General features: G+C 38.2%; 1 protein-coding gene across 1 annotated transcript; it reads left to right on the plus strand.

Annotated features, from left to right (window-relative positions):
- The first annotated feature begins 10,053 nt into the window (after positions 1 to 10,053).
- On the plus strand, positions 10,054 to 53,260 carry CAND1 (cullin associated and neddylation dissociated 1). Its single transcript, XM_059936437.1, has 15 exons — positions 10,054 to 10,527; positions 25,207 to 25,350; positions 34,029 to 34,183; positions 36,331 to 36,454; positions 37,759 to 38,015; positions 38,096 to 38,201; positions 39,468 to 39,613; positions 42,835 to 43,127; positions 44,685 to 44,826; positions 45,187 to 46,680; positions 47,804 to 47,899; positions 50,283 to 50,452; positions 50,531 to 50,695; positions 51,826 to 51,933; positions 52,696 to 53,260. The coding sequence occupies exons 1-15, from the start codon at positions 10,460 to 10,462 to the stop codon at positions 52,918 to 52,920; spliced, it is 3,693 nt and encodes a 1,230-aa protein (XP_059792420.1). The 5' UTR covers positions 10,054 to 10,459; the 3' UTR covers positions 52,921 to 53,260.
- The last annotated feature ends 90,919 nt before the right edge of the window (positions 53,261 to 144,179 follow it).

A 144,179-nucleotide genomic window follows, 5' to 3' on the forward strand; every position in this document is an offset into this window, starting at 1 on the left:
TATTAGTACTTGAACATATCTTTTGGGGGGATATAATTCAACCCACAACAGTTCCCAACAGAAATGTGAGTTTAAGAGATGTTGAGTTTATTTACATGATTATTTTTATTATTATCATTTTTCCCTACTGACTGTAATGTGTATTATATATTTTGACCCCTCTCTGGCAGGGGCTGACAAATTACAGCCTGCACGTGAATTCCACCCAACTACTTTTTTTGATAAGACTCATCAGCTGAAAATAGATTTTTAAATGATTTTAAACAAATCAAAAGAAGAATATTTTATAACATGTGAAATGTGTATAAAATCCCAAAATAGGTGCCCACAAATATTGTTCTATTGGAACACGGTCACTCATTTATTTGTGTATTTTCTATGGCTGCTTTTGTTCTGCAATGACAGAGTTGAGTAAATACAAGAGACTGCAGGCCCACAAAGCCTAAAATATTTACTGTGTCTTTACAGAAAAAGTTTGCCAATCTCTGATTGACAGTGATGAAGAAGAAAAGGGGAGGAATATAAAATGATGAATATGAATGCATAGAGAATTCTCCAGTGAGTTCATGAATTCATATTTAAGACTCTTGAAAAAATGTGAAAAGAAATATGAGGGAAAGGTTCATAAGAAGGAGGAGAGGAAGAAATAATTTGGAGTAGCAGGAAATGTATGGAAATGTCAGTGAGGCTAAAAGCTCAGAAGATTCTGAAGCTTGTGACAACTATAAACAGCAAGAAAAATGACTCTTGTTTATAAGTTAACAAGAACGGTGTATAAGGCTACCACTTGGGGTGAATGGCACAATGCTACTGAATAGAGAAAATTAAGCTGATTACTTAACTCTCTAATTCTACTACCTCCCTAAGTATGTTTCTATCTTTTATATGAAGATTTATCATCATCTGAGAAGAACAAAATTAATAGTAATAAGAAATGGAGATTAACAGAGTAAAATAGTGAAAAATACCCATCTTCTCTAGTTTACCTCAGGCTTGGGTGAACAATATCTCAAGATACCAAAAAGATATCATCAGTCTACCAGAAAGCTATTGGTAGTCTTCAGGAACTTGGAGAGAACTGAAAAGATGCTTAAAATATAGAGTTAGATTAAAAGTCTCATTAAAAAAAAAAAAAAGATGCTGCAAACTATGGGACTGAGAGCTTGCTATGACTCCCAGTAAAACTGTACAATAAATTGTTGAGTCTTTAAGAACTGAGGAAGGAAACTTGTGATCAGGAAGAGAATAGGTTTATGAAGAAAATCATACCAGATAAAACCTCATATCAGTTTTAGATAGGATTATAATATATATATCTTGATTTTAGAAAATCCTTTGATAGGTTCTCTCAAAATATCCTTTGTAGACGATTTAGAAGGGATGATGTTTGCAGATTAGGAAGTATCATCAGTGCAGTTATGTGGATTTGTAATTAAAGTACTTGATTAACGATATTCTCCAAAGTGCTGATTAATGAATGAATGCCAAGCTATGGAGAATTCTCCAGGAGTATGTTACTATTTCCCTCTCTCTCTCTCTCTCTCTCTCTCTCTCACACACACACACACACACACACACACACACACACACACACACACAAATGATTCGGTTAAGGATATTGCTGCACGATACCTAAATTTGCAGAAACTCAGTAGTAGCAAGGGGTAGCTAGCATGTCTCATGGTAAAATCAAGATCCAAATAAGATCTTCAGAACCTGACACAAATCCTACAATTAGATCCCAAACAAAACAAAGCAAAACATGAACAACAAAACCAAAAGCAAACAAGCAAAACAAAATTGTGGTTCTCAATGCCAGTTGCACATTAGAATTAGAGATTATTATTTAATTGGTCTTGGGTGCAGCCTGAGCATCAATAATTTTTAGAGGCATTCCAGTTGATTCTAAGTTCAGCCAGAGCTAAGAATAACTTGGAATACACTAACTATGAAAGATGAGGAGGGCGTGGTAAGTGGAATAACCACAGTCCAGTGCAAGTATGGAAATGTTTAGAGAATTCTGTGGACCGTAAAATCAATGAAGCAATGGCGAGATGCGGCAACTGAAAAAGCTAAAATGACCGTAAGTTATAAATATTGAACAGAATTAGGAAATGGTAAAAGTAGCACCCATTTGTCAGGCAATTACTCTTGTATCAGGCACAGTAAAAAGGACTTTTAGTGCATTATACAGTCATCCCCAATTTACAGTGGAGAAAACTGAAGTTTAATGAGGTTAACTAACTTGCCTAATCACCCAGCTAGCATCTAGTGTGGCTAGAGTTTACTGAATTACTATATAGTAATGAATTGATGGCCTGAAGAGACTAATTGCACTGGGAATTTATTAGAAAGGGAAAATCTAAATGACATTTTAATGACGAATTGGTATTAAAGTGAATATAGATAATGAATATAGAATGTAGATAAATACAAAATTCAAATATTTTCCCAAGATTTTCAGTCTAGGAGATGGGAATATTTGTAGGACCTATGAAAAGAAGTGTGGTGGTAGGCAAGAGGGTTCATTTCTTTGTAGAAAAATAATTTTGGGGGCTTCCCTGGTGGCGCAGTGGTTGAGAGTCTGCCTGCCAATGCAGGGGACACGGGTTCGAGACCTGGTCTGGGAAGATCCCACATGCTGCGGAGCAGCTGGGCCCGTGAGCCACAATTACTGAGCCTGCGCATCTGGAGCCTGTGCTCCGCAACAAGAGAGGCCGCGATAGTGAGAGGCCCGCGCACCGCGATGAGGAGTGGCCCCTGCTCGCCGCAACTGGAGAAAGCCCTCACACAGAAACGAAGACCCAACACAGCCAAATAATTAATTAATTAATTAATTAATTAATTAAAAAAAATTGGAAGGCCATGATATTTGCTCATAAATACAATTAAAAAAATAATAATAATGTTGGTTTTTAATAATAGGTATTATTTATAAAGTACGTGTGCCAAGCATTTTACATTCATCTCATTGAAACCTCGTACAACCCTAGGTACTATTAGCATTATTCTATTTTAGGGAAGTTGTCCAGATGGAATAAGTGGTATAGCCAGGATTTGAACCTAGGTCTTTGTGAGTTAGAGCCTGCACTCTGAATCACCTGGCTATACAGTATCACACAGTGAGTGTAAGGTGACCGTGTAATATCTAAGCAGAAAAATGCCAGAACAGTTGGAAATATGGGAGTAGAACACAGGCAAAATGATTGGATTATATGTTCAGGTAACTAATAGTTTATAAATATATCTACTCAGTCCTTTTATTTATTTGTTTGTTTACTTATTTATTTAATTGAAGTATAGCTGATTTATGATGTGTTAATTTCTGCTGTACAGCAAAGTGATTCAGTTATACATATATATACATTCTTTTTTGTATTCTTTTCCATTATGGTTTATCACAGGGCATTGAATACAGTTCCCTGTGCTATACAGTAGGACCTTGTTGTTTACCCATTCTATATATAATAGCTTACATCTGCTAACCCCAGCCTCCCAATCCATCCCTCCCCCACCCCCTCCCCCTTGGCAACCACAAGCCTGTTCTCTATGTCTGTGAGTCTGTTTCTGTTTCATAAAAGTTCATTTGTGTCATATTTTAGATTCCACATACAAGTGATATCATATGGTGTTTGTCTTTCTCTTTCTGACTTACTTCACTTAGTATGATAATCTCTAGGTCCATTCATTTTGCTGAAAATGGCATTATTTCATTTTTTATGGCTGAGTAGTATTCCATTGTATATATGTACCACATCTTTTTAAAAAAATTTTTTTTGTTTATTTTAATTTAATTAATTAATTAATTAATTAATTATTTTTGGCTGTGTTGGGTCTTCGTTTCTGCGAGGGTTTTCTCTACTTGCGGCAAGCGGGGGCCACTCTTCATCGCGGTGCGCGGGCCTCTCACTATCGTGGCCTCTCTTGTTGTGGAGCACAGGCTCCAGATGCACAGGCTTAGTAGTTGTGGCTCACGGGCCTAGTTGCTCTGCGGCATGTGGGATCTTCCCAGACCAGGGCTCGAACCCGTGTCCCCTGCATTAGCAGGCAGATTCTCAACCAGTGCACCACCAGGGAAGCCCCTGGACCCTCCTTTATTAAGTCTATATTAGTGTACCACATCTTCTTTATTCATTCATCTGTCGATGGACATTTAAGTTGTTGCCATGTCTTGCCTATTGTGAATAGTGCTGCTATGAACACAGGGGTGCATGTATACCAACACTTGGTATGATCACCCTTTTTGATTTTAACTATTCTGATGTAGTAGTGTCTCATGTAGCTTTAAATTATCTTTCCCTGATACTAATGATATTGAGTGCCTTTTCATTTGTCATCCTGTAGCTTCTTCTGTGAAGTGTCTGGTCAAATCTTGCTCATTTTTAAGCAGGGATTTCTGTCTTCTTATTACGGAGTTATATAAGTTCTGAATAAAAGTTCTGAATAAAAGTCCTTTGTCAAATATATGTTCTACAAATATTTTTTCCTGTGTTAAGTCTTGGTTGTACTGTTAAAAGAAATAGTTTGCCCCAATCAATAAACATTTTCTTCTAAACCAATTCTAGGCTGCAACATATCCTAAGCGTTAATAACTACATCCATTATAACAAAACTCTCACATTTAGACATTGATGGAAAAATATTATTGCATTCTCCATGAAGTAAAAAGAGTTTACCTGATCATACAGAAAAGTCTGTATTTTCCAAAATGATATAAATAGAGCAAAAACACATTTTATATAATTGGCAACTTTTTTCTAGAATGTGATATTTTTACCACTTTATCTAATAGTATAAGTAATAATGATGGACTTATTTCATTGTATAAATATTCATTGCTGAGGGAATCTCAGTATCACATCATTAAATTTCTTTTCACTAAAGTTAGTATTTTTCCCCTGCCTCATTTTTTTCCAATCCCTGATCCTGTGGGCTAATGATTTCTCTTTAATTAGTCTTTCACACCTTTTTTTCCCCCAATCAAAACTTTCACTTGGTGGTAAGCAGAATATCTTTTTAAGCAGTGCTTCAAGTCATCAGCAAACATCTGTATTTAAAGCAAAATGCAGCATTTGCTGAATTCTAGCCTTTTCTTCTGCCTCCTTCTGCCAAAACTGATAACCAGCTTTACATATGTAAAGTTATATTTTTAGTTGTTTGGAAATCCTGGACAGTGCTTTTATAAATTCATATCGGAAAATGTTACGATTTTAAAATGCCAGATGATGGTTAATACTACTATAAAAGTCAGAAGTGAGAATGAAATGGAAGATATTCCAAATGAAGCAACTTTGTGACTTTGTAATTTTCACTAATATGATGCAAATGTATTTCTAACTCTAAAAAAATAATTCCTTCATAGAGTAACAATTCCTTCATAGAGTAACAATTAAATTTGATTTAGAGTGCCACTAAAAATTAACCAAGAGCTTCTAGCAGTTGTTTAGAAGAGAGTAAATCATAGAAAAACTCTAGTTGCTGGGCTGTTTTCAATCAAATGGAAATCTTCTTAAGATTAGTGTTATATAGCATTTACTTCCTTTAGCATCTAAGTTGAATTCAGTATTGACAAATGGTCTGTAACAGGAAGCATTTTGTGTCTGTTTATTTGTGTGCAAAGCTGTCTACACTGAAATGCAAATCAGAGCTGCCCTTTTCCTCCCTCATTAACATATCAGCTTTGACATTCAACAAAGAACTATGTTTCAGAAACTAATAACTAGTTGAATAAATAGCTCTGTTTTCTTTATTTCCTTTAACTCAATTTATAGCAAATGTATGAAGTAAGCACAGTCCACATTTACTTAGCATAAGGCTGTGCTAAAGTGAACATCAAATAAACTTATTTTCTACCAAGACTCTCCTCCTCCACATCACTCATTCATCATTCAGTTCAGAAAAAAAAAAAAAAATTACCAATGGAACAGTGATTTTCCAAATTATGTTTTATGGTACTCTCATCCCTTGAGATGATAATAGGTAGGACCTTTAAAAATTCTACACTTGAATATGTCAGGTAGCTGCACACTTGTATTAGTCAGCTTGGGCTGCCATAACAAAATACCACAGAGTTCTCTTCCTGGCTTTCAGATGGCTGCCTTCTTTCTGTGTCTTCATATGGCAGAGAGGGGGGTGGGGGTGGGGGGGGAACGCTCAAACCGAACTTACTTTGGAGGGAGTTGACTACTTTGCCCGCTGGAGACTCATGCATCCTTGCCACACTAAATGGAGGGAGTTGGTAGTATGACGGTAACAAGTCATTTCTAAAAGGGGTGATTGGCACTCCCCTTGGTGTGTGTCTTTAAAAGTAGGAGGGAGTGCAGCTGCTACAATGCAGTACCCCTCTCTATCCTCCATTTCTCTTCTTCCCTCCTCAAATGGGCACAAATCAGTAGGTGGCCAGCCAAGGGATGAATAATCTGAAGCTTTGAGGGTACCAAAGTGAAATATTTGTTTCTTGTTTTGTTTTCCAATTACTGCTTTCTAACACACTCCATCAAATATTTTCCTTCACCCGGAATAACATCTTGGGCAAACCTCAAAGCTTTCAAGGTCCTTCTCTTCCTATAGGGATTCTCATTTCCTCTGAGTGGTGGGTTTTTTTGTTTGTTTAGGGTTTTTTTTTTTTTTTTTTGAGTGGGAAGGGAAGGAAAGACCCAGCACCCAGCACTCTGCCAACTAATAACCATATTTCTCTTAGAATCCTCTCTTCCCACGGTGGTCCTGATATAAACAGGAGGGTGTGCTTGGCACAGTGCAGACACTCAATAAATGAGAAACAAGTTAAACTACTGGTTGATATTTGAAGAACCTCCAACAGCTTGAAAGACTCCATTTTTTTTTTTTTTTTTTTTTTTACTTTTATCAAATTTCTTATCTCAGTTTTGCATTATAACCACTAAACAGAAAGAAAATTCTTAGAGGATAGCCTTATCTAGACTTATTTCCTTTTGCACTTAACATTAATTTAGCATTTACAGATCCTTAAAGGAAAACATTTTCCCACTGTTTAGCAACAAGCTATATTCAGTGATACACAAATCAAATTTCTAAGTGGTCAAGAATACAAAATAAAATTAAGTACTATTGAGTGCCTATTACGAATTTGGCACGGGCTAAGTACTTGAAAGAAGCAGAAGTGATTTCAAGTTGGTATAAGCTCTTAAGGAACTTAACACTGTAGTTGGAGACTAGCATATAAACACTATGATTGGTTCAAGATCTTAGAAAGTGAGATAGGGGAGGTGAGAGGCATTCCAGGTAGGGAGAGGCATTCCAGTACAGAGGTTTGGAGTATGGGCTCTGAAGCAACATTGCCTGGGTTTTCATCCTGACTGCTCTTTATTGTTGATCTTTGGCAAGCTACATAACCAATCTGTGCCTCTCATACTTATAAAGCAGATTAAATGAGTTAATGCAGCACCTCACCTATAAGTAAGTGCTCATTATTATGGTGACAGTAATGACGTACAAAAACTTGGAGCTGGTTCTTTGAGGTACTCAAAAAAACTGACCCGAGCAATTCCTATACTGTATTGAATAGTGGGAGAAAGATCAGAAGAGGTTAGGGACAGATGAAGGAGGTCACTGATTGCAAACATTTGGACTTTATTTAGTAGCAGAAACCTGCTGAACTTTTAAAATTGGTGAGTAGCACTATAAAAACAATGTTCTGGGAAACTCTAAACTGGCTATGTAGGATGGTTTGGGATAGGGACAAAACTGAGAATGTAGTGATAATAACAATAGCCAACTTTTATTAGATGCGTTCCATGACCTTTGTAAGTATGCAAAAAAATTAGTTATAAATATTATTATTATGTTCTGGACAATGTGCTGAGCACTTTATATGGGATATCTGTTATGGACTGAATTGTGTCATTCCCGCCCCCCATTCATATATTGAAGCCCTAATCTCCAGTATGACAGTATTTGGAGATAGGGCCTTTAAAGAGGTAATTAAGGTTACATGAGGACACAATAAAGGCTAAATGAGGTTAAAAAGGTGGGGCCCTAATCCAGTATGATTGGTGTCCTTATAAGAAGAGAAAGAGATACCAGGCTGTGGGTGCATAGAGAAAAGGCTTTGTGAGAACAAAGTGAAAAGGTGGCTGTCTGCAAGCCAAGGCCTCAGGAGAAACTCACCTTGCTAGCTCACTGACCTTGGACCTCCAGCCTCGAGTGAGAAAATAAATTTCTGTTGTTTAAGCCACCCAATCCCTGGTATTTTGTTATGGCAACCCTGGCGGACTAAGACAATAGCTAATTTGACTCTTAAAACAGCCCTATGGGGAAATACTCTGATGATCATTGTGCTACCCGTGAAGAAAGAGAGGTTCAGAGTGCTTAAAATGAATTGCCTACAACAGCTAATAAGTGGCAGTAAACAGGATTTATATTTAAGCTAACTACAAAGATTATAGTTCAGTTGGAAATTGATAAATGAAAGATTTGTACACACAAAAGGAAAAAACATGACTTGGTTCTCATTAGATTCAGGCTAAAAAAAAGGGTTATCACTAGATGATTGAGATTTTAGGCCTTGGGGTTCACACAAGATAAATGACTGGCTTGTTTGTGTGTGATGTGTGTGGAGTGTGTGTGTGTAGTTTATATTAAATACTGTGAAAAGGTTGTTCAGAGCAGAAAGGAATTGTGGCTGAAGCACTCATGGAACCTAGTAATAGCTAACTTGGGTAAAGTAGAGGATACACGTGGGTAAACGAGTAATGAGGGGAAATTTAAATATGAATTACGAGGTCAGAAAGTGTTTCATCTATTTTGTTATTGCCTATAACTATGCCTGTCTTTTCTAAGACACTAAATAACATTTGGTGAATATAGGAAAGAACGGTAAAGAAATGTTGAGATTTAATACCTGGAAGAAAGGAGCTATTTAAACTCTTTTTTCCCCCAACTAGAGCAATAACAGATTTAGACTGAATTTTCCTCGTCTCTTAACTGGGCTTTCTCTCTCTCTCTTTTTCTTATTTTTTATTTTTTAGGAAGGCCAGCTCCAATTCGAATGAAGGAGATAAAAACGTGGATACTGAAACACATGATTCGGTATTTCCGATTGCTGTGTGTGTATGTTTTAGGGAACAATAAAATAGCTGCAGGATTATTAATTCCACAAATGCTGAATACAGAGAGTAATCGTTTAGCTATTCCAGATAAAAGGAATAAGCCCTGAATACAATCATCGGTCATCTGCCCTTGGTCTTACTATGGTCCTTCTTGCTTTAGGGGGCTGGCTCTTCAATGCACGTGGGGAGTGCCCAGAAGAGGCGCAGCTGCCTTCGGAGGATGAGGTGACCATCACTCTCATGGATTAGTGCTAGGAAGCCGCTACTAGGCCTCTGCCAAGAACATCAACTCATCCGCAATGCGCCTGCCCAGACCGTAGCAGCCTAGCTCTGCAGACACCCCACAACAGCCAAAAACAACTGGAAGAGAAAATTCGAACCTGCTGCAGAAACCTAGTCCACCGTACTCTAAAGGATTTACTCAACACAGCTGCCTCGCCAGACTACCAGACTACAAATCCCAGCATTCACGACTCACATGGAGCCAATGAGGAAGCTACAAGTTCCTTCAGCCAATCATACCTTGACCCAGTGTAACATGCGGGCTGAATTCTGGGATTTGTGGTTTTCACGTGGCAACATTACACCATCGTGGTTAAGGCAATGTAGGCCACGCGTCCGATTCAGAACGAAAGCTCCTTCTAATAACTCTTCTGTTGGCCCCGAGTCTAACCTGTTAATTAGCTTTACTCCTAGGCCTTATGCGCCTTAAAAATCGTAATCTTTTTCTCTTACTGTCGTACAGGAAAAACAAGTTATTTTCGGATGAAGGCATCCTCGTCCCACTGGCCCCCAATCCTTTAACCGTCGCTTTCAAGTCTCGCGAGAACAGCGCCTTTTGGCCGTTGTCATGCCTCCTGAAGGGTGGGTCACGCAAAGATTGACACAGGCTTCAGCCAACAGGATTGTCCTTTACCTAGCGTCTCCGCAGCGTGCGTGGGGAGACTTCCTTGAACCCTGACCTCAGCTTTCCGTAGCGTCCCGCGTCTGCCGCGCCCTCCCCCGGAGTGAAGGAGGCGGGTTTTGGCCTCTTGCCATAGGGAGCGAGTGCGGAGGGAGTGGGAGTGGGACGGCCCCGAGTGGAAGTGTCTGCCTCTCCGGAGAGAGCCTGCTGTACTCCTCGCTGCTCATGAGCTCGTTTTCCGGCGAGCAGCGCCGTCGTTAGGCCGGCCCCGTAGCCTCTGCTTCCCCCGGGACAGGCCCACGCCTCGCCGGGGAGGGGGCAGCCCGTCGAGGCGCCTCCCTTGTCAGCGTCTGCGTCGCGCTGCGACCCTGGAAGCGGGAGCCGCGGCGAGCGAGAGGAGGAGCCCCAGCGGCGGCGGCGGCGGGCAGCAGCACCAGCAGCGCCGGCGGGCGGGATCGAGGCCGGCAACATGGCGAGCGCCTCGTACCACATTTCCAATTTGCTGGAAAAAATGACATCCAGCGACAAGGACTTCAGGTGAGGCCGAAATCCGACCCTCAGCTCCCCTCGGGGTCCCCCATCCGCGGCCCTGGCCCTCACACAGGCCTTGCCCCACCCCTTTGGCCTTAACTGGTTGCTCGGCTTTGCGGAGGTCTCCAGGCCATCCTCCGCTCCCCGATCCCGGCAGGTCCCTTTCCTCGCCCACCTTCTAACCCCCTTCCCCCATTCTTTTCTCTAGGCCGTTGACCGTCTCCGGTCCTAGGCCTCTTCTGCGTCCCCCACCGCATGCTCTGCTCTCCCAGGACGTGACTTTCGCGTCCCAGGTAGCGTGAAGGGGCGAGATCACGCACCATTGTGGGCAAGGGAGTCGCTCTAGGCTTGGAGCCCCGGAGGCCAGGCCTACCCGCCAGCCTGCCCGAGGCGCTAGGCCGTTATGCTCCCGGGGCCAGAGCTGCTGTTGCTGCCCACTCGGGGTCCCAGCTGCCGCCTCCTTTCCCGCAGATGTGAGCGGGCCTAGGTGCATTCAGCTCGAACGATTTGCTTGCTTTTCCAGCCCTTCGGGGATTGGGCTATAAACTTTTCTTTGGATTATCCCTTTCGTCAAGGTGGGAAGAAGGTGGAGGGGGAGCCGGGATGGTGGAAACTTGACTCGTAGGGTTTTCCCGCCAGCATTTCTTGTCATTTTCCCTCGTCAGGTAAAAACCCAAGCAGGATCTCGGGGTTTCAGTCTCATTTCCTTATATCCAAAATTACTGCCAGAAAGGTGAATTACTGAACCTGAAACAAAAAGGTGCAACAAGCAAATGGGTCTTATTGAAAGGAGTTTCTAATATGGGGATGGTGAATGTGGAGGTTTGTTATAAAGTTCTGTTCCAGGAGACTTGTACGGTTGGTTCCAAACCTTGGTCACATCCATATTGAAGAATTGTTATATTTTCACGGGTAATCTTGGTTTCTCTCCCTCTTTTTTTTTTTTTTTTTGCACTACAGTAATTGTTACATTCCTTCCTTCCCGCCTTCTATCCCATCACAAAATCAATCAACTCCCGATCTAATTAGCTTTTTATAGCTTTGATACTTGTTTTGTTCTCTAGTGGTTTTATTTTCTGCATTTTAAAGGGAAGAACAAATAGTCTTCAATTTAAATTGTGGCTGACGGGCTTATTTGGTTTTTTTTTGTATGAACGGTACGTTTTAACACCTGAAAACACGCCCAAACCTTATGTACTGGGGAAACATTTTTTGATTTGTGAAAGGAGAACCAAGAAAAATGTAATAATCTTTTCCTAATTAAATTAATATGCTGGCATATTAAAACGGCCAATGAAATACATTTTGGTTCTGTGACTTCATAGCCAGAAATGATTCTCAAAAAGTTTTGCTATCTAGAGAGTTTTTAAGGATTGTATTCAAAAGTTTTAAAATTAGTTTGCTAATAATAAAGGTTCGAGTGTTCGTTTTTGGAAGAGACGTGTTTATTTTGGGCATTAATATTTTTAGATTTGTTAGTTCTAGGGTCAAAATCAAGATTAAAATAAATAAAAGGTTTTGTTTTTAGAATGCTGTTTACTTCCCTTTGGAGCTTTGCTTGCTCCCAATGCAAGCCATTAAAATTTAAATAAACATTTGAATGGAACATATATAAAAAACTTTAAGTAGTGTAGAATGTGTGGTGTGATTTTACCCCCTCCCATTTCTGTCAGTTTGGCTTATTCTGTAAAAGTACTGAATTTCATTCTGATGGTGTTCAGTTTTAGTCTAAAGATAGGACTTTCCGTATAATAGTACAGTTTTGTTCCACTAGTCAGACTTGTGTATGGATAATATGTTTAGAATAAAGAAGTCAAGTCATGTGATAATACTGCATATGTGATTATTGACTGAAGCTTCTTTTCTTATGTTTCTTCTAGAGGAAAGGTAATACGCACATGCTTGAGGAGTTTTTTGTTTTTTCTAATTATATGGAAGAGTAATGCTCTGATGTTAAGGTATACTAGTGTTGAACTTGATAAGGATTATCTACTAATGTGGGCTTGAATAAATTAAAACATTGCTTGGAGGATTACTCCTAAAAATGTGATACTGATATATTTCTAATAGTTGATGAATATTATAGAAGATATGCCTAAGAACAGTAAGTGACTTCCAGTAGTTTGTCATTAAGATATTTTTAACAACTATGTTTTTAAGACTTAATACACTGAAGCCATTCAGTAATAGACAAGTCTTGGGAACCAAAGCACTATATATATTAAATTACTGACATTTAAGAGATTAATTAAAATAGCATTTGCAGTCAAGTATCTTGAAGATTTTACTGTATTTGAATACATGTGTTCTATTTTTAAATGATGCTTTCTAATTTCTCATTAGAAATTTATTTACTTGTTTATTTTGCTGTAAATATAGCTATTGTTACATGTTTTAAAATACCTAGTGCTAGAAGGATCTTGAGGACAAGGTTAATTAACATTATAGAAAATCTAACATGTGCAGACCACTGTACCTTGTGCTAAGGGGAGAAGAAGATAGTACATCTAAAAGGAAGAAAAAAACATTTTTCTCATGGTGGAATCCAAAGAGAATATGACCTCCCAGTTACAAATATGGGTTCTAGTCCGGTAGGATTCTTTGCTGTGAACTATCTGATATCTTGGGGCAGGCTACTTAGTTTGGGATTAAATTCACTTTCGAGAGACTTGTACATGGGTGATTACAAAAGGTCCCTTATAGGCCCAAATTTTCAGGTCTCTGAATAACTAAATAGTTTTTTTAATGTAAAGAAGGTAAAGAAATGGATGCAGACTTCAAAATTTTGGAATGTCAACATTTTTCAAGATTTTTTTTTTTTCGGTAGGACTTAAATTATATAGTGTCCTTTTTTCTTTCATGTTTTAGTGTTCTGTGTTCTTCGAAGGTAGGATACTATGGTTTAGTGCCAGTAAGTAGTGATTCTGTAGATAATAGAATGAAAACTTTCATGTGTATAAACAAAGTGAATGCTGCACCTATAAATATTAATACTGAATATTCAGTGGGTTGAGGTAACTAATAAGGTTCTGCTTTTATTTTCATATGCTTCATCACCAGCTGAATTCCAGTACTCCAAGGAATCAAGAGCTAAAAAAAATTTTTTTACCGTTCTTTTATTTCTCTGTACATAATTGTTAATGCTTTCTGTGGACTTTATACACTTGATCCTTACAACTTTAGTAAAGTGGATACTAGCAATCTCTGTTTCAGCTGAGGAAACTTCAGTCTGGTGATGCTAAGTGCTTGCCCAAGGCCAGTTAAACAGTAGTAGATCAGGGATTTCCAGATACCCCCAGAGCATGAACTCTAAACTACCATATTCTACTTCTGCAAGATTTTGACTAGGGGACATTAAGAATAAGACCTTAAATTTCAGTTCCCTCTAAATTAGGCTTAGGGAGTATTTTGTGCTAGAAGATTAAATAATTCCCTGAGAGGGACTACAAAAAGTTGATAGTGCTTGCCTTCAGTATTGTCTGCATGCTTGTTGAGTGGTTAAGGCATTTGTAAAAACATAAATAACCCAGGGCAGTATGTAGTGTTCAGGCTTAAGTGGCAGAGAAGATGAAAGCAAGGAGATTCATTCATGTTCAAGGAGTGATCTGAGCTAGGTCTTGAAGTTCTAGGTAGGTGTGAAAGCACACAATACAAACACCACTCTCAGCGGTGGGGTAGGAATGAGTAGGGACCTTGTCTTACTGAACTGAATCCTCCACTTTATTTAGTGCCTTGGCCATGTGGGTTCTAAATAGATAACTTGTTTTAGTTGAATTTGATTTTAATTCCAGAGTTACAAAAGCATGTAAGGATTGGGGAAGTTTAAGAAGTCATTGTAAAATCTACCAATCTATTTTTTTAAAATACCATTTGATACAACGTTAAAATAATTCACTGCATTGTAGAATTTCCTAGCTTGATTATGGTTTATGTCACCAAATATATTTATGTGTTTTGACTATTGGAAGGCATTTGCCCTTGGAGACTGTTTAAAATGCTAATAAAAATCTCGGGCCTGTTACAGAATCATCAGTTTTCAGAGTTGGAAGGGAGCTTAGAGATCCTATAACATAGCTGAAAGTACTGTGTGGGCACTTAACAATAATGTAACAGGAAAGACTACATTATCTGGACTGCTTGTGCTTGAAGAAAAGTAAGTTTAATCAGAAGAAATAGGTTTGTAGAGATTAAGAAGGTGATTACTGAGCATTTTCTAAGTTCTTTGTGCATTGATGGCATTAAGTTACATGATTTCACTTGTGATTTGGTGGGGAGGGATACAGGTATAGTACTGCTAACACTCATTATCAGCAATGATTAGGGCTCACTACTGAAAAAGAGGAGAAAGGGACCTCACTGAGGAAACTGTGAAGAAGATGACTAAAAATTAGTTTTATTTACGTGAACGATATTACGACTGTCCCAAGTTAATTCATAACGCTAAGAGAATAAATGAGAAAAAGTGAGACAGCAGTGGGGTGTGTACAAGATATATGAAAGATAATTGGTTCACTGGGTGATGCAGTTGGCCCATAGCATTTAGATTTCTGTTGGAAACAAGGGTAAAATTGTGTTTATATATTAGGGGAAGGGTTTTGGAAACCACTCATTGTGCAGTACAAAGTATCTATTTCTACCATTATTTTTTCTTCTCTAATTGGATTTACTAAAGATGAATAGGTTCTCTCCTCAGTGAACTTTCAGTCGCCAAGTGTGTGTGTTGCAGTCTGACTGTCTTGCTCATACCTTTTGCAGAGCCTGGCACAGTTTCTAATGATGGTACCCCCAAAATACTTGAATAAATGAATGAGATGGCACTCCCTGTAGGTTAATCCACCTGGGACTCCCATAAAAGTCTGAAAGTTAACACCTTAACTTTCTCCTCTCCCACCTTAAACCTCTTTTATTCTTATTTTGTTGTGTCACATTACCATCTACCAAATGTCCCAGTTGGAAAGCTTGATGTCACCCTTTCCTCTTTACCTTAGTTCCCTGATGAGTATTTCTCAAATTAGTCTCTCTATCTCAGACCTCTTTTTAATCCAATCTTTTGGTAATTCTTCCATTAGAATTTTCTTCCTGAATATCACAGCTGATCATTGCCTTCTCTGCACTAATTCCCATAGACTATGAGATAAACTCTAAACTTAGAGGTTGCCCACCTAGGCTTACTGAAATTACTCTCCCTCAAATCCTTAACAATCTCCAGGTAACTAATTCAGTGGGTGTTTTCTTTGCTCTTTTATTTGGTATGTAATGATATGTAATGTAAGCACTGTTTACCACTTTTTTCTTCTTGATATTCTCTTATATGTATAGATGTCTCTCACACAGGTTTGGTTTGTTACCATTTAGTGAGGGAGAACACATACTATGGGATATCTTAGTAAGAGGGTGTTAGGACCTATTTGGGTAATTTTGGGAAGGAAGCAGAGGTTTGCTTTAGATTGGATGTTGTCAGAAAGGGGCAATTCTTTTTTTTTTTATACAGCAGGTTCTTACTAGTCATCAATTTTATACACATCAGTGTATACATGTCAATCCCAATCGCCCAATTCAGCACACCACCATCCCCACCCCCCCGGGGTTTTCCCCCCTTGGTGTCCATACGTTTGTTCTCTACATCTGTGTCTCAACTTCTGCCCTGCAAACCAGTTCATCTGTACCATTTTTCTAGGTTCCACATACATGCGTTAATATATGATATTTGTTTTTCTGACTTACTTCACTCTGTATGACAGTCTCTAGGTCCATCCATTTCTCAACAAATGACTCAATTTCGTTCCTTTTTATGGCTGAGTGATATTCCATTGTATATATGTACCACAATTTCTTTATCCATTCGTCTGTCGTTGGGCATTTAGGTTGCTTCCATGACCTGGCTATTGTAAACAGTGCTGCAGTGAACATTGGGGTGCATGTGTCTTTTTGAAGTATGGTTTTCTCTGGGTATATGCCCAGTAGTGGGATTGCTGGATCATATGGTAATTCTATTTTTAGTTTTTCCAAGAGGGTTCTCTTTTCTCCACACCCTCTCCAGCATTTGTTGTTTGTAGATTTTCTGATGGTGCCCATTCTAACTGGTGTGAGGTGATACCTCATTGTAGTTTTGATTTGCATTTCTCTAATAATTAGTGATGTTGAGCAACTTTTCATGTGCTTCTTGGCCATCTGTATGTCTTCTTTGAAGAAATGTCTATTTAGGTCTTCTGCCCATTTTTGGATTGGGTTGTTTGTTTCTTTAATATTGAGTTGCATGAGCTGTTTATATATTTTGGAGATTAATCCTTTATCCCTTGATTCGTTTGCAAATATTTTCTCCCATTCTGAGGGTTGTCTTTTCGTCTTGTTTATGGTTTCCTTTGCTGTGCAAAAGCTTTGAAGTTTCATTAGGTCCCATTTGTTTATTTTTGTTTTCATTTCCATGACTCCAGGAGGTGGTTCAAAAAAGATATTGCTGTGATTTATGTCAAAGAGTGTTCTTCCTATGTTTTCCTCTAAGAGTTTTATAGTGTCCGGTCTTACATTTAGGTCTCGAATCCATTTTGAGTTTATTTTTGCATATGGTGTTAGGGAGTGTTCTAATTTCATTCATTTACATGTAGCTGTCCAGTTTTCCCAGCACCACTTATTGAAGAGACTGTCTTTTCTCCATTGTATATCTTTGCCTCCTTTGTCATAGATTAGTTGACCATAGGTGCGTGAGTTTATCTCTGGGCTTTCTATCTTGTTCCATTGATCTATGTTTCTGTTTTTGTGCCAGTACGATATTGTCTTGATTACTGTAGCTTTGTAATATAGTCTGAAGTCAGGGAGTCTGATTCCTCCAGCCCCGTTTTATTCCTTCAAGACTGCTTTGGCTATTCGGGGTCTTTTGTGTCTCCATACAAATTTTAAGATGATTTGTTCTAGTTCCCTAAAAAATGCCATTGGTAGTTTGATAGGGATTGCATTGAATCTGTAGATTGCTTTGGGTAGTACAGTCATTTTCACAATATTGATTCTTCCAATCCAAGAACATGGTATATCTCTCCATCTCTTGGTATCATCTTTAATTTCTTTCATCAGTGTCTTATAGTTTTCTGCATACAGGTCTTTTGTCTCCCTAGGTAGGTTTATTCCTAGGTATTTTATTCTTTTTGTTGCAATGGTAAATGGGAGTGTTTCCTTAATTTCTCTTTCAGGTTTTTCATCATTAGTGTATAGGAATGCAGGAGATTTCTGTGCATTAATTTTGTATCCTGCAACTTTACCAAATTCATTGATTAGCTCTAGTAGTTTTCTGGTGGCATCTTTAGGATTCTCTATGTATAGTATCATGTCATCTGCAAACAGTGACAGTTTTACTACTTCTTTTCCAATTTGTATTCCATTTATTTCTTTTCCTTCTCTGATTGCCGTGGCTAGGACTTCCAGAACTATGTTGAATAATAATGGTGAGAGTGGACATCCTTGTCTCATTCCTGATCTTAGAGGAAATGCTTTCAGTTTTTCACCATTGAGAATGTTTACTGTGGGTTTGTCGTATATGGCCTTTATTATGTTGAGGTAGGTTCCCTCTGTGCCCACTTTCTGGAGAGTTTTTATCATAAATGGGTGTTGAATTTTGTCAAAAGCTTTTTCTGCATCTATTGAGATGATCATATGGTTTTTCTTCTTCAATTTGTTAATATGGTGTATCACATTGATTGATTTGCGTATATTGAAGAATCCTTGCATCCCTGGGATAAATCCCACTTTATCATGGTGTATGATCCTTTTAGTGTTTTGTTGGATTCTGTTTGCTAGTATTTTGTTGAGGATTTGTGCATCTATATCCATCAGTGATATTGGTCTGTAATTTTCTTTTTTTGTAGTATCTTTGTCTGGTTTTGGTATCAGGGTGATGGTGGCCTCATGGAATGAGTTTGGGAGTGTTCCTTCCTCTGCAATTTTTTGGAATAGTTTGAGAAGGATGGGTGTTAGCTCTTCTCTATATGTTTGATAGAATTCATCTGTGAAGCCATCTGGTCCTGGACTTTTGTTTGTTGGAAGACTTTTAATCACAGTTTCAATTTCATTACTTGTGATTGGTCTGTTCATATTCTCTATTTCTTCCTGGTTTAGTCTTGGAAGGTTATACCTTTCTAAGAATTTGTCCATTTCTTCCAGGTTGTCCATTTTATTAGCATAGAGTTGCTTGTAGTAGTCTCTTAGGATGCTTTGTATTTCTGTGGTGTCTGTTGTAACTTCTCCTTTTTCATTTCTAATTTTATTGATTTGAGTCCTCTCCCTCTTTTTCTTGATGAGTCTGGCTAATGGTTTATCAATTTTGTTTATCTTCTCAAAGAACCAGCTTTTAGTTTTATTGATCTTTGCTATTGTTTTCTTTGTTTGTATTTCATTTATTTCTTCTCTGATCTTTATGATTTCTTTCCTTCTGCTATCTTTTGGTTTTGTTTGTTCTTCTTTCTCTAGTTCCTTTAGGTGTAAGGTTAGATTTTTTTATTTGAGATATTTCTTGTTTCTTGAGGTAGGCTTGTGTAGCCATAAACTTCCCTCTTAGAACTGCTTTTGCTGCATCCCATAGGTTTTGGATCATCATGTGTTCATTGTCATTTGTTTCTAGGTATTTTTTGATTTCCTCTTGGATTTCTTCAGTGATCTCCTGGTTATTTAGTAATGTATTGTTTAGCCACCATGTGTTTGTGTTTTTTACTTTTTTTCCCCTGTAATTCATTTCTAATCTCATAGTGTTGTGGTCAGAAAAGATGCTTGGTATGATTTCAGTTTTCTTAAATTTACTGAGGCTTGATTTGTGACCCAAGATGTGATCTATCCTGGAGAATGTTCTGTGCACACTTGAGAAGAAAGTGTAATCTGCTGTTTTGGATGGAATGTCCTATAAATATCAATTAAATCTATCTGGTCTATTGTGTCATTTAAGCCTTCTGTTTAAGGCTTCTATTTATTTTCATTTTGGATGATCTGTCCATTGGTGTAGGAGAGGTGCTAAAGTCTCCCAGTATTATTGTGTTACTGTCAATTTCCTGTTTTATAGCTGTTAGCAGTTGCCTTATGTATTGAGGTGCTCCTATATTGGGTTCATATATATTTATAATTGTTATATCTTCTTCTTGGATTTATCTCTTGATCATTATGTAGTGTCCTTCCTTGTCTCTTGTAACATTCTTTATTTTAAAGTCTATTTTATCTGATATGAGTATAGCTACTACAGCTTTCTTTTGATTTCCATTTGCATGGAATATCTTTTTCCATCCCCTCACTTTCAGTCTGTATGTGTCCATAGGTCTGAAGTGGGTCTCTTGTAGACAGCATATATATGGGTGTTGTTTTTGTATCCATTTAGCGAGCCTGTGTCTTTTGGTTGGAGCATTTAATCCATTTGCGTTTAAGGTAATTATCGATATGTATGTTCCTATTACCATTTTCCTAATTGTTTTGGGTTTGTTTTTGTAGGTCCTTTTCTTCTCTTGTGTTTCCCATTTAGAGAAGTTCCTTTAGCATTTGTTGTAGAGCTGGTTTGGTGGTGCTGAATTCTCTTAGCTTTTGCTTGTCTGAAAAGCTTTTGATTTCTCCATCAAATCTAAATGAGATCCTTGCCGGGTAGAGTAATCTTGGTTGTAGGTTCTTCCCTTTCATCACTTTAAGTATATCATGCCACTCCCTTCTGGCTTGTAGAGTTTCTGCTGAGAAATCAGCTGTTAACCTTATGGGAGTTCCCTTGTATGTTATTTGTCGTTTTTCCCTTGCTGCTTTCAATAATTTTTCTTTGTATTTAATTTTTGCCACTTTGATTACTATGTGTCTCGGCGTGTTTCTCCTTGGGTTTATCCTGTATGGGACTCGCTGCGCTTCCTGGACTTGGGTGGCTATTTCCTTTCCTATGTTAGGGAAGTTTTCGACTATAATCTCTTGTAATATTTTCTCTGGTCCTTTCTCTCTTCTCCTTCTGGGATGCCTACAATATGAATGTTGTTGCGTTTAATGTTGTCCCAGAGGTCTCTTAGGTTTTCTTCATTTCTTTTCATTCTTTTTTCTTATTGTGTTCTGTAGCAGTGAATTCCACCATTCTGTCTTCCAGGTCACTTATCCGTTCTTCTGCCTCAGTTATTCTGCTATTGATTCCTTCTAGTGTAGTTTTCACTTCAGTTATTGTATTGTTCATCTGTTTGTTTGTTCTTTAATTCTTCTAGGTCTTTGTTAAACATTTTTTGCATCTTCTCGATCTTTGTCTCCATTGTTTTTCCGAGGTCCTGCATCATCTTCACTATCATTATTCTGAATTCTTTTTCTGGAAGGTTGCCTATCTCCGCTTCATTTAGTTGTTTTTCTGGGGTTTTATCTTGTTCCTTCATCTGGTACATAGCCCTCTGCCTTTTCATCTTGTCTGTCTTTCTGTGAATGTCAGAAAGGGGCAATTCTATCATTTGACATCTTAATAAATGTTATAAGGAGGGCACAGTAAAGCAGAGGAAAAGCTATAATTGGTAAAGCAGTAGCAGTCACTCATTTAGTTAGGAGGATGTTTGGTGTTTTATGTTGCTAAGTGAACTTACCTGAAATGGATGTTCTGTGTGTTTATGCCCAGGAAAAAAATACGCTTTCCCTGAAAGCATCAGATCTGTTTGGGTTATTCATTTGGATGTTATCATTGAAGTTCAGGTATGAGCCTTAGAACAGTTCCTGGACTGTAGGGGCTGCTGGGTCATCCCCACCCCCCCGCCAGTCCTTACTTTTGGCCAAGGGCAGACAAAGTTGGTCTGCAGGGCACTAAGTCATGTTGTTGATGTCTTCACTTTGGCTGGGATTTTGCTGATCAGGATCAGAGGAGTGGCCATTCAGTATAGTCTGTAGTTGAATCAGGCTTGTTAAATCTCTCTTCCTGTGTTGTAAGATGAGTGGTTGAACCGTCTAATGTGTGACAGTGGTTATTCAATAACACTAAGACTGGACAGGATGTATACCGACTATAACACCCAAGTCCTGTGGTTTCCCTTCTACTTCTTTGTCCTTTTCCTAACTCATCCTTTACCATCTCCATATCTAATCCATTTCAAAGACCTATAAACTTTAACCTTGTAAATCTCAAATAGGGTTTGTTCTCATTATATTATTCGCAGTAGTTACTTATCTAACATGTATTTTTTCTGGAAGACACATCATGGCCTTCGTGTATTTAGGAACACTAGATAGCACTTCATCACCACGCTTGAGGGTCATTTTAAACAGCACAATTACCAACAAAAAGCACAAACATGCAAAAGAAAAAACAACAAAAAACGTGGCACCAGATAGACTGAGAAGAGGATGCTTGTTTACAGTATGAGAGCTGAAATAGGCAGAGTGTCACCTGGTGCAGTGTCAGCTGGGAGTGTGTGCGGAATGTGTGCTTTGGGTGATTCAAATATTTCCTGGTTCTTCGCATGTCTGCAAATGTCATGAAAGCGCTGGAGAATTGATTTGGGGGTTACAACAAATTTTACTCTGCTAATAATGAGAACTGACTGTGTGTCCATTTTTTCCATCTCCATTTACTGTCGTAACCCTTATTCTGGCTACCATCATTTCTCACTTAATCTGCTCCCATAGCTCTCCTAACTGTTCTCTATCCAGTCTGCTAAATGAAGTTTGGTTCTCTCAAACTGTTTTCCACAGTGTAGCTGGAGTAATACTTCTGAAATGCAAATCTGATCATTCCATTTACCCCCCATCTCTACCTCAGATGAGTAGCTTTCCATCACTTTTATTTTATTATTATTATTATTTTTTAATTTTAAAAAATTGTCTGGCCACGCTGCGCGGCATGTGGATCTTAGTTCCCGGACCAGGGATCGAACCTGCTCCACCTGCATTGGAAGCGTGGAGTGTTAACCAGTGGACTGCCAGGGAAGTCCCTCCCATCACTTTTATTTATTTATTTATTTTAAAACATCTTTATTGGAGTATAATTGCTTTACAATGGTGTGTTAGTTTCTGCTTTATAACAAAGTGAATTAGCTATACGTATACATATATCCCCATATCCCCTCCCTCTTGCATCTCCCACCCTCCCTATCCCACCCCTCTAGGTGGTCACAAAGCACCGAGCTGATTCCCTGTGCTGTGTGGCTGCTTCCCACTAGCTATCTATTTTACATTTGGTAGTGTATATATGTCCATGCTACTCTCTCACTTCATCCCAGCTTACCTTTCCCCCACCCCGTGTCCTCAAGTCCATTCTCTGCGGCTGCGTCTTTATTCCTGTCCTGCCCCTAGGTTCTTCAGAACCATCCTCCCATCACTTTTAGAATAAAGACTAGAATCCTAGTAAGATCTTCAAATCTCTCTAATCTTTTGGCCCCTGCCTACTTGGCCATAACCTCCCCACTCCCCACACACAGTTCCTTTTCATGCTTAAGATCTCAGTCTTCCCTGATACACAACTTTCATTCCAGTCTAGGTCATGTTACTTTGTTATCCCATTATCTTTTCTTTGTGCCACATTCCTTTCCTTCATAGCATTTATCTCAGTTCATAACTACATATGTAAGTACTCATATATGTAGTTTTAAAAAATCAATATGCCTCTATTCAACTGTTACGTAAGTTCCAAGATAGCAGGAAGCAATTGTGTTTGCTTTTGCCAGCCCTTGTATCCATAGCACCTAGCACAGTACCTGACAAATAAAAGGTTCTCAGTACATAGTGAATGAGTATATACAACCTTTCCCATCTTGACCTCAGCCTACATTTCCATCTTCCTGTTAGGTTTCTATTTCCCTGTGCCTCAGACACGCTGAATTGCTTCACTCTGAGGTATTATGCCCCTCACCACCACCACCACCATGCACACAAATACACTTAAAATCCCGAACCAGCTTTCCCCATGCAAGCCCTGGTAATCCTTTGAGATCCAAACTAACTATCGGTTCTTTGGTGTGATCATTGCCAAACACCCTTGAGTGTTTTAGAAAATTTGTGTGAGATTCTTCCATTTACCTGTCTGCTGTGTTAGATGAATAAGTTAAGAGGAGGGGACTGAGTATAAATTTATCATCTCAGTCCTTAGCCCCATACCTAAAGCAGTAAATGCCTAAGAGATGTTTTACAAATTGACTTTTGAATCTTCCATAGACAGCTTTCAAACTGGTCAAACAACTTCCTTATAAGATTTATAGTGCAAACCTTTTAACACATGAACAGAAGGAACTTTCTGGTTTCAGGGTCACAATTAAGTTCTTCTTATAACCTCATAGTATCTCAATCCAGGTTTTCTGAGTTTTAAAAATATTATCTATTGCTAATTTTGCTGGTGCTCATTTCAACTTTTAAAAAATGTTTAACCATTAATTATTGATTTTTGAAAATCAGTAGACTTCTTTATTAGAGTATAAGCTCTCTGAGGCTAGGAGTCAAGAGACTCCTATCTTATCTGTTCTTTGCTCATAGTCCAGCCTTCGTAGCATCATAACAGGCAGTGAATAAATAAATGGTAAATAAAGGAAGGATTCTGTGTACCGGTATAGTTTCTTCAGAACTATAAAGTAACTTTTTTTTGTTTATTGGGATTACATGCTTTTTTACTTAAATTGATGATCACTCTGTTTTCTCTTCAACCAGATGATTAACATTTCAGGGGTTCTTAGAGGTCCTAACTGGTATGGTTGTTTAATGGATTTTATCTAAGTAAAATAGTTAAGGTGCTTTTCATGCTTTGTGTGTAGAAGTGCCTGCATTAGTGTTCTATTCAGTTTGTTTTTTTAACTTTCTGGAATATTGTGTGGTTTTAATTTCATTTTGTCATCATATAAAATGGGGAGGGGCTTCCAATTAGGAGAACAATGTTAATTTTTAAAAGGCCCATGCTTAATTTACCTTGTATTATCCCAATTGGAACGTCTGCTTTTCTTTATAAGCAGTTAAATAAGACTTGATAAGAACTGTGCTAGCGCATAGTTTAAAACTTTGTCCTTTGGTAGTGGTTCTTAAGGAAAGGGGGCTGGATGTCAGTTGGAATAACTTTTTGGAATCACCTCTTCATCGTTTTGAAAATACATTTGATCCTGGTGGTGGGAGTTGGGGTGGAGGTGAGAATTTGCATTTTGGAATTTTCCCAGTGATTTGTAATATGTAACCCCCAATCCAACACAACAGTATTACACAGGAAGGTATTCTTAATGTTAGTTAAAGACTTCTAGATAAAATTCAAATCACATGCAAAGAAAAAGTAAAGAGAAGCTTTTCTTTCCCTAAAAGCAGTGATGCAATTACAGCTGACCCCTGAACAATGGGTTTGATCTGTGTGGGTCCACTTATATGGGAAATGTTTTCAATAAATACGTACTACATGTATGTACTACACGATCTGTGGTCAGTTGAATCTGCAGATGCGGAAGTGCAGATGTGAACGGTGACTGTAAAGTTATACATGGATTTTTAGCGAGGTGGGGGGAGGGTGACCCCCTTGACCCCCACGTTGTTCAGTGGTCAACTTTATTAGAATGAAAGAGCATTCATTGAAGGTCCGGTCAGTAAATTTGAAATCAAGACTAACCCGGGGAAAATAATTTTAGCCATGATACCTTATTTAGAAGAGTAGATCAGGACTTAGATATGAATGATAGCATTGGATTTGAAAACGGTGATTTTTTTTATTAGTGCTTAAAAAATTTTAATTACCAACAAATTTTAATTTTTTCATAGGTTTATGGCTACAAATGATTTGATGACAGAACTGCAGAAAGATTCCATCAAGTTGGATGATGATAGTGAAAGGAAGGTAGTGAAAATGATTTTGAAGTTACTGGAAGATAAAAATGGAGAGGTACAGAATTTAGCTGTCAAATGGTAAGTTGTTTTTTACTTGCTTCCTACCGCCTTCACTTTCCGTTAAAAAATTCAGTATAACTGGTAAATTATCTTAGTCTTGTACTATGTCTTTCTGGAGTTTTTCTTTAGAATTTGTAGGTGATTTGGTTTAGTATTTGTACTTGGTACATGAGACACATTTCCTTATATGTAGTTTCTGTATTGGCTGGACATGTTATTTTAATTCTTATGAAATACATGTAGGAAACTCCAGAAAGAGTAGTTCTCCTACTTGTTTGGCCAGGTTTTTAAGCTAGGTTAAAAGGCCTGTCCATCTCTGTATTCCGGGGAGGAGGGGTGGTTTTAAGAACCAATGACAAGGAAGTAAAAAATAAGACTTGATAAAGGATAACAACAGTTAAAACCATAGTTAAATTAACACTGATGATACAATAGTTACAAAGAATCTTTCCTAAAAATTGAGAATTTCAGTTACCTTTGTGTGTATGGGGGAATTGATGGCATCTTGTTAGGTGTGATTTTGACAGCTGGACTGTTATTCTTAGTTAAAGGTACAGAATTTGAGTTCTTGGTAAATTGTATTAGTGCATCTATTTAATTTATGCGTACCAAATATTAGAAACCCTTAAAAATTTACAAGTAAGTTATTAGTAAGTATAACTTCTGGTTTCATATAAAAATTAAAGTATAGAATTTTATGTCATTTTGTATGGCATATAATATCTGGTATCAATTTAAATAAAGTCTTGTCATTATTACCTTTGTTGGATTTTCTTATAAAGGTTTTACATTTATTTTAGGCTAAGGTTTTACATATCTGCTGTAAAAACAGGCAAAAGTATGAGAAATCATTGGTCAGCATAGGATTTCTAGACATGTAGTACAACTTTCTTTAACTTGGGACATTAGCAAGTTTAAAATCAAACGGGTCTTCAGAAAATGGTAAGTTGCAGAATAATGCGAATGAGTCTAGTTTTACTTAATTATTTTTCATCTTTTGTTTCTTTTGCCAGGTGCTTATTAATAAACAAATTGTTTGGTTCAAATTATGTGCTGAGCAATAAGCAGCCTTTAAAAATGGTAATAAAATGTAGGCTTTGTCCCAGATTGAGAGGTGAGAGGTACGAGGTACACAGGTCTTCTTTGTTCACTTGAGTATGAATCTTGTTAGAAACCTGAGCGTTTGAGCTTTTGATGATCTTTTATACTTAAAATTTAACAGGTTGGGGGGAAAATGACGTATATTCAGGAAAATAAGAAAGGAATTAAGATATTAACAAAAGTAATATATTAGGTGATAAAACCCAAGAACTGATTCTTGGAGGAGGGAAAATCCTAATAGATAGAAATTGGAAAATTTATCAAAGACTCATCACCCAAAAGAAACTCATGCCCAGAAATCTTTCACACAACTCTTTGAAACCTCAAAGAGCAGATAATTCCAGTATAGATAGTTTTTGAACTATTTCAGAACATAAAGTATGAAAACCTTGCAGTCTTTTTTTTAAACCAAATACTGATGATAAATTCTGACTAAATACAACACTAAAAAAGAAAACTACACACCAGTTTCATTTAAATGTTCAAAATAAAATCCAACAATACATTAAGTATAGTATACTTTGACCAAGTGGGGTTCATTTATCCCAGGAGTATAAGGACAGTTTAATATTATGTGCTTTATTAATATTTTTATTCCATCATGTTAATAGATCAGAGGAAGAAAAAAATAATGTAAACAATAAGAATTCAGTGAAGGAACTGGATGTAAAATTAATGAACAAAAATAAGTAGCCTTCACATAAGCAAATAACCAGTTAGAAGATATGGAAGCAAATGTCCATTTATTATAGTAACAGAAAGACAAAATGCCTAGCAATAAATGTGACAAGAAATGTTACATTGGTGACCTTGGGTGAGGGTGTTGCGTGGTTTAAGGTAAGGTTACAATTTTCTTTTTAAAAACTTTCTTTTATAGAAGAAAAGCTTTACTCTTGACCAATAACAAAAACGTACTTGCAGAAAAATGTACTTGGAACCAGTGGAAAGACATCTCAGGTCCTTGGATAAGATAACTCAACAGGGTTGTCAGTTCTCTCCAGGTTATTTTAATGCTAACTTAATTCTAAAAATCAGTAAGTTTTTTCCACAAGCTAGACAAGTTGATTCTAAAGTATATTTTGGTGGAAGGGAGAAGAGGGACAGGGTATTTGCTCAAGACAGACAAAAAATTCCCTGAAAATTTCTGGAGTTGGAGGTGTGTTGGCTAGCCCTACTAGATACGAAAACATACTCTTACGTTGATCTAAGGAAAGCAGTGAGGTAGTGAGGCATTAATAGACCAGTAGTGTAAAATGGAATGGAAAGTATTCGATACATGATGCAGTTGGTGGCATCATGAGAAAAGCTGGACCTTTTTTCAAAGCACTGGATAACCATTTGAAAAAGATAAAATTGTGTCCTTACCTCACAACTTCCCTACTTAAGGTCAACATTGTTCACCTTAAATTGGTTTTATGTTGGATGTATTAGTGTTTTGTGACTTTTTATTACTGATTAGTAGTTCATTGATAGCACAATGATATCTTCCTAGGTTTGGCTATTGTGAATAAAGAGACAGTGAACATTCTTGTGTGAGTCCTTTTCAGGACATGTGTCTTTATTTCTTAGGAAGAGTGAAATTGCTGTTGTCCATTTAGATTTTTAAGAAACTGTGGAATTGTTTGCCGAAGTATTTTTACCATTTTACATGAAAGTACCAGTTTTTCCACATTATCATCAGCAGTTGGTTGTGTCACTCTTCTTTTTTTTTGGGCCGCGGCATGCGGGATCTTAGTTCCCCTACCAGGGGTGGAAGCGCGGAGTCTTAACCATTGGACCACCAAGGAAATCCCGGTTGTGTCACTCTTTAGTTTTAGCTATTCCAGTTGGTGTATAGGTGTAGTTTTTTTTTTTTTTTAAATACTTTTTTTGTTTAATTAATTAATTAATTAATTAATGACTGTGTTTGGGTCTTCGTTTCTGTGTGAGGGCTTTCTCTAGTTGTGGCAAGCGGAGGCCACTCCTCATCGCGGTGCGCGGGTCTCTCACTATCGCGGCCTCTCTTGTTGCAGAGCACAGGCTCCAGACGCGCAGGCTCAGCAATTGTGGCTCACGGGCCCAGTTGCTCCGCGGCACGTGGGATCTTCCCAGACCAGGGCTCGAACCCGTGTCCCCTGCATTGGCAGGCAGACTCAACCACTGTGCCACCAGGGAAGCCCTAGGTGTAGTTTTAATTTACATTTCCCTGATGACTAATGATGTCTAATGTTATTTTGTTTATTGGCCATTTATTTATTTTTTTTGTGGACTTTTCCCTGTTTTTAAAATTGAGGCTGTCTTTTTACTGTTGAATTATAGGAGTTCATATATTCTGGATATAGGTCCTTTGGCACATATATGTCTTATAGTATTTTCTCCCAATTTGATGATCTTAAGTTTTTAATTTATTTTAAAATTTAGTTTAGTTTGATTTAATTTATAAATTAATTTCAGCTTTTATGGTTATTGCTTTCTGTGCTGAAGAAATCTTTGTTTATGTTGCAAAGATTTTTCTCTTGTGTTTTCATCTAAAAGCTTTGTAGTTTCAGCTTTTATTTTTAGTCCTGTGATCTAGAATTAATTTTTGTCAAGTGGGAATTGAGCTGTTTTTTTTCCATATGGAAATACAGTTGTTGAAGTACCAATTTATTGAAAACATCTTCGTTTTGGTACTGAATTGCTTTGACATCTCTGTCAAAGTCAGTTGATTATAAAAGTGTAAGTCTATTTCTAGACTCTATTCTGTTCCACTGATCTATTTGTCTGTTCTAATGCCAGTACCATACAGTTTTATTAGCATAGCTCAGGCTTTTTCAGGCTTGGCGCTGTTGAGTTTTGGGGCCAGATAATTCTTTGTTATGGTGAGGTATCTTGTGTATTGCGTGTGTTGTTGGATGTTTAGCAGTATCTAAGCCTTTACCCACTATTTTTGCCAGTAGCATTCCTTCATCCTCCAGTAGGAACAACCAAAAATGTCTCCAGACTTTGCCAAATGTCTGTTGAAGGGCAAAAGTCATCCCTGGTTGAGAAACGCTGGTGTAGATCTATAGAAGTCTGAAGTAAGGTAGTGTAAGTTCTCTAGCTTCATTCTTTTCTCAAGAATATTTTGATTTTTTAAGTTCTCTGTATTTCCATGTAGATTTTAGAATGTTAATTTCTGTTTTAAAAGTAAGCTTGCTCAAATTTTGATTGAGATTGTGTTGACGCTATAGAAATATTAGAAGAGAATCAACAATTAACAATACTGAATCTTTTAACTGCAAACTGTAGTATCTCATAATTATTACAGTAATTTTTGTTGATTCCTCGGGATAGTCTGTCTAAACAATCGTCATCAGTGAATATCCCCCTCTTTCGATCCTGATTTTGGTAATTTGTGATTTCTCTTTTTTTTCCCCCCTCAATTCACTTAATCAGGGATTTACCAACTTTACTAATCTTATCAAAGAACTGACTTTAGGGTTTGTTATTTTCCCTATTGTCTGTTGCCTTATTTAACTGATTGCTTCTCTTTTATTATTCCTTCCTTTCCACTCATTTTTTTCCTTTCTAATTCTTAAACATTTAAAGGTATATATTCTCCTCTAAGTAAATTGTGGTATTTTTATTATCATTCAGTTTGAAATATTTTTAATCTCCATTGTGATTATTTAGAAGCAATTTTCAAATACTTGGAGGCTATCTAGATCTTTATTTTTATTTTTAATGGTTTCTAACTTAATTGCATATGGTCAGAGAACCATACTCTCTAAGGTTTCAGGGAAGTTTATTTGTTTGTTTTGGTTTCTTTTGTCTGCTCATTGAGATTGGTTTTATGGTTCAGCATATGATAGGTCTTGGATGTGGATGTTCCCTGTCCACTTGAAAGCGTATTCTACAGTAGTTGGGTATGGTATATTATAAATGGTAGGTCAGGGTAGCTGGTAGTGTTGTTCAGATTTATATCCTTTGTGATTTTTTTTTCTTTTCTTAATATTAAATACTGAGAAAAGAGTGTTAAAATTTCCAACTATAATTGTCAATTTATCTGTTTTTCTCTTTAATGCCAATTTTTGCTTCATGTATTTTAAAGTTGTATGATTAGGGGCATACGCATTTATAATTATGTCTTCCTAATGTTTGATGTTTTTATGAGTATAAAATGTTTCTTTTTAAATACATTTGGAATATATTTTTCCTTGGAATATATTTTTTCTTATGTTCATATAGCTGCTCCAGTTTTTTTTTAAGATTAGTGTATTCTTCTATTTCAGTTTTTAATCTGTGTTTGTATTTGTTTATTTTTTGGCTGCATTGGGTCTTTGGTGCTGCTCACATGGGCTTTCTCTAGTTGAGGCGAGTGGGGGCTATTCTTCGTTGCGGTGCACCAACTTCTTTCTCATTGCGGTGGCTTCCCTTGTTGCGGAGCACTGGCTTTAGGTGTGCGGGCTTCAGTAGTTGTGGCACGTGGGCTCAGTAGCTGTGGCTCATGGGCTCTAGAGCGCAGGCTCAGTGGTTGTGGTGCATGGGTTTAGTTGCTCCGCAGCATGTGGGATCTTCCCGGACCAGGGATCGAACCCGTGTCCCCTGCATTGGCAGGCGGATTCTTAACCACTGTGCCAGCAGGGGAGTCCTGTGTTTTAAAATTATGTGTCTTGTAGACAGCAGATGGTTGGGTCTTGCTTTTTTTCCTTCTATTCAGTTTCATAATTTCTTCCCGTTGATATGAGTGTTTTAGTCCATTGTTGTTTATTGTAAGTATTGATGTAGTTAGATTTAGGTGTGCCATTTTACTTTTTTTTTTTTTTTTTCATTTGTTTCTTTTGTTGTGTGTTTTTTTGGGGGGGGTTTGTTTTTAATTGTTTTTTTTCATGCCTTCTTTTGGGTTAATCAGATATTTTATAGCAGCAGTTCTCAAAGTTTGATTTGGGGGTCCCTGGGACATCTGTGACCATGAAAGTTCAAAACTGTAATATGAGTAATACTAAGGTGTTATTTACCCTTTGATGCTCATTTTCCCATAAGTATACGGTATAATTTCCACAGGCTACATGACATGTTATATCACAGAAAATTGAATGCAAAAGCAGATGTGAGAATCCAGTTGTTTTAAGCCAAAACATTAATTTGCAAAAATGTGAAACAGCTATTTTTCTCATTTTTTGTTTTTTGGAAAATATAGTTATTCCTTAAAAATGTTAAATTTATGTTAACATGTGCCTTTATTATTGTTACTTTTAATTTTTAATGTGGTAAGCATTGACAGATACATACAGCCCACATAAAGAAAAATTCTTTGGGGTCTTCATTGATTTTCAGAGTGTTAAAAGGGTTTCTGAAATCAAAAGTTGGGAAGTGTCTTGTTTTATAATATTTAATTTTGATTTCGTCTTTTGACTTTTCAGATACATCATCTTTGTGTTATTCTTAAAATTGTTACTCTAGGCTATGGATTATAAATTGCATCTTAAATTTACCACAGTCTTAAAAGTTAATATTGTACCACTTGATATAAATTATGTAAACCTTGAAATAACATTTTTCCATTTACCTTCCTCCTGGCTATGTGCTACTATTGTTTTTTAAATTTGTGTGTGTGTGTCCATAATACAGTATTATTGATAGTTGGGAGAAAAAATATATAGTCTCTTAAATGTAGCCTTTTCTACATATTTACCATTTCTGGTGATCTTTATTCCTTTCTGTAAATCTGAGTTATCATCTGGTTTAATTTTCCTTTAGCCTAAAGAACTTCCCTTGGCAATTTCTGTAGTATAGGTCTGGTTGCCATGTAGTCTCAGCTTTTATCTGAAGTTGTCTTTAATATAAATTTTTATTATTCTTCATTTTTAAAGGGTGATTTCATGGAATATGGAATTCTGGGTAGACACTTTTTATCCGTTTTTTTCTTTTTTAAAATTAATTAATTAATTAATTTATTTTTGGCTGTGTTGGGTCTTCGTTTCTGTGCGAGGGCTTTCTCCAGTTGTGGCAAGCGGGGGCCACGCTTCATCGCGGTGCGCGGGCCTCTCACTGTCGCGGCTTCTCTTGTTGCGGAGCACAGGCTCCAGACGCGCAGGCTCAGTAGTTGTGGCTCACGGGCCTAGTTGCTCCACGGCACGTGGGATCTTCCCAGATCAGGGCTCAAACCCGTGTCCCCTGCATTGGCAGGCAGATTCTCAACCACTGCGCCACCAGGGAAGCCCCATCTGTTTTTAGTTCCATCATTATGCATTCAAATTGTTGTTTTCTAAAATACAGTTTTAGAGATTTTGTAATTGTTATCTGCAGGAGGTTTAGTCCAACAGAGCTATTTTGCCATTTTAGAAGCTAGAAGTCTTTAAATTCATTTTTGGAATTCCTTTTATTTTCAATCCCAATTTGTATTATTTCACATTAGGTCTCTACATATATGCCGTGTGCCTTATTATCATTTCCATCCAGTTGGATTGAGCTGTTCATGGATTTCTCCAACTTCTTTGTTTATTTTTCTTCTTTCTTAATTCTCCAAATCATACTGCCTACTACTTTTCTAGTCAAGCAGTCAGCTGTTATTTATTGAGAATCTGCATGTGAGACATTGATCTGAGCATTTATCAAATTAAATTATTTTCATCATGTCACTAATGCTTGAGAAAATGCATTGGCTCCCAACTTTGCCATATCACATTTAAATTCATTGGCCTAACTTTAAAGATTCTCCTTAATGTCCCAGGTGTTTGCCTTTCCTATTTTGTGTTTCATCTGTCTTTTGCATCAAGCAATTCTTTTGACTTCTCATTTCTTTCAGCATGTATTCTATTCATTCTAGTCTCTCATTTGAAATGCTCTTTTTTTCTAACTGTACCCCATAAATACAAGTACCTAAAAACTTGTCTCCGAGGTGCAGTCTCCTGTCTGTAAATAAATACTAACATTGAATTTAAAAGTTTTTTAAATTTTTTTTAATTGTGCAGAGTAGTGAATGCCTGCATAATTTCTAAAGTAGTTATGTGAGTTCCTTACCTCACCAACCAGATGGTAAATTTTTGAAGATGGGGGCCATACTTTTGTTATTCAATACAGTCTTGAATACAGTGGCTCCTCAATGAATAGTCATGCACCAAACATTATCTCCGATGTGCTAAATTCTGTGGAAAGGACACAGTGGAAGAGCTTTTCCCAGTTACTTGATGCTTTTAAAATTTAAACAAGAAAATAAAAAGAATATAAATTTTTTGATTCATGAGTTGGAGTTGGTGATAGATGGTAGGAAGGAAAGGTCACAGTTGGCAAAATGTGATATACTGGATGGAATTTCTATTGCAGGTAAATCATAGGATCCTTGTTAGGAGCAGACTCCTAATTAGCCTTTTTATTATTAAAAGATGTGTGTATTTGAGGTGTTTGGCGGGAGAGGGTGAAAGCATCTTGAGTTTCATGGTACTGTGATGAAAGTAAGTGGGAAAAAATTGGAAACTGCAAAGAGCTTATTAAGAATTTTTTAACACTCTTATTCGTATACTATCTATGTTACAGGCATAGCATTTATTTCGTGTTGACAGTTGCTAGGCAGAAAAGTTAATGTTTTCACTCATCTGTTTTTCTGTTTTTGTTTATCTAGATTAAAAAAATGTTTTTTCTTTTTTATGTTACAGTCTTGGCCCTTTAGTGAGTAAAGTGAAAGAATACCAAGTAGAGACAATTGTAGATACCCTCTGCACTAACATGCTTTCTGATAAAGAGCAACTTCGAGATATTTCGAGTATTGGCCTTAAAACAGTAATTGGAGAACTCCCTCCAGCTTCCAGTGGTAAGCAAGAATGCTTTTTTCTCCTATTTCCCTTTTATGAATGGAGGTATTTCTCCTCCACCTTTTTTTTTTTTTCCTCCTGACCAGGGAGGGAGAGAGGTATCTATCCCTAAAAGATCTTTGTAAGCATCCCTTTGAATAGTGAAGAAAAAAAAGTCTGGAGTCTTATAGTTTTGCTTAAAAATATTATTTTGATTGAATTTAAGTATCTCTTTGGAATACCAGTTCTGAAGGATTTTTATGTTGGAGCAAGATTTTATATTGTATTAACGTGACTTGCAGAGTAGAGTTAAGCCAGCCTATGCAATGAGAGAAAAGATAACCAAAATCATGAATTATTTCCGATTAGCTTTCTATTTTCAGTGTTAGTTTTGCTTTGCTTTAGAATTTATGATGTAAAACTTGGCACCATTAAGACAGCTGTGAAAGAGTTCAGTTTACTGGTATATTTAATTAAGGCTGAGCCTTTTATAGCTACTTATAATTTTTTTAAAATTTAAAACTGCAATTAACGAATTTGTCAAGTAATTAGCTTTTGACCTCTGACAGATGTTTATGTAATGTAAGTTTTAGAATTTGTCTTGACTGCTAAGCTATAGGCTAAAATTGCAGGCTAAAGTTACTGTCTCATCTGCAAATGGGGTGAAATTACTCTCTCTTTCATGGAAAGATATATATTGGTAATAATGTAGTCTTAGTATGTAGTTTTCACTCATTTACTTAATAAATATTTATTATTCTCTATGCTAGGTATCATGCTAGATAGTGCGTGTATAGTATTTCACTTTGTCTAAAAATGTCAGTCATATGGGAGGTCTTAATGTAGATTGTTAATAAGGGAACTGAAATTCAGAGATTAAGTTAATTCATCCAAAGTTTTGATTACCTGGTTGGATGAAGATTCATACCCATTATCTTTTTTTAGAAAATTTATTTATTTATTTAGTTTTTGGCTGTGTTGGGTCTTCGTTTCTGTGCGAGGGCTTCCTCTAGCTGTGGCAAGCGGGGGCCACTCCTCACCGCGGTGCGTGGGCCTCTCACCATCGCGGCCCCTCCCGTTGCAGAGCACAGGCTCCAGACGCGCAGGCTCAGCAGCCGTGGCTCACCGGCCCAGTTGCTCCGCGGCATGTGGGATCCTCCCAGACCAGGGCCCGAACCCGTGTCCCCTGCATTAGCAGGCAGACTCCCAACCACTGTGCCACCAGGGAAGCCCCCCATTATCTTTTAATGCAAAGGTGATGGGTTTTTTTCACTATATCATGCCAATGTTACTTTATTTCACCAACTCTGAAGTATGTTATTTATAGTTGTATTAGCTACATTGATATTTTCCTCATTTTTTCCCTCTCATTGAAACATGTTTGTTTTTAGCTGATTTCTGGCTCTAACAAGAATTCTATTAACCATTCAGATTTTTACTTTCACAGTTTCTTGTTTCCTTTTTTTTCCTCCCTGGTCAGTAACAACACAGATCTACTTTAAAATAGTCATAATCTTTATTGATGAGTCTCCTGGAACAACATTTCTACTTTGTTTGGATTGGAAAGGATCTTATTAGATTATTAGTAAAGAGGACTTAAATAGAGAAAAATGTCATCGCTGCTTTCCAACCTAGAGGTGTAAGCACTACAGTTACTATTAGCTCCATAGCTGGCATTCGTGCCAGTGCACAGAAATACTTGTCCAGTAGAGTTTACTGAATCGATACTGTTTTCCCTGTGTCATGTACTCCTGCAGCGGGGTCTAATTCTTACTTATGTCTAATAAATTATTTGATTGAAAAACAACGTGTTTTGAAACATATTTTTCTTTTTTAAGATTTTTTTTTGATGTGGACCATTTTTAAAGTCTTTATTGAATTTGTTACAATATTGCTTCTGTTTTATGTTTTGGTTTTTTGGCCTCGAGGCATGTGGGATCTTAGCTCCCCAACCAGGAATCGAACCCTTGCCACCTGCGTTGGAAGGCGAAGCCTTAACCACTGGACCGCCAGGGAAGTCCCTTGAAACATATTTTTCTGACATGGATCTCTTGAGTCAGTTTTAAAATCAAGTTTAGAGTTGCTGAATATTTGCTAACTAGCATGAATATGAGGTGGAATTCAACATACTTGCCTTGAAATCATAATCGGTTTCTTATTCATGCAGGCTCTGCATTAGCTGCTAATGTATGTAAAAAGATTACTGGGCGTCTTACCAGTGCAATAGCAAAGCAGGAAGATGTCTCTGTTCAGCTAGAAGCCTTGGATATTATGGCTGATATGCTGAGCAGGTAAACATGACTATTGTTTGTATTACTTATAATACAAATATTTGTGCATTTGTTAAGAACCCTTTCTGATAAATACAATAAAACTTGGTCTAAAATTATTCATGTTTAAATTGTGTCTGTTTTATAAATGTGTGTGGTTAGGAGTGAGGGAAGAAAAAAGCTAATTATATTATCATGTAATACTGCATAGCAAGCATATTTCTTGTAGTTTTGAAAAATAATAAAATTTGTGATTTAAATATTTCAGCAGAGTTTTTATATTTTGTTTTACTCTTTGGTATTCTTGAATACAATGATCTACTTGGATAAGGAGATGTGCTGGTAGTAGTGGCAAGTTTTCCAGTTAAAATAATGCTGGTATTCTTCAGCAACCATGTTTTTAGAGCATGTGTTGTGAGGGTGGAAGGAACTTGGCTTTATATATTTGTTGCTTTTCTACTTTTCCTTTGGAAGTCAAACTTCAGAAGATAGAAAGAGATCTAAGCAAGTCCAAGGGGGAAGTAACCTTAAAAGACCTGTCAGTTTCAGTTTGTCCCTGATTCTTATAATCATTATATGTCATCATTATTTGTCTGTTATTTGTGGCTAATTCACTTGAACTTGAAAATAATCAGGTGCCTTCATGTGGTACAAATATATAGTAAAAGTGAAGAGCTATCATCCTAGCACACAAAGAGCTTATACTTTGCTATAGGAGGTAAGAACACAAATGGCTATAATGTAAGGCAGAATTGGACTAAATATTAACGGAGAGTATAGTGTATTTGGGGGTTTAAAATGGAAGGATCCAAGAAAGTTTGTTATGGAAACAGTGGCGTTTGAATTTAGTTTTGAAAAGTGGGTAGGGCACTGGTGTCTATGCTTAAACATAGAATATATCAGAATATGTAAGTAGTCTTGAGTTGGGAAACATTGTATTCTAATTTTCCAGAATATAGAATGAATAGAAAAGTGGTAGGAGATCATTTTGATACATTGGAGTCTTGTTGAGGAGGGTGAGGAATTTATGCTTAATTTGATAAGTAGTGAAAATTCAGTTAGACCTTTTGTCCTGTGTGTGACCTGATCACTAGCACTATCCTGGCAGGACACAGATGTTTGACTGCTATTGAGTCATTGAACTGCACATGTGAAATGATTTGAAAGAGAGGGTTGGACCAACAAGATCGTTGAAACTTAGTGTGTAGATTTGTAGAGGAAAGACAATAGGGAGAAGGGGTAATCAAGAGATGGTCAGAGGGCAGACATTTCAGTAGTACTTGGACATCTTGTATTTATTTGTTTTCTTTTTATTTTATTTTAAGGCAAGGAGGACTTCTTGTTAATTTCCATCCTTCAATTCTGACCTGTCTGCTCCCCCAGTTGACCAGCCCTAGACTTGCAGTGAGGAAAAGAACCATTATTGCTCTTGGCCATCTGGTTATGAGCTGTGGAAATATAGTTTTTGTTGATCTTATTGAACATCTTTTGTCAGAGTTGTCCAAAAATGATTCCATGTCAACAACAAGAACCTACATACAATGTATTGCTGCTATTAGTAGGCAAGCTGGTCATAGAATAGGTAAGAAATATTTATGTATTGAAAAGTTTTCTTTAAAAAATATTAACGAATGTTTATAAGAACTAATATGCTTTTCTTAGGTGAATACCTTGAGAAGATAATTCCTTTGGTGGTAAAATTTTGTAACGTAGATGACGATGAATTAAGAGAGTACTGCATTCAAGCCTTTGAATCATTTGTGAGAAGGCAAGTTTTTAAGATCTATATTTTTCAAATAAAAATTTTTCTTAAGAATAGAGTAATAATTAAGATCTAGATTAGGTGGGTGAGGAGAAATGGGTTTTACTGACAGCTGGGATTGAGTTTTGGATTTCAAATGTGTTTTAATTAAGTTTTTATTAAACAATGACTGATAACCAATACAGTATTTGAAGCGAATATCATCTTTATTTTAAAATAAAATCCTTACATTTATTTTGAAATGTTTCCTTCTTATTGTTAGGACTTTTCTTTAAAAACTTGGGAAAGGTATTTATAATTGTCTTTCAGTTTACTTTAATAATGTAGTCTTTATCCTGAGAGAGTACCAGGATAAATTAATTAATCTGGTCAGAATTAATTAATTTGGTCAGAAATTAATCTGGTCAGTAATGTATACTAGTGAATTTCATATCTCTTCAACAGTTTTTGAGATGTGTTACAGCCATTTTGCTAGGGCAGTGATTCTCAGTTTTGGAACCTTGGTTCTAATAATAAAAACTGTATTTATGTACAAGAAGGCCATACTGGCTAAGTAGTGAGATTTGGGGTTTTTTTTTTTTTTTTTTTTTTGCTTTTGGCTAGAATTGACAGTGTAGTAGCACAGTGTCTTGAGACTTCACTGTTGTTATTTTCAGTAATTATAAGTAGTTATTTGCCACTCATGGTTTTTGATAGGGAGCTTTTATAGTCATATCAAATTGTTAAAATCAGAAATTGTGAGATTCATTTCTGTCCTTTTAATTGAGAAATACAAATTATTTATTGTTGGGCATTTATTATATGTTCTGTCTTTTCTCAACATAAAGTTAGAAGACCAAGCCTAGATGAATGTACACTGGCATTTTCACCAATAATCCTAGTTACTGAAGAATACATTTATCTGGACTTGGTGTTCTAGTCGTGTGTTGAGAAGATGGAGCATATTCAGATTTCTCTCTGTATGACCCCCACGCTAACTACGTCATACCATTTATTATAGGAATCATCTGACTTCAGAGATGTTAAAGTGTGTGTGGGGGGGTGGAGTTCATCTTAAAATTGATTAAATAAGAGTAATTTGAAAAGTAAATCTTTTTTAAAACCTGAAGTCAGTGGGAGGGAAAGATGAAGGATCATTGGTGTTGAGGGCTGGAAACCACTTTACTATGTTAAAGGGAAGGGAAAAAAATCTGGTAATAAAGCAAAATTGGCAGATACTGAATCAAGGAGAAAAGTATAATTATTCAAGGCAGCTTTTGTTTTTTTCTTCAGATGTCCTAAGGAAGTATATCCTCATGTTTCTACCATTATAAATATATGTCTTAAGTATCTTACTTATGATCCAAATTATAATTACGATGATGAAGATGAAGATGAAAATGCCATGGATGCGGATGGTGGTGATGATGATGACCAAGGTATTTCAAATTAAGTAGAAGGAATTTGTTACATTTTCATGAAAGACCCAGTGTTATAGATGGAGGTGATTTTTACCCAGATTGTACTGTGTTTGTTTGTTTGTTTGTTTGTTTATGATAGTGAAAGTGGGAATAACCACAATATTCAACAAGAGCAAATTGATTTAAAAAATTATGGGGCATCCATGTATTGAACTGCTATGCAGCATGTTCAAAATCATGTTCTTGTTAAAGCAGTTAATAAGTTGAATGAAAAGTGGGTAGCAAAAATTACTCTGTCCCAGTTTTATTTTTTTAAATATGGTGAAAAAAATGTTACTAGTGTTTTTCTCTTGGCAAGCAATTATAAGTGACTTTTGTTCTTTATTTTTCAAATTTTCTACAGTGTTTTTGTAAGGAGGGAAATGAATGTTATTTTAAAAATTATACCTATAGATAACATATTCATAGCAGTTTGGTTGGTTTCATACATAGTTACTTTAATGAGAAATCCTAAATATTGTTTGAGGCTCCATTTAACTTTCATGAATAATTTTAGCATTTCTGAGGCTCGTATGATTGATGTCATTGTGCTGTGATTTGTGGTATTTACTCTGGAAAGGAGTAGCACTTCAAGGACACAGGGTTGCTCGTGTTTAGTTGTTTCTGCTAGTATTAAAAGAATCATAATAGAAATGTTTAAGTTATTGGGTACATGCATCTGTGGATTTCCTGTTAATTATACTTTTAAGTTTGATTCTTTGAATGAATTTAGGTAATGACTTTGCTCTAAAGTCTGTAATTTCATCCATCTTTTTTTTTTAAAAAAAAAAAGGTGCAAAAAACCTCTCTTAATCCCATTTTAGAGTCAAGCAGATACTGCCCAATTTCTTTCCACTACAACAGAACTCTTCAAAAGAATGAATGCTCTCCAGCTCCTTTTTTCCCCTTTTCTCTTAAATCCAGTTTTCCAGTGATTGCCAGTGACCTCAAATGTTTGAGTCTGCCTATTCCTCAGTTCTCAGCAGCATTTCTTTATTTAACTTCCAGGATACCACACCCTCCTATCTTTGTGATTACTCCTTTTCAGTCTCTGTGCTGGTTCCTCTTCATCACCCTGACCACTATACTTTGGAGTATTTCTGGGCTTAGTCCTTGACTTCTCTGTTATGTTCTTATGATCTTGTTGATCTCATCTAGTCTCTTAGCTTTAATATCAATATGCTGAAAAGCCAAATTTTACCTTTATCCCAGACCTTTCCTGTGAATTCCAGGTTCATATATGCAACTGCTTAATTGATTTACTGCTTAGATGTCTAAAATATCTTCTCTCCACCCTTCCCCCACTGCCTGCCCGAACCTGTTTCTTCTTTAGACTTCTCCTTCTCAGAATGGCACCTCCATTCTTCTTAGTTTTTCAGGCCAAAAACTTTGGGGTTATACCTGATCACTTCTTTTACACACCCTCCTCATCCAGTCTCCCATCTCAGGGCTTTCCCCTTACTTCGTACTCATATCTATCTCCCTTTGCAGCATTTTTATTTTCTTCATTACACCTAATCATTTTCTGATACACTGAAATTATTTTCTACCGTACCAGGTTGTAAGCTTCATGAAGGAAGAGATTTTAATTTTAGTCTTCTTTATCAATTGCTTTATCCCAGTGCCTGGGACAGTGCTTGACACACATTAGACACTCAGTAAATGTGTTATATTAACCAAGGGAAACCTTAGCTTATAATAGGAATATCCTTTGAAAAAGGAGTAGCATTTTATGTTCCAGATTTTTTGATTGTTGGTTTTTTTAGTGTGGTAAGTACTGATGTTGAATAACAAACCAGGTCCTTCGGCTGCTTTATCAGGTACGTGGATTATACCTAATATCTTTTTATCATAGTGTTATTGTAACTTATAAAACCAACATAATTTTCGTGATTAGGCTATTTAATTTTTTATAACCTTTAAGTATATTTCTGTAAAGTAATTCCTATAGTTGGGTTGCCATTGGAAATTTTTCATTTATTTATGTGCTTTAAAATAATCTATTTGGTAGTACCCTATAATTTTTCTTCCAATAGGTATTGGTGAATAAATCAAATGCCTTGGTTTAGCAGTATTTGGTTGGGTTTTACTATAAAGTGCTAAGATGAAATTAAGTAAGCCTTCTGGAGATTGGAAAATTTTCCAAGGCATAGTTGGCTACATTTAGCTGTCACTAAGCTAATTGGAATATAAGCCAAAGAAGTGATGATATCTTTTTTCCCCCACTGAGGAATCATTTCAGGACTATAGTTCTTACATCTAAGAATAACGAAATTATTGTTAGTAATTTTAGACTGTCCTGAGAACTGCTAATATGTAGGCCATCCTCCTGACTTCATGTTACCCAACTGATTCGGCTTGATGGTGTTAGAAGGAAATAATTTTCAGAGATTTCACACACACAAAAGTTAGCAAGAATATGTAAGTGAGAGAGAATTGTTAATGCTTATGCTTGGAATATTGTTTTAAATGTTTAACAGGAGTTTGGAGAAGCTGGTGCTCTGTTATGTGGGCAGAATTTTCTTGTTATAATTGAGAAAGTATAGTTTATTTAAGCTATATTAAGATAATATCTTGAAAGGTTGAGAATATGCATATTTGTTCCTAATAGCCCATCAACAAATTTAGTGAAAAGCCTTGTAGTCACAAAGAAAGCTGATGTCAGGATTCTTTTTCTCCCCTGAAAAATTAGTTTCACAGCATGACCTGGGATTGGTGATCATTCTTTTTAACACATCATCTATACCACAAATCTATTTTATAGTTTATCTTATAAACTCCCCAGTTGTTTGTTTGATTTTCCTGTAGTGTCAAGTGAATCTTTTGAATTGAACTTCTATTCACATTATTTTAAAAGGCTGGGACATTTATGATTTTACAAATATTTATAATCTGAAGAAGTTTCATGTGTTAATAAATGATTTTAAAGAGTTAATAAGCAGCTCATTACCCATAAATAAGAAAATGTTTAACAAATTAAAAACACAATCAGATAATTTTTCCTTAGAGGTTTGTTTATGTGTAAATTTTTATAAGTAAATTCTGCCTCCGATTTAAGTACTGGTTCTTTTTAAACCTATCTATTGCTGTATATCTTAGTGGAAAGTTAGAAAACTATCTTAGTTATGAATATCAGTTCAGTTTCTATATTAAACTTTTCTTATGATTAATAGCCTGTTAACATTAAAACTTCTCTTTAGGGAGTGATGATGAATACAGTGACGATGATGACATGAGTTGGAAAGTGAGACGTGCAGCTGCTAAGTGCTTGGATGCTGTAGTTAGCACAAGGCATGAAATGCTTCCAGAATTCTACAAGACCGTCTCTCCTGCACTGATATCCAGATTTAAAGAGCGTGAAGAGAATGTAAAGGCAGATGTTTTTCATGCATACCTTTCTCTTTTGAAGCAAACTCGTCCTGTGCAAAGTTGGCTGTGTGACCCTGATGCAATGGAACAGGGAGAAACACCTTTAACAATGCTTCAGAGTCAGGTCAGTTTAAAAGTGTGTTTTAAAAGGTCATGCTAGTAAATGTGATCTTTTAAAGTGGTGTTTTTATATGGAAATATGAGTTCCAGAATAGCTTTAGAGAAACAGTTCTGGGATATGTTTGTATAGTAGTTTATGGATGCTCATATTACATTACTTGTAAATAATTTATTCTGATTGAAGTTTTCTTGATTTTTCCTGGCTAAACAATATTAGCTTTAAGATTCAGTGAAGTAGTCTTTATCTTTGATTAATGGAGAAATCTTAGGGCGGTGGAATTAGACTACTTGTGTTGATAGCTTCCTTCCCTCCTAATTTAGCTGTGTGATCTTGGACAAGTTACGTAGACATTTTATTAAGGCTCACTCTTCTCATTTGTAGTTAGGGTTTACTTAGAACTGTCTACCCGAGGTAGAGATGATATGATCTATGTAAACATACAATGAAGCCTGCTACATAGTATTTATATATACCAGCTATTGTTATTGATAAAATACATATTTTTTCACTTGAGGACATCTTTTCTAAGATCCTAAACGTTAGCTCTGTATAGCCCCCATTTGTTGAATATTTAGTACATGCTAGGTATTTGCCTCTCTTACATGCAGTCTCTGCAGCAGCCCTATGGGGTACATATTTGTCCATTTTTGTAGATTACAAAACAGATCTTGAGAGGGACTAAACAACTAAACCAGAGGAGGGGATGTACATGCCATATCTTGTTTTCAAGTAGTAAAAATTTTAAAAGTTTGCGGTGAACTTAGAGGTGAACACTGAAGATTAATTGTAGAAGAAAAAGATAAAGTGTATGGAGGACATAAGCAATTGACTAAGTATATGGAAAGCAGATAAAAATCACAGGAAATTTTGATGATGCTGTGGTGAATTAATTAGATAGATGTTTTCTTTTGCCACTAGTTCTCTCACATCATTGTTCGATATGGTATGTGTCTGTATCCTGGCATCCATAAGATTTATTGGTAAATTCCCTGTTTAGTATTTACTGACTGACATTAGAAAGTTTAGAAGCAGATGTCTTTGAATCTTATTCCTGCCGCTTATAACTACATTTGAAGTGAGGTTGATTTCATTGTAACAGCCAACAAAAAGCAAACACAAGGACCCATTTAATGGTTTCTTTTCCATAATTTGTCTTTTTTCTTTAACTGCTTGTATGTGCTATTTCAGTTTCAAAAACCATTTATAAATTATGCTCCTAAAGTTTTGGTTGAAAATTATTTTATTGTTTAGATCTCTATTTAGTCTTGTGCATTTCATAAGTAAAATTAATCCAGGAAGACTTTTGTTGCTCTGTAGAAAGCTAATGATAGCTTTTCTCTGCTCTCTTATTTATCAGTATCAAGCTAATATAGTTTCAAGAGAACATATATAGTAGATGCAACAAAGTTTGTATTGTACAAATTGTTGACAGTTAGTTAGTGGAATTAGGAATTTGACCAAAAAAATTCTTCCATTTGTCCCCATCCCCTGTAATTTGTGTTAAGTGTACTGAGGAAGTACCAATAGCTGAACCAGCTAATGAGCACTTGATAATTACAGGTTCCCAACATTGTTAAAGCTCTGCACAAACAGATGAAAGAAAAAAGTGTGAAGACCCGACAGTGTTGTTTTAACATGTTAACTGAACTGGTAAATGTATTACCTGGGGCCCTAACACAACACATTCCTGTACTTGTACCAGGTATGAAAGAAATAGTAAATCACTTTTGGGACTTATTATGGACTTTATTAAGACTTAGATAAGCTTAAATAATTGTTTCCTTGAAAAGGATAATTTGTGACAACTTTGCACATGGAACTAACTTTTTTACAGAACCATTGAATACCTAAAGTTAAAAGTAAAAAGTTTAAAATCGTACCCTAAAATTTTTTACTTTAATATTTATCATAGCTTGTGGAATTTCAACTGCTTTAGAGATAATATATAGTGGGAACTTTAGCAATCTTTTAGGGATTAGTTTTAAATTTTAAAACTAGCTTTAAATTCATAAAGGTGCCATGGATAAAAATACTGGATTTTTCTTTTTTGGTTGGGTTTTAGGAATCATTTTCTCACTGAATGATAAATCAAGCTCGTCAAATTTGAAGATTGATGCTTTGTCCTGTCTATATGTAATCCTCTGTAACCACTCTCCTCAAGTCTTCCATCCTCATGTTCAAGCTTTGGTCCCTCCAGTGGTGGCTTGTGTTGGAGATCCATTTTACAAGATTACATCTGAAGCACTTCTTGTTACTCAACAGCTTGTCAAAGTAATTCGTCCTTTAGATCAGCCTTCCTCGTTTGATGCGACTCCTTACATCAAAGATCTATTTACCTGTACCATTAAGAGGTTAAAAGCAGCTGACATTGATCAGGAAGTCAAGGAAAGGGCTATTTCCTGTATGGGACAAATTATTTGCAACCTTGGAGACAATTTGGGCTCTGACTTGCCTAATACCCTTCAGATTTTCTTGGAGAGACTGAAGAATGAGATTACGCGGTTAACTACAGTGAAGGCGTTGACACTGATTGCTGGGTCGCCTTTGAAGATAGATTTGAGGCCTGTCCTGGGAGAAGGGGTTCCTATCCTTGCTTCATTTCTCAGGAAAAACCAGAGAGCTTTGAAACTGGGTACCCTTTCTGCTCTAGATATTCTAATTAAAAACTATAGTGATAGCCTGACAGCTGCCATGATTGATGCAGTTCTAGATGAGCTCCCACCTCTTATCAGCGAAAGTGATATGCATGTTTCACAGATGGCTATCAGTTTTCTTACCACACTGGCAAAAGTGTATCCCTCCTCCCTTTCAAAGATAAGTGGATCCATTCTCAATGAACTTATTGGACTTGTTAGATCACCTTTATTGCAAGGGGGAGCTCTTAGCGCCATGCTAGACTTTTTCCAAGCTCTGGTTGTCACTGGAACAAATAATCTAGGATACATGGATTTGTTGCGCATGCTGACCGGTCCAGTTTATTCTCAGAGCACAGCTCTTACTCATAAGCAGTCTTATTATTCCATTGCCAAATGTGTAGCTGCTCTTACTCGAGCATGCCCTAAAGAAGGACCAGCTGTAGTGGGTCAGTTTATTCAAGATGTCAAGAACTCAAGGTCTACAGATTCTATTCGCCTCTTAGCTCTACTTTCTCTTGGAGAAGTTGGGCATCATATTGACTTAAGTGGGCAGCTGGAACTAAAATCTGTCATATTAGAAGCCTTCTCATCTCCTAGTGAAGAAGTCAAATCAGCTGCGTCCTATGCATTAGGCAGCATTAGTGTGGGCAACCTTCCTGAATATCTACCATTTGTCTTACAAGAAATAACCAGTCAACCCAAAAGGCAGTATCTACTGCTTCATTCCTTGAAGGAAATTATTAGCTCTGCATCAGTGGTGGGCCTTAAACCATATGTTGAAAACATCTGGGCCTTATTGCTAAAGCACTGTGAGTGTGCAGAAGAAGGAACCAGGAATGTTGTTGCTGAATGTCTAGGCAAACTCACTCTAATTGATCCAGAAACTCTCCTTCCACGGCTTAAGGGGTACTTAATATCAGGTGGGTACCTAGATTTTCTTATCTAAAAAATTTTTGTTTATTAGCAGTTGTTGCCTGGAAAGATGGGCCGAAGTTAAAACATTTCTGTATCTTGTTATATGTAGAACCTATTGCCTTATGTTACGATATGGAGCCATATTCAAATGACACCTTGTTGTTTAAAAGGATAAAGAGAGTGTAGTTAGATAATGATTAAATGAATCTGTTGTAGTTTCTAGTGTTTAATGTATTTTAATGTTACTCTTGTCTTAATGTGGGACAGATGTCTCTTGAATTAATATAGCCAGAGGAGCTTGCTAGAATTAATTACAGTACTAAAATTGGTGAACTAACCTGGTTCAAATGAAAGATTCAAGAAGAGTTTTCAGATTACCAGTGTCAACCCCTGTTGTCCAAGGAGAAGGTAATAAAGGCCATTCATTCTTAGAAATTGCTTTCGTTTTTAACAAAAAACTTGACAGTCATACAGGGGTTTAACCAGTTCCCTTTTGTTGAGGGATAGATCCTCCACTGCTGGTCTCTCAGGCCGCCTCCTTCCTGGAAGAAATTGTTCCTTTTGAAATCTAATGGGATTATGTTTCATAAGATGAGTAAACTTTGCTTCATTAGTATCCTGGAAGTAATAAGAAATACCCCTCTTGACCAAAGAGAGGTTTTTTTTGTTTTATATTATTTTTGGCTGTATTGGGTCTTCATTGCTGTGCGTGGGCTTTCTCTAGTTGTGGCCAGCGGGGGCTACTCTTCGTTGCAGTGTGCGGGCTTCTCATTGCGGCGGCTTCTCTTGTTGCGGAGCACGGGCTCTAGGCACGTGGGCTTCAGTAGTTGTGGCACATGGGCTCAGTAGCTGTGGCTTGCGGGCTCTAGAGCACAGGCTCAGTAGTTGTGGCGCACGGGCTTGATTGCTCTGCGGCATGTGGGATCTTCCCGGACCAGGGATCGAACCCGTGTCCCCTGCATTGGCAGGCAGATTCTCAACCACTGTGCCACCAGGGGAGCCCAACCAAAGAGAGTTTTAAGGAATTAAAGACCCTGGTGTTATTTGAAGTGGTTTGAAAATGATAAAGGTGTCCATGGATTTTAGTTGACTTAAATACCAATAGGCTTACAATTTATTTTTAATTAGGCTCATCATATGCCCGAAGCTCAGTGGTTACAGCTGTGAAGTTTACTATTTCTGATCATCCACAGCCTATTGATCCACTATTAAAGAACTGCATAGGTAAGTGGAAATGAAGATGAACATACTGAATAACTAGTTAATAGTTAACTGTCAAAAACCGAATCATTTCAATAGCTAAATATATCACCAAGGAACTAAAATGCTTTTAAGGGTCTGGTAATTCTTTCATGAAAAAAATAATTTTGCAAATAGCTGAAATTAGTAAATATGCTAGGATGTCTTTAAAGTCAACTACACATTTGATAATCATATTTTGGGAATGACCTAAAGTAAACTAATGGGTAAAGGAAAAAGATATATGATCTATCTGACTAATCTGAAGTTCTTCCCAGTTGTAAATGAATCTCATTTGAGCTTCTGATGGCCCCAGTTCTTCGTTATTACTTGTATCCCTCCAGCTCCCAAGGGGATCTTTGGAGGCTTTTAAATTTAAGGTAGAAATTTAAGAATAAAAAAGATAATTCGTGTGGTAATTAGTTCTACCAACCTAAGAGGAGCTATCCAAGAAAGAAATGGGCCATCTCTTTCTATGAAGACAAGAATTAGCTTTTAGTGTTATTTTTCATGATTTTATAACTTCCCTGTGTTGTTTTCATCATCAGTTTTCCTAGAGCTTTTAGTAACCAAACTCTCTGGTGTTTTCTTGAGGACAGAAGAATGGGTATACCAGCAGAGAGGATAGAGGGATATGGCAAAGAAGCTTTGCAGTTTCATGCCACTTAAAAAACACAGTCTAAAAGAAAAGAACTACAGCAAGGGGTTACCAATTCAGAGTAAGGGGGACACGGGGGATAAATGGGTGCCAATGCTGAGACCTAGAATTAATTCAAAGAAAGTCTCTATCAGAAGATTCTTGCCTTTGTTCCCCTCCTCTCTTTTTGCTTTGATATATTTACTCACATTTTTGTCATTGTACAAGATACAGCAAAGGAAGAGACCTGTGCCAGATCTTTAGAGACATCTTTCTAGGTTGACAACAGTCAACCAGTGTGCATCGTTGGTATAGTTATTCAGTCAGATGATTATCATTCTGTTTGTTTAAAATTGAAATTCCTAGACCACGTCACCATTTGTCTATCATAATAGCAATACTTTTTGTGCTTTACTGAAAGCAATTCACCATGATAGTAATTCTAAGCAAACAGAGGTGAGGAGGTTTAGTCTGGTACATTTAAATTCTTTTTGAACCCAAGCTACCTCTTAACCTTTTTTGTAGTCAGAACTTTCCTGGGTGGTCAGCCTTGAGTTTACCAACCTATGGTGTCTGAAGTATTTTTTTTTCCCTCCCATTTCTTCAAATTGCTGTTGTGATACATTTAAGTCTTCTCATACCTTTTTTCCCCTGTGTATTCTAAAAGATTGCTTATGGTAGGGTTGAGATTACATAATGATGAGTAGCTCTGTGTGAATATCACATGTGTACCAGACACTGTGTTCAGTAATGTACGTATAAAATTCTCATTTTATAAACTGGGAAACTGAAGCTCTTGCCTACAGTAACTTGCCAGAAGTCGGTCATACAGTTGACAAGTGAAGCAGTGTGGATCACCGTCTGTATGACTCCAAAGATCTTTGCACTATAATTTCTTTCCCCCGTGTGGAAGAACAACCAGACTTATATCTGTGTTTAAACTGGCTAGGTGCTTTCTTTAGCTTTTTGTCCTATGGTAGGTTTCAGTTTCCTCCTTTTTGTATTCTTAGACCTCTTACCTATTTCTTGTTAAAGGTAAAAATAGGCTTTTGGAGGCACATTTCTCCGTCATCTGATAAATTGTATACTTGTTAACAGTATTCCATCTTTATCAAGCAGTGGATCTGTCTCCACCTTGCTTATCTTTTGAACACAGGTTTTTAAATTTCACTTTTGGAATTTAAAATTTAAAGTAAATACAATGTAAACTTCATCTGAGCATAAATTTATTTGACTTGTCCACAGCTGTATCCCCACTGCTTCATGCCATAAATGCTCAATAAATGTTTTTTGAATGAGTGAAAAAAAGAAAATTCCACTTTTGTTGGTGCTTTTTTAGTGCGAGTACTAATTTTGAATTTTAAGGAGAATCATTCAAGTTACTAGTTCTTGTGGTTGCTGGCTCCGTCACTTTTCTATGTCACCCACCTGTTAAATCAACTATCTTTAAAAGTAATGGGGAGCTTTTGGGGCTCTCACTCCTTACCTTTTGCATTTAAAGGTGCTGAGAATAGGTTTATCAATTAAGTCCACTCACATTCAGACGTAATAGTTTACCTGTTGTCAAAAGAAATTACATAGCTCACTTAGGATTTCATCATATTCCATGACCCACATTGAAGAAATAACAATAATACCAACAATAATAAACTATCAATTTAGGAAAATAATATAATGCATATTTTATTTTAAGCTTACCATAACTGTGTTGCTTCTCTTTCAATTTTTCAGGTGATTTCCTAAAAACGTTGGAAGACCCAGATTTGAATGTAAGAAGAGTGGCCTTGGTCACATTCAACTCAGCAGCACATAATAAGCCATCATTAATAAGGGATCTTCTAGATACTGTTCTTCCACATCTTTATAATGAAACAAAAGTTAGAAAGGAGCTTATAAGAGAGGTAAGTTAGATTGCACTGTTTACCTAAGCTTGTCTTTTACTTTCTAGTATATCTACGTATTCTGTTTTATTTCAACAGGTAGAAATGGGTCCATTTAAGCATACAGTTGATGACGGCCTGGATATTAGAAAGGCAGCTTTTGAGTGTATGTACACACTTCTGGACAGTTGTCTGGATAGACTTGATATCTTTGAATTTCTAAATCATGTTGAAGATGGTTTGAAGGACCATTATGATATTAAGGTAAGATGTTTGTGCCTGTTTATAGAATGTTTTAGAAGAAGACTTTACTAGTGACTTTCACCTCTGTAATTTACTCTTGTTATTAAGTGAGAAAGATTGGTTTGCTTGTCATGATTTTAGTGTGTTATAAACTAATATGCAAAAGTAATAGCGTTGCAATGTGACATCGGTTGACAAACAGGAAAAATCCAGAAACCTTTTCATTGGAGGAGGAAGTCAATATCAAGAGTTTTGTTAAAGGATAAGAGGAGGAACTGTTTTCCGATACACAAAGCAATCTGTAGAAGCAACCATAGAGAAATTATACTGCTTCTTAGGTTTAGAGCATGAACTTTGTTCATAACTGCTTTTTGTTTTCCTATTTGCTTAAGTCCGTTTAAAATGTGAACTGTAAAAGGGTGATTTGAAAAATCTTTTTCTTCTACTCAGGACCTTTGGTCAAGCAGGGCAAAAGTGGTAGTTGAGCAGTAATTCATCCATACTATCAGAACTCCAACTTTCATGTTTCCATAATGTAATATGGAATAACCTGGCCCCTCCGGGACTCAATGAAAAGAGCCCTGAAAGAATAGGATCCTTTTATTTCTACAGTTTATGGTCTAAGAGAAAAGATTATGGGTTACTGGACTTTATATGGATTAATCTGAATAAGCAGGCTTTTTGTTTTGGTTTTTTAGTGAAATTTGCAAAGACAGCAGAAACTTCTTATAAAGCTTTTCTTCTAGTTCAATTATTTTCTTATTCACTGATTGTTCCATCTGGTGCACATGAGCTTTTTAAAAAATACTGAGTCTGTGGCCCTATCCCGATGAGTGAAGTAAAAATAGATATATTTGTAAAGCTCCCCAGCTGTAATGTGCGGTCAAGATTGAGAAGCACTTTTTTAGTTCTGTACTCTAGGACCGTGACCATCTATCAATCATGATAGATAAGGTAACTCTAGTACTTGTAGGTAAAATTCCTTAGACAAGATTTGAGGCAATTCTGTGTGATTCCAATGGCAGATTACATCAAAATGAAACTTAATGGTACAGGTTAGTCATTTTCCTTTCAAAAGCTTTGTCAGAATTTGGGATTTGTCTTTAGAAAATAATGCAAAATCTAAATTTTGTCTCTCTTATTCATAATAGATGCTAACATTTTTAATGTTGGTGAGACTCTCTACCCTTTGTCCAAGTGCAGTACTGCAGAGGTTGGACCGACTTGTTGAGCCATTACGTGCTACATGTACAACTAAGGTAATATTGATGTCATTGATTTAGGCCAGACTTAGTATGTTCAGGATCCCTAGTTGATTCTATACTGTGGTTTTCCAAATTTAACTACGCTAGCACCCTTATGCAGCAGTTTGTTTCAAAAGTTAACTTATTATTCCTATTCCTCACTTCCTTCAAATGTGGATGTTTTAGAAAGCTTAGCACTGTTAAATGCTATTCTTAAAAGTTTGTTAAAACAATCTGACACATATTTTTAAAGTACTGATATGGGTTAAAGTGTGATAGGGCCACAAAGGAGGAGGAAATGTTTAATTCTGGTGGAGGAGGGGGTGGGGGTCACAGAAGGCTTCATATGCACATGACAGCATTTAAAATGCACCTTGAGAAGTCAGGATTGTTTTAGGTCCAGAAGGTGAAACAGGACTTTTCATACAAAAATAATTATATGAATTAAGGCACAGAGATGTCAGTACATGACATGTTTGAAGAATAATGAATAAACAGGGTAGCTAGAGGGGTAGTTTCTTGATGGAGGACAAAGTAGGACTTGCTAATAAGCAGATCCCACTCTTGGTTTTTATAATGGGCCTTGTATAGAATATTCCCTTAAAAGGAGATACATAGCTACTACTAAAAAGAAGTTTCAGAGCAACTCTGCTTGAAGAATAATGTGCCTTTTGGATCTATGAAAGAGTAGCTTTGCTTTATTTATATGTGCTTAAGTTTTGTTTGTATAAGAACTGCCTTTTATAGCATGTAATATAAATTTACTCATTGTTACAGGTAAAAGCAAACTCAGTAAAGCAGGAGTTTGAAAAGCAAGATGAACTAAAGCGATCTGCCATGAGAGCAGTAGCAGCACTGCTAACCATTCCAGAAGCAGAGAAGAGTCCACTGATGAGTGAATTCCAGTCACAGATCAGCTCTAACCCTGAGCTGGCAGCCATCTTTGAAAGTATCCAAAAAGATTCATCATCCACTAACTTGGAATCAATGGACACTAGTTAGATGTTGGTTCAACCTGGGGACCATTACATTGACCATATGATGCACTGAATTGACAGGTTAATCATAAGACATGGAAAGAGAAGTAAAGCTTCAAAATGTTCCACTTTTTTTTTTTTTTCCTTCATGGAGACAGTTTGACTTTCTTCCATTGTTGTTTTTGTAGCATTTATTTCAGAAATAACATATTTCCATAATCCAGAGGTTGTAAAACCACTAATGTTTTAGTGGTTAGGGCAACATTTAAAATGACATCTAAAAGTAAAAGTTAGGATTGATGGAGATAGGGTCCAGTATCTATTTACCCTGTAATGTTTAGGATTAAAATGTTAAAATTCTGTGACCATGAATTTTCTTTCTTTTATAAATTTTCTCTTATTTAAAAATCAAAAATTCTGCAAGACAAAAACCATGTTTCTTTTTCTTGTATAACTTTTTGTTTCAGCAACACAAATTGAGTTTTAGCTGGCAGACAAGAATATCTGTGTAAGGTTTGTTACATTTCGGAGGGGTTGGCAGTTGTTTAAAAGAGATAATAAGATATCATTTTTTTAGGTATGGGGATTAACAGTATCCCTGTTGCACACACTAATTTTGCATGAGCAAGTTTACAAATATGTATTGTCTGTAAAGCAGCATGTGCAGATTATTCATAATACAAAAGTAAAAATAAGTATTACTGTATTAGTGCAATTTTCAGATATTTATTTTTGCACAGAAAACATATCTGGAGAGAAAGAGAGGAGTAAATTTTTGAAACTTTGGTTTTCTTAATGCCAGTGTGAATTTGCAGATGTTTTCAGCGAATCAAGTCATAATAACAATTCGCCACTTCTTTTTCTATTATAAATTTTCGTATACATTTAAAATTTGAATATTTAAGTAAGTACTCAGTTTTTCTCAGTTACCCATTTGTGTGCGTGTGTTTCCACTTAGAAATTCTTAAAGCCAGATTTTTCTTTCATTTCCTTTGGATCTCTACATTCCTTATCGAAAGAGTCAAATAACTATATGCTTTTGAATTTTACTTTTAGGACAATTCTGAAGCTGGCCATCACAGGTTTGTTAGCTAATAATAGTATTTTCTTTTAGTTGAGTTAGATTGTCCCCCTTTCTTGTAGAGCTAACTTACATATTGTATTCGGTAAGCGTGGACTACTTTTCCTGATTAAAGGGTCTGTGCCTGGGGGAACAGTACCTTATATTGTAGTTGAAATTTTATCTAACATATCCTTCAGTGAGCTCATTTCACACTGTAGCCTCTTCCTTCACATTTGTGGTGCTCCTGTAACAGTAAGAACTAATTTCTGAAATAAAAGACATCTCCTAATGCTGTGCAAACATAGTTTACATGTATTGAAGGAGGCAGTTGTTAAATTGAGTGACCGATATTAAGCATTCAGGTATTTGAAAACTGCACCCTTTATTTTTGAAACTGTGAATTAGAAATATTTTTCCTGCTGTATTACTTAACCTGCTTTAACATCCAAATATGCGGTGATTTTTAATTGGTAACATACTGTGGTTATTAGATTAACAGCTTGACTTCAGATATTCAGATGATAATGCATAAGACATCATTACCAGTAAGGATTTTGATTAGGACATGGACATGGACCATTACATGAAGTTGGTGCCATTTCAGAATGTGGCAGGTGATAGTCATACCATAATTTGCATAAAACTGTAACAGAAATTTATTTTGAGATGTTGGTATATTATGTACTATGCATTACCGTGATATAGATGTTGTGGATATATTTTATTTGGTTACGTGGTTTCACAATAAATTACAATACTGCAGGCTCTAGGACCATATAGGAGACTGACATGCATATGTTGTGTGAATGTCTTAGTTAAGTGTCCGAAGTTAAATCCAAATACTTTTCATGTATTTGATTTCTCCATTCTTTAACTTCTAAAATGCTTACAGTTTTTTTTTGTTTTTTTGAGTCTTGCAAAATGGCTAACTTTTCTAATATAGCTGAAATTCTATCTTCTAACAAAAAAAAGATTCTGCTCTTTTCTTGTAGTAGATATGGTTTTAGTGTTTATATATGTATAATATATATTATATGTATATATTCACATGTATAACAAAATTAGTAAAAGTAGAATACTCAGATTTTAAATGCTGAGTCATACTGATTAACTTCATACTTCTAGTGGTAATGTCCTGATATTGGAATGGAAGTTGCAAGGTGTGGCGCTCAATCATAATCTGCCACTCATACTGCTTACTGGTCTTTAAAATATTATTAGGAAGTTCTGCTTAGCAATTCTGCATATGTAGGTTCCTCAGGAGATCTACAATAGTAAGAGAACAGCTGCTCTCTGATTTTCTTGAGAATGTTTAAATTGTTTAGATCTACCCAATTTCTTTTTAAAGAAAGCTCGGTATGGGGTTGTGTTTTTAGGTTAGGTTATTTTATGAAACTAAGGTAGAAAGGAAATTTGGTATGGCAAAGCCTAAACTAAAAATTTAAAATCAGCACTGAATGATTTTTTTAAATGTGGCCATGTATTCATTAATGAATCTAAATCTGCTTAACCCCTGGGAATTAGAATTCTTAAAAAACTGGAGTATGGAGACTTCAACAAATGTTTGAATATTTATATAATTTTTATGTAACCATAAGTAACCAAATAATGTTTTTTTTTTACACTTTTGTTGGGTAAATGGTAAAGAAATAACATATGGGCATATCTAATTTAACCAGTTTTAAGGGATGTTCTGATATCTTTATATCTAGCTCAGTCTCAGATATATGAATATGATTATATAGGCATGATTGAAGTTTAAAATGATGAAATATACAAAATCCTCAGTCACTGAAAAATTCAGTTAACTGGTTAACTAATAAACCTTGTAAGGTGTGTTTAGCCACATGTCGAAGTATGTAGTAATACTTGACAATTTTTTAGACGTTGAAATAACATTTTCTGCCCAAATCAAAAATTTTAACCAAAAGTTTCAATTGTTAAAATTAACTGCCAATCTCTAGATATATTATGCTTAGTAAATATTTTGATATTAAAGAGCTTAAAAATTTCAGTAAATGTTGATTCTAGCTCTATCTTAAATACTGAATCCCAATTTTCAAACTACTGCCACCCCAGATTCACATCTGTTTTTGAAATCTTAATTAATCCTCTGTGAAATGGAAAATGGACAAGAACAACAGTTCGTTTTACTGTTTGGGGAAAGGATATTCTGGTTTTAACTGATTTTCTTCCAGTTAATTAAGTAAAACTCCTCTGATGCCTTTGGCTGCAAAATGCAACACACTGGAAGTATTACGTGGCAAGCTGCCCAAATCTCACCAGATATGGCCATTTTCTTAAGAAACATGCACAATGAAATTACATATTTTCCCTTTACAATACAGTAAGTTGCTTATTTTCCTATTAATACTAGAAAAATAGGACTTTGTGAACACCTACACTGTAATTTAGGACAAGAGTTACCAGCAACATGTTTTTGGCTCTTTGTAACAACTTTGAAAGTTAGCACTTTCCATAAAAACCAACTTCAACTAAAACGAAGGGGAGTATTGCGGATAATTTTACTTTGTTAGACTCTGTAATGTTAATGTGTCAGAATGCTTTTTTAGTAGAGGGAGTCTTAATACCCTGACCTCTTTGTACTTTTTAGTTCTGATAAGTGATTATCAGTGATTTTGGCAAATTGAATTGTTTCACGTAAGTCTTAGATGAGAAAAAGCTATCTATCTGTGAACTGAAATTCTTTCTAGATTAGGATGTATTGGAATTAGTGTATTTAGCCATTATCAGTAAATAATGGCTGATGCACACTGAGTGATTTTATTCTAGAATGCTCTCTCACTCACAAGAAAAATCTGAAGAATTGTATTTTAGAACTGGTTAATATATGATAACCACGATAACCTCATGATTTAGTAGCCTGTAATAATCCTGTTACTTTGAAAAACTATTTTACTTGTTTCATAGACATTTCACTTTTAATATAAACCCAACTGCTTACTTAGGTAAGAGCAGCTAAATGTGTGTGATGGTATTTTACTGTAATCCTAATGTAGTATTTTTAAGACACCAAATGTGTACTTTACTTGGAATCCTTACCATCCATGAACTAAATTAGGCTTTCCTAAAAGGTCTGGAAATAAACACCTAGTTTCTTATTCTAGAAATAAAACCCATGCTTTCCTCCAGACTTTAAGTAGGAAAATGCATGTTCTTTTTAGATCAGGATTTCTCAACCTAGCACTATGACATTTTAGACTGAATAATTCTGTCATGGCGGCTGCCCTGTGCATTGTAAGATAATAACATCCCTCGCCTCTACCCACTTAGATACCAGTAGTACCATCACCACCCCCAGTTGTGACAACCAAAATTGTCTCCAGATAGTGCCAGATGTCCCCAGTGGAGTAGGGGAAGAGGGAGAGAGTACAAAATTGCCCCAGTTAAGAACCACTACTCTAGAGAGCTTTTTCTTGTTTCTTGTTAGTAGGTAAAACCAACTGAGATTCTATATATGCAGAAGTTTTCAGACATTCTTAGTGTCAGTTCTTCATCTTCCTAACTAAATTTAAGTACTGTTTTTAACCTGTTTTCTTCCACCAGTTAATTAGAACTATCATGATTTAGTGAAAATAGGTTTCTATTCTATATATTACCTCCTCTGATTTAAATGGATGATGGTCTTTATTAAATCCCTTAACATACTTTTTTTTTTTTTCTGGCTATAAAATGCTTTCTCTTACTTAAAGAAATATGAGTATAAAGGGGGTTTCTACTACACAGGGGAATATGAGGCAATGTGAGTGCTTTGCAATTGGTGTACTATATAAAAAGGCAACTAGTACATTTTACTTGAATTCTTGAAAAAGAATAAGTGGATTTTCAAAATTACTCATTTACATTCTCTTCAAGAGAACAGTTTGTTCATTAATTTACTTTCTTGAACTAAAGACTTGCTTTCAGTACAGGTAATTTCCTGTTTAGCTGTAATATTTAAAGACATGCCAAATAGTGATGGGGGGGTATTAGGTATTATTTCAAAAAACTATGTATTTGAACTTTGAAAGTAAATTGTAAAAGTAAAGGTGACTCTAGCAGATGTTTACTATTTTTCTAGGATTAGTTGATGTTTAGAGACAATAAAATCCTTCTTATGAATCTTGATAACCACCCATGAGATTTTAAAGACTGAATGGTGGTAGGCGAGTGGCAGAAAAACTTATCACAAATCAAATTGCTTACTCTTTGAAACAAGACCATTGAATGAGTCATCTTTCAAGCTTCTGAACCATTTTAGTCCCACTTAGCAGAATTGGCAAAAACAAAAATAAAAGTTAATTTCCTTTTACATGATGTTTTTTGAAGTATTAATGAGGCTGATTGGTCAGCAGTTTTAGTAAGTTCAGAATGCTGAGCTTGGAAACCTTGAAAAATCGTAGTCTTTAAAACCTACATTTAAAAGACTTTGAAATTTGCTTCAGCATCAGTTGCCCGCTGAAGTAGAGTCAAGCATTGTCAGATGACCACGTGTATATGAGAGGCCCCCGTGCTGATGTGCATTGCTGTAGCCCCTGCTCACTGTGCTCTACGTGTCAAGCTTTCTGTAAAACTACTACCGTGCCTCCATCCTTGTAAACGGATCAAAGGCAAAGCTAATTACCTTTTTCCCTCCTTCCTTCGGTGCCTCTCTACTCTTTAGTACTATGTGCTTAACACTAGCACGTGGGAAGGTATGCGGGAAACACTACATAATTACTATTAAGTAGTGTTTCAATAGGGGAAATACTGTTAGGGCTCTGTATGATTTGTGGCACAGATTCCTGGTCTGGGGATCAGGACAAGCCTAAGCCAAGGATGTCGTGTGCTCCGTGTAGTGGGAACAGAATTAGCAAAAGCATAGAGACAAGAGGTCATGCTGTATTCAGAAGCTGAATATGGCTGTAGTCTGGAATATGAGGGAGAACAGTAAGAAGCTAGGAAGGGCAGATTGTAGAGGGCCTTGTAAACATTTTGGATTTAATTTCAGGGATGATGGCAAGCCTAGAAATACTTAGAAGCCAGTCATGTGATCAGATTTGTAATTTTGAAAGATGAGCTGCCGTATAGAGAATGGACTGGAAGGAAGGAAAGACATTTGTTGGTGAGTTCGGATGTTAATGGAATAATATATGTGAAAGGGAATGTTCTGCTGAACCAGTGTAGATTCGGAGGGGAAGTCAGGGTGTTTGAGATAAAACTGACAGGACAACAATTGATTGGATGTTGGAAATATGGACAATTATGCTGCAATACATACAGTCCCCCAAATAGGTGGTTTAGAATACATTATTATACATAGCTATGGTGGATAGCATGGGGGTCTGCTTCCCACCTCACTGGGACCCTGGGTAACGAAGCTGCCACTGGGAATGTGGTCAGTTGCTGTGGCAGAGGGAGAGAGAAGTGAGTCACATCTGTCACACAGTGCTTTTGCTTGACAATGACACACACCACTGCTGATCACATTTTGGTGGCCAAGAAGTCTTATGGTTATACCTAACAACTGAACACTCATTCACGAGGCATTGGTAAGAATAGTCAGCTCAGTTGAGCTGTGGAGTGGTCCTTTTTTGAGATGCGAAATGTGGGCAGAAGAGTTAGATCACATTGCACACCCCACTGCAAACAACTCAAAATTAGACGTTCCCACCTATTCTTACAAGTTCTTTTCAACCACCCTGCCACTAAGTTTCTCCTAAGCTCCTTCTCCACTCACTGGCTCCTCTCCTTCCTTCATCTTTTCTTTCTTCCATACCCTCTACACCATCCTCACACCTTCCAGAGTAACAATCAAATTTTGTTAGCAACTTTTTAAGCTGTGGTACCCAGGGCCATGGGAAGTGGCTCATCTACCTCAAGCACTTCCCCCCACTCCGAGTTCAGCTGTATTTTTCCAAACAAAAACAGTCTCCTAAAAGTGCCAGCAATTTTGATATTTTCTGAAATGTACTTACGTAGGTATCATTCAATATTCCAACCCCATAATTCTTGCTTTTATCAACCTTTATCTCTGCTATTTCGACCAACCACTCTGAAGGCTACAAGCTAAGATACTTTCATCCAGAGCTGTTTGAAACTCTAATATCCTACTCTAACTATAACATCAAGTTCTGCCCTCACTTGCTCTAAACTGATTTTTTTTTTTTAATTTTATTTATTTATTTATGGCTGTGTTGGGTCTTCATTTCTGTGCGAGGGCTTTCTCTAGTTGCGGCAAGCGGGGGCCACTCTTCATCGCGGTGCGCGGGCCTCTCACTATCGCGGCCTCTCTTGTTGCGGAGCACAGGCTCCAGACGCGCAGGCTCAGTAATTGTGGCTCACGGGCCCAGTTGCTCCCCGGCATGTGGGATCTTCCCAGACCAGGGCTCGAACCCGTGTCCCCTGCATTGGCAGGCAGATTCTCAACCACTGCGCCACCAGGGAAGCCCCGCTCTAAACTGATTTTTGACCTCACAGAGTCCTGTGATCGATATTTCCCACCATTTTCTCTCAGTTTCTTTCAGCCTTCTGTCATTACCGAATCTGGATCTCCTGGTTTTTGTAAATGATTTATGCATGAAATTACTTGTCCTTTTACTGCATCTCGGGATGCTCCCTCCCTCTCTCACTCCCTAAATCTTGCTTTAAGTGTTACGCTTAACCCTGCCTCCACACCCAGTGGACTGCCATTAACATCATTCTGTCAATAAAATTAAGGCCATCATTCTTGTCCCTCCACCTAAGAATCTCCTATCCATTCCCATCCTCATGTCCTCATCTCAGAGGCTGAGTTGGTTGTTCTTTGCTCAAGTCCAACCTTCCTCCCAGAGCCCAGCTTCCTCTAGCCTCTCCCAGGTTTTGGTTAAATTGGTCCTCCATCTCTTCCCTTTATCCTCAATACCACTTCCCCTAGTTCCATCTGCTGAACTCTCAAAAATACATTGAAGTCTCGTCTAAAAAGACAAAAAAAAATTTTTTTATTGCATCTTCCACAAGATGTCATCTCTCTGTAGAGAATTAGATATGCTTTCCCAATTTCTTGCCTTCTTTTCACTTCTTAACCTATTCTAATCTGGCTTTCATCCCTCTGTAGGTGGTCATAGCAAACCAATTTCAGTGAAGTCCTTTATGCCAAAATGGCCTTCAGTCTTTTTCTTACTTGAACTCATTGATATCAATACTGCTGGATCACTCCCTCCATGAGACTACCTGTTGCCTTAGCTTCTAGGATGTTACCGTCTAGGGGTTTCCTTATACCTGTGAGACCACTGCATCTTAGTTTCCCTTAAATATTGTTCACTAGGGCCTTCAGTTCACGTGTCTTCTCATTTATAATCCTTCCTGGATCATCTCATCCATTTCTCATGGTTTACATGTTGATTTCTAAATCTGTATACCCAGCTCAGTCCTGTATTTCAGACTATTATATCACACCACTTGCTGGACACACCATAAATATATCCCAAACACAGCATAGCTAGAGCTGAACTCAGCATCTTCCCCTGGTTTTTCCCTGTCTTTATGTCTTTGCTGATGACACCCCATTTACCCAATCACTCAAGCTGGAAATCTTAACACAAATTTGGAGGCAGAAACTGTAAATAACAAAGAACATAGACACGTCTGCTGCCAGACATCGTCTGGGTTTGAATCTCGGCTCAATATTAGCTATTTGACTTGGGTAAATTACTTAGCCTCAGTTTCTTCATCTAAAACATGGGGATAAACGTAGTAGCTACCTCATAGGATAATTGTGAGGATTAAATAGGAATACTTGTAAAGCACTTAAAACTGCCTGGTACATAGTTTGTGCTATATAATTGTTAGCTCTTGTTAACATTCTGCCCATTTTATTTCCTAAATATTTCTCATGTCCATCTCCAGTACTCTTCTGGTTCAAGACCTCATTTCCTCGCCTATTGATTGGACTACTACAAATGCCTCCTAACTGGTATTTAGGTTCATTCATCCAGGAAGCTAATTTATTAAGTACTTTGCTAGGTCCTGCCAGACCTGCAAAGCCAGGTGAGAGGCCATACCTGACATAAAGAAGTGTGCCGGTTACCAGGAGAGACCTGACATAGGAAGCACCATAGAGTTCTACTGTATGAGAAGTATATTCAGGAGACAGAGTAGGTGACAATGGAGTATATGATCCATTCTACATTGGTGGGGCAGGAAAGGTTCTTGGAAGAGATGAAATGTCTTGAGATAAGAGGTATTCTACCTTAGAAGAGTTGTTTTCAAATGCGTGTGCAGGGCCCAATAATTCGCTTTTTTTTTTTTTTAACGTTCCCAGGTCCTGATGCCTTCCCAGACCACACTTTGGGACCCGCTGCCTTAGGATACCCAGAGAGCATGCACTCCCAGGTCCTCTCAACTGCCAAAACGATGGTCTTGACCATTTCATATTCTTGCACTACATCCTTCAATGGCTCCTTTTTGCCTATAGGGCAAGTACAAGCTCTAGATCTGGCTACTGTTTGCTCCTCTAGCCTCAGCATCTGTCACACCTAAGACTGACCTTTATCCTCAGGCAAGAGTGAAATATTTCCCTCAGCCACCATGCTGCTCCTAACCTTTATACCTTTGCTCAGGTTATACCTTTTGCCTGGAATATCTTGCTTTTTCTTCCCTTTATGTAGCTGGCTGCTATCTTGTAAGCTGAGTCAAGGATTTCAAAGCCTCCCATGATGCCAGGTGACAAGAAGGACATAACCTAGGGGCCAACTCCCATCTTTAAAGCCTGTCCCCTTTTCATGCATGTAATATAGTCCAATTTCTATAAAAAGCACCTCTCTGTTAACATTGTACAGATATTGCCGAGTGGGGGAGGGTAGGTGGGAAGAGCTGACTGGTCCAACTGTTCACAGACAGCCCTTGAAGTAAAACTGAGTACTGCCAGCAACCCTGTCCCTCTCTGTACCTAATGTCTCACAGGTTGGAGTCCTTTCTGGGGCTTGGCTGGACTAAAAGGATCCCTGCTTTTCTGGTTTGTGACTTCTCTAATGCCTCCTGCTTCTTGTCTTCTAGGAATTTGTCAGAATTTTTGAACTACGTGGGCCTTCCCTTCTGCTCTCTATATTATTTTGGATTTATTTCCATTTATAGATGTTTACTGTCATTTCAGTAAAATTTGGAGACTGAATAAATAGCACACTAAATTTGTCTGCCATCTTGGAGCTTCTGTTATTTTTTGATCTTCTCTAATGCTTTAATGAGAAACATTATAATATGGTTGTTAAGAGTTCAGGCTCTAAACCTGGGTTCAATCCTACCACTTCTCAGTTGTGGGACTTCGGGCAAATTGTTAATGTGTTTAGATCTGTTCTCTCATCTGTAAAATGCAGTTATATGTACCAGCCTCAAAGAATTAAGAAGGTTAACACACATACACACAATAAAGAGGATGGTACATAGTAAGCACTCAAATATATCTGGAAAAATATATAAATTCTTGAATGACTGACTATAGGAGCTTAATAGTCCACTCAGATTTTTCCTATGTTATTCTCGATGATTAATTTGGCTTTTTCTAGAGGGGAGAGAGGGATGTTATGAAATGTACATTGAGAGAAACTTTTTACCCTATATTTTGAGAATGCTAGGATGACTCAATGTTAGAAACTATCAGCATAAACTTATATTAGTAAACTAAAATAGTAAAACTATGAAGAAGGGTTATCAAAAACCAATAAATAGTATCCTAAATGGTGAAACATTAAGCTAATTTGATTTAAAGCCAGATGCTAGACTGCCAGCATTATTATATACCATGTCTTGGAAGTTTTCAAAAAACAAAACAAAAGGTAATGAATGACATGAATTAGAAGAGGTACAGGAGGGCAGTCCAAGATGGCAACACAAGAAAATCATGGACTTAGCTCCTCCCACTGACACGCCAAGTCTACAGCTACCTATGGAACAATTTCCTTAGCGGAGCAGCTCCTTCGCATGGGCAAATGAGAAAAGGGTCACGCTGAGGTGGGTAGGAGAGGCTGAGACGTAGTCTAGCCATCAACCCTATCCCTGGTATGGTGACCTACAGTGAGGAGGGAACTCAAACCTGGAGCTCTTCCCTGGACCACCCCACATCAGGCACCCCAACTTTTAAAGACCTGCACCTGAGACAAGCCCCCAAAACACCTGGCTCTGAAAACCAAAGGGGCTTCACGAGACACAAAGGGCTGTCGTGAACAGAATCACTCGCCTCAGGGCCCAGCGAAAAAGCAGCTGTTTGAAAGTGCCTAAACTTTATGTGAAAGAGAATCATTAGCTAATCTTAAAGCAACCACCAGAGGGGCAGGGGCCTGCAGGGATACTTTTCCAGGGAGAGAGGCCCTGGCAGGTGCCATATTTTTTTTCTTTTTCCTCAGTGGGTGCCATCCTCGCCTTCTCCCTCTGGCCCGCTCCATGGCACCAGTATCTCCCAGAAGGGAGCCTTTACACATGTCTGGTGCCCCAGTTCTTGTGGCTGGAACCCAGAGAATGCCCCTGATCACCTGGCTCTGGAGGCCAGGGTGGGGCTTGCATTCCTGAGTCCCATGAGACTGTGACAACAGAAGAGACAGTTCTTGGAAAACTACCATCCCCAGGGCACTCTGCAGACTGAAAAACACCCTGTCTTTCTGAGAAAGAGGCCCAAGGGGCAGGCTTCTGGGCTGACACTTCTAGAGGCCAAAGAGGTGCTCTCAGGGAACAGAGGCTGGTAGACCCAATCTTTGTGCTTTACCTTGGCCTTGCTTCAGCTCCCCAAATTCAGCTTAGGCCCTTATCTGGTGCCCTCATTTTTGCAGCTGCTGCCCTGGGACACCTCTGCATGGCCCGGCTCTGGTGGCCAGCAGGGCTTATGCTCGTAAGTCCCACGGGACGGTAACAAACAGAGAGAGAATTCTTCAAAAGCTACCATCCTCACGGCACAGCATGAAGCAAAGGATCCAGGGGTTCAGTCTTTCTGTGAAGGAGGCCTACAAGCTAATCATCATGACTGCGGCCTGAGGGGCAGGCTTCTAATGGAACGCACATCAAAGGGCTGACTGTAAAGCTTTCCTGAGACCTTGGAAGGTGAGCGCTATCTCTGTACTCTCCCTCTGCCCAGCTCCAGAGCACAAGCATCTCTTGGAGGGGAGCCCCTCACACATGTCTGATGCCCTGGTGTTTATGGCAGGGGCCTGGTCGGTGTGGCTGCCGCCCAGGAGCCACCCTTTGAACAGCTGGATCTGGTGGGCAAGGGGGTTGGTATTCCTGGGTCTCATGGGGACTGCACAGTCAGAGAGATAGCGCTTGTCAGAGCACTGCACAGATGGCAGACTGAAACACACCCCTAGGCTTTCTGTGAAAGGGGCCCATTGGCTTGTCCTAGAGTTTTGACCTGAGGGGCAGACTTCAGGTTTGACAGACATCTAGAGGTCTACAGAGGTGCTCTCAGGGAACGTAGGGCGGGGGATGCCATCCTTGCACTCTCCCTCTGCCTTGCTACAGCTCACCGGTATCTCTCAGAAAGAAGCTTATCTACTCACCTGGGGCCCCAATTTAGGCGACTGTAGCCCAGGGCCCACTTCCAGATTGCCTGGTCTTGTGGCCAGGAGGGCTTACATTTGTGGTCTCACAGGACTGTATTTATTTGCATAATTTAAAAGCTGCTGCCTGAGTGTCTGGCTTCCAATCAGCCTGAATCTAGGTGCTGACTGAGAACCCTACCCTTTTAGCACATCCACAAGTGGCAGTGATTAAAAATAAAATAGACTGCTTGGACAATCACAAAGGTTCTAGAGACAACCAAGAGCTAAGGTGAGGTTGAATAAGTTCAACTAATACATATGACCACTCCTTCAAGACTGGGAGAGATGGCTGTTTCATCTAATACATAGAAACCAAAACAGAGACTCAAGAAAAATGAGGACATAGAGGAATATGTTCTAAATGAAATAACAAGATAAAACCTGGGTGGGGGGGGAACCCTTATGATACAGAGATAAGTAATTTACCTGATAAAGAGTTCAAAGAAATGGTCATAAATATGCTCACTGAACATGGGAGAAAAATGGATGAACACAGTGAGAAATTCAGCAAAAGACAGAAAATAAGTATCAAAGAGGAGTCACAGAGCTGAAGAATACAATAACTGAACTGAAAAATATGCTAGAGGGACCAATACAGGCTAGCTGAAGCAGAGGAAAGGATTAGTCAACTTGAAAACAGGGCATTGGAATTTACCTAATCAGAGCAGCAAAAGGAAAAAAGAATGAAAAAGTGAAGATAGCTTAAGGAGCTTATGGGACAACATTAAATGGACTAATATTCATATTATAAGGGCCCCAGAATGAGAAGAGAGAAAAGGACAGAAAACTTATTTGAAAAAATAATGGCTGAAAGCTTCCTTGACCTGGGGAAGGAAACAGACATCTAGATCCAGGAAGCCCAGGGAGTTCCAAATAAGCTGAACCCAAAGAAACTCACATCAAGACACATTATAATTAAAATGTCAAAAGTTAAAGGCAAGGAGAAAATATTAAACTACAAGGGAAAAACTACTTGTTACATACAAGGGACCCCTCATAACAATGAGCAGATTTTTCACCAGAAACTTTGTAGGCCATAAGGGATTGACATGATACACTCAAGGTGCTTAAAGAAAAAAATCCTTCTAAGCAAGAATACTCTATCCCACAAAGTTATAATTCAGAAGTGAAGGAGAGAGTTTTTCAGACAAGTGAGGGCAAAGGAATTCATCACCACTAAACCAACCTTATAAATGTTAAAAGGACTTTAAGCTCAAGAGCACTAATTAGTAACAAGCAAACATATGACAGTATAAATTTCACTGATAAAGGTAAATAAATATATAAAGCTAGCATTAAGGTTAAAAGACAAAAGTAGTAAAATAACTATAATTACAAAATCAGATAAGGAATACACAAGATAAAATAATGTAAAATGTAACATTGAAAACAAAATGTGGAGGGGGAATAAAAATGTAGAGCTTTAGAATGCATTCAAACTTAAAATAGACTGTTTTAAATACAGGTTATATGTAAGCCTCATGGTAATCACAAAGCAAAAACCTATGGCAGATACGCGAAAGAGAAAGGAATCTAAGCATACCACTAAAGAAAGTCATCAAACCACAAAAGAAGAGAGCAGGAGAAGAACAAAGGAACACAGAGGAATTACAAAACACCCAGAAAACAGTTATTAACAAAATGGGTATAAGCACATACCATCAATAATTAAATATAAGTGAACTAAATTCTTCAAAAGATTAAGCAGCTGAATGGATTTTTAGAAAACCTGTCTACATGCTGCCTCCAATAGATTCACTTCAGATTTAACAACATAAACAGACTGAAAGTGAAGAAATAGAAAAAGGTGTTCCATGCAAACGGAAACCAAAAGAAAGCTGAGGTAGCTATAATTATCAGACAAAATAGACTTTAAAACAAAGACTCTAATAAGAGACAAAGAAGGGCATTATATAATAATAAAGTGTCAATCCAGCAAGAGGATATAAAATTTGGAATATTTATGCACCCAACCTAGGAGCACCTAAATATATGAAGCAAATATTAACAGAACTAAAGAGAGAAAAAGGCAATAATGGTAGGGAACTTTAATATTCCATTTATATCAATGGATAGATGATCAGGCTATAAAATCAATAAGGAAACATCAGCCTGAAATGACGTTAGACAAGATGACTAGGTTAGACCAGGTTTCTATGTATGTATTTTCTTGCCATACATAGAAAATTCCACCCCAAAGCAGCAGAATACACATTTTTCTCAAGTGCACATGGAATATTTTCCAAGATAGATTATATGTTAGGCCACAAAAAGTCTAAATAAATTTAAGAATATTGAAATAATATCAGACATCTTTTTCAACCACAACGGTATGAAAGTAGAAATTACACAAAGGAAGCTAGAAAATTAACAAATAAGTAGAGATTAAATGACATGCTCTTGAACAACCAACGGGTCAAAGAAGAAATAAGAAATTTAAAAAATACTTTAAGGCAAATGAAAATGGAACTAAAACATACCAAAATTTATGGGATACAGCAAAAGCAGTTCTAAAAGGGAAGTTCATAGCAATACATGTCTACCTCAAGAAACAAGTCTCAAATAAACAACCTAGTTTTACACCTCAAGAAACTAGAAAAAGAAAAACAAATGAAGCCCAAAGTTAGTAGAAGGAAGGAAATAAAGCTCAGAGCAGAAATAAATGACATAGAGACTAAAAAGACAATAGGAAGGCTCAGTGAAACTAAGAGCTGTTTCTTTGAAAACAGAAAAACAAAACTGACAAACCTTTAGCTAGACTAACCAAGAAAAAAAGAACTGAAAATCAGAATTGAAAGAGATGTTACAATGGATACCACAGAAATACAAAGAACCATAAGAGACTACTATGAACAATTATATGCCAATAAATTGGACAACCAAGGAGAAATAAATTCCCAGAAACATACAATGTCTAAAGACTAAATCAAGATGAAATAGGAAATCTGAATCAACTGATAGTAAGGAGACTGAATCAGTAATCAAAAACCTACCAGTAAACACAAGTCCAGGATCAGATAGCTTCCCTGGTAAATTCTACAAAACATTCAAAGAATTAATACAAATTCTTCTCAAACTCTTCCAAAAAAAAGAAAAAAAAGAAGAGGTGGGGCTTCCCTGGTGGCGCAGTGGTTGAGAATCCGCCTGCCAATGCAGGGGACATGGGTTCGAGCCCTGGTCTGGGAAGAACCCACATGTCGCGGAGTGACTAGGCCCGTGAGCCACAACTACTGAGCCTACGTGTCTGGAGCCTGTGCTCCGCAACAAGAGAGGCCGCAACAGTGAGAGGCCCGCACACCGCGATGAAGAGTGGCCCCCGCTTGCCGCAACCAGAGGAAGCCCTCGCACAGAAACGAAGACCCAACACAGCCATAAATAAATAAATAAATAAATTTTTAAAAAAAGAAAAGATGACTACTATCTTAAAAAAAAAAAAAAAAAAAGAAGCGGGAACTCTTCCAAACTCATTTTATGAGGCCAGAATTACCCTGGATCCAAAACCAGACAAGGATGCCACAAGGAAAGAAAATTACAGGCCAATATTCCTGATGAACATAGATTTAAAAACTCTCAGCAAAATATTAGCAAACCAAATTTGACAGTACATTAAAAGGATCATACACCATGATCAACTGGGATTTATCCCAGGGATACAACAATGGTTCTACATCAGCAAATCAGTCAATGTGATATGCCACATTAACAAAATGAAAGATAAAAGTCAGATGATCATCTCAATAGATGCAGAAAAAGTATTTAACAAAATTCAACATCCATTTATGATAAAAACTCTCAACAAAACAGGTGTAGAGGGAATGTAACTCAACATAATAAAGGCCATATATAACAAGCCCATAGCTAACATCATATTCAGCAACAAAAAGCTGAAAGCTTTTCCTCTAAGATCAGGGACAAGACAAGGATGCTCACTCTCACCACTTTTACTCAACACAGTATTGGAATTCCTAGCCAGAGCCATTAGGCACAAAAAATAAAAGGCATCCAAATTGGAAAGGAAAAAGTAAAACTGCACTATTTGCAGATGACACGATATTATATGTAGAAACCATAAAGACGCCACCAAAAAACTGTTAAAATAAACATATTCAATAAAATTGCAGAATATAAAAATCAACACTCAAATAAGTTACATTTTTATATACTAATAACAAACTATCAGAAACACAAATTAAGAAAACAATATCATTTACAGTTGCATCAAAAACAATAAAATACCTAGGAACAAATTTAACCAAGGAGGTGAAAGACCTGTATATATTGAAAAGTACAAGACATTAATGAAAGAAATTGAGGAAGACACAAATAAATGGGAAGATACTCTATGCTCATGGATTGGAAGAATTAATATTGTTAAAATGTCCATAATATCCAAAGCAAACTATAGATTCAATGTAATCCTTATCAAAATTCCAATGGTATTTTTCACATTAATGGAACAAATAATCCTAAAATTTGTCTGGAACCATAGCCAAAACTCTGAATAGGCAAAACAATCTTGAGAAAGAAGAATAAAACAGGAGGCATTATGCCCCCTGATTTCAAACTATATTACAAACCTATAACATTTAAAACTGTGAGGTACTGACATAAAAACAGACACATAGATCTTGAAACAGAATAGAGAACCCAGAAATAAACCCACACATATATATCAATTAATATTTGACAAAGTAGCCAAGAATATATAATGGAGAAAAGACAGTCTCTTCAACAAATGATGCTGGGAAAATTAGACAGCCACATGCAAAAGAATGAAACTGGACCACTATTTTACACCATACACAAAAATTAACTCAAAATGGATTAAAGACTTGAATGCAAGACCTGAAACCATAAAACTCCTAGAACAAAACATAGGCAGTAAGCTCCTTGACACAGGTCTTTGTGATGATTTTTTGAACCTAAAAAAGCAAAGGAAAGGCAACAAAAGAAAACAAAAAATGAACAAGTGGTACCACATCAAATTAAAAAGCTTCTGCACAGCCAAGAATCCATCAACAAAATGAGAAAGTAACCCACAGAATGGGAGAAAATATTTGCAAATCATATATGACAAGGGGTTAATATCCAAAATGTATAAAGAACTCATATAAAGCAACAGTAAAAAAAAAAATCTGATTAAAAATAGGCAGAAGAGGGCTTCCCTGGTGGCGCAGACATTAAGAATCCGCCTGCCAATGCAGGAGACATGGGTTCAAGCCCTGGTCCGGGAAGATCCCACATGCTGTGGAGCAACTAAGCCCATGCGCCACAACTACTGAGCCTGCGTTCTAGAGTCCGTGAGCCACAACTACTGAAGCCTGTGTGCCTAGAGCCCATGCTCTGCAACAAGAGAAGCCACTGCAATGAGAAGCCTGCACACCACAACGAAGAGTAGCCCCCGCTTGCCACAACTAGAGAAAAGCCCGCATTCAGCAATGAAGACCCAACGCAGCCAAAAATAAAATTAAAAAAAAAAATAGGCACAAGATGTGAATAGACATTTTTTTCATAGAAGACATACAGATGGCCAACAGGCACATGAAAAGATGCTCAATGTCACTAATCATCAGGGAAATTCAAATCAAAACCACAATGAGATATCACCTCACACCTGTTAGAATGGCTATTATCAAAAAGATAAGAAATAAGTGTTGACAAGGATATGGAGAAAACGGAATCCCTGTGCACTGTTGGTGGGAATGTAAATTGGTACAGCCACTATGGAAAGCAGTATGGAGGTTCCTCAAAAAATTAAAAATAGAACTACCATGTGATCCAGCAATATTATTTCTAGGTATTTCTCAGAAGAAAATGAAAACACTAAACAAAATATATGTACCCCCATGTTGAATGCAGCATTACTTATAATGGTCAAGATATGGAAACAACTTAGTGTCCACTGATGAATGAAATACACACACAAATACACACACACAGAGAAATATTATTCTGCCATTAAAAAGAATGAAGGACTTCCCTGGTGGCACAGTGGTTAAGAATCCGCCTGCCAATGCAGGAGACAGGGGTTCAAGCCCTGGTCCGGGAAGATCCCACATGCCGCAGAGCAACTAAGCCCATGTACCACAACTACTGAGCCTCCATGCCACAACTACTGAAGCCCGCGCGCCTAGAGCCCGTGCTCTGCAACAAGAGAAGCCACTGCAATGAGAAGCCCACGCACCGCAACGAAGAGTAGCCCCCACTCGCTGCAGCTAGAGAAAGCCCACATGCAGCAATGAAGACCTAACACAGCCAAACATACATACATACATACATAAATAAAAAGAATGAAATCTTGCCATTTGCAACAACATGGATGGACCTCAAGAGCATTGTGCTAAGTGCAATAAGTCAGACAGAGAAAGACAGATGCTGTATACTATCTCTGATATACAAAATAAAATAAAATAAAACAAAACAAAATAAAATAAACCAGGCACATAGATACAGAAAACAGATTTGTGGTTGCCAGAGGTTGGGGAGTGGGAGAAATGGGTGAACTGCTTTTTTTTTTTTCTATTTTTTTGTAATTTGTAAATGAGATGTTCTTTTCTTTCCTTTTTGGTTTGTTTTGACCACATTAAAATGTTCCCATGATAAGTACAAGATATTTAGCCTTAACTCCTCATCAGCTACCGTCCCTAGGGTTTGAATCAGGTCAGTATGGGTCAGATGGTCTCTGCGATTTCCCTGTTAGTATTTAAGCTCCTTCCTTACTATGGTCCATCTGCCCTCCAGTGCTCAAATGGTCTACTCTGCCTCACCAGGGAGCTATCCTTCAGGCGAGCTGTATAACCAGGTGGTTACTGTACTGTCATCCACCATTCTAGGCAAACTGTCTGCACATTCTTTTATCCTGAACTTTTTGCAAATTACCTTAGTTCTCTTTTAAACTAACTAATATGCATTTTTACTAATGAGTTACTGCTTTATGAAACATTCTGTTTTTAATCTGAAAATCATGACACTGTATTCTAGGTTCTAGGAGTCATGATTATATTATTGTTGAACTTCTTACACCCTGAGGGTGAGAAGTTGGGGGCTGGACCTCTGGAGCACAATATGATCCCTTATTCTCAAGTCTGGATGGCACAGGCAATCCTCAGATTTCTTTTTTCTTTTTTTTGGCTGCGTTAGGTCTTTTGTTGCTGCGTGCAGTCTTTCTCTAGTTGCGGCGAGCAGGGGCTACTCTTCTTTGTGGTGCGCGGGCTTCTCATTGCAGTGGCTTCTCTTGTTGCAGAGCACGGGCTCTAGGCGCGCGGGCTTCAGTAGTTGCAGCACGTGGGCTCAGTAGTTGTGGCTCGCGGGCTCTAGAGCACAGGCTCAGTAGTTGTGGTGCACGGGGCTTATTTGCTCCGCAGCATGTGGGATCTTCCTGGACCAGGGCTCAAACCCGTGTCCCCTGCATTGGTAGGCGGATTCTTAACCACTGCGCCACCAGGGAAGTCCCCTCAGATTTCTAAGAGATGCCTTGTTTCTCTAAGCTATAAACCTGCTTTATAGTTAAGATTCAAAAACTCTTCTAAAATTGTGTTATGGGAAAGAACTGTGACATCCTTGGAGGCTAATTCAGCTTTAACAGACCTAAAATATAATATATACTTTATAACGGTAATGACACATACTGTAAAAAATATCCAGAAATAGAGACTTAAGGAAAATAAAAGTCTCCTACAGTCAGGGTTGAGTAAATGCATGCAGTAAAAAGTCAGCTATGCCTGTTTCGCATATTATTATTTTTGAAAACCCAGAGATTTATGTTTTTGATGGGGCTACTTTGATTCAGGTGTGGCAAAATGGACTGGTTTGTCAGCATTTTATTTTGGTGACTGCAATAACAGCTTTAGGTGTAGGGATATGAGAATAACTAAACAATTCTAATTAACTATGGAGGAACTGAAGTGATTAATGGGGATAGAAAGGAGTTTTCTCTAGAAATAAACATCAGAAATAGTTTATGCCACCCAATGTGATACTAAACTCTTGGAATTCATATGTTTAACATAGTAATGAAAAAATGGAAAAAGAATATTGTTTATTATGTGATATTTAAAAGTTAAAATGAAGTATTTTCTAGATTAAAGGAATTCTAGAACATAATAATTATATGATATTGGTATGTTTCAAAACCTGGAAAATCTTAAGGCTATTTCAGAATGCTTACAGACTTCTTAAAATTATTTTAGAGATCTCTAACAGTTTTTGCTTATTGAGGTTAATTTTTCCTTTAAGGAAATGATAGTAAAAATGTGTATATATATATATATATATATATATATATATATATATATATATATATATATATACATACATACATACATACATACATTTTTTATAAATTTATTTATTTATTTTTGGCTGCATTGGGTCTTTGTTGCTGCAAGTGGGCTTTCTCTAGTTGTGGCACATGGGCTCAGTACTTGTGGCTCGTGGGCTCTAGAGTGCAGGCTCAGTAGTTGTGGCACACGGGCTTAGTTGCTCCGTGGCATGTGGGATCTTTCCGGACCAGGGCTCGAACCCGTGTCCCCTGCACTCGCAGGCGGATTCTTAACCACTGTGCTACCAGGGAAGCCCTGAAAATGTATATTTAATATTATGCTATAAAATACTTATAGGAAAAGAAATGACTTAGAATGTTGCTTATATTTAAAATTCTATAATTCCATAAGACAAATAGGGCTAAAAATACCTAACTGAAACAAAAGTATGCCGAGGAGGATGATATCCTATGTTATTTATTTCATTAAACCATTTAAATGGCATTTGAAAATTATTTATCAACTTTTGATTAGAAGTTGCCATAAACATCTACATGTAAAAGAATGAAATTAGAATGTTTTCTCACCCCAAATACAAAAATAAACTCAAAATGGGTTAAAGACCAATGTAAGACCAGAAACCATAAAACTCCTAGAAGAAAACATAGGCAGAACACTCTTTGACACAAATCGTAGCAATATTTTTTGGGGTCTCCTGAGGCAAAGGAAATTAAAGCAAAAATAAACAAATGGGACCTAATTAGACTTAAAGCTTTTGCACAAAAGAAACTGTCAACAAAACAAAAAGAATCTACTGAATGGGAGAAAATATTTGCAAACGACTGATAAGGGATTAACATTCAAAATATATAAACAGCTCATACAACTAAATATCAAAAAAGAAAGCGAAAACCAAAAACAAAACAAACAACCCAATTAAAAAATGGGCAGAAGGGCTTTCTTGGTGGCGCAGTAGTTAAGAATCCGCCTGTCAGTGCAGGGGACACGAGTTCGATCCCTGGCCAGGGAAGATCCCACATGCTGCAGAGCAACTAAGCCCGTGTGCCACAACTCCTGAGCCTGTACTCTAGAGCCCATGCTCTGCAACAAGAGAAGCCATGACAGTGAGAAGCCTATGCACCACAACAAAGAGTAGCCCTTGCTTGCCTCAACTAGAGAAAGCCCACGCACAGCAACGAAGACCCAACATGGCCAAAACAAACAAACAAACAAAATAAATCAATTTATTAAAAAAAAAAAAAAAAAAAGGCAGAACACTGAACAGACATTTTTCCAAAGAAGACATACAGATGGTCATCAGGCACTTAAAAAGATACTGAACATCACTAATCAGAGAAATGCAAGTTAAAACCACAATGAGATGTCACCTCACACCTGTCAGAATGACTATCATCAAAAAGAGGACAAAAAACAAATGATGTGGAAAAAAGGGAACCCTTGTACACTGTTGATGAGAATGTAAGTTGGTACAGCCATTGTGGAAAACAGTAAGGAAGTTCCTCAAAAAACTGAAAATAGAACTACCATACGAACCAGCAATTCCACCCCTGGGTACATATTCGAAGAAACAAAAACACTAATTCAAAAACATACATGCACCCCAATGTTCACAGCAGCATTATTTACAATAGCCAAGGTATGGAAACAACCTAAGTGTCCATGAACAGATGCATGGAGAAAGATGTGGTATAAATAACACATACATGTATACACACACACACAGAATACTACTCAACCATAAAAAAGAACAAAATGTTGCCATTTGCAACAACATGCATGAATCTGGAGGGCATTATGCTTAGTGAAATAGGTCAGACAGAGAAAGACAAATACATTGTTATCAGTTACATGTGGAATCTAAAAAATAAAACGAATGAATATAACAAAACAGAAACAGACTCACAGATACAGAGAACAAACTAGTGGTTGCCAATGGGGAGAGGGAATGGGGGATGGGCAAGACAGGGTAGGGGATTAAGAAGCACAAACTACAATGCATAAAATAAGCTATAAGAATACACTGTACAGCACAGGGAATATAGCCAATACTTTATAATAACTTTAAATGGAGTGTAATCTATAAAAATGTTGAATCACTATGTTGTACACCTGAAACTAATATAATATTGTAAATGAACTATACCTTAGTTTAAAAAACTTGGCATGAAAGTTCACTGTTTTTATTTGATAACATTATTAAATGTTTTAATATACAAAACAGCTTCATTATCACAATGCTCAGAAGCTTTTATTTAATGGTTCGAGGCAAGTGTAGTCTAAAATTATAGTCTAAAATAATGTTTTTATTCTAAATATACTAATGTCATTGAAAATTCAAAAATACAAACAAAAAAATAATTTTAATTTGATCCCTTAAAATAAGTTACTGTGGTGAATCTGTCCAGAATTTTCTATGAATAGATTTTTTATACAATTGTCAACAGTGTAAACAATTTTAAACTGTATTTTTTACATTTACCATTATATATATAGTAATAATTTTCCCATTCATTAAAACCTATTTTTAATTTAATTTTAGTAGATCATAGAATGGATGTCCCACTGTTTACTTACTGATTCTCTTAGTTTGGCTAATTATATTGTTTCAATTTACTCTTGCATACATGAAAAAAATCTGTCATCACTCTATCTAGTTATGGTTATAATGTGCATGTTTCAGGCTTTTGCTGTTAGAATAAACTTCCATAAAATTACTGGGTCAAAATGGTTTAATAGTATATACCACCAGCAACTACACAATGATACCAACTATAGATCAAAATGCTTCTAAATTTGGCTTGTAGAGACTAAACTCATAAGCAAAGACTATATCTTCAGTTTTATGATCCATATATCAATTTCAAATATTTGTCTTCATTTCAGTACAAAGAATAAAGATGATTGTGTTATCCTACAAAAAAAACTGGTATTCATTTGCTATTATTGCTTTCTTATGAATATGTGAGATTTTGATATTTTACCCACTAAATCACTTTCATTGTTTCTAGAAAATTTTATACTTTCTAAATCTTGGAAGTTTTTCAAGGGGACCAGAGCTAATCCTGTAGCAGAGACCAAACATTTGTGCTCCTCCTTCCACATTGTGGAATTGACATTGGGAAGCAGCTGCCATGTACTACATTTCAGTCCTGTCTTCATCCAGGTATGGCTGTGGATGAGTTCCTGCCAGGAGAATGTGAGCAGAGTGGACTATGCCCTTTGGGCCTCTTTGGCTTTATAAGAGGCAGATATGCCTTCTCTTGGCCCCTTTCTCCATCTTCCATGAGAAATCTGAGTAGTTGCAGCTGTGCACTCACCCCACGCCTCTCTGCTTAGTGCTCCTTCATCCTGGGGGCAAGACCCTGGGCAGACCCACTAATTTTTTCCTTCCTCTCTCCTGGGGCTTGACAATGATACTCTCACATCAGCCCTTGAGTGCTACCCAGAGTGTTTCTGCAATGAGGGAAACGTGGGAGGAGGTTTTGCCCCTCTCGTGGCTAGCCTCATACCATGGTCCTTCCTTTGCCTTTGTGGGGCAGAACTGCGACACCGAGGACTGTCAAAATTCAGACGGGAAGATGAGCCCCATCACCCTACTCTCAGATCCCCCGATGTAAGAGGGAGTCTACCTACAGTATTCAGCCCACGGAGGACGGGCAGCCGGCAGTCGAATCCACGTTCCATCCTTCTTGAATCCTCTCTTCCTCCTTTCAGCCCGAAGGCTTTTCTTGAAGGGACAGGAAAAAAGCTGCTTTGGCCACCTCATATCCATTTCCAAATCTTCACTTTCTCATTCCTAAAACTTTCCTTTTTGAGCTTAGAAGATTTTCTTGTCTTTTTAAATTTATTTTTTTTGGGGGGGGGGTGGTTTCTTTCTTAGTCTATTTCTAAAACTTCTTTTTGTGTATTGATGGCCCAGCATTTTAGACTGAGTGGGAGATAGTCACAGGGGTGGGTAATTGATATTTCCAATCAGTATTCTACTTTACTTTTTCTTTCAAGAAAATAGCACTAGACTGTACCTCTGTTCTTAATGTGTCGTATCTTTCCTAAAATGTCAAAAATTCCTCGTCATTAACACATATACATCTCTATTTTTACTGTAATATCTTTATTGAAAGTGGTTATCTGAGTGAAGTCTACTACATTGAAAATAATCTACATGTTTTTATTGTTGGATATTTAGGTTATTTCCAGTATTCCTTTATGATAAATACCCTTGGATGTGCATGTAATAAATCTTTGCACATTTGCACAGTCCCTGAAAGTGGAATTGCTAGAGAAAAGCTTATGTCCATATGAAGGCTTCCTAACACATATGGTCAAAATGGCCACAAAGGCTCAACAAATTTGCACTTGAACCTGCAATCTGGAGAGTATTCATTTCCCTCCACTCCCGCTAACATTGGGTATTATCATGAATAACTCCTGAAAAACAGGATGCTATTAGGTAAAATTGATTGAAAAGGCAAATCTTGATGCCAGGATAACATTTAATAGTGTTCTACCAGGAGTGTGATTCCCGCATATATACAGGGGATTGGTTTCCATCAACTCCAAACAGGAAGTTAATCCTTCCAATAAAAGTGCTTTAAAATCCCTCCCATTAGCAGTTGGTCAAGATGGCAGAGTAGAAAGACCCTGAGCTCACCTCCTCTCATGGGCACACCAAAATTGCCACTGTTTGCATAGCAGCTACTGATGAGAAAGACCAGACTACCAGAAAAGATTTTCTACAAAGATATAAAGAAGGAACCACAATGAGATGGGTAGAAGGGGCTGAGTCACCATATAGTCAAGACCCATACCCCTGGCTGGGTGATCCACAAACAGGAGGATAATTACAATCGCAGAGGTTCTCCCCAAGAACCGAGGAGTCTGAGCCCCACATCAAGCTCCCCAGTCTGGGGGTCTGGCACCAGGAAGAGGAGCCCCCAGAACATTTGGCTTTGAAGGCCAGCAGGGCTTAATCTTGGGAGACCTAGAGAGCTGTGGGAAATAGACTCCACTCTTATAGGGCACACACAAAATCTCACATGATCTAGCACCCAGGACAGAAGCAGTAATTTGATAAGGGCCTGGGTCAGACCTACCTGCTGATCTTGAAGATTCTTCCAGAAAGGCAGGAGCAATTGGAGCTTACTCTGGGGACACAGACACTGGTGGCAGCCATTTGGGGAGCTAGTTCTACCACGTGGATATTGGTGCTGCCATTTTGGAGTCCTCTTAATAAGCCTTGGGACCCAGCCCGGTCCCTGCCCACCAGCCTGTAGACACCAGTACTAGAATGCCTCAGACCAAGCAACTAACTGGGTGGAACATGGCCTTACCCACCAGAGACAGGTTGTCTTAAGACCCCCTAAGCCCTCAGGCACCCCTGGATATAGCCCTGTCCACCAGAAGGCCCAGGACCTGGTCTCACAAACCAGTGCACAGGCACTAGACCTTGGACCCCCAGGGGCCTGCAGCCAGAGATGCTAGGACCCAGCTCTACCAACCTATGGGCAGGCACCAGCCCCAGAACCCCCTGGGCCCTGACTCTGCCCACCAGCAAGCCAGCTCTAGCCTTGGGACCAGCCTCACCCCCCAGTGAACAGGCACCAGCCCCAGGACACCCTGGGTCCTGGTCCTACCCACCCTCAGATGGATATCAGCCCCAGGACAAATGCAACCCTGCAGCTACCCTGGCAGGACCCAGCCCACTCACAGCAGGTCAACACCAGCTCTGAGACACCATGGGCCCTTCAACCAGGTGTGTCAGGAACTAGCCCCACCCACAAGCAGTTTGACACCAGCTCTGGGACCCATGGGACCTGCAGCCAGAGACCCCCCTAGGACCTGGCTCTGCCTGTGAGTGGGCTGGCACTAGCCCTAGGATCTGGCTTCACCCCCAGGGGTTGGACACCAGCCCCAGGACCATTGCAGTCCTGCATCTTGCATTGTCAGGACCCAGCAAACATGCCCACCCCAGGCCTTGGCCCTACCCACCAGCAGGCCAATACCAGCTCTGAGATACCTTGGACTCCTCAGCCAACTACCCTGGAATACAGTCCCACTCATCAGCACCAGCTTTGGGACACACCAAAACCAGGAACCAGCCACACCCACCACTAGGCTGACACTAGATCGGAGAACCCTGGCCATGCAATGACCCACCCCAGAACCCAGCTCTGCCCACTAGAGAACCAGAACTAGTCCCAGGACCCACCAGGGCTCTGCAGCCAACTGCCTCGTGACCCAGGCCTGCCAACCAGTAACTGGCAGCCTTGGCACAAGGCAGGGCCTGGCAACCAACTGGACTGGGGGCCAGCCATGCCTACCAGATGGTGCACCGTAGTCTGCCCACCACAACAGAAGGACCCATGCAACCCACAGAGGGGGCCCCTGTAGAGCATACAGCTCTGGTGACCAGAGGGGAGTGCACTACTGGGACACAGAGGATATCTCTTACAAAAGGCCACTTCTCTAAGGTTGGGGAACATAACCAATCTACCAGATATAGAAATAAAAGCAGTAAATGAGGTAAATTTAGGTGATAGAGGAACATGTTCCAAACGAAGGAACAAGATAAAACCCCAGAAGAACTAAGTGAAGTGGAGATAGGCAATCTACCCAATACAGAGTTCAAGGTAATGATTGTAAAGATGATCAAAGAATTCAGGAGCAGAATGGATGTACAGAGTGAGAAGTTGAAGTTTTCAACAAAGAGTTAGAAATATAAAGAAGAACCAAACAGAGATGAAGAATACAATACGTGAAATGAAAAATACACTAGAAGGAATCAATATATACACAATGGAATACTACTCAGCTGTAAAAAAAAAAAAAAAAAAAAAGGATGAAAGAATGCCATTTGCAGCAACATGGATGAACCTGGAGATTATCATACTAAGTGAAGTAAATCAGACAGAGAAAGACAAACATTATATGATACCGCTTATATGTTGAATCTAAAAAAATGATACAAATGAACTTATTTACAAAACAGAAACAAATTCAGATGTAGAAAACAAACTTATGGTTACCAAAGGGGAAAGGGGTGGGGGGAGGGATAAATTAGGAGTTTGGGGTTAGCAGATGCAAACTATTATATATAGAATGGATAAACAACAAGGTCCTACTGTATAGCACAGGGAATTACAACTATATTCAATATGTTGTAATGAACTATGATGGAAAAGAACCTGAAAAAGAATACATATATATGTATAACTGAATCACTCTGGTGTACACTTAAAATTAACATAACATTGTAAATCAACTATACTTCAATTTAAAAAAAAAAGAGCACAAGGAACATTCTCCAGGATAGATCACATGGGAGGCCACAAAACAAGTCTCAGTAAATTTAAGAAAACTGAAATCATATCAAGTATCTTTTCCAGCCACAATGCTATGAGACTAGAAATCAAGTATAAGGAAAAAACATGCAAAAACCACAAACATGTGAAGGCTAAACAATATGTTACTAAACAACCAATGGATCACTGAAGAAATCAAAGAGGAAATTTAAAAAGTACCTAGAGACAAATGAAAACAAAACATGGTCATCCAAAATCTATGGGAGGCAGCAAAAGCAGTTCTAAGAGGGAAGTTTATAGTGATACAGACCTAACTCAGAAACAAACAAAAAGAATCTCAAATAAACAACCTAGCCTTACACCTAAAGAAACTAGAGAAAGAACAAACAAAACCCAAAGTTAGTAGAAGGAAAGAAATCATAAAGATCAGAACAGACATAAATGAAATAGAAACTAAAAAAAAAAATAATAGAAAAGATGAAACTAAGAGGTGGTTCTTTGAAAAGATAAAACAGAATTGATAAACCTTTAGCTAGACTAATCAAGAAAAAAAGAAGGCCCACATCAATAAAATTAGAAATGAAAAAGGAAAATTTACAACTGACACCACAGAAATACAAAGTTTCAATATCTGCAAATCAATATGATACACCACATTAACAATTAAATAATAAAAATCATATGATGATCTCAATAGATGAAGAAAAATTTTTATCAAAATTCAATATCATTTTATGATAAAAACTCTCCACAAAGTGGGTATAATAAAGGCCATAATAAAGGCCATATATGATAAACCCTCAGCTAACATCATACAGTAAGTGCCCTACATACAAACCTTCAAGTTGCAAACCTGTGTTCACATGTCCAATCAAGTAAGTTAGTTCACGTCTGGTGTACATTGTCACGTGAGTGCATCCTCTACAAGTGGTTATGCTTTTGTGTACTTTACTGTACAGTACTGTACAGAGTACAGTATCTTTATTTCAAGCTCAGGATGTCCAGAAGCAAGCATAAAAGCAGTGGTGATGTAGCTAGTACTGCTACTGGCCCCTGTATGCCTGCTATTGTACTGTACTACTGTACTTTTCAAGGTACTGTAATGTAAGATTAAAAATGTTTTCTTTATATTTTGTGTTCGTTTTTTTATGTATTATTTGTGTGAAAAGTAATATTTTAAACCTATTACAGTACAGTACTATATAGCCAATTGTGTTAGTTGGGTACCTAGGCTAACTTTGTTGGACTTACGAACACGCTCTTGGAATGGAACTCATTCGTATGTAGGGGACTTACTGTACTCAGTAGTATGATGAGGAAGGAGGAAGTAAAACTCTCACTGTTTGCAGATGACATGATGCTGTACATAGAAAACCCTAAAGATGACACTAAAAAACCAGAGCTCATCAATGAATTCTGTGAAGTTGCAGGATATAAAGTTAATATACAGAAATCTGTTGCATTTCTATACCCTAACAATGAATTATCAGAAAGAGAAATTAAGGAAACAATCCCATTTACAATTGCATCAAAAAGAATAAAATACCTAGGAATAAATCTACCTAAGGAGGTAAAACATCTGTACTTGGACAACTATAAGACACTGATGAAAGAAACTGAAGATGACACAAACAGATGGAAAGACATACCATGTTCAGGAATTGAAGAACTAATATTGTTAAAGTGACCATACTACCCAGAGCAATGTACAGATTCAATGCAATTCCTATCAGTATACCAATGGCATTTTTCACAGAACTAAAAAAAGTAATTTTAAAATTTGTATGGAAACACAAGAGACCCCAAATAGCCAAAACAACCTTGAGAAAGAAGAACAGAGCTGGAGGAATCACACTCCACGACTTCAGACTATGCTACAAAGTTACAGTAAAAAACAGTATGGTACTGGCACAAAAACAGACACATTGGTCAATGGACAGAATGGAGAGCCCGGAACTAAATCCACACACTTATGGTCAATTAATCTATGACAAAGTAGGCAATAATATACAATGGGGAGAAAGTCTCCTCAGTAGTGCTGGAAAAACTGAATAGCTACATGTAAGTAAGTGAAATTAGAACATTTTCTCACACCATATACAAAAATAAACTCAGAATGGATTAAAGACCTAAATGTAAAACCAGAAACCATAAAACTCGTAGAAGAAAACATAGGCAGAACACTTTTTGACACAAATTGTAGCAATATTTTTTTGGATCTGTCTCCTAAGACAAAGGAAATAAAAGCAAAAACAAACAAATGGGACCTAATTAAACTTTTAAAAATTTGATTTGCACAGCAAAGGAAACCATCGAGAAAAAGAAAAGACAATCTACTGAATGGGAGAAAATATCTGCAAATGATATGACTGATAAGGGGTTAATATTCAAAATATATAAACAACCCATACAACTCAATATCAAAAAAACAAACAACTCAGTTAAAGAAAGGGGCAGAAGACCTGAATGGACATTTATCGAAAGAAGGCATACAGATGGCCATGAGGCACATGACAAGATGCTCAACATCCCTAATCAGAGAAATGCAAATCAAAACTACAATGAGATATCACCTCACACCTGTCAGAATGGCTATTGTCAAAAAGAACAAAAATAACAAATGTTGGTGAGGATGTGGAGAAAGGGAACCCTTATACACAGTTGCTGGGAATGTAAATTGGTTCAGCCACTGTAGAAATGGTATGGAGGTTCCTCAAAAAACTAAAAATAGAACTACCATATGATCCTGCAATTCCACCCCTGGATATACAATATATCTGAAAAAAATGAAAACATTAATTGAAAAGATACATGCACCCCAACATTCATAGCAGCACTATTTACAATAGCCAAGATATGGAAGCAACCTAAGTGTCCATCAGCAGATGAATGGAGAAAGATGTGGTAATATATTATATACTTATATATACACACATATGTATGTATATATACACATACATACAATGGAATACTACTCAGCCATAGAAAAGAATGAAATTTTACTATTTGCAGCAAATAGTATGGACCTGGAGGGCATTATGCTAAGTGGATGGATGGACCGGGAGGGCATTATGCTAAGTGAAATGAGTCAGACAGAGTAAGACAAATACTGTATGTTATCACTTGTATGTGGAATCTAAAAAGTAAAACAGTGAGTTCCCTGGTGGTCCAGTGGTTAGGACTCAGCACTTTCACTGCTGTGGCCTGGGTTCAATCCCTGGGTGGGGAACTAAGATACCACAAGCTGTGTGGTGTGGCAAAAAAAAAAAAAGAAAAAGAAAAAGAAAGAAAAAAGATAAAAAGTAAAACAAGGGAGTGAATATAACAAAGCAGAAACAGACTCACAGATACAGAGAACAAACTAGTGGTTGCCAGTGCAGAGAGGGAAAGGGTAGGGTTAAGATAGGGGGAGGGGATTAAGAGGTACAAACTACTTTGTATAAAATAAATAAGCTACAAGGATATATTGTACAACACAAGGAATATAGTCAATATTTTATAACTTTAAATGGAGTATAATCTAAAAACGTTGAATCACCACATTGTACATCTGAAATGAATAAATTGTAAATCAACTATGCCTCAATAAAAGCAAAATAAGATCCTTCCCATCAATAGAGCACCCAGAGTGCCCTGTCAGATGAGAATCCTACAATACAATACTCTAACAAAAGTCAGCTATTGTCAGCTAATGCAGGATTAGAACTCACCCTGGCTGCTGTCCCTCATCTCCTCCATTGCAATGACTTGGTCTTACGGTTAGATTTCTCAAACTTCCTATTTCCAATTGTGCTCTCCTGGGGAAAATTATACCTCTATACAGGTGAATTTATGCCAGAACCCTTCTTTACAGGTTTCTAGAAACCTCATTCCATATTTATCCTTGGAGCCTTGGCAAGATAGTTATCAATTTGGGGGAGATCTTACATAACCATGTTGCACATAGTAGGTGTTACATGTTTCCTTGAATTGAAAAGGCAAAGCAAAAAGAAGGAAAAAGAGGCATATTTCAGAATGCCTTCCTTTTTCTGTGTTCCTTATCCTTGTTGCTGGCACTGTCATCTACCTTGTCAGACAATCTGATACTCTCCTACATTCTCTCATGTGTCCATCTCTAAGTGCATGTGATCACTATCAGTTCTTAATTTTACTTCCTAGAAATACTTCTTGATTTCCCTTATATTCTCTGAATCGATTAGGTATCAGTCTCCTAATTGGTTTCTTGACTCTCACAGCAGTGGGGAGGATAGATTGGAAGAGGAAAGAAATCAATGTTGTCTTTTAAAGTAAGATACTCAGTTATATTAATCCTTCATTCAAAATCATGCAGTGATTCTCCGTTGCCCAGAGATACATACAAATCTTTAGGTTTTTTATTATTTATTTATTTGTTTGTTTGTCTTTAACAAGCTGCCCGCAATCTCCTTCTCCTGTTCCATCTCCTGCTAATTATCTCCTGCTTCTCCTAATCTAGGTGATTTAGGCTTAAACGTTCCAGGTTGGCCTATGTGTTTTCATAGGCTATTACTTCTTTCGGATGCCCTTCCTGCTATTTACCCCGCTCCTGGTGCGCTCACACTCATTGCCAGACCTGTCTGAAGGGCTTCCTCCTCCTGGAAACCTCCCCCAACTTCCCCAAGCAGTTAGTTGCTGCCTCTACTGTTTTCCTATAGGCATGTTGTTCATCCAATACATGCTACTGAGTGCTCAATATGTTTAAGGCATTAAGGTACTAAAATAAAAAAGATATAGCCCCTGACCTCAAAGATCTCAGTCTCGTGAGGATGCTTAAACTGGGTCTTAAAAAAATAATATAGTGGATAAATGTGTTTTAGTCATCTCGTAGCCATTTGCCTTACTTAGGGTAATAGTCCCAGGTTTTCATCAGGGGATCCATCCCTCTGCCATTCTTGGTCCTTGTGGTCTGGGGGAATAATGGGATAGGACCATGGGTGACAAATAGTGTGTAACCAAGATCTAAGCCAATAAATGCTTTCTGTTTCTCTGGGCACAGTAATTGGGTCAGGGGTGGCCATGTGATTTAAGTCAATCAGAACTGCTTAGATGCCTGGAAAGAGATATTCTCTCATCCTAGCTGGACTTGAACCTCAAGAATATGAGGTTGGAATTATCACAGCCACTTGGCAGTGCAATGACACTGAAAATTAAGTCAACACATGTCAAAAAGCAGAGATAAGCAGAGAGATGGAGAAAAACAGAGTCCCAATGACAAGTTTGGAGCCATGAATCCAGTTATTCCTGAAGCCAGTTTACCCTGGAAATTCAGCTCCATAAGCCAATCCATTCTCTTTATACACGTAAGCCAGCTTGAGTGGTCTTTTCTCCCGCTTGTAAGCAATAGAGTCTTAACTTATACAACAATATTTTTCAGGTGGATAATGAAAGTAATGTAAAATGATAATAGCATATGCGGGGGCATGGAGGAACAAAAGAGAAAGCTAAATTACAGGATGCGGAAGGCAGCATAGGAAAGAGACAAAATGGGGGAAAGGGACTAAATGAAAATTGACAAGGGCCGGAAGTAAAAAGCTAAACAGACTGAAGAATCATCCATTTTTCTGGGATCTGTGAGAGAGGTGAGGACACTGGGCAAGCCACTGCCCCTAAGATTGTAGAGACAGGCAAATATAGGGAGTCACGGCTTACCGGAGCAGAGACGAGTGGAAACCACCTGCAGGAACCAGCGCTGGGGAAGGAAAGCCTGAACGGTAACTGACGAATTGCCAGAGACTCAGCGTGGACAAGCCTGAGAATTAAAATCTCCAGGAGAACCCAGGCACAGAGGTGGCTCGCACTTTTGTGGAGCTCCACCAGGTTCTCACAGCAGATGTTCGAGAAGAATGTCCCAGCGCTTCCAGCAAGGCGAGGGGAAAAGGAGCCATTTTGAAATACGGCAGAGCATTCTGTTCTTAATAAGGCCTGTTCTCAGGGGAAACTAGTTAACTAAAGCCTAATCTGCTGGGTATTATTATCAGAGCCTAACTGGCCTGGGGGAAGGGATATACTCAACTCCAGCTGGCTCTAGCCTTTCACGTGGGAGAAGAAAAATACCTGACTTCAGCCCAATCTACGCATCCTGTCCCACCTGAGCGGGAGAAAACACTGAGAAACACGTGTGAAGTCGTAGAAACACAGGCTCACTAAAAGGCTGAGATCTAATCATAGGATTGTAGAACGCTCGCCCCGCCCTCCACTTCGCCTCATCTCACAACCACATTACTAAAGGTCTATTTATAGCAGTTCAACATTCCTGGTCCATCATGTCCAGCTAGGAAGAAAAAAATGACAAGGCATATCAAAAGGCAAGCCTTTTGTCTTATTTTAAGACAGAGCAAGCCTCAGAACCAGACATGGCAGGGGTGTTAGAATGATCAGACAGAGAATTTAAAACAACTGTGATTAATATGCTAGGAGCTCTTAATGGATAAGTAGACAGCATACAAGAACAGAGGGTCGATGAAAGCAGAGAGATGGAAATACTAAGAAAGAACCCCAAACAAATGTTAGAGATCAAAACCACTGTAACAGAAATGAAGAATGCCTCTGATGGGCTTATTAGTAGACTGGACACAGCTGAGGAAAGAATCTCTGAGCTTGAGGATATATCATAGAAACCTCCAAAACTGAAAAGCTAAGAGAACAAAGACTGAAAAGAACTGAGTAGAATATCCAAGGACTGTGGGACAACTACAAAAACTGTAACATATGCATAATGGGAACAGAAGGAGAAGAAAGAGAGAAAGGAACAGGACAAATATTTGAAATAGTAATAACCAAGAATTTCCCCAAATTAATGTAAGATACCAAATTACAGTGCCAGGAAGCTCAGAAAACATCAAGCAGGATAAATGCTCCTTCCTTTCCCCTCCCCTCAAACAAACAAACAAAAAACTGTATCTAGGCGTATCATTTTCAAACTAAAGAAAGCAAAGATAAAGAAAAAATCCGGAAGAATGCCAGAGGAAAAAAACATCTTACTTATAGAAGAACAAACATAAGAATTATATCTGACTTCTGCTCAAAAACCCTGCAAACAAAAAGAGAGTGGAGTGAAATAATTTAAGTATTGAGAAAACCACTGACCTAGAATTTATACCCTGCAAAATTAAACAAACAACGTGATTTTAAAAATTGGCAAAGACCTTAACAGGCATCTGACCAAAGAAGATCTACAAATGGTAAATAAACACATAAAAAGATGCCCCACATCAAATGTCATCAGGGAAATGCAAATTAAAACAACGATGAGATACCACTACTATCTATTAGAATGGCCAAAATCCAGAACACTGACAACACCAAATGCAGGTGAGGATGTGGAGCAACAGGAACTCTCATTCACTACTGGTGGGAATACAAAATGGTACGGCCACTTTGTTTTGTTTGTATTTATTTATTTATTTATTTATTTATTTATTTAACATCTATATTGGAGTGTAATTCCTTTACAATGGTGTGTTAGTTTCTGCTTTATAACAAAATGAATCAGCTATACATATCCATATATCCCCATATCTCCTCCCTTTTGCTTCTCCCTCCCACCCTCCCTATCCCACCCCTCTAGGTGGTCACAAACACTGAGCTGATTATTTTTTTTAATTGAAGTAGCGTTGATTTACAATGTTGTGTTAGTTTCTGGTGTACAGCATTGTGATTCAGTTATATATATATATATATATATATAATATATACATATTCTTTTTCATATTCTTTCCCATTATGGTTTATTACAGGATATTGAATATAGTTCCCTGTACTATACAGTAGGACCTTGTTGTTTATCTATTTTATATATAGATATATATGTGTATGTGTTAATCCTAAACTCCTGATTTATCCCTCCCCCATCCTCAGTTTGATTACTTTAGTTGTCTCATGTTAATGGAATATTTTATAGAATAGATACTTAAAAGCGGAAAGTTAGGTTCAAGTACTATGCACAATTTTAGATTTGGTAGTATGGCCAAAGTAACCTCCAAAATTATACATTTTTACATTCCCTTTGTATGAGGATTCCTCTGGTGTCACCAAGGCTGGGTGCTTACATGGTGGAAATCTGGATATTTGAGTCTGTGGTTCCAGAGGAAAAGGTACAGCCACTTTGGAAAACAGTTTGGTGGTTTCTTAAAAAATTAAACATACCTTACCATGCAATCTAGCAATCATGCTCTTTGGTATTTACCCGAAGATGTTGAAAACTTATGTCCACACAAAAACCTGCGCATGGATGCTTATAGCAGCTTTATTCATATACCAAAACTTGTAAGCAACCAAGATGTCCTTAAGTCAGTGAATGGATAAGTAAACTGTGGTACATCCAGACAATGAAATATTATTCAGTGCTAAAAAGGAATGAGCTACCAAACCATGAAAGGACATAAAGGAAACTTAAATGCATATTACTAAGTTAAAGAAGTCAATCTGAAAAGTCTATAATCTGTATGATTCCAACTTTATGATATTCTGGGAAAGGCAAAATTATTTGGACAGGAGAAAGATGAGTGTTTGCTAGGGGTTGTGGGGGAATGATGAATAGGCAGAGCACAGAGGATTTTTAGGGCAGTGAAAATACTCTTTATGATACCACAATGTTGAATACGTGTCATTATATATTTGTCCAAACTCATAGCATGTACAACACTAAGAGTGAACCCTAATGTGACCTATGAACTTAGGGCGATTATGATGGTCAATGTAGGTTCATCAGTTGAGACAAATGTATCACACTGGTGGATGTTGATAATAGGGGAGGCTCTGCATGTGTGGGGGGCAGGGTATGTATGGGGAATCTCTATACCTTCCTGTCACTTTTGCAATGAACTCAAAACTGATCTAAAAAAGTCTTAAAAAAAAAAAAAAAAAGATACGGCCCTGAACTAGAGTTATGTTCGTAGGGATGGAGATGGAAGGAGATATGTGAGAAATATTTAGGAGGTGGACCTTATGGAACTTAGTGCCCTATAGGGAAATAGGTGAGAATTCTTTTATTTTTAAATTTATTTTATTGAAGTATAGTTGATTTAACTTGTTGTGTTAATTTCTGCTGTACAGCAAAGTGATTCAGTTATACATATACATACATCCTTTTTCACATTCTTTTCCATTATGGTTTATCAGAGGATATTAAATATAGTTAGTTCCCTGTGCTATGCTGTAGAACCTTGTTGTTTATTCATTCTATGTATAATAGTTTGCATCTGCTAACCCCAAACTCCCAGTCCATCCCTCCCCACCACCTTGGGAACTACAAGTCTGTTCTCTATGTCTGTGAGTCTGTTTCTGTTTCGTAGATAAGTTCATCTGTGTCATATTTTAGATTCCACATGTAAGTGATTTTATATGGTATTTGTCTTGCTCTTTCTGACTTATTTCACTTAGTATGATAATCTCTAGGTCCATCCCTGTTGCTGCAAATGACACTATTTCATTCTTTCTTATGGCTGAGTAATATTCCCCTGTATATATAGGCCACATCTTCTTAATCCATTCATCTGTCGATGGACATTTAGATTGTTTCCATGTCTTGGCTATTGTAAATAGTGCTGCTATGAACATAGGGATGTGTGTATCTTTTTGAATTATAGTTTTGTCCAGATACATACCCAGGAGTGGGATTGCTGGATCATATGGTAGTTCTATTTTTAGTTTTATGAAGAACTTCCATACTGTTCTCCATAGTGGCTGCACCAGTTTAAATTGGGTGAGAATTGTTTTAGAGGTTGATTCTCAGGTTTCCAGCAGGAATGAATAGAGGGACGGTAGTATCTTGGAGGAGAATGCAGGGGGAGGAGCAGACTTTATAAGTAAACACACACTGTACTTGATGTGTTTGCAGGGACTAGGAGAGAAAACATTAGATGTCACCATGGAGTTATTTGAAGTTGTGGGCTTGCAATGGAGATACCGGAGAGGGGTACAGAGTGAGTCGGAACCCCAGCATTTCATGAACTGGTGGAAGAAGATTTAGTGGCTAGAGATTTCAAAGGCAAACCTTTCAAAAGCTTTGGATATTGAAGCCACAAGGGAAGTGAGTTTCAAGAATAGATAACTGTTCGACTTTGTCAAATGGTGGCAGAACTATCAAAAAAAAAAAAAAAAAAAAAAGAATAGGGGACTGAAAAGCACTCAAAGCTTTGGTGATACAGTGAATAGTTTTAGTTATGGGTGTAAAAGGTAAATGTGATAAAAGCGAAAATGGAAATAGGAAGTGTAGACTACCCTATAAAAACTAGTCAAAACTAGGCCTAAAAAGAGGAGAAACCACTATGTTGTACACCTGAAACTTATATAATATTGTACATCAATTATACCTCAATTAAAATTTTTTTAAAAAAGAAAGGACAGAGAGATTAGATGTCAGAGGATTCTGTTTGAGATAGCAAAGAATTAAGCAGCTTTATATGATAAACAGGAAAAAAAAAGTAGGGAGAATATCTTAGGAATTAAAAAAATATATAAAATTTTATGCCTATCTCATTTAACTGCAATCCTGTGTGTTTACTTCTCCAGTTATACTGTAAGTTCTTTTGAGGACAAAGCCAGCTTCTCATTCATCTTCATATTCATGATGCCTGGCACATGGCAGGTGAACACATAATAACATGTCTATTACTTTAGCAACAAAAGGAGACCCCATCTTTCCCTGCTATAATATTCTTTGAGATGCTCAAATATAATACAGTGCAAGAGGTGGATTTCTCTATATTTTCACCTGAGGCGGTGCTCTCATATTTTCTGTTTCCTCTTTTTGTCTCAGATATTTTAAAATCATTTATATTTTTTATTAAAGTAATATGTACGTAGTTTTAAAAAGGCAAAGAGTACTTAAAAGCTTATAATAAAAATGTCAACCCTTGGCAGCATCTGAATCTTCAGGGGCAATAACTTTCAGTACTCTTCTCTCTTTCTTTTAATATTTACTTCCAGATTTCTCATTAATGCACTGAAACTGCAACCGCCTGATTATCCAGTTCTTTACCAATTTCTTATTAGGGAAGATGTGGATTGAGCTTTTTTAGGCCACCCTTCTCCCCCACTTTCCTTCCCATTATCTTCCCCAAAACAGTTACCTCACCACTTTTGGACAGAAAAATGAGTGCAATTCCCACCCAACAGTCAGCAAGAAAAATGGGTACTTAGTACTGCAATCACAAGGAACTGATTCTACCACCAACTGGTGAGCTTGTCAAGGGACCCAGGGAGACTGCAGTCATGACTGATGTTTCAGGCTGGTGAGACCCTGAGGGGAGTACCCTACTCACCTGTACCTGGACACCTAACCCATAAAAACTGTGATGTAATAATCTGTATTGTGCTAAGCCACTAAATTTTGGTAATTCATTGCACAGCAATAGAAAACTAATAGGTTGGCCACGCTTTGTGTTCTTTTGCATTGAGGTAACTGGATATTAAAAAAAAAATTTTTTTTTTTTCTCTGAGATTTGGATATGACATGGGGTCTGGTAGGGCACAGCCCTGATGATGGGTTGGTTGTTTTATTTAGTATATATGCTATTTCTGCACGTGAAACTATTAGGTTGCTTTCCTTTTACATGTTTCTAAATTACGATAACAATTTAAAGACCATTATCAAGTCTTTATCATTTCTGTATTTGCTGAGACTAATTCATTTGGTAATGAAATAATAACAGCAACAACAATATCAATCACTCCTAATGTTTGCTGAGTGCATGCTACATGCAAGCATTGTGCAAAATGCTTTTTATTTAATCTTCACAAAGACCCGATGAGGTAAGTACAGTTGGCTCTTGAATAACATGGGTTTGACGGCAGGAGGCCACTTATACGCAGATTTTTTTCAATGGTAAATACTAGAGTACTGTATGGCCTGCAGTTGGTTGAATCCACAGATATGGAGGAACCTCAAAGTTGGAGGGACACTGCACGTGGATTTTCCACTAGGACAAGGGTCAACGCCCCTAACCACCCTGCCTCCTGCTGGGGGTTTTTCAAGGGTCAAGTTTATTATTATTCCCCTCTTAAAGTTGAGGAAATAAAGTCCTAAGGAATTTGTTCAAGGTCACATACCTTGTGAATGGCCAATCCAGAATTCTATCCCAGGCTGCCTAACTGCTCAGCCTGTGTATTTAACGACTGTTATACTGCCTGCAGGAATTTACAGAACGTCACATCACTGAAAATAAAACACTGGACCCTAAGCATCTTGTGTTGACATACAGTCAGCCCTCTGTATCTGAGGATGCTTAACCCTTGGATAGGAGGGCTGACTGTAAGGGACTCGAGCATCCCTGTACTTTGGTATGGTATCCTTGGGGATCCTAGAACCAATCTACCCCAAAGACTGAGGGACAACCATATGCAGTTTTGACTGCTCGCAAGCAGTGCTGCAGGTTCACGTGATTTTGTTGTAATGTAGTTTCATACCATTTAAATGTGGGAGAGTGGGTAACTGGTAAGGGTACCCAGCTGACGGCCAAGTGGTTCTCAGCCATGGGTAATGTGTGCTCTGACGCTCATTAAGGGATTGTTTCAGAGTTTATACGTTTGCTTTTATACTGTAGGGTGAAATTATATGATTAGTGAAGTAAAAGGCAGAGTTTTAATAGTATTTGGCAGGAGGGACCCAGGAAAGTCTGAGGGAGATACACAGAAGGACAAATAGCAGATGGGAAACAAAGGATCATTTCTTGACTAGGGAGGGGGGGGACTAGCTATGAATGGAGGGAGCTCTTGGCTTCAGTTTGAGGCCTAAATGGAACTGCCTAGCTGCCTTCAAATGTACATCCAAAGTCTGGGATCTTTTACCACTTCTGCTTGGCCTCCTGGTGGAGGAACTTTCATCAGTGACAACAGGTTGGGGTGTGTGATGGGAAGGAGTGAGGCTGCTGGGTTCCAGGGGCAGCCCTGACTCAGCGACTGTTCCTGCTGTAGAGAGTGAACAGGGGCTAAGGATTAGTACAGGGCAAGTGGACATTTAACACCTGTTAATAAACATGTCCCACTGAGTATCTTGGATTCTGACTCATTGGATTACACTTCCTCCTCTCTTAAGAGTATCTAGGAAGGGCATTTAAGTATTCCTCCTCTTACAATGGCAATTACAGATATGGGGATTTGAAAAGTCTAGACGCATCTCCCAAGATGTGAGTTGAATTTATTCTATACTATTTATCACATTAATGTATGTCCAGCAGTGATGATTAGCTGAAGACACTTTGTTTAAGCTTGTTTAAGAATGGACACAATCATTCTTTCCTTTGCTTACGTTTGGCTTTACAAGTTCTAAGCCTATGGTAAGGGTGATACAAATAAACAAAGGATAATGATTTGATGGTTTAAACAGAGGTGAAAATGAAAGCCCTTATAGCCTTACCTGTATTCAGGTGTGGAGCACGATCTGACCTCTAAGTTGAAGGGAATAATCATCAGAGCAAGGGATTGAGAAACACTTTCATTTCAAACTGCACTCTCTAGCCTGTTTTCCCACATCATAACTTCTGTTGTGAGGCTGCCTATGTTTTGTCACCCATAGTCACAGCCTATTAAAGTTTAAAGTTGGAAATGGAAGACATTTTGAAAACTAGGATTCGTTTTGAATTCCTTGTAAACAACTAAAGCCTAGTCCATTTTATTACTGCATTAAAAATATTTTAGTGCATTAAAAATATTTTAATATCTGGTTCCAAACCCAGGCTAAATTGCCCAGCTAGCCTTTTGAGATTAATTATAAGTCCAGAGCTGTCATAACATCTTGACTGGTTTCTCTGGTCAGGAGCAGTGTACCTTGTGCTTTTGACTCACTGGTTTGAAAGGTTGTGAAGTTCTGCAGGAAATCTGTGCTGCTGCCTTCCTGGTGAGCTCATCTCCTTCCAATTTTTTTTGATGAGGGTCACATGGGATATTGGATTTAGGAACCCAGAGCCTATGGTTTCATTGTTTATATGCCCCAAGACAAAGATACTGAAAACAGTTTAAGTGGAAATAACTTTAGAGGCAGAATATAGCAGAAATTTTGAATTCATTCAGTCAAGAAAGATGTCTTGAGTGTTTCCTATTTGCCTGGCCCCTATTGGTAGTGGGGACACAGGAATGAACCAAACAACTCCCTGCCCTCAAGGTGCTTCTGTTTTAATGGGGGCAAGAGGAGACGATGATCACAAATTAACAAGTGTATAACAAGTAAAGGGTGATAAGTGCTAAGAAAAATAAAGCAGAGAGGGGAGATAGTGCTATTTTACATAGGATATTGAGGAAAGGCTTCTCTGATAAGGTGATTTAAGATCAGGGACCTGAAAGAAGTAAGGGCATGGGAGGAGGAAGAGCATTTCAGTCAGAGGAAGCAGCAAATGCAAAGGCCCTGGGGTGAGTGAGCAAGGGTGTTCAAAGAACAGCAAGGAAACCAGTGGGGGTGGGACAGAAGGAACGAAGGAAGAATAGTGGGAGATTAAATCAGAGAGCAAGTGTCAGGTTGGAAGATGCTAAGCTATGGTGAGGACGTCAGATTTTAGGACTTCTGATGGGGAGACTTTGGAGAATGTATTAGTTTCCTATTGCTGCTATGACAAATTACCACAAACTTAGTGGCTTAGAGCAATACAAATTAATTATTTTACAATTCTGGATGTCAGACATCCCAAGTGCGTCTTATGGGGTAAACTAGCTCACTGGGGCTGCCAAAACAAAGTACCACAACGAGGTGCCTTAAACAATAGAAATGTATTCTTATACTTCTGGAGGCTAAAAGTCTGAGATCAAGGTGTCAGCAGGGTTGTTTCTTCTGAGGGCTATGAGGAAGAATTGTTCCAAGCCTCTCCCCTAGCTTCTGGTGGTTTGCTGGCAATCTTTGGCATTCCTCGGTTTGTAGAAGCACCTCCCTGATATCTGCCTTCTTCTTTACCTGGTGTTCTTCTTGCGTGCATGCCTGTGTCCAAATTTCTCCTTTTTATAGACATACCAGTCATATTGGAATAGGACCTGTCCTAATGACCTCAGTTTAAGTTGATTACCTCTGTAAGGACCCTTTGTCTAAATAGGACACATTCTGAGGTACTGGGGGTTAGAACTCCAAAATATTTTGAGGGGGAGACCCAATTCAATCTGTAACATGGGGCTAAAATCAAAGTGATGGCAAGCAGGGCTGCTTTTCTTCTGGGGACCTTAGGGGAGAGTCTGTTCCTTGAATTTTCCACCTTCTAGAGGCTGCCCACATTCCTTGGCTTATTGCCCCCTTCCAGCAATGGCACCCCTCCAACCTCTCCTTCTGTTGTCACATCTCTGACTTCTGCCTCCTTCTTATAAGGACCCTTGTGATTACATCTGGAAAATCAAGGATAATCTTCCTTCACCTCAAGATCCTTAATCACATCTGCAAAGACCCTTTGGCCCTGTAAGGGAACATATTCACAGGTGCTGGGGATTAGGACTCAGATATTTTTGCAAGGTCAGTATTCTGCCTACCTCAGAGGGTTTTGAGCAGGGAAGTGGTATGAGCTGCACTGTATCGTAAAAGAATCACTCTGCCTCCTGTGTGGAGGAGGAAAAAGTGTGAAGTGGGAGACCCACTGGGAAGCTGTGGCAATGGTCCTGGTGAGAGATGATGGTGCCCTGCACCAGGGAAGAGGTGCTGAAAAGTGGTCAAATTCTGGCCTTATTGTGAAGAGTGACTTGCCAGCAGAATGCATGAGAGGTGTAAGATGATAACAAAGAACTCCTCCTTGTCTCTTTTTCAGAATAACAATAACTAACATTTGTTTACCATATCAAAATGTTCTACATGATTTTACATGAATTTTTTCATTAGAACTGCCTACAAGCTTGTTATGTAACATTATTTTTAGACTCGTTTTATGTAAGAGGGAGTTGAGGCTCAGAGAGGTGATTTCTAATGATTTGATTTTTACTGCATTAGAATTATTTTTTGAAATTGGCTATTTCAATGCTTTGATGGGTTTTAAGCACAGAAATGATGAGTAAGCTTATACCAGTGATAAAAGGAGACAGATGTCCTTTGATGTTACCAATGTTTTATAAATAAGTTCACTAATTCCAAAGCCAGAGAGAGTTCCATATTCAGTTTCAGTAAGGATTAAATGAGTTAATATATATAAAGAGTCTAGAACATTGTGGGCCTGTATAATGTCAGCAGTCATTACAGTTATTATGTACGATTTAGATCCAGTACCTCCAAATGGTACTCGAAATAGCAATTTAGAAAAAAGCAAAACAAAATAAGGAAATAAAGCGGAGGAAAATTTTGTTCTGCAAGTAGCTAGAATCAGTTGCTACAGTCAAACATTTATTTAGTTCTGAGCATCCAGGAAGCTAGATCAAAAAAAAAAAAAATTATGTAATGTAGTTCTTGTTGATTTGTAATTTAAATCATAGTAGGTTGTCGAAAGAAACAGAACTTTTCACCATGTGTTTCTCAGTTTCCCTTTTTATTTATTGGATTGTTCCATGGCCCCTCCTCCTCACCTTACCACCCTTGGACTGTAATGTAAAATTGTTTTACCATGTCAAAATATTATTAAAAATAGTTATTTGACCTCTTTCCAAAAAAAAAAAAAAAAAGTAAAAGGAACAGAACTTTTCATGGAATTATAATCATAACTCATTGTGCAGATCTTCACAGGAGGGGCTTTGGAAACATGATTTTTAGTCATTTGTAAGAGGGAGAATGGACACTTATGAAAAATACACCCTGGGAAATGTGGATTTAGCATAAATCCCAGTGTTGACTTTTCGTAAGTGTCCATCCTCCCTCTTGTTGCCAGAGTGACTTTTAAAAACGTAAACCTGATCGTGTTACTCCACTGCTTAAAATTCATCCCTGACACTCCATTGCCCACGGCAGTGTTTTCAAGCTTATTTTTAGCCAGAGAACCATTCCTTCAAATTAGAGCTTACATGGAAATCCAATAGGTAAGACAGATATAAGCTGAGCTGCTCTGGATGGAGTGGGGGTGGGAACCTGACAGCCTGCCTTCCGGGCTGCACCCACCTCTCTCCTCGTACACGCTGTCCCATCCTCTGAACCCCGTGGATGGAATCAGTACCCCTCAGTGTGGCCTTAAAGGCCCCTGTTCCACCCTCGTATGTTGCCACACAGTCTGCACTTTGGCTGAACTTAGATGAGAATCTAGTTTATCAACCAAACTATTTTTGAGGTAAGACTTGTTAAAAATAACTAAAATCATGTGAATTTTAAATATATACTTATTAATGAACAAACAGGTTTTTATGTTATTGTTGGACATAAAACAATTCCATTAAAAATTGTTTTTAAAAGTCTCCCTAATGGATAAACAACAAGGCCCTACTGTATAGCACAGGGAACTATATTCAATATCTTATGAGAAACCATAATGGAAAAGAATATAAAAAGAATGTATCTATATATTTAGGACTGAATCACTTTGCTGTACAGCAGAAATTAACACAACATTGTAAATAACTATACTTCAATAAAATAAACTTCAAAAGTCTCTCTAAAAATATTAAAGCAGATATATTATCTCAATGTTAAAAAAATATAAGTATGATAATTATTCTTGAACCATATTATTATACTTTAATTACAGTTGTTCCCTCAGTATCCACGGGGGGATTGGTTCCAGGAGGCCCCGTGGATACCAAAATCCAGGGATAGTCAAGTCCGATGAACGGTGATAGTACTGGCTGCCCTCCGTATCCATGGGTTTTGCATCTGTAGATTCAATGAACCATTGGCTCCAAATTTTGAAATTTCAGTTGGTTGAATCCACAGATGCACAACTCTTGGATACTGAGAGCCCACTGTAGTTTCTTAGTTGGCTCCGTCCTTAACTCTATGACATTTTGTTTCTCCTCCCCTCTTGCTCCTCCTTTTTCTTTGAATAAATAATGCATTTTTCCCAATATGGTCCTAAATTTATTAATAAAATTGCTTATTATATTCAAAATTGGATTTTCTGATGTGTAAATTGGAGATTTTTGACACCTTTAATTGACTTTTCTCTGAAGACCCTATTTTTAATGAGAATATATTTATTCTCTCTGCAGAGTTGAAGTACGTAGTAAGGTCAGAGCAAATTCTGCTGAAGGGAGGATGTTCTTAATTCTCTTTTTTTTATATATTAAAATGAGTAAAAATTTTGGCCCAGGTATTTTTGCTTCAATCTAGAGTATTTTTTTTTTAAGGAAGTTTTGTGTTGAACCGAATAACTTTTTTTTTTAAATTTAATTAATTAATTAATTAATTAAATTTATTTATGGCTGTGTTGGGTCTTCGTTTCTGTGCGAGGGCTTTCTCTAGTTGCGGCAAGCGGGGGCCACTCTTCATCGCGGTGCGCGGGCCTCTCACTATCGCGGCCTCTCTTGTCGCGGAGCACAGGCTCCAGACGCGCAGGCTCAGTAATTGCGGCTCACGGGCTTAGTTGCTCCACGGCATGTGGGATCTTCCCAGACCAGGGCTCGAACCCGTGTCGCCTGCATTGGCAGGCAGACTCTCAACCACTGCGCCATCAGGGAAGCCCCTAGAGTATTTTTTTTGACATGAATTTTTATAAGACAAAATTTGTCAAAAAGGGTGTCTTTATTTGAAACGTTTTACCAAATTTAAATGATGCAAAAGTGTAGGCTTCTCAACTCTATTTCATTCTATTCTGAAACAGAATGCCAGTTTATCCAATTAAAAGTAGGGACTCCATTAAAAATCTTCCCCAAGTTGAGATTTTCCAAATTGCAATTATGGACTTTTAACATTAAATCCTGTATACCGTTTAAATTTTTATTGCTACATTTGTTAACTTCCTTGCTTTTGTAGGGACAAATTTCATTGCTTCTCTGTTTATAGAGTTTGTTTTAAAAAACTTTAATTCCCTAAAGCGTTTCACAAGCTGAAGTTTTTTTGGCCCTCCATTTGTCAAATGCCTTGATTCTAATATTTTACAGTAAAATGCAACCAAAATGTAGAGAATTTGTTTACAAAAACATCTAATACCACTGTCGGCTGCTCAAGTTGATTTAAAAAGTGACTTATTTAAAGAGAAGAGCATTTAAAAAATTCAACTGATAACAGGCAGCAAACAGAGAAAACAGTGCCATGCTGCAATACTGTTTTTATTCAACACCAGCTTCATCACAACAGTTTTCTAGTTCAGTTATTTTAATTACGTAAACAGGCAGAGCTCATCTATTGTGCTTCACTTTATTGTGCTTTGCAGATATTGCATATTTTACAAGTTGAAGGTTTGTGGCAACTCTGTGTCATCACCATTTTTCTAACAGCATTTGCTCACTTTATGTCTCTGTGTCACATTTTGGTGATTTCGCAATATTTCAAACATTTTCATTATTAATATATTTGTCAGGGTGATCTCTGATCAGTGGTCTTCGATGTTACTATTGCAAAAAGATTATGACTTACTGAAGGCTGAGATGATGGTTAGCATTTTTCAGCAATAAAGTATTTTTGAATTAAGGTATATACATTGTTTTTTTAAAATGTAATGCTATTGCATACTTAACAGGCTACAGTATAGTGTAAATATAACTTTTATATTCACAGGGAAATAAAAAAATTTGTGTGACTCCCTTTACTGCGATATTCACTTTATTGCAGTGGTCTGGAACTGAACCTGCAATAGCTCTGAGGTATGACTGTAGTTATATAGCATATGTAAAAGTTACTCTGTTTTCATTGGCAGATTATGGAAGTGTATTTTGGACAGATTTATATATTATATGTGAATTACATGTGAGTGCTCCATGGATTTCTTAATTTAACACATATTGTTTTTACTGCAATTTTGATTTTGGACTTCTGGTCTCCAGAGCTGTGAGAGGATAAATTCCTGTAGTTTTAAGTCACAAAGTTTATGGTAATTTGTTACAGCAGCCTCAGAAAACAAATACATATATCTTTCCAATAGTACTTATCACATGTGACTATAGGGTCTCCTGCACTAAACCATAACTTTCTTAAAGACAGCTTATTTATCTTTGTATCTCCAGCTTTCAGCGTAGTGCTTGGAACAAACATTCGATTTTTATTTGAATGAATAAATGATAATGCATTAGGTTTTCATTTTTATAGAGTAAGGACTTGGAAAATTATAAATATACTTTAAAATATATTCTTGAAAAAGTATAAGTTTCTTTCATTAAAATTAATGTAGCTTAGGGACTTCCCTGGTGGTCCAGTGGTCAGGACGCTGTGTTTCCACTGCAGGGGGCATGGGTTCGATCCCTGGTTGGGGAACTAAGATCCCACATGCCCCGCAGCATGGCCGAAAGCAACAAAAAACAAAACAAAACAAACAAAAAATTAATGCAGCTTATAAGCCTTCATGTCCACTGGGTAATGGTAAACTCAGTCCTTCCAATTCAAAGTAACTTAGTCTGTTCAGGTTTAAGTCTCCGTCTGTTTCAGAATTCTCTACCCATTTCCTCAGAGGTAGCTCAGGGGGCCCACGTACCTAGGGGCCTGCAATATATTGAGTGTTTGTGTCTCCACAAAAATCATATGTTGAAACCTAATCTCCAATGCATGATGTTAGGAGGTGGGGTCTTTGGGAAGCGATTAGGTCATGAGGATGGAGCCCTCATGAATGGGATTAGTCTCCTTATAAAAGAGACCCCAGAAAGCTCTCTCACCCATTCTGCCATGTGAGGACATAGCGAGAAGACAGCTATCCATCAGGAAGTGAGTCCTCACCAGACACCAAATCTGCTGGAGCCTTGATCTTGGACTTCCCAACCTCCAGAACTGTGAGAAATAAATTTCTGTTGTTTATAAGCTGCCTAGTCTATGGCATTTTGTTATAGCAGACTGAACAGATTATGGCAGGGATCATACATCCTGCCGGCATTGGAAGTCAGTCCCTTCTGTGGCCTCATAGAGATGTGGCACTCTCTGCCTGAACCTTGGACTTCAGCTCTTAACATCCATTCCTTCCCTTAACAGTGATCCCGCTGAGGCAACGGGTCATCACAACCGCTCCCTTCACTCTGCACAGGCTCTCAGGAGCTGCTGGCTGGTTCTCAGCTACTCTGCACACTTGTCGGGAAGCTTGGGAATGCAGAGAATGAGACTTGGTGGTACTTCCCTCAGGTCAACAGCCTACACATCTTCTCTATTTATTGCTGCAGATTAAATGTGAATGTCTCCATAAGATTGGTACATTTCTGGACAATACTTGGAGAAGCTGGGCACTGTCCCTTCTACTCTGGGATCCCCTCCAGCTTTCCTGGGGTCACTATTGCAGGTTCTATAATCCAGCTGCCCCTGTGCTTCCAGGACTCCCAGATCTGTGACCTCGAGGGCCAGACCCGTTCTCAGGGATCTTCCAGCTTATTTATGCTGTCTCAGCCTCTCTGATTCTCCCTTTTCTACTCTCTAGTCAAACTCTTATTTTATTTGGGGAGTAAGATAGCAACTCCTATCATCACACTGTAGGGTTTACTGTAAAGTCTGTGCCCTAGGTCTGCCAGGATTCAGCTTGTGATATTTAAGGCTCAGTTTCTTAGAACTAAAAAAAAAAAAGACCAAAAAATCAACTCCCCTCCTCCAGAAAACCAAAACACAAAGCCATTCTTCCTCAATTTCCTGGCCTTTATAATTGGAAGGCATGGTTTTTACGACTAAGGGCAGTACATACAGAAAACTCCAGCTGCTGCTTGAGTGTTGGCATGTGAGACTGGGAGCAGGGGTGGGGATGAGAGGAAATGAAAAAATATATAGGTTGATATTAAAATATTACTCAATAATTATATAATATGGCAAAAGTGTAATATTAAGAGAATACAAAGTAAAATAATTAGTTGGGGACTTAAAAAAAACTTTTCTGAAAGAGGGGATATTTGAACCAAGTGTTAGTGATGAATAGACAGAAATTGACATTTAAAAATACAATACATATACACCTTCTGATCTTTATATATGTCATGTCTCTGCAGATCATCAAAATTTGTCAAAGGAGTAAGTGGATACTTCCTAATCTAGAATATTGAGATCATAAGTAATATTGGAAACTATATATCAAGTCCTTATTCTAACCAGCCCAATATTCTTTCAGACATTGATACCAAAGCACCTTATTTAGAAGATGGAGTTGCTCTCTGTTACATGGTCTTCAGAAGTTAAGGGATCTGCCTGCATATTCTTTTTCCTTGGACAAAATAATGGCGCCTTCATAGAATCAGCGAGAAATTTAAAATATGAAGTGATTGATTAATTGCTAGCCTGGAAACAAAACAGAACTCCCTTTATAACAAAGATGACTTCAGGAGAAAAAATAACAAAGCCTTACTAAAGGTTTTTAGTAAGCTGAGTTTGGAGAAAAGGGCAAGTTCTACAGCCATGCTGAGGCCATGACTGAAAAATTCAGACCCGTACAATACCCAAGTGTCAACTGTCTGCCTGGCACAGTGCTGCGTGACCACATGTTTGGGGAGACTGGTCACGTGGGTCCAGGTGGCCCATTCGTTGCTGGACTTCAGAGAGAGTCAGGAGTTCTCCAGGGAGGCCTGGGAAAGCTGAGGAGTTGTAACCTGCTTCAATTAAAGGTTTATTCTTTTTTTTTTAAATTTAAAATTTCTATTTTATTTTATTTTTTCTCATATACATGTATCTATGCTTTTTCAAATTCTTTTCCCATTTAGGTTGTTACATAATACTGAGCAGAGTTCCCTGTGCAATACAGTAGGTCCTGTTGGTTATCCATTTTAAATATAGCAGTGTGTACACGTCAATCCCAAACTCCCTGACTATCCCTTCCCCCCCCACCCTCCCCCCTGGTAACCATAAGTTCATTCTCTAAGTCTGTGAGTCTGTTTCTGTTTTGTAAATAAGTTCATTTGTATCATTTCTTTTAGATTCCACATATAAGTGATATACAATATTTCTCTTTCTCTGTCTGACTTACTTCACTCAGTATGACAATCTCTAGGTCCATCCATGTTGCTGCGAATGGCATTATTTCATTCTTTTTAATGGCTGAGTAATATTCCATTGTATATATGTACCACATCTTCCTTCTCCATTCCTTTGTTGATGGACATTTAGGTGGTTTCCATGTCTTCGCTATCGTAAATAGTGCTGCAATGAACATTGGGGTGCATGTATCCTTTCAGACCATATTTTTCTCCAGATTTATGCCCAGGAGTGGGATTGCAGGATCATATAGTAGCTCTACTTCTAGTTTTTTAAGGAACCTCCATACTGTTTTCCATAGAGGCTGTACCAATTTACATTCCCAACAACAATGCATGAGGGTTCCCTTCTCTCCACACCCTCTCCAGCATTTATTGCTTGCGGATTTTTTGACGATAGCCATTTTGACTGGTGTGAAGTGATATCTCATTGTAGTTTTGATTGGCATTTCTCTAATAATTAGCAATGTTTAACATCTTTTCATGTGTCTCTTGGCCATCTGTATGACTTCTTTGGAGAAATATCTATTTAGGTCTTCTGCCTAATTTTTGATTGGGTTGTTTATTTTGATGATATTAAGCCACATAGGCTGTTAGCAAATTTTGGATACTAATCCCTTGTTGGTCACATTATTTGCAAATATTTTCTCCCAGTCTGTGGGTTGTCTTTTCATTTTGTTTATGGTTTCCTTTTCTGTGCAAAAGCTTTTGAGTTCAATGAGGTCCCATTTGTTTATTTTTGTTTTTATTTCCATTACTCTGGGAGACAGATCTAAAAAGATATTGCTGCGACTTATGTCAGACAGTGTTCTGCCTATGTTTTCCTCTAAGAGTTTTATAGTGTCCAGTCTCACATTTAGGTCTTTAATCCATTTTGAGCTTGTTTTTTTGTATGGTGTTAAAGAATGTTCTAATTTCAGTTTTTTACAAGTAGCTGTCCAGTTTTCCCAGTACCATTTATTGAAGAGATTGTATATCCACCCCACCATTGTATATTTTTTGGCTGCTTTGTTGTAGATTAATTGACCATAGGTGTGTGAGTTTATTTCTGGGCTTCCTATCCTGTTCCATTGATCTATATTTCTTTTTTTGTGCCAGTACCATACTGTTCTGATGACTATAGCTTTGTAGTAGAGTCTGAAGCCAGGGAGCCTGACTCCTCCAGCTCTGTTTTTCTTTCTCAAGATTGCTTTGGCTATTTGGGGTCTTTTGTGTCTCCATACCAATTTTAAGATTTTTTTGTTCTAGTTCTGTGAAAAATGCCCTTGTTAATTTGATAGGGATTGTACTGAATCTGTAGATTGCCTTGGGTAGTATAGTCATTTTGACAATATTGATTCTTCCAGTCCAAGAACATGGTATATCTTTCCATTTGTTTGTGTTGTCTTTGATTTATTTCATCAGTGTCTTAGAGTTTTCTGCATACGGGTCTTTTGTCTCCTTATGTAGGTTTATTCCTAGGTATTTTATTCTTTTTGATGCTATGGTAAATGGGATTGTTTCTTTAATTTCTCTTTCTGATCATTCGTTGTTAGTGTATAGAAATGCAACAGATTTCTGTGTATTAATTATGTAACCTGCAACTTTACCAAATTCATTGATGAGCCCTAGTAGTTTTCTGGTAGCATCTTTAGAATTTTCTATGTATAGTATCATGTCATCTGCAAACAGTGACAATTTAACTTCTTCTTTTCCAATTTGGATTCCTTTTATTTCTTTTTCTTCTCTGATTGACATAGCTAGGACTTCCAAAACTATGTTGAATAAAAGTGGCGAGAGTGGGCATCCTTGTCTTGTTCCTGACCTTAGAGGAAATACTTTCATCTTTTCACCATTGAGTACGACTTTAGCTGTAGGTTTGTCATATATGGCCTTTATTATGTTGAGGTATGTTCCCTCTATGCCCACTTGCTGGAGAGTTTTTATCATAAATGGGTGCTGAATTTTGTCAAAAGCTTTTTCTGCATCTATTGAGATGATCATATGGTTTTTATTTTTCAATTTGTTGATGCAGTGTATCACACTGATTGATTTGCGAATATTGAAAAATCTTTGCATCTCTGCGATAAATCCCACTTGATCATGGTGTATGATCCTTATAATGTACTGTTGGATTTGGATTGCTAGTATTTTGTTGAGGATTTTTGTGTCTATGTTCATTAGTGATATTGGCCTGTAATTTTCTTTTTTTGTTGTATATTTGTCTGGTTTTGGTATCGGGGTGGTGGTGGCCTTATAGAATGAGTTTGGGAGTTTTCCTTCCTCTGCAATTTTTTGGAAAAGTTTCACAAGGATAGGTGTTACCTCTTCTCTAAATGTTTGATAGAATTTGCCTGTGAACCCATCAGGTCCTGGACTTTTGTTTGTTGGGATTATTTTAATCACAGTTTCAATTTCAGTGTTTGTAATTGGTCTGTTCATATTTTCTATTTCTTCCTGGGTCAGTCTTGGGAGATTGTACCTTTCTAAGAATTTGTCCATTTCTTCCATGTTGTCCATTTTATTGTCATACAGTTGCTTGTAGTAGTCTCTTATGATCCTTTGTATTTCTGTGGTGTCAGTTGTAACTTCTCCTTTTCCATTTCTAATTTTATTGATTTGAGTTCTCTCCCTTTTTTTCTTGATGAGTCTGTCTAAAGTTTTATCAATTTTGTTTATGTTTTCAAAGAACCAGTTTTAGTTCTATTGATCTTTGCTATTGTTTTCTGTCTCTATTTCATTTATTTCTGCTCTGATCTTTATGATTTCTTTCCTTCTACTAACTTTAGATTTTGTTTGTTCTTCTTTCTCTAGTTGCTTTAGGTGTAAGGTTAGGTATTTTGAGATTTTTCTTGTTTCCTGAGGTAAGATTTTATTGCTGTAAACTTCCCTCTTAGAACTGCTTCTGCTGCATGCCATAGGTTTTGGATTGTTGTGCTTTCATTCTTATTTGTTTCTAGGTATTTTTTGATTTCCTCTTTGATTTCTTCAGTGATCCATTGGTTGTTCAGTAGCATATTGTTTAGCCTCCACGTGTTTGTGTTTTTTACATGTTTGTTAGTTTTTTTCTTGTAGTTAATTTCTAATCTCATAGCATTGTGGTTGGAAAAGATGCTTGATATGATTTCAATTTTCTTAAGTTTACCAAGGCTCACTTTGTGGCCCAGCATGTGGTCAATGCTGGAGAATGTTCCATGTGCACTTGAGAGAATGTGTATTCTGCTGCTTTCAGATGGAATGCTCTATAAATATCAATTCAGTCCCTCTGGTCTAATGTCATTTAATTTTCCTTATTGATTTCCTTATTGTCCTTATTGATTTTCTGTCTGAATGATCTGTTCATTGATAAAAGTGGGGTGTTAAAGTCCCCACTATTATTGTATTACTGTCAATTTCTCCTTTTATGGCTGTTAGTATTTGCCTTATATATTAAGGTGCTCCTATGTTGGGTGCATATATATTTACAGTTGTTATATCTTCTTCTTGGATTGATCCCTTGATCATTATGTAGTGTCCTTCTTTGTCTCTCACAACAGTCTTTATTTTAAAGTCTATTTTGTCTGATATGAATACTGCTACTCCAGCTTTCTTTTGATTTCCACTCGCATGGAATACCTTCCTCCATCCCCTTGCCTTCAGTCTGTATGTATTGCTAGGACTGAAGTGGGTCTCTTGTAGACAGTGTATATGGGGGTCTTGTTTTTGTATCCATTCAGCCAGTCTGTGTCTTTTGGTTGGAGCATTTAACCCATTTACATTTAAGGTAATTATCGAAATGTATGTTCCTATTGCCATTTTCCTAATTGTTTTGGGTTTGTTTTTGTAGGTCTTTTTTCTTCCCTTCCTCTTTTGTTCTCTTCTCTTGTGGTTTGATGACAATCTTTAGTGTTGTGTTTTGGTTACTTTTTCTTTTTTGTGTTTGTATCTATTGTAGTTTTGGGGTTTGCTGTTCCCATGAGGTTTTGATATAGCACTCTATTTATGTACAAGGTTGTTTTAAGTTGTGGGTCTCTTTCCCGCCCAGAGGAGTTCCTTTCGCATTTGTTGCAAAGCTGGTCTGGTGGTGCTGAATTCTCTTAGCTTTTGCTTGCCTGTAAAGCTTTTGATTCCTCCATCAAATCTGAATGAGAGCCTTGCTGGGTAGAGTATTCTTGGTTGTAGGTTCCTCCCTTTCATCACTTTAAATATATCATGCCACTCACTTCTGGCCTGCAGAGTTTCTGCTGAGAAATCAGCTGATAACCTTATGGGAGTTCCCTTGTATGTTATTTGTCATTTTTCCCTTGTTGCTTTTAATAATTTTTGTCTTTAATTTTTTTTTTTAAAATTTTTATTTATTTGTTTATTTATTTATGGCTTGTGTTGGGTCTTCGTTTCTGTGCGAGGGCTTGCTCTAGTTGCGGCAAGCGGGGGCCACTCTTCATCGCGGTGCGCGGGCCTCTCACTATCGCGGCCTCTCTTGTTGCGGAGCACAGGCTCCAGATGCGCAGGCTCAGTAATTGTGGCTCACGGGCTTAGTTGCTCCGCGGCATGTGGGATCCTCCTGGACCAGGGCTCGAACCCGTGTCCCCTGCATTGGCAGGCAGATTCTCAACCACTGCGCCACCAGGGAAGCCCTTGTCTTTAATTTTCGTCAATTTCATTACTATGTGTCTCGGCGTGTTTCTTCTTGGGTTTATCCTGCCTGGGACTCTCTGCACTTCCTGGACTTGGGTGGCTATTTATTTCCTTTCCCATGTTAGGGAAGTTTTTGACTATAATCTCTTCAAATATTTTCTAGCATCCTTTCTCTCTCTCTTCTCCTTCTGGGACCCCTATAATGTGAATGTTAGTGCATTTAATGTTGTCCCAGAGGTCTCTTAGACTGTGTTCATTTCTTTTCATTCTTTTTTCTTTATTCTGTTCTGCAGCAGTGATTTCCAGCATTCTGTCTTCCAGGTCACTTATCCATTCTTCTGCCTCAGTTATTCTGCTATTGATTCCTTCTAGTGTATTTTTTATTTCAGTTATTAATCATTCTTCTCTGTTTGTTTGTTCTTTAGTTCTTCTAGGTGTTTGTTAAACATTTCTTGCGTCTTCTTGATCTTTGCTTCCATTCTTTTTCTGAGATCCTGGATCATCTTCACTAGCATTATTCTGAATTATTTTTCTGCAAGGTTGCCTATCTCTACTTCAGTTAGTTGTTTTTCTGGGGTTTTATCTTGTTCCTTCATCTGGGACATAATCCTCTGCCGTTTCATTTTGTCTAACTTTTTGTGATTGTGGTTTTCATTCTGCAGGCTGCAGAGTTGTAGTTCTTCTTGCTTCTGCTGGCAGATGGCGGATGAGGCCATCTAGAAGGCCTTGTGCAAGCTTCCTGATGGGACGGACTGGTGCTGGGTAGAGCTGGGTGTTGTCCCTCTGTTAGGTAGGACCATGCTCAGTAAAACTTTAATCTGCTTGTCTGCTAATGGGTGGGGCTGTGTTCTCTCCCTGTTGGTTGTTTGGCCTGAGGCGACCCAACACTGGAGCCAACAGGCTGTTTGGTGGGGTTAATGGTGGCCTCTGAGAAGGATAACACCAATGAGTACTTCCCAGAATGGCTGCTGTCAGTATCTTTGTCCCTGCAGTGAGCCACAGCTGCCCCCTGCCTCTGCAGGAGACCCTCCAATACTAGCAGCTAGGTCTGGCCCATTCACTTATGGGGTCACTGCTTTTTTTCCTCTGGGTCCTGGTGCATACAAGAGTGGAGTGTGCCCTCCAAGAGTGGAGTTTCTGTTTTTCCCAGTCCTCTGGAAGTCCTACAGTCAAATCCCACTGGCCCTCAAAGCTAGACTCTCTGGGGACTCCTCGTCCCATTGCTGGACCCCCAGGCTAGGAAGCCTGACATGGGGCTCAGAACTTTCTCTCCAGTGGGAGAACTTCTGTGGTATAATTGTTTTCCAGTTTGTGGGTTGCCTACCCAGTGGGTATGGGATTTGATTTTATTGTGATTGCACCCCTTCTACCATCTCATTGTGGCTTCTCCTTTGTCTTTGGATGTAGGGTATCTTTTTTTGGTAGGTTCCAGTGTTTGTTTGTTTTTTCTCTTCTCTCTTCTTTCTATATCAGTTTTGGAGAGCAAGGTGTTTGCTGAAGATTACCAAAATGACCCTTTTAATTCTTATAGCTGCCTTACTAGAGAGGTAGTTTTTACCATGAGTGAAGCACTGACCACAAGCCACATGTCAGCAGCCTAGACCACTTTTGCACCCAGCTCACCTAAAGGTTTATTCTTGATGGATCTGAAACTGGCTAATGGGAAATGGAGCTGTTTAGAACATGAGACAGATGACAACAAGGGGAGAGAAGAAAGGAAGTGTTCATGTCTTTCTGCCTGTCTGAACTGGCCAGGAAGCCACTCTCCTGTCTGTCTGCAGTGCTGTGTGCCACTGGAAATCAGCCCCTTCCTTAGTGTCTCAACCGTCAGGAATGGCCATCCATCTGGCAAACATTTGCAGAGTGCTTGCTATGTGTTAGACTCAACCCTGAGTGCTGGGTACAGAGTGAAGCTCTTAATCACTTCCCAGAATGAATGTATAGCTTGTGGAAGGGGGAAATAATTTTACTAACATGTGATGGTGCTGTGATGGAGGTATAAACAGGGTCTTTGAGGAGCACAGAAGTGTCAGGGACTCCAGACTGCCTGGAGGAGATAAGAGAAGGCAACTCCTAGGCTGAAGTTTAAAGGATAAGTAGGTATTATCCAGACTGTCAAAGGCAAGGCATATGAAGTAGAAGCATATATGAAGGCTGGTCACTCGAGGGAGCTTGGCACGTTTAGGGAAACTTACAAGTAGTTCTGCATTCTGAAAGTTGAGTTTGTGGTGGGAGAGTGGGAGATGAGAAATTGCCTAAAATCAACTCATTAGAGACTGGTGAAATCTACAGGGAAAAGATCAGTGGCAGTTGAGACATAGTTTTGAAATTTTGAAATGAATTTTATGAAGGTGGCCAGCCTCTCAGTTTCATTTGGTATCATCTTACAAGTTAAGAGCACGGCTATCTCATTTTGATGAGAGATTGCAGGACATTGAAAGACAACTGCTGAACTGATAGAATCAAAACCTTGTATATCTTGATCAAGTGTTGGAGCTCTATGGACTTGTCATTGAACACAAACTATACAAGTGTTCAGCTGGAAAAATAGCAGAAAGATAAACAGGAAGGTATCCCAAACTGCTTGAGCATCAAAGCAACCAAGACTCCAACAGTGAGGGAGGAAGAGGAATGAAGGGGAGGAAAGGATGGACTTAAAAGATCCCAAGATTTGGTTGTGGACCATGAAGCATTTCCAATTTCTGGATATTTATGAAGACTGGACTTCTGACCCCAAATGTACATTCACTGGGAGGTTGGGATGCTGTAATTTTATTGTTGATGTGTGGGCAGAGTTCCTGCCCAAAGAAGTCTGGCAGTAACAAGTGTTATTTCTCCTCTTAGCCATCAGTTTTGGAAAGAATTGCCATGTGGTGATTAACTCTATCAAGTAACCCTAGTAAGTATCATGTTACATGAGATACATTGTAAAGAGGCAGCGCTGCAGGGTAGGATGAAGCTTCTTTGTAAGATATCAACTTTTCTATTGAACCATGATACTTGCCCTTTCAGTTTCCTTTCAGTTTATGGGTAGCTTGGGAACATAGAAGCAGACAACTAGTCAGCTTTTTGGAAATAGAAGTTATATCTATGTTCCTCACCTTGCTTTTTACAGGTTAGGCCCTCAAGAGAAGCTGAATTAAGGAAAAAAAAAAAAAAAAAAAGCCTGACATTTCAATGCTTAGTTCAAACCTGCCATCTTCCAAAATAGGCCACCAGGTATCACCAGCAAATCACTTTTATCAATTATTTTAAAAAAGTCTCTTCCAGCTCTAAAATCCTAAACCTGTGTTCCATTTTCTGTGTTTTATGAATAAGCATAATCAGTATTCAGAAAGGAAATCAGCAATCTCTGGTTACTTCAGGACACTGGTACGTTGTATAAGCTGTAAAATTCCCCCAAAGTCAGGACAGTGGGGCAGGTTGGGGGCCAAATGTCTAGAAAGAACAGATGGTTTAAATTGTCCTTCATGATGATTAGTGGGAGTTGACCTTAGGATTTTGCCCTCACTTTGAATATAGCTTGTGATTTGGGACTGTGAAGTGGTTGGACTAAAATACTTTCTACTTTAAAGTGTTGTGGTTTTTTTTTTTTTTTTTCACTCATTGCATGAGGATATTGATGGAGAAGACATAATTATCAAAATAAAAGTGTTTTAAAATAATATTTTTAAATGTTGCACAATGATCCTTTGTTGTTATGTAAACCAAACCTTGAGAAATAAATACTGAGGGGACCCAGTGTAGAGAAAGTCAATCATGCCAATTCATTTGGTTGTGTTTGTGCCATATGTGTAAATAACTCCAACACAAGCTAGCCTGGGGAATAAGAGTTAATCTGGAAAAAATGCTTAATCTCGTTAATAATGTTTTAAAACCCTTAGAACTCTTTTATCAAATTCTAAGACTTAAGAAGCAATAAGGATGATGACTTTCAAAGCTGAGTGTGGAAATTATTCATTTAGTGTCTCTCTGTGTTCCTGCAGTACTATTGACTCTTGCAAAATTGGATCTCATGTCTCTTTACTAATGAGAATTCAGATCTTCTCTGGGGACTGACAAGTCCAAAGGCTCATTACTCACTGGTTTGATGTTATCTCTTGTTCTCAAGTAACTGACACTAGAGTTCTGAACATTTACCTTTGAGCTTTCTTGGTTGCTCAACATTATGTTAATTCATTTGGAAGGGGATGCAAGTATGTATCTTCAGTGACTGCAGAGTCTTTACTTTTCTTGAGAATTAAAGAAAATTATCTCCACTAAAACCTGAAATCCTAGCACCCCTTTTTGTGTTCTTGGTCTTTTCTTCCAGGAGATGGCGACAGAACACCATAAATATCAAATTACAATCTGCAAGAGTTTTGCCCCTTGAGGTCTTCCATTGTCTGGCCTATGACCAGTGTGGACTACTATTCAGGATTTGAGTCATGTGTGAGCTATTTCACTGCAATATTTAATTTCAATGTCATATGTAAAGAGAGGACAGAAATACTTTCAGCTCAGGTGCTCACTTCTTTTTCCACATCTTCTCATTTTCAGAGTTTGTGTTTTTGAGTGGAGAAAACAAATAGGATGGCCTCCAGTTGAAAGGTGCTGGGTTTTACTAGCTCTGTTGTGAGTGGGGCTTTTGAACCTAGAATGATTGCTTTTGTAGTAAACCAATATGGCAGCAGTGAAATGGCAGCATAGAAATATGAAGATACTACAGGCTCTATTAGAAACAAATTTTTACAATACTCCCTGGTATTCCTCACTCTTTATGTTTAGCACTTTGGGTAGTGTTCTTCAAGTTGGTATTTGGCAGTCCTCCTTCCCCCATTTGAGGGCAAGTAAAGGAAACAAAAAGATGTTTGCCAAGGAACAATTTCACATGACCTTGGTTGGATAATGGAAATTTCATATTCTGCTTGTCTATCTACCAGTTGACTTCTGGTATCCTTATTAGGAGAAAGAAGATGTTATCCCCAAGTCATCACCAATAGCTGCCTGTCTAAAATTAGCTACCTTTCACAGTAATCTAATTTGAAAATATCCATTGTTTGATTACCTTGGAGATTTTGCTACAATAAAAAGTTCTTGATTTAGCAAAAACAACTCCAAACAAAATTAGAATTGGTATGCAAAAGGGAACTCAATGGAGAGTTGTGCGTAAGGAGCTAGAAGAAGAGAGAGAATGCATATCTAGAGAAGGGCAGCTTGGCAACCCAGAATGGGAAATTTCCATAGGGTGGCACTGAATGCTTTTTTATTCACAAAAAATATAACTATACTCCAGTACTCCACAATTGAAAAGTGGAAAAGAGAAATGCTTAATTCCAGGCCAGTGCTTTTGTAGATGTTCTTTCACTGAAACTTTTACACTGATGACATTTTTAATATTGATCTCTTTTAAAGTATGTATAGGTAGAGTGGCAGCCAAGAAAGTGGAGTGGAAAGACCCTGAACTCGCCTCCTCCCATGGGCACACCAAAATTACCGCTACTTACAGAGCAACTCTCTGTGAGAATAAACTAAAGACTAGCAGAAAAGATTTTCTACAACTAAAGACATAAAGAAGGAACCGTAGCAGGACAGGTAGAAGGGGCGGAGATGGGATACAGTCAGGATCCACATCCCTGGGCTGGTGATCCATAAATGGAGGAATATCACGACCATAGAGATTCTCCCCAAGGAGCAAGGGTCTGAGCCCCATACTGGGCACCCCACCTGGGGGTCTTGCATCAGGGAGATGAGCCCCCAAAACATTTGGCTTTGAAAACCAGTAGGGCTCATCTTTGGGAGAGCTGAAGGATTATAGGAAACAGAGACTCCGCTCTTAAAGGGTATGTGCAAAATCTCATATGCTCTGAGTCCCAGCACGGAGGCAGTAGTTTGAAAGAAGTCTGGGTCAGACCCACTTGCTGATCTTGGAGAGCCTTCCAGAGAGGCAGGAAGCAACTGGGACCGCCTCTAGGGATGGAGACACTGGCATCAACTATTTGGGAGAGCTTATTCTACCACTATAACACCGGCACTGGCAGCACCAGTTTGGAACCCTCCTTCTAGCCTATAAGCACTGAGGACCTGGCCCCAACCAAGAGTGAGCTGGGACCAGCCCTGAGCTGCACCCCCCCCTCCCCAAACTGCATAGACAGCTACTTGGGGACCTGCCCCTACCCATTTGTGTGATGGCACCAGCCCCATACCCTTCCAGGCCATATAGACAGCCACTTGGGAAGCCTATCCCACCTTCCAGTGGGCCTGCAGTTACTGCATGAGTCATGACCTCTTAGCCAGCTTGGCTGAGGACCAGCCTTCCCTGCCAGTATGCTCACAGTAGCCAGCCCTGTCACAACAGAAGAGCCCACAGAGCCCACATAGGGGGTACCCCTAGAGCATACAGCTCTGGTGACCAAGGGAGCATGCTGCTGGGCCCCATAGGACGTCTCCTACATAAGGCCAAGAGCAGGAAACATAACTGATCTCACTAACAAATAGACATAAACACAGAGAATCAGGCCAAATGAAGGAACATATTCCTTTTTTGAGGTTAACCTCAAAAAAAGAACTAAATGAAGTGGAGATAAGCCATCTACCCAATAAAGAGTTCAAGGTAATGATCATAAAGATGCTCACCAAATTCAAGAGAAGAGTGGATGAACACAGTGAGAATTTTAACAAAGAGTTAGAAAATATAAAGAGAAACCAAACAGAGCTGAAGAATACAATAACGAAATTGAAAAATACAGTAGAAGGGCTCAACAGCAGGCTAGGTGGAGTAGAAGAACAAATCAATGACTGGGAAGACAGGGCAGTGAAACTCACCGAAACAGAGGAGCAAAAAGAAAAAGGAATTTTAAAAAGTTAAGGTAACTTAAGGGACCTATGGGACAACATCAAGCAAAAAATATTTGCATTACAGAGGGCCCAGAAGGATAAAAGGGGCAGAAAACTTAGTTGAAGAAATAATAGCTGAAAACTTCCCTAACCTGGGGAAAGAAACAGACATCCAGGTCCAGGAAGCAAAGAGAGTCCTAAACAGGATCAACCCAAAGAGGTTCATACCAAGAAACATTATAATTAAAATGGCAAAATTAAAGATACAGAGAGAATCTTAAAAGCAGAAAGAGAAAAGCAACTAGTTATAGAAACTCCCATAAGACTATCACCTGACTTCTCAGCAGAAACTTTGCAGGCCAGAAGGGAGAGGCATGATATATTCAAAGTGATGAAAGGAAAATACCTACAACCAAGAATACTCTACTCAGCAAGGCTATCATTCATATTTGAAGGAAAGATATAGAGTTTTACAGACAAGCAAAAGCTAAAAGAGTTCAGCACCACCAAACCAGCTTTATGAGAAATGCTAAAGAAACTTCTCTAAGCAGAGAAGAAAAAGTCACAACTAGAAATATGAAAATTATAAAAGGAAAAAATGTCACTGGTAAAGGCAAACATACAGTAAAAGTAGTAGAAAATTACAGGCCAAAATCACTAATGAACATATATGAAAAAATCCTCAACAAAATAATAGCAAACAGAATTCAACAATACATTAAAAGGGTCATATGCCATGATCATGTGGGATTTATCCCAGGGATGCAAGGATGGGTCAGTATCCACAAATCAATCAATGTGATACACCACATTAACAAACTGAAGAGTAAAACTTGTATGATGATCTCAAGAGATGCAGTAAAGGCTTTTGAAAAAATTCAACATTTATGTTAAAAATTCTCAGCAAAGTGGGTATAGAGGGAACATACTTCAAAATAATAAAGGCCATATGTGACAAGCCCACAGCCAACATCACACTCAATGGTGAAAAGCTGACAGCACTTCCTCTAAGATCAGAGATCAAAGATAAGACAAGGATGCCTCCCTCACTGCTTTTATTCACCATAGTACTGTAAGTCCTAGACACAACAATCAGACAAGAAAAAATAAATAAATAAAAGGAATTCAAATAGGAAATGAAGAAGTAAAATTGTCACTGTTTCCAGTTGACGTGATATTATATATAGTGATGAATGGAATATTTATAAATGAATGGAATATTTATAAATGGAATATTTCCTGCCATATCAGTAAACAAAGGATGTCACAGTCATCAACGATTGCAGCCCTCCAACGTGAGCGGGTGAACCCTGAGGAAACTCAGGATGTGAAAACACAGGATACTGGCCCCAGAGAGCTGAGGTGCATATCAAAGGAATGATTTCAGTGAGCCCAGACTCTTGCAACTTCCCATACATAGAAAAGTGCTAAATTCCTTAACTTGAGATATCTGGTTTTCTTTAATTAACAATAATCCTTTGACCTTCCTGACTACCTGCCCTTTGTTGCAAAACTCCTATATATCCTGGCTCCTCCCCTCGCTTCCTCAGAGCAGTTTTCTCAGAGCTATCTGAAACGCTGTTTCCCAGGCTGCAGTCCTCATTTTGCCCCAAATAAAACTTTGGGGCAACTCTCACATTGTGCATTTTTAAAAAGTCAACAGTAGAAAAACCCAAAGATGTTACCAAAAATATTAGAACTAACAAATGAATTCAGTAATGTTCCAGGATATCAACTTAATATACAGAAATGTGTTGCATTTTCACATACTAACAATGAACTATCAGAAAGTAAAATTAAGAAAACAATTCCATTTACAATTGCATCAAAAAGAATAAAATACCTAGGAATAAATTTAACCAAAGAGGTAAATCACTTGTACTCTGAAAACTATAAGACACTGATGAAAGACACTGAAGATGACACAAACAGATGGAAAGGTATACATTGCTCAGGGATTGGAAAAGTTAATACTGTTAAAAATAACCATACTACTCAGGGCAACCTACAGATTCAGTGTAATCCTTATCAAAATACCAATGGCATTTTTCACAGAACTAGAAGACATAATTCTAAACTTCGTGTGAAAACACAAAAAGAGCCCTAATAGCCAGATCCATCTTGAGAAAGAAGAACAAAGCTAGAAGTATCACACTCCCTGATTTTGAACTGTACTGCAAAGCTACAGAAATCAAAACGGTATGATGCTGTCACAAAAACAAACACATAGATCAATGGAACAGAACAGAGAGCCCAGAAATAAACCCATGCTCAGATGGTCAATTAATCTATGACATAGGAGGCAAGAAAATACAATGTTGAAAGCCAGCCTCTTCGATAAATGGTGCTGGGGACTTCCCTGGTGGCGCAGTGGTTAAGAATCGCCTGCCAATCTCGCCTCGGGTTCGAGCCCTGGTCCAGGAAGATCCCACATGCTGCGGAGCAACAAAGCCTGCGAGCCACAACTACTGAGCCCATGTGCCACAACTACTGAAGCCCACGCACCTAGATCCTGTGCTCTGCAACAAGAGAAGCCACCTCAATGAGAAGCCTGTGCACCACAATGAAGAGTAGCCCCCACTTGCAGCAAGTAGAGAAAGCCCACGCACAGCAACGAAGGCCAAACGCAGCCAAAAATAAATAAATAAACAAAATAAATTTATTAAAATAAATAAATAAATGATGTCAGAAAAACTGGACAGCTACATGCAAAAGAATCAAACTGGACTACTTTCTCACGCCATATAAAAAAATAAACTCAAATGGATCAAAGATTTGAATGTAAGATCTGAAAGTATAAAACTCCTAGAAGAAAACATAGGTAGTATACTTTTTGACATCAGTCTAACAATGTATTTTGGATCTGTCTCCTCAGGCAAGGGAACCAAAAGCAAAAATAAACAAATGGGACTATATCAAACTACAAAACTCTTGCACAGTGAAGGAAACTACCAACAAAATGAAAAGGCGTGCTACTGAATGGGGGAAGATATTTGCAAACAATATATCCAATAAGTGTTGATACTCAAAATATACTAAGAACTCATATGATTCAACATCAAAACCAAAAAAAACCTGATTAAAATTAAAAATATTTTTCCATTTTATTAAAAAATTTTCCATTTCCTGGAAATGGCAGTTTGGCAGTTTTCCAAAGACATACAGATGGCCCACAGACACATGAAAAGATGCTCAACATCACTAATCATCAGGGAAAAATCAAAACCACAGTGAACTACCACCTCACACCTGTTAAAATGCCTATTATCAAAAAAGCAAGGAATAACAAGTGTTGGTGAGGATGTGGAGAAAAGAGAACCCTCACGCACTGTTAGCGGGATTGTAAATTGGTGCAGTCACTATGCAAAACAGTATGGAGTTTCCTCAAAAAATTAAAAATAGAGCTGCCATGTGATCCAGCAATTTCACTTCTGGGTATTTACCCAAAGAATATGAAAACACTAATTCAAAAAGATATATGCACCCCAATGTTCATTGCAGCATTATTTACAATAACCAAGACATTAAAGAAACCTAAGTGTCCACAGATAGATAAATGGATAAAGAAGATATGGTATACATACATACAATGGGATATTACTCAGCTGTAAAAAAAAAAAAAAAAAAAAAAGGACTCTTGCTATTTGCGACAACACAAATTGGATCTAGAGGATATTATGCCAAGCGAAATGAGTCCGACAGAGAGAGACAAACGCCACATGATCTCACATGTGGAATCTAAGAAACAAAGCAAACAAATAACAAAATGAAACAAGACTCATAGATACAGAGAGCAAAGGGTGGTAGCCAGAAGGGAGTTAGGGTGGGGCTGGAAATAGGTGAAGGGGATTGAGTTACAAACCTCCAGTTACATAATAAGTCACAGGGATATAATACACAGCATATGGAACATGGGCAATAATACTGTAATAATTTCATATAGGGATGGGTGATTTACCATGGTGATCATTTCATAATGTATGCAAATGTCAGATCCCTATGCAGTACACCTGAAACTAACATAATTTTGCACATCAACTATAGTTCAATTAAAAAAGTATGTATAGGTGATCAACAAGTGCTTATTTAATTCATTCATATGCAAACATTTTTGAGTTCCTACTGGATGCTGGGTCCTGTGTTAGGTAATAGGAATGCAGAACCTAATTAAGTTTGGGTATGCAGATATAAAGGAGACAGACAGTCCTGCTCTCTCAAGATGTGTGCTGTCTAGTAGATGGAGACAGACAAGAAAACAAAAATTGGTAAATAATGCTTTCTAAAATACATGAATTTTTCAGCTTGTCGTGATCACAGCATGAAAGAAAGTCATCCAGGGCAGCTGTATGCAAGATCGGGTTGCTGGGAAAGTATCCTAACAGCAAATCCCTGGTTTTAAATTCTGGCTTATCACTCATTAACTTTGTGACCTTGGGCAAATTATTAAACTCCCTCAACTTCAGTTTTGTCCTGTAAAATGGGAATAAGGCTAACTGGTGAATCTATTTAATGTGATCATTGCAGCTTGTCTCTCTTTAGTTGGCTCCCCTCCCACTGACAAGGGCTTGGTGGCCTTTGCTTACTTGTTGCTGTGGTCCTAGGGCAACATCCCCCCTCAGCCTCTTCAAAAATGCATGCATACTATGATGCTTCCTCTAGCCTGCTGTCTCCAGGGGCAGGGGCTCTATTTCTAGAACTTATCTCAGGCTCCTGATCCCTGCCAGACACCATCCCACTAATGTGAGAGACTACCTGTGCTGAGGAGGTCATGGTAAATGTCACATTTTACCTTGGTTAAGGGGGGCTGCTGAGACAACCTGTTAGTGTGTGTCCTCAGGCATCCCGACTTTTCTTCCTAAGGAGTCATGTGTGTGGTCCTGTAAGAGCTGCATTTCTGGTTCCAATGGAAGGACAGCCCATGTATTCATTAAAACATGTTTATGGAGTAACTCTTCATTTCTAGATGTTGGGCATACAGTGGTGGACAAAACAGTTCATTGAGCTTGGAGAAAAATGGGACATGAACATTACCCAAACAGACACATGGGAATAAAAATATACAGATTTAATAAGTACCATGAAAGAAGTGGTATGAAAAAGAACTGGGACTCTGATTTAGACTGAGGGAATGTATTAATTTTTTAGGGCTGCTGTAACAAAGTATCACAGACTGGGTAGCTTAGACAACAGAAATTTATTGTCTCACACTTCTGGAGGCTAGAAGTCTGAGATCAAGGTGTCAGCAGGGTTGGTTCCTTCTGGGGTCTGTGAGGGAGATATGTTCCAGGCCTCCCTCGGAGCTTCTGGTGGTTTGCTGGCAGTCTTTGGCATTCCTTGGCTTGTAGAAGCATCACCCTGATCTCTGCCTTCATCTTCACTTGGTGTTCTTCCTATGTGCTTGTCTATGTCCAAATTTCCCTTTCTATAAGGACACCAGTCATATTGGATTAGGGGCCCATCCTACTCCAGTATGACCTCATCTTAACTTCATTACATCTACAACAACCCCATTGTCAAATAAGGACACATTCTGAGGTTCCAGGGGTTAGGACTTCAACATATGAATTTTGGGGGCACACAATTCAACCCCTAACAGGGAGTCAGCAGGGAAGAGCTCTCTGAGGAAGGAAAGAAAGGGAGCTCTTTTAGGGGTAGAAGGTTCTACTGGGACTTTCCAATCATGCCATGGAACAGCCGCTGCTCAGCCCTGTCGCTGCAGGTCAGGCTGGGAGTGGAATCAGGAGGACACATGCTGATTATGTTTGCATGTCTTGCCACTCATCTGATACCATGCTTGGAAGCAGAAATTAAATCTCCCCCCAAGAGATGGGGCGGGAGGCTTTTTTATTGTTTGTGCTTTGACATTAATGTGACACGCACTCTAGCCTAGTCTTCTCAATCACAGGGCAGAGATTGGAAATCTGGTTAGTGTGATGGATTTATATAATCATCGATCATGTTGGAGTTGCAGGGTAATTTTAGAGACTGAAGAAATTGTCATCTGAGTTTTCATTCATTCATCCATCCATCCATCCATCCATCCATCCATCCATCCCTCCATCCATCCATCCATCCATCCATCCAACGCTATGTGCTGGCACTGTGCTAGCCAATGGCCATACAATCAGGTGATATGAAAAATATTTAACCACCTGTGATGGCATCACTGACCCAAACCAACAGCATCTATAAACAGGTGGTACAGCCATGTTGGTGCCAATGTACTGGATACCAGCCATGGGTACAACAATCAATGACCAGCAACTGTCCTGGGTTTCATGAGACTGGTATCTGGCTAATAGAAATATGGTGTGTGCACACATGTAATTTAAAATTTTCTAATAGTCACATTAAAAAGTAAAAAGAAAGTGGTGAAATTAATCTTAATAATATATTTTACTTATCCCAATACCTCCAAACTGTCATTTCAACACGTAAGCAACATAAAAATTATTAATGCAATATATTGCATTATTTATTAATACTCAGTCTTCAAGATCTGGTATGTAATTTGATACACTTACAACACATCTTAATGTGGAGAAGTCAAATTTCACATGTTCAACAGCCACATGTGGTAGAGGCTGCCGTGTTGGACAGCACAGGCCTAGACGATGTATGAAGGACAGGGGTCAGGCTCTCATTTTCTTAGAAATAGAATAGACTGAGATGAGAATAAATGTCCTTTGAGGGGCACATACTTGTACTAGAGGGAGCATGTAGTAGGAGTAATATATTAAAATATAAATGAATTATTTTTCATGCTTCTTTCTCCCAACTCGAAATCATGTTTTCCTCCTGCCTTTCTGTCAGTATGACGCCCAGGAGAATGATGAGTATAAATAACATTTTGCGGGAGGAGAAAATAATCTGGGGGCAAGTCCCTGTCAAATAGGACGAAGAAGTAAAAGAAAAATTTTCTGATTTGAAGAGGAGGTGGATAGATTGGAGGGAGGGAGGGAGGGAGAGTAAGAGGGGGGAGAGTGAGATGCCAGTGTCCTTGCTTTATCTTACTCTCTTAGGGGTGAACCACCATGAGGCTTGAGCTATAGAAACATCTGTGTAAGCCTGAGGGAACATGGTGAAAGGAGTGAGCCACTTCCATGAGCATAGCCTAAAGAAGGCTGCAGGCTTCTAGACATCCTGTAGTTAAATCGGCACAATTTGCAGCCACTTTGGAAAACAGTATGGAGCCTCCTTAAAAAACTAAAAATAGGGTTTCCCTGGTGGCACAGTGGTTGAGAATCTGCCTGCTAATGCAGGGGACACGGGTTCGAGCCCTGGTCTGGGAAGATCCCACATGCCGCGGAGCAACTAGGCCCGTGTGCCACAACTACTGAGCCTGCGCGTCTGGAGCCTGTGCTCTGCAACAAGAGAGGCCGCGATAGTGAGAGGCCCGTGCACCGCGATGAAGAGTGGCCCCCGCTTGCCGCAACTAGAGAAAGCCCGCACAGAAATGAAGAGCCAACACAGCCAAAAATAAATAAATTAAAAAAAAAAAAAAAAAAGATCTATTGTTCTCTTTAAAAAAAAAACCAAAAAATAGAGTTACTGTACGATGCAGTAATCCCACTCCTGGGCACATATCTGGAGAAAACTCTAATTTGAAAAGATACATGCACCCCAATATTCATAGCAACACTATTTACAATAGCCAAGACATGGAAGCAACTGAAATGTCCATCGACAGATGAATGGATAAAGATGTGGTATGTGGTATATATACACAATGGAATATTATTCAGCCATATAAAAGAATGAAATAATGCCATTTGCAGCAACATGGATGGACCTAGAGATTATAATACTAAGTGAAGTAAGTCAGAGAAAGACAAATATCATATGATATCACTTATACGTGGAATCTAAGAAATGATACAAATGAACTTATTTACAAAACAGAAATAGACTCACAGGCATAGAAAATAAACTTATGGTTACCAAAGGGGAAAGGAGAGAGGAGGGATAAATTAGGAGCTTGCGATTAATAGATACACACTACTATATGTAAAATAGATAACCAACAAGGTCCTACTGTATAGCACAGGGAACTATATTCAATATCTGGTAATAAACCATAATGGAAAAGAGTCTGAAAAAGAATATATATATATTTATATATATATATATATATATATATATAAAAATATATATATAATGTGTAACTGAATCACTTTGCTCAACACCAGAAACTAACACAACATTGTAAATCAACTATATTTCAATAAAAAAAAAAACAATTGGCACCATATCCAAAATAAAGAAAGTGTAATAAAGAGGAATGGGTGTGATGGGGTGGAGAGAGGGAGAGAGGGAGAGGAGAGGGAGAGAGGGAGAGAGGGAGAGAGGGAGAGAGGGAGAGAGGGAGAGAGGGAGAGAGGGAGAGAGAGAGAAAGTCCTGAGGCCATGGTGAACCACAGCTTGCAGGAGATTCCAGAGCCCCTGTGTGCCCTGATGAAGGGATTTGTAGCTGCTCAGAGGCCAGAGAATCAGAGGCAGAGGCTTGGCAGCAGAAGAAATAAGTGCAGAATTTGAGGACCTGTCAACTGAAGGCAAATGGTTGGAATCACAGACTGTAGTAGTAGATGTCACCTCAATGCCCCTTAAGGCCAGAAGGGATGCAAGGGACCTCAGAGGACATTGTGGAGGACCATATAAGACCATCTATTCTTCAAACACCAGCAAAAACTTGGACAGCATGCAAATAACCATTATTGAGGTGTATTTGCATCGGTCATGGTCCAGTCAAGAGACCAGAACCCGTGACAGGTAATAAGGGGTATTTATTAAGGACACTGGTTGGAGAGGTATTAGAAGAGTTTTAAAAAGGGGGGAAGGTGAGGTAACCTTGAGATTAACCAAGGCAAGAAGCCACTACCTCTCTTAGGGTTTCACAAGATGTCTAACCCAACTACTCAGTATTTCTCTAAAGCCCTGGGTGGGCAAGTAGCAAGGCAAAGAAAATGGAGATATTGGAGGAATAAAGGAGTTCAATAGAAAGAAGGGAGAGCCAATGCAAGGTCTGACCTAATTGTGAAGTCAAGGGTGGTGGTAGCAGCCGGTGGAAACACAGAGAACAGTGGCTGAGTGGGTGTGGTCTTGCAGCTGGGCCTCAGCTTGCTTAGTCTGGGGTGGCCCATGGCCTGAGGGGCTGCTCCACCCCAGGGAGCTGAGGACTTGGGCTTATCTCCCTTATCTCAAGTGTGGAGGAGGACCAGCTGTGTTTATTCATATTCTTGGGGGGGATCAAGCTCTCTGGGAGGCCATTCTTGCCTTTTAAACCACCTAGGGCACACTTCTTCCCAGAGGGTATCCATGAGGCCCTAACCGAGGTAGGGTGTGAAGAGGCTTTGAGAAAATATTCTCACTGTGCTTCAGAGGAGTGAGGGCTTATTTTCTGGGAGTGATATTTCAAGAATTGCTGGAGTCCAAAAAATGGTTTTTTCTTTCCCCTGATATCTCACCTAACTTCATTGAAAGGGAAGACGAGTCTGAGAGAAGGTCTTCTGGTACTTACTGGGAAAACTTTTCCATCATTTTATTTTCTGCTTTGAGCTCTAAGAATTATGAGAAAAAATCATTACAGATAAGAGAAACAAAAGGAAGCAATAGTTTTATAAATGGTAATAGATTGTCCAACAGCACTGATGTGAAAATACTGTCTCTTGGAGTGTAAAAGCCAAGGTAGAAGATTTTATTTTAGGGAAAAATTGTAAGTGATTAATTATTCAAAAATCATTCATTTTAATAGATTATTTAGGCCTTTGGATTTCCTCCTTTCTCTATTGACACTTTAAGATCTTTCCTCTTTAAAATCTCTACCAGTGTTAGAGCCATAATAATGCTTTTGGAAGAGTGTATTATGTTCTAGTATCTGTAAAACTGGCTGGCTTTATTACTTATTAACGTTTTTGATAAAATAATTGAGGTAGGGCAGGTTGAAAAAGATAGTCAAAAGTAAAATTCAAGTATTATTCCTGGATTTCACCATTCTGGGCCTATTCTCCATCGTCTATAAGTGTCTATGATCAGGATATAAACAATTCCTAGTTTCTGGAAGTTAAATTAATTTTGCAGCTCATAATTCAGTCATTTCTTACTTAAAAAATATTCTTCTATTACAAATTCCTACCGTAGGTCCAAAAAAGCTATTGAAGTTATTTAGATTTTTCTGCAAGATAAAACTTTGATTTTGGTACTTCTGACTGAAGTTTCTTAGAGTCAGAGTGATGGTACTGAGGGAGTAATAAAGCATAGCCAAGGGGGTATCCAGAAGAAATGTTTCCCAAGTGTAAAAGTCTTTTCCCCACAAAGGAAGCCACACTGAGTGACCACTTTGTCCATTGTGCAAATAAGGACTCCCCGAGCAGCTTAAATGTCATAATTTAAGGAGTGTGGGTCCTAAGTCTGTCCCAGACTCTAGATGCCTCTTCCACACAAAAGAATTTCTTCTGTTTATTTTTGGCTGCACCATGTAGCTTGCAGGATCTCATTTCCCCAACCAGGGCTTGAACCCAGGCCCCCAGCAGTAGAAGCACAGAGTCCTAACCACTGGACTGCCAGGGAATTCCCATCACCCTGGGCTTTTTCAAAAAAATACGACTGTCTCTGGGTAGGCTAAATGGTCAATGACAAATAAGAAATGATTTAACTAGATTGCTTTCCAGTGAATCTAAGGCTTCTTGGAGATTATAATGCGCACCAATGAAGGACAGCGTTTCTGGAGCCTCTGTGGAGCGAGGGAAAGAGTACCACGATACATGCAAGCAGCATGGAATAGCCAGGAAGACTTATTGGAAATTTTGCCCAGAACTCAGTCTGTCACTGATTCAACCTCGACTTCCAGAAAGGATATTTCTCATTTGAAGAATCAGTAAAAATTTCTTTGGGAGTCCCATTTTCAATAAATTGAATGAATATTTATTAAACCACCATCATGGGCTGGATATCGATTAAGGCGAAGTTGGTATTTAATGAGCACCTATTATGTGATATGAGTTTTGCCTACATTATTTCACTTGATCTCCTCATCAACACATTGTGCAGGTGATGAAGCTAAACCCAGGAAAGGATAGCCGCTAGGGTGGGGGTGGCAGAGCTGGAGTTCAAATCCAGTTCTACATGTCCTCCATGAGCCTTGAACTTCTAGATACCACATTTCTGAGTTTTTATTTGGTTTGTGTACTAGAAGAGAGCTAATATTGTGGCATAATGGGATCATCTTTTTTTTGTTTGTTTTTTTGCTTGGTATAGCATGCATGTATGTCTAGTTTTATTAAATGTACTATCAAACAGTTTTCCATAGTACTTATTCCAATTTCCACTCCCACCAGCAGTGCATGAGAGCTCCAGTTGCTCCATGTCCTTGCAAATATATGGTATTGTCAGTATTTTCTTTTTAATTGAGATATAATGACATTTTTCACTTGTTTCAGGTATACAACATAATGATTCAATATCTGTATATATTATGAAATGATCACCACAATAAGTCTAGTTAACATCCATCACCACACATAGTTACAAGTTATTTTTTCTGGGATCATCTTTCTATAGAATGTATAGAGCTTTTTAAAAAACATTGAATAATTACATGATGAGGAAATCTGATGCCAGGGCTCATGTGTCTCCCTAGAGTAAAATTATCTTCTGTAATAAGGTCAGGAGAATTATTTAGATGCAAATAACATGGACATGGGATATGAGAGATTGCAGAACTCACAGCTGATGTACATACATGCTACTGCTTAAAAACACTTAGGAACATTTTATTAAAATATTGAAGAATATATTTTTTACAAGCAAATATACTTAATGAAGCTGTAATTCCATTAAGTGGAATATGAAGAACCCATATTTCAGAACAAGCCTGACAAAAGACTAATACTTGCATGTAATTTAAGTTACTTTTTACTTCTTCCATGATAATTTCAGCGTGTCAGTACACAATAGGAATAACGTTATTCCCTGCTAATTGGAATGTGTAATTCTGAAAGGGGCATAGATCACCTTAATCAGAAATAAGGTTTATGATGTTGTGATAATGGCCTTTGGTTTAGTAATTTGGAGCAAGTTAATTTAGGGTGGAGAGCAGAAACCTGTCCCTGGCTTGCTTCTGGTTTGGGTCTGTTAGCCCACGTGGTTAATTCACCTTCCAAGAACAAGGCAGATCTGCCTGCAGGCGGAAAAGAGTGTGGGCCAGCCGAAGGCAAGACCATGAAGGACGGAAGCAGTGGTCTTGTTACTGAGTCCTTCTCCTTTCCCTTTCTTTTCTTTTTTTTTTTTTTTTTATTGAAGTATAATTGATGTACAGTGTTGTGCTAATTCCTGTTGTACAGCAAAGTGACTCAGTTATACACATATATACATTCTTTTTTTATTCTTTTCCATTATGGTTTACCCCAGGAGACTGGATATAGTTCCCTGTGCTATACAGCAGGACCTTGTTGTTTATCCATTCTAAATGTAATAGTTTGCATCTACTAACCCCAGACTCCCAGTCTATCCCTCTTCCTGCCACTCTCCCCCTTGGTAACCACAAGTCTGTCCTCTGTCTGTGAGTCTGTTTCTGTTTTGTAGATAGGTTCATTTGTGCCATATTATAGATTCCACATATAAACGATATCATACAGTATTTGTCTTCCTTTTTCTGATTTACTTCGAAAAATGGGCAGAAGACGTTAATAGATATTTCTCCAAAGAAGACATGCAGATGGCTTGTAGGCACATGAAAAGATGCTCAACATTACTAATTACTACAGAAATGCAAATCAAAACTACAATGAGGTATCACCTGACACCAGTGAGAATGGCCATAGTTAAAAAAATCTACAAATAACAAACGCTGGAGAGGGTGTGGAGAAAGGCAACCCTCCTACACTGTTGGTAGGAATGTAAGTTGGTGCAGCCCCTATGGAAAACAGTATGGAGGTTCCTCAGAAAACTAAAAATAGAATTACCATATGATCCAGCAATCCTACTCCTGGGCATATACCCAGACAAAACTATAATTCAAAACGATACATACACCCCTATGTTCATAGCAGCACTATTCACAATAGCCAAGACATGGAAACAATCTTTTCCCTTTCTGAGCTGTGCCCCTGCCTCTTGGTGTTCCCTTATAATTGGCCAGGGCCCTGAAGGATCCATGAGTTTGCCAACCACTATCACTTGGGGTACTCCAGGCACAGACGTAATACTGCCTTCTTTCACTGCACTCAAACTCTCTCTCACTGAGATATGTGGCTTCCACCCAGTTAGGAGGAAAAGACTGGACTATATCTAAAACCATGGAGGAAGGATGAGGGGTTTGTTGACTGACCCAACACACCCAGCCTGGGCGTGCTACATGGGCAGAAATCCAGCTGTGCTTCTCCCAGGATGTCCTATTCTTTTCTTTGCCTAGAGGCACCATTGCTCCTACTGTGTACCCTGCGGGGGCTGTGTCAGACCAGAGGGGGTTTGTGTAATTCATCTACCCAGAGGGAGTCTCCCTTTCTGTTCTGCACAAAAGACACTGTGCTGGCTATGGCTCTGCCTAACTTAATTATTATTGCTGTGATGTAGACCTTCAAAGCTTTTATTTCAAAGTGCCCCTATATATATTATCTCATTTGAAAATTACAATAACTCAGTGACTTAAAATGGGTCAGGAACCATTTATCTCTATGGTATAGATGAGGAAGGTGAGGTTCAGATTGCGTGAGTTTCCCAAGGTGTTAGATCTTGATCTTGAACACTGTGCTTGTAACTTTATATTCGTTGTTCTTTCTTTTGTTGGATTTGTGAAAGACTAATTATATTTTTTAAACTTTCTATTATGAAACTGTGCATACATATATGAAAATACAGGGAAGAGAATAATGAACTCTCATATAGCTATTATCCAGATTCAACAATGACTAGGTTTGGGCACATCTATAAGTAAATCTTAAGTATCATGTTTTTTCACCTTGTGTATTTCAGTTTTTATATCTTAAAAAAAGTGGACATATTCTTGTATAGCCACAGTGCCATTATCACACCTAACAAAATTAATAACCATTCCTTGGTATTATTTAATAATCAGTTCATATTCAAATTATCCCATTTGCCTAAAACAAATTCTTTTAGAGATATATGTTCAAATCAGGCTCCAAAAAAGCTTTCATCCCATATCTTATCCCTTCTCTTTCTTTATTTTTAACTTCTTTACTGCTGCCTTCTCTCTCATTTGAAACCTACTGAAATATTAACCACTTTTAAACACACACATACATACACACACACACACACACACAAATGCATATATTTACTTTTAGTCACTGTCTTATGACTCTCTTTACCTTCTCAACATAGCTCTACAAAACAGTAGCCTGCACTTGCTTATTTATTCATTTATTGATGTGACAAACATTGATTAACTGCTATGTGCCAAGTCTGTGGGAGAGTTTGAGAAAACAGAATGAAAAGTCAATTTCCATCACCCCAAAAGTTTTATGTTGTCCGTTTGTAATTTCTACCACCTGTCCCTCCAGGTCCCTTCTTCTCCCACACCCATCCCTGGGCAACCAGCAATCTGCTTTCTGTCACTATAGATAAGCTTGCATTTCAAAATTTTATGTAAATAGAATCATATAGGATGTACTCTTTTGTGTCTGGCTTCCCTTACTTGGTATCATCACTCTGAGATTTATCCATGTTGTGCTGAGTATATTCCATTATATATGCCACAATGTGTTTATCTCTTTTTCTTTTAGTGGACATTTGAGTTGTTTCCAGTTTTCAGCTGTTACAAATAAAACAACTATGATCATTTGTGGACAAGTCTTTGTATAGACATATGCTTTCCTTTCTCTTGGATAAATACCTAGGAATGGAAGGATGGGTCATGGTATATGTTTATTTAAAAATTGTTAGACTGTTTTCCAAAGTGGTTGATCCATTTTATATTCCCACTGGCAGTGTCTGAGATTTCCAGTTGCTCTGTTTCCTTGTCAACACTTAGTATGATCAGTTTAAAAAAATTTTAACCATTCTAGTGGGTGTGTAGTGGTACCTCATTGTGGTTTTAATTTGCATTTCCCCAATGACTAATGATGTTAAATATTTTTTCATGTGTTCATTTATCACCTGTGTATCTTCTTTGGTGAAATGTCTGTTCAAATCTTTCGTCCATTAAAAGAATTGGGTTATCTTTTTATTGAGATGTCAGAGTTTTTTACATATTCTAGATACAAGTCCTTTGTCAGATATATGTTTTACAAACATTTTCTTCCAGCTTTGGTTTGCCTTTTTGGAAAGATGTTTTGATGATGAGAAATAATATATGTGTAGCACCTAGTAGAATGCCTGGCATCATGATTGTTATTATTTGATATGTTCTTTGAGGAAAAGAAAATTTTGTTTGAAGATGATATTCACTTTTCTTTGGTATTACCAAGGATAAAAAGAGCTGAAAATAGTGCAAAGTCCAGATTCTTGAGCTTCTCAAATCATCATAGTATTCATTTTTTGTATGCTGCACTTGCCATTGGAGAATTAGAGATAGCAGCAAGCATGGCCCTTGTCCTCGAAGAAACTGGTAAGACACATATATGGGAAACAGCAGAGAGACAGTCCTGAGGTAGCACTGCAAGGTTAGACAAGTTTTATTCATTCAGAAAATATTTTTTGAGAACCTGATATATACCAGATGCTGTGCTATATGCTGGAGATGCATAGGGATTAAGTTTAAAAGGGGGGATGGGGTGGGGATTGAGAATAGACTTTAAAAGGTATTATTGATGTTATCTTCCAACCACTTTTATATATCCCACCACTCAATGTTGACTTTTTTTGTTGTAGTATATCTCTAAATGAAGTATCAATTCTTGCTGTATTCTAAAATCAATATGTATTATAGATAGTTCTAGCTTCACTGAATGAATAACTAAGGTACTATTGCATGCAATCACTTTGATTCACTAAAATTTGTTTTCATCTTTTATTGTTTGTTTTCTTTTCTTGTGAAGGATACAATTTGGGTTTAGTCTTGTGATATTGAACAAGAGGGATAGCAGTTGGAGATAGAATATAGGATGCCAATTGTTTCCCTGAATGGTTTGATAACAGCAGTGGCAGAATATTAATTTTGGTTACTGTATTAGGTAATGCTAGCCACTATAACAAACATGCCCCCCAATGCACAGGCTCTTTATTTACAGCCTCAGCTTCCTTCTCACATATAAGCATGTGCATAATACCAATGAAATATTATTATGCATTTGTCTTAGGACTCCTGTACAGAATAATGCGTATTGACACACCTTACAAACTAGAGTGCTAAACCAGTGTTAGTATCAGCAGTAGACTCAGAGGTAACAGCAGCAGTAATACTTACTATGACTCTTGTTAAAATGGCAATAAATCACCCTTCTTAATCTGTGAACTCAGGGATGTTGTCAGAATGCAAAGTTGAGAAAGGAAATCTGATGATCTCATTCCTGTTCACATACAGCAGTGGTTCACTTCTTTAAGGAGTCTGTGATTGGTAAGAATTAATGGCTTGGTTCAGGGAATGCCTGGGGTAATGAGAAATCTCTTCTCCATTCATTGGCCTCACTTTGTTTATGGTAGAAGGTACCCTTGGGAACCCTAAACTGGATACTGGACTTTTATCATCTTCCTTTGTGTTTATTACTAGATATTACTTATGCTATGGTTGTTTATTTTTCTTCAGTGGCCTCTGAATAAATTTGTATTTTTATAATGTGCAGTACTTAATTTTTAACAATAAGAAATTAGTAAAAGAGTTTGTTGACCATTTATCTAAGTTCTTCTGCAATGGCTGTCAAACTGGTGAGCATAGGAACCACCAGGGGGTGGATCTATTTAATCTACAATCTGATTAAAATTTCAGATTGTAGGGCAAACCATTATAGACTGATTCAGTAAGTCTGGGATGGGGTTATAAATCAGGTATATTTATTAAGTTTTTCTCTTCATTAGCCTTTTAATTATATATTCTTATATTCATTTTTAGGGCTACTCTAGAGATTTTAATATGCATTTCTAACCAATTATAAAACGACTTCCTTAAGTTTTACCTAAACAGTGAAAGAGCTTGCAATAGTTTAAATTCACTTACTACCTCCTGCCCTTTGTAAGCCCCACAAGACATTATTAATATTTTGAAACAATAAATATGATTTTATATTTACCTTTTATTGCTCTCCATTTCTTTCTGCAGTACTAGCTTCCATCTGGGGTGGTTTCCTCTATACTCTGAAAAACTTCCTTTAGAAGATCTTACAGTGCCAGACTGCTGGTGACAGATTCTCTCTGTGTTTGTCTAAAAACTTATTTCACTTTTAATTTTTGAAGGATATATTCACTGGGTACAGTATTCTAGGTTAGCAGCTTTTCTTTATCTCCCTCCCAGCCCCCCGACCTAGTATATTAAAAAGATGTTATTTCATTGTCTTCCGGCTTCCAATTTCCCTTGAAAATTTAGCTGTCAGTGTAATTGTTGCTCATTTGTAGGTGACATTTCTATTCCTTGGCCACTTTTAAGATTTTTTTCCTTTCTTTTCATTTGGTCTTCTACACTTTAACTAAGATGGCTTTCTTTGTTTTTTATCTCATTTGGTGTTTATTGAACTTCTAGAATCCACAGTTTAATGTCCTTCATCAATTTTAGAAAATACAGGGCTATTATCTCTTCAAATATTGTTTCTGTCCCTATTTCTCTTTCCTCCTCCTGGGACTCCAAATACATATATTAAACTTTGACAGTTTTCCATGTGTTTTATACACTCTGTACTGCTCTTGTCATTCCTTCTTTTCTCATTGTGCTTCTGTTTGTACATGATACATTAACTTGTCTTTAAGCTCACTAATTTTGTATTCTGTTTTATCCAGGCCACTGTTAAGAACATTCAGTTAGTTTTTAATCTTAGATATTGGATATTTTTATTACAAAATGTCCATGTCATTTTTGTATAGAATCCTTTTCTTTGTTGAATTTCCCTATATTTCATCCATTTTGCCCATATTTTCCTAAATTTTATTTGACACTTTAATCTTGGTTATTTTGAAGACTTTGTCTACTGATTCCAACATCTATACCACCTGTGGATATGCTATTTATTGTTTGTTTTTCTTTTGATTATCAGCCACATTTTCCTGACTTTTCATATATCTATTAATATTTGATTGTATGCTGGTCATTGTGTCTAAGAGTACAGTAAAGGTTCGGCATGATGTCTTCCACCAGAGAATCTCCCTTTTTCTCTATTAGGCAGATAGAGTGAATTATCCTGTGGTAACTTTTCTGACAACTCCTGCTTAATACCCATACATTCGGAAGGACTGTGATATGCTACCCTGGTCTGTATTCATACTGAAAATCAAGATCAAGTTACGGTTTGCCCTTCTTCTCCATGGGTTTGTTCTTGCACACAGGGACTGGGCTGAGCCAGGGTTTAATAAAAATCAATCTACTTCTGTTCCTTGTTTCTCCTCAACCATGGCCTATCCAGGCTTTTAATTTAGGCTTTGGTGGGTCTCTGTCTCTTTACCCTGAAACTTTTGCTCTTTGGAGGTTTTGAAGCGTTAGCTCTTTAACTTCCTGCCCCATGCAAATTCAAAGCCTGGAAACTGTCTTCAGGGGAGACTAGTTATATTGTTGCAGGCTTCTTCTTTAGTGGGATTTTATCTTCTAGGCAACGAAAGTCTGTGGGAGATTTCACTTGGTTTTTCTAGCCCCAAATCCCCAGGCCACCAGCCTTCCGTGCTATCCCAGAACACAGCAACCAATCAATGGTAAAAACTAGCCTTGTGTTTGGGTCTCCTCTAGTTTTCAATGCACCAGATTTGTGTGAATGCAAAAGCTCTGCTGGTTTCACCCTGCGTGGGCCAAGCTCAATCACTGACCTTTGACCAGTGGCATTTATCTCTTGGCAAGTGCCCCAAAAGAAGAAAGCAGGTGGCTATGGTCAACTCACCTAGGAAGTATTTTTCCCACTCTGGATTTTAGAGTTACTCTAAACTTCATTGCCTCCAGAAAATTCTAATATCTTAAAAAAAAATATATATATTTTTTGCAATTTGTTTTTCGTTTGGTAATTGCAGCAGAAATGTTGGCCCTCTATAACCTGTACACCCTACCTTACATTTAAAGGTGCCAATGCTATTGATCAGAGGCCCACAGCTTCAATCTCAGGAAAAGCAATATACTTGCTTACTATATATAAAATTTGTATTAATCTACAACCAAGGATTTAGGATTTAAACATGACACCAGGGAATATACAAGAAGACATTATCTTAGTTCAATCAGCTGCTGAGAATAAAAATTATTCTGTTCTAAATTCAGTATACCTTTGGTCATAAAAATGTATACACAGTTAAATCAAATTGTATGCATTTCCAAAAGCATGATTTTTATGAGTGTCTTTATTTATAAAACACAAGTTTGAGAAGCATACTCTTTAGTCACTCTCTATTAGATTTTAAATTCAATTAAAAAAAAAAGAAGAAAAAATCAACCTTGAAGAAATTCATCTCCTGTTGATTAAAATCTTTAATTAAAAAAATTTTATGTATCTTTAAAAGTATACTTTTTTTAGTATAACTTACATTTACAAAATTACACCTATTTTATGTTTATATTTCAATGAACTCTGACGAATGTATACACCTGGGTAGACAGCCTCACAATCTAGATACAGAACAATTCCTCAAATGTTCCCACCTTTTGTTATTACTCTCATACATACCTTCCACAGCAGCTAGTACTGAACTTCCTTCCTCTCTCACACAAGTCGCTGGTATGTGACACAAGCATTTATATATACCACCATTACTGCTTCTGAAATACTCCCTCTCAGTTTTGCTCAACCCTCAAAGACTCTCCTGACTGAGTCCCTGATCTCTGCTCCTTTCTTTTTAACCTGGAGCCCTCTAAATTCTTATGAGGGCAGATGGAACTGTTTTAACTCAGGCATGTTGATATGTAAAGCTGTTCTACACTGGATTCATATTTCTATGCCCTGTCTGCCCTTCTTGGAGCCAGAGGTCCTTTATTTCTTTTGAAATCCCCCAAAGCATCCTTTACTATATTTTATTCAATAAATGCTATTAATAGCCACAACTTGCAGCGTGTAAATGAACTTCATTTTCCAAAGTCCTAAACTTACCCCAAGCAATCTCTGTGGGCCTTATTCTGTGCTAGGAGTTCACACACACACAGTGCCATTAGCTCATTAAACCTTTCAACATAATTTCATACCTGACTAGCATGAGATTGTCTTTTACAGAAGCACTGACCCATAGCAGTGGCAGCATCTGTCTGTGAGTGTGTTGAACACTAAATTGGAATTTTAACGCTAATAATTAACTAGAATAATATCTCACTTGGACAGAGCCATTTAATTCTATCCTGTGAGCTAAACTATTATTTGGGTAACTATCAAGGACATGGCAATAAAAGGAAAATTTTGGTGTTACAATGCTTTAAGAAAGGTGAAAGAAGAAATGCAGCTTTTATGAAAATATTTCTTAAAAATGATTATTCTGAAATGGTATTAATTAATGTAAAATGATCTTGCCACTGAAATACTATCCCAACTTTCTGCTACTTTTAAGCCAAGTGAGTCCTGAAGGAATAATATTGGCTCTATATCTATGTTGCTAATATAGACTTGGGTGGGTTTTTAATAGACTTCAGGGAAATCTAGAGAAATGAAATGCACATGTATTATTTAAGCCCAGTATCAATAACTTTCTTTTATAATATTTTATAAGAATGCTTGAGAAGTTCCCTCATGGACTTCCCCTTCTGGCAGGGATAACTTTAAATGAAGAGTCTAGCAACTGTGGAAATACTAAAAAGAAAGAGGAGAAAAAGAGTGAGAAAAGATCTGTGTACTCTTTGACCAATATAATCAACTGATGAATAATCAAGGGTTGGTAGAGGTCATCATGGGACTTGAAGCAGGACATGAAGATTTATTAAGAACATACCAAAGCCAGAGGCTTTCAAATGTGATATTTAATTATTTACCACTGTCTCTCTGTGTGTATGATCTATTATACGATCTACATATATAAAATGGGATATATGTGGGCTTCATATCCATATATAATGGGATCTATATCTATCTCCATATCTATATCTATTTCCATTATTTTGGAGATAAGGAAACTGAAATTCAAAGCAGTTTAATTGACTAGATCAAGGTCACAAAGTATCAGAGTCCACACCCATATTTTCTGACTCCAGGGTTTATGTAACTACAGCCCATACTTATGTCTAGTTTCTTATAATCATAGAACGTGGGCAAAGAAGCAAATCTTGCTTCTTATGTGCATTGCTTTTTGCCAACATAGGTGTCAGATCGTACCCACCAGCAACAAACCCAGAAATGGTAACCCTATTTTTTTTGTTTCCATTTGTTTGATAAGTTTAGTTATCTGAAACACTTCTTGACTGATTCAGACAGGATGCCTTCATCCTGTGAGAACAGGTGCCATTCCTCCCTTCACCGGGCACCAGCCCGGGCTGTCACCTTGCAGTGACATCTCGCAGCCTTCCTAGTTGTGGCTACTGATGGTTTTTAGGAAGTTTCCTCCGAGGGTTAGCATCGAGATTACAGGGCTCCTCCCCAGTTCCAGACTGACAGTGGTGGACAGGAACGCAATTAATTAAACTGAACATACAAAAAATGGTCTCTGAGCTCTGGAAACGGGGCCAAGTGGTGACGACAGAGACAAATGTGCTTTGTTCGCCCTCTGCATGTCGGCTTTGCCCTGTGCTAAGAGCTTTCTTCTCACATTCTGTCTCTCTCTTTTCTTTTTCAAGCAGTGTTATTTGAATTCATACAGTCAGAGGTAGTTTTACAGGTTAGAGCATGTCAGGAATACAAAGTTGTGGAGGTGGCCATCGAGATCTATTTTTTGGAAATAGCTTATACAAAGCAATTTATTTGGTAATCATTTGGTTCTGATGATGTAAACCTGTAGATAAATGTGAAATTAGGAATGCCTGCTAAAGATATGTTGCCTGTGCTACACGAAGGCATCTGACAGTCCTATTTAATAGTTGTAATAACAATAGTTCTAATTTGTGAGTGTTTGTATGCAAGGCACTGTACTAAACTTATTATACTATTTTATTATAACACCATCTTTATGAGGTAGACATTCTTATACTCGCTTAAAGAGAAGGAAACTGACATTTGGAGAGATTAAGTAATGCAAAGGCACACAGCCACTAAATAGCAGAGCTGCGACTGGAGGCCGGGTCTGTCTGACTTGGAGGTTCATGCCCTTGGGCACTGCATTATTTGCCTGTCATTTTATGGTGAAAGGAGAATGTAAACCAAGGCCCTCCCAAGCCTGGGAGTTGTTCATTTTCACATTGCAGGTCACTGGCAGAACCAGAAATGGAATCCAGACTTTAGTGTCCTGGCCCATTGAAAGCTGATTGGCTGATTTTGAATCTTTGGAATACAGTTTCTTTTTCACCGTTGCAAAAAATAAGATCTGAAGTAAATCATGTGCCAATAGAAGTTATTTTTTTAAACTGCACACAAAGTGCCAAATGTGCACTTGGTTACTGTATAGTCCGCTCTGGTGAACAGAAATCCAGGAGGGCTATGCCCACGTCGGAACCGTCTTTGCCTGATACCAACACCACATCAGCACATAGAGGGTGGCTTGGAGCCCAAGCAGTCTCCCTATCAGTGGTTACTGATTTTATCACAAAGGGAAATCTCAGTGGGAAGACCGGTGATCAGTTCCAAAGCACACCCATTTGTCTTCCTAACCTTTCCCTCATCAGTGAAGTGAGGTTATTTCACTCATGGCTGCTGCTTACAAAGGCAGCTGATATTAGCATGAGTTCCAATAAACCAAATCCTGTTCAATCGTGCTAATATACGGTCAGCTCTTTCAAACTGCACTTAGGACCTATGGTTGAGAGACATTAAACAATACATATTTTTGTCATCACATTAGGTTCTGAACAAAATGGTTGAAGAAAATAAACCCTGGCTTCCTTAAGGTCTACCATAACTGTTCATCGGCATTTCTGACAGAATGCACTGGATTTCCACTGCAAGGGTTTATAAAAATGATGCTGTATCCATTCCCGGGACTTTTATAAGGCGTTTAAAACCTTCCAGTATTCAACATAGGTACTTAAAGGTCACTTCTAAAATTGGGTTTCTTTCTTGTAAAAGTTAGGCTTAATCTGGAGTCTAACGCATTTGACAGACTTTTACAGCTTTTCTTTTGCCTCCCAACTGACTGGCTTTATGTTAGGTGAGCGTGCATTTCTGGGACACAGTAGTTTTCCAGTATTTTAATAGTGTGTAAATGGCAGAAAAATTTCTCACCATTAGATGCTCAAAATGACCCTTATCCTATAATAAATATGGATTTCAATTTTAGAGTAAATATGGAATTTATGGATCTGTCTCTACATCCTAGCAAATGGGAGTGAAAAGGTGAGAAATCGAATCAAAGATAATGGTGGTAAGAAAACCAGATAGGGCACAGGATTTGGAAAACATGAATTCCTCATTGGAGATTAGTGTATTAGTTTCCTATTGCTGCTGTAGCAAATTTCCACTATCATGGAAACTTAGAATAACATCCATTTATTTTCTCTCAGTTTTGTCGGTTAGAAGTCAGGCAGGCTCATTTTAGGGTCACAAAGGCTGAAATCAAAGTGTCAGCAGGGCTCCGTTCCTTATTGGATGCTCTTGAGGGAGAATTCCCCTGCCCGCCCCAGGCTCGTTTAGGTTGTTGACTAAATTCAGTTCTTTGATGCTGAAGAACTGAGGTCCTCATTTTATTGCTGGTTGCCCATCGGAGGTTGTTCTCAGCTCCTAGAAACCACTCACATTCCCTGGCTCTTGGCTCCCTGCCGCCATCAAAGCCAAGCAAAGTGGGTCAAATCTCATCACACTTCATATCTCTCAGACCTCTTCCCCTTCCTGCCTCATCTTTCTTTGCCTTCTTCTGCTGCTACATCCCTCTGACTACTGCCTGAGAAATATCTCTGCTTTAAGGGCTCAAGTGATTAGATTGGGCTCATCCAGATAATCCAGGATAATCTCCCTAATTTAAGATCTGTAACCTTAATTACATCTGCAAAATGCCTGTACAGCAGTACATAGATTTGTGTTTGATTGAGTAATCTTGGGGAGACATGTTTAGAATTTTGTCTATCCCAGAAATGAATATGGCAGAGGCCACCCACTGGGGACTCCATGGCCAGATGTGGGTGGATGGTGAGTTTTGATTTAGAATTCCGCATCACTGCTGCCTCTAACATTTTTGGTTTGTGAGAAGACTATCATATGATCAATAGACTGTGTGGCCAGCACGTAAAAATAAAATAGATTTTAATATTGTAACCAATGTACATATTTATTGAATCACTTTTGTGTTTGCACGATTACCAGATATATGTTGGGGGAGGTCCTTGAGAGGACATGACTGCCAGCTGACCCTTGAGCTGGATCTGGGCAATGGAAGGCTCCTTACCACCTCCCCTGTCCTTGGACTATATGTTCTGCCCACTTTTCCCACAGTGGGAGCTGTCTTCTAGGACTCAACCTTGAGAGAGCAATGTGGTGTTGAGACCATCTGGATGGTATATGTAACTGTACCCAGTTAAGGCCTCGTCTATGTCAACTTTTAAGACTCTGGTGGGCAGGTGTGCAAATCTATCTACTCGTCTTGCAGCCAGCAAAGCCAAGCCCATTGTATGTAAGTTCCCCTGCTTGTTAAATCTGCCATCTACAAGTCTGGAGTTCTCTGCCCTTTTCTTTCCTCTCTCCTTACCCTCTGTGTATGGGAGCTAGTTTCAGATTTTACCTGAGAAGCTCCCGAGTTTTGTAACCAACAATGTATGACATGAGGGAATCCAAACGTAGTCTTTCCCTATTTAGCAATGCTGCCAGACATGTCAAGATCCTAGAGGCATAAGCAGAGAATATGCACTGGCTTTGCTCTCAGAATCCTGACTCCTAATCTGGCAGAGTCCCCAGGGACAGTGTCAGAGCTTGAGGTGTCTGCTAAGGACCTCACCTGGGCAGTGGGACTGAGAAAGTGATGACTCAGACCTAAGGACTCATGGCAAGTTGAATTTGAACCTCAAGGAAGGTGAAACAATAGGATAATGGAGAAAGACTCCAAGGGCTGGAAATTAGAGTTTCTCTGCGGTTAGTAGTGGATAAAGGAAAGCAGGAAATTTCTCTGATGCTCCCCTGGAGACTCCTGAGCAAATTTTTTTGACCGATCCAGTGACTTTCCATTTGTCCATCTCTATGTTTACAGGTCTCATCCTTGAATCCACATTATGAATCCACAGTTATTCAATATATCAGACCGTAGGAAGGTTGCCAGGGCTAACCTTGGCAACCTAGAAAATAGCACGTTGGTAACTGAGCAGTACCCTATGCGGCCTTCCCAGGACAAACCTCCCCCCATCCCCCCATGTCCTCCACCTGCCTCTCGTTTGTAGAAAAACTAGCCTCCTAGGCCTTCCCTGATTTCTGAAGAATGAATTTAATCAGAGAAGTGAGAAAATGCAGAAGCAAAGGAAAACAGTTGAGCAAGACAAAATAATAATAGTTTAGCCATTAAACAAACTCAAAGACTTTAGTGCCTCCTCAAGGGCTATAGGTAATATTCTGAGTCATGTCCTTGAGTTGTTTTGCAGGTACTGAAACCCCCACCAGGTGGCAAAAGTTAACTCTATCTTGCCTACAAGCACATAGACTCCAGACCGACTGGAACCAGGTTGATAGTGTTGACTCCTGATTACCTCACCACCAACCAAGCAGAAGAATGTCCACGAGCTGATCATGTACCCCACAACCCTCTCCCTCACCCTGTCTGTAAAAATCTTTCCCTAAAATCCACTGGGGAGTTCAGGTTTTTTGAGCATTAGCTGCCCTGGACTCTTTGTCTGGCACCTGCAATAAATGCTGCACTTTCCTTCACTACAACCTGGTGTCAGTAGATTAGCTTACTGCGTGCGCACGGGCGAGCAGACACAAGTTTGGTTCAGTAACACATTTACAAATGAACTTGACTCAAATTATTCTAGACAAATAAATTTTCACATGGTTTTAACTTACCTGACTGAGGGCTCTCATGGATTCTGGCTTAAGTAAGCTGAAATATAAAAATAAAAATTTAGGATACTCTTTCATCCAATAGACATGTACAGTATACTGTATATGTAGTCTAGTAAATCCCATTTAAATTGCACTTTTCTTCCTCACTGGTAGTTTACAATGAGGTGATTGATATGCCTTATGATGACCTTGAGACGCACCCATGACTTGTGAATAGTCAAAGAAAGATGAAACTATGTTTGGGCGCTAGGAATTATATGCATAATTTTTGAAAATGGGTGTTTAATGTTCTGTACAAACACTAACACCTTTGATTTAACCAGAATGTTTGACTGACAGAACACCCCTTTCCCTAAATAGCATGTAACCTCTAGATTACCATTGGGTTTTTTGCATTCCCTCTTTATTTTCTTTGCAGGATCTCATGGAAAGATTTTCATGAAAAATGGCATGGGCTTGGTCCAGGTTCAGAGATTCAGAACAATCTGATGGCAAAGTGGAGGATTTGGTCTGCCTAAGCTGCATCCCCAGGGGGCTGTGTCAGTGACCGCCAAGCAAAACACCAGCAGACAACTAGCAACAGAACCAGCCAGAGGTCTGTCATCACAGGGATTGAAATTACATCTATAAAGAAGTTATCACAGGGATTGAAATTACATCTATAAAGAAGTTAACACACGAACATTCTGAAGAAAGTATATCATATCATATGTTTTGGATTTAAACTGTTTACTTTCAAATGCAGGCATTGCTACTTACTAGCTTGGTAAGTCTGGGTAAGTTTACCTCTCTGAGCTTCAGTTTTCTTATCTGTAGACTGAGGGTAGTACTTCAAAGGGTTGATGTGAACATGAAATGACATAATGCATGACAAGTGACCAACATAGAAACCCCTTGGTAAGTCTTAGCTATTATTATTCATGCACAAATCCATCCATTCATTGCTTATATTATAAAGATTTGTGAGTAAACACCAGTAAAAATGATTGTCTCGTGGATAACTAGGTAAAGGAGAATTCTAATTTTAGCAGAGACTCAATATAGGAACATGTTATTGTTCAAAACAGAAAAATGCTATGGTGAGGTTGTTCTGACCCCTAGGGCATGAGTGCAATTGCCAAGAACACAAGGAGGGCTGATCCATGTGCCTTTTAATTCAAATGACTACCACTTGGACTAGGGCAAACAAGCTAGGTATCAAGAATTTACTGAATTCCACCATGTGCTTGACTATACTGTCTTGTTCAATCTTTGCAATAACTCTAGGAAGTGGATAATATTACAATCCTTCTCCAGTTTACAGATGAGGTAACTGTCGACTGAAAAAAAATTGCACAACCTAAAAGTTGAGAGTTACACTTTATTCGGTGGAGATTATTAGGACTTTAAGCCTGGGACGCAGCATCTCAAGTAGCCCTGAGAAAACTGCTCTGAAGAGGCAAGGGGGGAGGCAGGATATACAGGAGTTTGCAGCAAAGGGCAAACAAAAGATTACTGTTAATAAAAGAAAACTAGATATTTCAAGTTAAGGAATTTAGCGCTTTTCTATGTATGGGAAGATGCAAGAGTCGGGGCTCACTGAAATCATTCCTTTGATACGCACCTTAGCTATCTGGGGCCAGTATCCGGTGTTTTCACATCCTGAGTTTCCTCAGTGGCTGCAGTCTGATGGCTGCTAGATGGCAGGTATTCTTCTTCTTCCTGAGTTCCCTCAGGACTCACAGGTTCACCATCGGAGGTGGCTACAATCGCTGATGACTGTGACATCCTTTGTTTACTGATATGGCAGGCAATATTTCATTTCTCAAAACCAAAGTTGAATAATTTTCACTGTCACGGTCACATGCTAACAAATGGTGGAACTGATACTCAAATTCCAGTTTTAATCCACACTGTGAGCAAGGTACCTTACTTTGACAGCAGCCTGGACCCGCCAGCAGCGCCCAGGAGTCCTTCCTGCAGGAACTAAGGAAGCTGGGAAGCGCCTTCCCACAGGAGCCGCCTGGCCATTCTGCCCCAAAGATTACGTTCACCTGGAGGCCCACGGAGCGGGGGCTATTCAGGTCTCTTTACCATTCATTGTAATAGTACCTCCCTCATTTACTTAAGTAGAACAGTCAGAGAAGTATAAGGCAAATCATTATATTAATAGGCATCATATACTGGCTTACTCTGTGCTAGGCAGTACGGTCAGAACTTTATATATATTTTATCTGTACAAAGTAGGTATTATTATTCCCTTATTACAGACGGACGAAGAGACTCAGCGGGGTTAAGGATTTTGCTCAAAGCACATAGTAAGCTGTAGGAAGGAGAAAAGCTGTGTCTCTGCAATGTTAATGTAAGACAATGGGAATCAGGTGATCATCAAAGAGCTGTTTAGGAAACTAGCAGTTGCTGGCAAATGAGAGTCTCCTTGAGAGACTGAAGGTTCTTCCCGTGGGGAGCTGTGGGGAGAGAGGGCTTGTGAAAAGCCAAATCACACAGCACCTGAGTAATAGTGGGTGCTCCATTAAAAAGAATTCATAACAGTTACATAACAAGATGTTTATAATACAAAATATGCTCATTTATGGAATTCTTCTCTTTCGCGTTTGATGAAATATTCCTGACGTTTTCTCAGAAAGGCATGAGAAAGAAATACCTAGA

The sequence above is a fragment of the Balaenoptera ricei genome, chromosome 10 (assembly GCF_028023285.1).
Source record: "Balaenoptera ricei isolate mBalRic1 chromosome 10, mBalRic1.hap2, whole genome shotgun sequence".
NCBI lineage: Eukaryota > Metazoa > Chordata > Mammalia > Artiodactyla > Balaenopteridae > Balaenoptera > Balaenoptera ricei.

Bases quoted from the DNA above. Each gene is read 5' to 3' on its own strand.
- CAND1 (XM_059936437.1), top strand. From the start codon at position 10,460: ATGGCGAGCGCCTCGTACCACATTTCCAATTTGCTGGAAAAAATGACA. The intron at 36,455-37,758 runs GTAAACATGACT...TTTTATTTTAAG, and splicing joins ATGGCTGATATGCTGAGCAG to GCAAGGAGGACTTCTTGTTA. The intron at 51,934-52,695 runs GTAATATTGATG...TCATTGTTACAG, and splicing joins GTGCTACATGTACAACTAAG to GTAAAAGCAAACTCAGTAAA.